Below are 144,179 nucleotides of genomic sequence, written 5' to 3' on the forward strand. Positions count from 1 at the left end.
GTCTCTCTTTACATGCATGCATTTGGAATTCATCTATCTTACGAAATGACCACAAACTCCAAATGAGGCAACTGTACACACATTAGGGAAAAGTATATGTGACTGTGATTTCGTTTGGGATGTGGATTGATTTTTTAATATTTTGATTATTTTAATTTAGGATCAAAAAGTCTCTTTTGTGATAGAATTTTTGATTTTTTTGATTTTTGTGAGAGAAAATATGAAATAATTTTAAGTTTGCTATGATATTTTGTCTTATTTGACTAAAATAACATATTTTATCTTATATGATTATTTTAGTCCTAACGGAACATCCCCAAACGAGCTATTTATTTAGCAACAGTTAAATTTTTAGTTTTTTTTATAAATTGAGTTTTTTTTTTAAAAAAAAAACTTTTAAGATATGGGTAGTCTAAAAGGACTTAAAAATTAAAAAATATATATATATTTTTTTAAAAAAAACATTAAAAACAAAACAACCCCCCCCAAAAAAAAAAGGCTTGGTTTGAGTTTTCTAAAAATACTTTTTAGAAAATTTTACTTTCTTATTTTTCGTATTTTTTTTACTGAATTTTTTTAATATTTTAAGTAATTTTTTTAATTTTTAGACACACCTAAAAAGTATAATTTTTGTGAAAAAATTCTTAAAAAATTAACTAAATACTAAAAATACAAAAAAAAAAATTGTATATTTTTCGTATTTTTATGTATTTATTAATTTTTTAAAATATTTTTTCACAAATATTTTACTTTTTAGATACATCTAAGTAAGATAAATCCAAAAAAAAAAATGTTTAAAATTTTAAAAATATTTATTAAAAAAGTACAAAAAACTTAATTTTCAAAAAACTTAATTCAGAAAACTCAAGCCAAACACACTAAATAATAATTTTTTTCATCTGTAGACTTTTTTCAACTTTTTTATATTTTAATTTTTAGGTCCCTCCAACCTATAGTAGGATCTAAGTGAAAATTTTGAATTTTTTGGGGGAAAAAATTTCTAAAAAAAAACCCTAGGGTTTGACCTTTATAACAACATAAATCATGAGTTTTTAATTTTATCAATTAAAATTTTAATCTTTTAATTTATTTTCAATCTAAATCATCTGCTTATTTTTGTTATGTAAAACCAACAAAAAAATTATAATTTAATTATTAAACTCAACGAAAATTGATATTTTAGAAATTTTTGAATTGTTTGGGATGATCTAAATAAATACATTTTTTGACTTTTTTTCAATGCTAAAACACATTTTTTCCTTCAGTTTTACTTAATTGAAATATGTGAATGTTTAATTGAAAATAAATCAAACTATTAGAATTTAAATTAAAAAACTTAAAAATTTAGAGTTTATTTTATTATAAGAATCAAACTCTGAGTAAACTTTTTTTTTTTTTGGTTCGTAATTTCTTTTTTTTAAATTAAGGTCTTGTTTGTCAATTATATATTTTAATCAAAAAGTTAAAAAATCATTATAAGTTATCATATTACTCTTTTTATTTTTTTTTATAAATTTTTGTAAAAAATTAAAAAATTATTAAAATAATTTATTTCCAAATGACACCTAAAGATGAAAAAAACACAAATAAAAAAGCAATTATCACATACACAATTAAAGACGTGTGCATTCAGCTCTTTCAAAGAATTGATAATTCATGAGATCAAAGTACAAAATTGTCTTGTTTAAAGTGTCTATTTTAAGCTGACAGAGAATTGCCTCACTATAAAATGTGTCTGTGTGCTTGTATATGTCTCCTCCCTTAAAATCAGTCCATATCCTGTAAACTGTAATAATATCGGTATTGTTTGATCAGTGAACCCAAACAGAAACTAATTTTTTCTGTGTAATGTCTATTTCAACCATGTATAAATTGTTTGGTTGTCTACCACTTTATTTAGGCCAGATGTTGGAAATGGTCTGGCCCATAACCAAACATGCTTACACGTAAGTTTGTTTGTTTGTTTGTTTTGTTTTGTTTTTTTTTTTTTTTTTGAACGTTAAAAAAAGATGCTTTGAGTCCGAAGTGTTATTACTGCATTCATGGACTTAGATCTTGGGGTAACCAGTTGCCAGCCTGATTTAACCCAACCTATAGGAAGAGACCCACCACCGAGGCACTAATGGAGCTCAACCACCTCCCATAAACGAGTTTAGATTTCAATTGGAGTACAATGCGAGGTCTCCGCAGAGAGTCAACTGCAAAACAACAAATTCAGCCCTCAAGATTCGAACCTGGGTCACACCTATGGAGAGAAATGCCTTTTTCACTAAGTCACCACCCCGGTGGTAACATGCCTATAAGTTTGAGTTCTATCAAAATGTTAGGTAAAGTTTGGTAATGAAATGATCATTTACTAAATTATTTATTTTTATGTTTGGTTAACTAAAAAATAATAAAAAAATTATAATGTAAATGATATCCTCATTTATCATTTTAAGAAAATAATCATTTTATAAGAAAACTTAAGTAATGACCATTCCAATAAACTAAATGGAACATTAGAGCTTGTTTGGACGGATGAATTTCTAATGAAGGGATTTCATATTGAATTTTACAAAATTATTGGAGTTAGTTATTATAGATGAATAGAAAAATTATAGTATAAGATTTTGAATAACTATTTTTATATAATTATTTCAGATTCATTATGATAAAGATTTAATTCAATCTTAAAATCCATAGGTAAAAACTATTAAAGATCGTGGTTGTAGTTGTTAGTGAATATAGTATATATATATATACTAGGATAAATTCATAGGTTTTTTTGCTCACTCTTACCTTGCCCATATATAGGTCTCTTCATTGTATTGTAAGATATACAATATTAAATATATACACAATAAAATATTCTCTTTCTCTTTTTCTTTCTGTCTTAGATATTATAACATGGTATCAAAGTTAGGTTAAGTACCTAATAATTTAGCTTCACCGACGAGCGACAACCTTGCCTTTGCCACCCACCGGATCTCAATCCATTTATACAACATTATTCAATAAACAGAGATTTTTTTTTCTCTTCTCTCTCCATACAATTATTTTAATATGATATCAGAGTTAGGTTAAGTACCTAGTGATTTAGTTTCACCGGCGGGTGGCAGCCTTGCCTTTGCCGCCTGCCAAATCTCAATCCATTACGCTGCTATACTTTCCTTTCAATATTGTTTCGCGGGGATCTCTTCTTCTATCCGCTAATTTCTCTATGTTCTTTTATCATGAACCAAAGTTCCTCAAAGTTTTTCTGCGGCGCCTACTTTTTCAACGTCGCCAAACTCCATCCTTGATCGCCATTACCAGCCAATTTGTCAGCACCTCACACCATATGGAAGCTACCTTGTTTCCTCTCCGACTTCTTTGCTTCTCTGTTGTCTTCAACAAGGTCCTTAACCACTATTATTTTTTAAACCTGGCGCCGTCTGTGGGAAGTTTTCAGACAAAACCTTGTCTTCCAGGCTCGTCTGATTGCCGTCCATGGTGAACAACGACGAGTTTCCGTTATCCGCCATCGACGGAGCCACCCCGGAGTCTACCCGAAGGAGAGAGGGACCTCCTGCCGTCCATCCAATGGCTGACTTGGGGACGCCCACTGGAGGACAGTCAGGAGACGCGCGGGATAAGCGCGGAAGGAGTCATGGTCATTCACGGAGTCCAGACGGTCACCGGCGGAGGAGAGACTCGCACGCCAGGCGACTGGAAAACAAGTTAAGGGACCAAGACGCTGTCATCAGGCGGATGGCGGCGGAGATGGAGGATCTTAAGCGGCATGTCAAAGGGAAAGGTGTAGCTGGAGGGGGAGACCACAGTGAGCGCACCCCATCCCGCCGGTCAGGCGATCAGAGTCAGCAACGTACTCAGTCCATTTCCATCACCAGGAGTTACCAGGTTGGTGATTCCGACGTGCATGCAGAAAAGTCTAGCGCGCAAGACAGCACCTACAAACCCTCACGTCCGGCGACGACGTCGAGGTACTCTTATTCTGCTCAGTCAGAGGACCTACGGGCAGTGTTAAGGGAGTGGGCTCGCCGGCGCGAAGCCCAGAGAATACCAGCTTTCCAGCGGCTCTCCTACGGGGTTCACGCCAGCAAGGAGGTCGGAATGCCTCCACCCCGCCAAGCAGTGCCAATATTTGAAGATACAGACCTGGCCAGGCTGAGTGCCACCCCTTTTTCCCTGGAAATAGAAACAACACCGCTTCCGGCAGGCTTCTACCAGCCTAAGTTCACGCTCTTTGACGGCAAAACCGATCCTTATATGCATGTGAGCCACTTCCGACAGGTCATGGCCGGACATAGGCGAAATGACGGACTTATGTGCCTAATCTTCCCGTCCAGTTTGGGTGAGTTGGGCTTAAAGTGGTTTGAGAGGTTGCCGGAATGGAGCATACAACGGTGGCATCAGTTGGCTGAAGCGTTTGTTACGCGCTTCAAAACCAACACAAAAACACCAAAGGAAGTCGATCACTTGCTGAGTGTCAAGATGGAACCGTGCGACACACTGAAGGCATACAATTCAAGGTATTGGGAAACCTTCAACGAGATCCTGGATTGCCCGGTCAACCTTGCAATCACGCAATATAAGCGTGGTCTCCCGGTCGGACATAGACTGCGGGACTCGCTTACCATGCACCAGCCGACCTCTATGGGCCAGCTCATGCAGCGCATCAATGAGCACATCCGAGTAGAGGATGATGCGTCAGCTTCCACCGTGAAGGCAACTCCGGTCGGAACAGACAAGAAGACAGCAGGCAAAGTGCACGCAGTTGGGCAAGAGTCCAGCCGCTCAAATGACCGAGCAGAGGAATCAGACCGAGGTTCAAATCGTAAAAACCGGGGTAGAGGACGTCGGAATGACCGGGATGATTACCCCCGAGATGACGTTGAGGACGCAAACAGAAGAATAAAGGCGAGGACTGGCATAACCACGGTCTTTAAGATTCCAATCTATCGCATACTTAGTGAAATCCGAGACGAGGAGTATGTCCGGTTTCCTGCTAAGTTGGGCGATGGACAAAAGGGCTACAATCCGCGGTATCGTTGTACGTTTCACCGGGAGAGGGGCCACCGGACTGAGGATTGTTTGCCTTTGCGACAGCACTTGGAAGAACTGGTTGCGGCCGGGCATCTGGACCTTTACATTGATGGCGGCGTGAAACCGAATCAGGCTCCGGTCGATCCCAGGGGACAGGATGACCGAGATGCACCACCACAAGGAGTTATTAATGTCATCCACGGCATCGTGGAACCGGAGCGTGTTTGCGAACTCCGGGGCATGATCAAGAAGGCAGAGCATATGAGGGAAGTTTTGTCAATACAGCCTGCCATCAAAAGGGGGAAGACAGAAGAGAAAGACGTGATTAGTTTCACCTCAAGGGATTTAGAGCGTATCCAGACGCCGCACAACGATGCTCTTGTAGTAACACTACGCGTCAAAGAATTTGATGTTAGACGGATCTTGATCGATCAGGGAAGCTCGGTTGAGATCATGTATTATGATGCGTTCAAACAGCTCAAACTCCGTGAGACAGACTTGGCTCCGGCCACTTCGCCACTGGTTGGATTTAACTCGCAGCCGGAGTGGCCATTGGGAAAGATTATCCTGCCGGTCAAAGCGGGATCCGTGGTCAAGCAAGTGGAGTTTTGGGTGCTACAAGTGCCTTCAACGTACAACCTTATCCTTGGAAGAGGATGGCTTCACGCCATGCAAGCCGTAGCATCGACCTACCACCAGGTGATGAGATTCCCCTCGGCTATGATAAAATGAAATAAACTACAAACTCAATACCAATTTTGTATTTTACGTTTTTTTTTTCTTAATTCTTTCGAGAGTATTAGGATTTTTTTTTAATGCTAAATTGTCTCTTCTTTTTTTTTCTTATTTTCCGTGCATTATTCTATAGTCAATATCAATTATATATTATGGATTTGTCATTTAAATTTTATAGTGATTCTATATATGAAATTGTATTTCTTTTCCTACATTATTTTATATAATCATAACTCATAGGAGGAAAAACCTTCACAATAATGAAACTCTTGAGGAACCTCCAAAATTTGGATTTACTGTTTGAGTCACTTTTTCAATTGTTGAACAGTAAGTTCTTTTATGTTTTAACATCATATTACAGATAATTAATCACTTCACACACTGAAATGTATCTATAATTTGGATGTTTTCATTATTTTTTCTTTTTGGATTTAGATATTGTTATGTAATTCTTTTTTGGTTAGTCATAGTTTAATTTCTTTCATATAGTTGATATTTTAATTTAATTAAGAGTGTTTATTTTACGATCTTATAGTTTAATATATATATCATATAAATCATTATATGATAATTCAACTACAACATATTTATATTCAATTTTTTAAATAAATTTTATATAATTTCTTTTTCTACATATTTTTATTGTCCAAATGAATATAAAAGAAAAATAAATAGCTAGAATTACTTTCAATTTTATGTTATTAATTATTCTTCTAATTTAACTATTATTTTTAATCAAAATGAGTATTTTCTTTACTATTTTATAATTTAATATATATCATACAAAATTATTATATGATAATTACACTTTTATAATACGATAGAATTAAAATTATCAAAATACACAAATAATTTAACTAAAATTAATGTATTTATATATATATACAAGTAACAATTTTATAAAACGATAGCGTCAATATTATCAAAATAAATAATTAAAATCATACTTTAATTTTAATTAAAATTATCAAATATTTTTTGAAAAAATATATATATATTACACATAAAAAAAAAGAGCGAAATATGGTGGGGGGAATAGCACGTACATTACACGGGTGAACTTATAATATATATATATATATATATATATTATATTCACCATATATATTAGATGTTGTAATTATGTTTTACAATATTAGAATATTTTCATAACTTTTTTGTTGTCTACTCTTACCTTGCCTATATATAGACATCTTCATTATATTGTAAGATACACAATATTTACACATAATATAATACTCTTTTCTCTTTCTTTCTCTTAGATATTGTGAATGTTTGGGAAGTTGTCATTTTAGTAGGTTTTTTTAGTTTTTGATTATTTTAGTAGGGTAAAAATTTTATATTTGGGAAGATAATTGAATTTTTTTGTAGTTAGATGTGATATTTGTAAGAGAAAAAGTGAAATGATTATAAATTTGATGTAACATTTTGTCTGAATTTGTTTTTTATTTTTTAACCAATTTTGTTTTTTAGTGTTTTTTTAGCAAAAAAACAAAAAAACACACTTCCTAAACACCCCATTATAACAGTAGCTTTAAATTTACAACGGCAGGGTTTTGGAGCCTCCGTTTGGGAAGTAGGTTGATTTTTTGATTTTTTTGGTTATTTTAATCTGGACTAAAAAGTTTAATTTGGGAAAGGCTTTTTGGCTTATTGGCTTTTTTGACTTTTTTTGTGAGAAAATAGTGTAATAATTATAGATTGGATGTGATTTTTTGTTTGTTGTGAATAAAATAGTCTATTTTGTCTTTTATGGCTAAAATAGCCAAAGACATTCTTATTAAATATATAGTTTGAGTTGTGAGATTATAAACTTTGTAATCTTTATTGCCATAGTAAATTTGATCTTCCACACCTTCACCGACAGAAATACGTTGTAAAATTGTGTTTACCTTGCATTTTATTTGATTGATTAATTTTTTTCCCTTTTTTGGAATTGTTTTGTCGATTAAAATTGTTCAATTATCGCTTAACCGTACCACCTATCCTTATTCAAACCTTGATTCAAATTTAAATTTGAATAGAAAACATTCAAAACCCCACTTCACTCTTTGACTCAGATTCGAGTCCTCCTTTAATTTGTGTAGTTTTTGATTAGTTAAGTGAATATAAGATTTTAAAAAATAAAGAAAATAAGTGGATTATACTTTTTACTAAACAATAACACTATAAACTCAGAGTTAAGAACTTATAATTTGTCCCCCAAAAAATGAATTAATGTTTTAAATTCATTTTATCTATGAATCTCATATTTTATCAATTTAATTTCTATTACACAAATATATTCAAAATAAATTATGAATTGATAAGGATGAATTCATAACAATTTTTGTTTATTAAATTATTGTCTCATGGATTGTCTGATTGTCTACCACTAAGGACAGATATTGGAGATGATGTGGCTCACAGACAAACAAGGTACAGGTTTGAGTTCTAACAAAATGTATTATTCATGTTGAGAGGTGTCCAGTTTTTTTGACTCAAATTTATATTAAAATTGTTTTGGTAATAGGTTAAAATGGTTAAAAGGTCCAAAAAATTATTAAAAAAATGTCAATTGTAAGTTTTTTTACCTATCTTTTTATAAAAAGTCTAAAAGTCAATTAAAATAGCTAATGTTCAAAACAATTTTAATCAAATTTATATTAAAGTTGTTTTGGTACATGTTAAAACAGCTAAAAGGTAAAGAAATTATTATAAAAAAGTCAGCTATTTTTTAAAAAAATTTACACGTATGTTTGTAAAAACTCTAAAAATCAATTAAAATAGCTAATTCCTAAAATAATTTTAAGAGTATCTCCATCAAATAAGTTAAAATTTTATTATATTTTGACTTAAAAGTTACTTTTTCTATTTGGGCTACACGACTTTTCAAATACATTGTCTAATAAACTCTCTATTTTTTTTATATTATTTAAACATTATTTTTATTCATTTTAATTATAATTTTTTTTTATAAACTCAACCCAATTAATTTTAAAATATGAAAAAATAATATTTTTTAATATTTGACTAGATGAGAAACCACTACTTACATTTGTTGAGCCAAAATTACCAAAATTAAAATGTTTAACTTGATAGTTAATTTGATAGAAGTAAAATTTAATAATTTACTTACTATTTTAATTAAACAATAAAAATAACTAATTTAATAAAGATGCTCTAAGTTTTATCCCTTTTTTCTATATTTGTTTAATTTAAAGCCCCATCAAATATGATGAGAATTTTTAAAAAAAGAAATTGAATAAAAAGGGTGTTTGCCAAATTGCCATGGAGAGTGATGGGGCTAAACTACTCACTTTTAGTGCAGTGGATTCTCATTGGAAGCGCACACGACACGTTATTAGTTTAATCAAAAGGCTGGGTTGGTCTTCAGTCCAACATTTGGATCGGAAGGTCTAGTCCGACTAATTAGACTTATTTTTAGATTTTTTTTAATAATTTAAATTATTTATATTTTAAAATTTATCGAGTACATTATTTTTGTAAAAAAATCGCGTCAATCGAATAACGGATATGATATATTCAGATCACTTTTTTATGAATCATTAATTTTCTGACTATCTATGTTTTTAGATAAAAGTGATCTGAATATATAATATTGTCCGATCAACGTGATTTTTTACAGGAATAATGTACTCAACAAACCCTAAAATATGAACGGTTCTGATTATCGAAAAGGGACCCAAAAGTGGGCCCAATAGGCCGAATTGGACCGGACTGTCCCAGATCTGGATTGGAGACAGTCCGGACCCTAATAAAAAATGCTAGAGATCTCAAAATTTCTACCAAATGTCTTATATGGGTGTGAAATCCACACATTTAGTAAAAATTTTGATAAAATTTTTAAAATCTCTAAGATTATTCTAGTTTAATAGTAGAGTACATTCTTAATAATTGTTTCTTTATGTATAGATTGTGAGGAGTCTCAGTTAAATGAATGATTTAATATATTTATTATTGTCTAACTCGAGATGTGGACAAAGGTTTTACTTAAATTTTTATTGAAGTCTTATTAGTAAAAAATCTAAATCAGGATTAGAGATAGCCTAACAGTAGACCTAATCAAAAAGTGAACAAAACAAACTTCTTTGGTTTGTATTTGTAAATTAATGATAGCATGAGGAACTAACCAAATGATACTTTTTACTTGGGACAAATTTTGATGTGATTTGGATTTAGCATACCAAGTCATGCTTTTTAAGACAATGAAAATGATGCATTCTAGAATGCCTTCAAATATTTATTTATTTATTTAGGTAGGCAATAGAAAGGGTTTTTTTTTTTTCCCTTTTTTTTAACATTAACCTACATGAAAATTTTTCAGGCCATGTGAATGATTTCATGTCGGCATGAATTACTTTCTTCAGCAAGGGGGAAGAATTTAAATTGGCAAAACAATATTGAACTTAAGCCTAGTTTGGCAATTTCTAAATAAATTACTTTTGGTTTGAAAACTTAAAAGTAAAAAGTATGTTTACTTTTTGGAAAATTTTGTGTAAAGACAACTTTACCGTTAATAATTTAAAAAATTTCACAAAGTCTTTTCTTTTTTTTTTTTTTTGTTAATAAATATTGTACGCCATTATAATAGTAATAGGATAGTTTCTCACAAAAAAGACAAAAATTTCAAAGACCCTAAAAACTTTTTCCATAACCGAAACATAACTTTTTGTAATAATTACCAAATAAATAAATTTTCTTAGATTCTAAAAATAAAATAAAAAATTCATTCATGTGAGCCCTTTAAATGTTGCAAAAGTCACAATAGTCACGGACCCCTTTAAATGTTGTAAAAGTGACAATAAAAGTTGGAAAATAACAATTCAGTGTGAATTTTTTTTTAAAAAAAAATCAAATTAATGGTAAAATTTATGAACTTTAATTATTAAAATGTTAAACTTTTTCATCAATCTATAATTATTTTTGAAAACACAGTCACATTTTATTTAAATGTAAAAATATTTTTTTTTAAAAATACAGCTTACTTTTTATTTTAGAAATGGCTTGTTGAATAGAAATAGAAAAGTTCTTACATGACTTGAAATATAAATTCCCACCGTTTATACATTTTTTTAGTAATACTTAATTTTAAAATGTATGAATAATAATGTGGTAAGGACTGAGCTGATTCTTAAACAAATTAACAATTAACTTTGGTTGAAACCTATCTAACGTAGAGTTGGACGACGTTATTTGGGTATGTAGGACTCATTACGGATCTTGTCGATCGTTCGAGTCATTTATTTTTTAAATTACTTTGTGTAAATCATCTACATAAAAAATCAAGTTGATTTAACTAAATTACATAATTTTATTACTTTTGTCTTTGAAAAAATGAACGACAAGAATGATTTCGAAAATAGATCACATAGTTTTTGAAAACAAATGTGATAAAATTATATAGGCACAAAAATCATATCGACTTAATTTTTTTATATAAATAATCTACACAAGGTGTCATAAAGCATAATGTCTGGCTGAAATGATTAAAATGGGACTTGTAATGGGCCTACAGCCGAAACAGTGTCGTTCAATTTCATATTTTTATAACATATTATGATTATCATCTCATATGTTATAATTATATTGATTAAATATATCCTACCATTTATATTTGTTACTAAAAAATAACACATTATATAAACATAATCATTAAGTTATAATATTATTATTGTTATTCAATCATATTAGATGGTAATTTTTTCAGGAGGGGGCACACCCAACCGACCAATCTCCATGGGCAATTGTCATGGTCTTGAAATTTCATTATTGCTCCCTCCCCTACGTTCAAGAGGGTTGTTAGCAATGAGAGAGTGGTGTTTCCTCTGTTGCCAACCCAACAACTCAAAATCAACTCAATTTAAACTCTTGGTAGTGTTTAATTCAGTAGAATAAAATGAAATAAAATAATTATTTTATTAAAAAAAATTATTTTTACATTTGGTTTGATTAAAATAACAATAAAAAATACATTACAAATAAAAATTAGGAAAAATTACTCTTCATAGGATATTTTTTTAAAAAAAATATTACAAAATAATGAAAAAAATTATGATTTTAGTTATTATTATTTATTTTTATTTTTATTTTGAAACCCACTAACATGTAATTATCCTAAAAAAGATATGATAATTCTATTTCATAACATTTCACTTAATCAATTATAGCATTTCATCAGTGATGATGGTACAAGACATTTTTTTTTTTTTTTTTTTTAATATTCAAATGGCACAAGACATTGGAAGAATGGATTGTGGTGTCTTAATCAATGTGTCCACCACTTCTTACTCACCAAAGGGGGTGGGACCCCAGATGAAGAAGACACCAATTTAAAGATTCAGTTCATTTTCCATATTTTAGAGGTACAATTTTAGGTCAATCAGAGGAGAGTGGTGATGATCATGATCATGATCATGCTTCATCCACTTATTTTTGATACCCCTACTTACATACATGCAATCCATACTCACAGTTTCAAGCCCACGGTTTAGATTTTTAGACCCAGAAATGGTTTTTGCATCGTGGGTGAGTGGACGGATGGGTGAATTCTTCTCACAAAAAAATCTTCCAAACACTGCTGATGATGGGAAAAATGATTTCAGTCTTCTCCCTCTAGTCACTTTCTCGGGAAATTGCTTGTTTTTTCTTGGGGAAATCACATCTCACGATTGTTTAAAAATTAATTATCAAATCATAAATAAATAAAATTTAATTTTAATTTTTAATGTCTGTAAAATTTATCATTAATTTGAAAATATTTTTTTAAATATCCACTTAAATAAAACTTTACTTTTTTCTTTCCCTCACTTTAAAGGTTGGTGAATATAACTCTCTTTTCTTATTAGTTCTTTCACTGAGGTTCACAATTTTAAGTGGGTAAATTGTGTGAACCTCAATGGGATAATCAATTAAGGAGGGGTTTGTTCTATTTGCACACTATGAATCCTCTCATTTCACATAATTTTTTAATTTTTTTAATTTTAACTGTATCCTTCAAACAAAATATTGTCAAGGACAATCGTACTACACTTTCTTCCCAAACCACCACCATCTATTGCCACCTCTTCCCAACCCCACAACCGTGACGCCCTCTCCAATCCTTCACCACCATAAACCCCCCCCCCCTAATATAACTATGAAGAATAAGATGAGAATGACTAAGTTTTTAAATTTAAAAAAAGAAATGGAGCAAGATGCAATAAAGAGGGACGAGGAGACAAGTTTGGAAGGGATGGTGGTGGCATAGGTGGTAATTGACGAATTAGGATTAAGATTAAGATTTGATGGATGAAGGTAAGAAATATTATAAAGATTAAATAATATGAACGAAGTAAAAATAAAATATTAAAATTGTGCGACAAAGAAGTAGGGTGTGGAACATGGAAGAGGGTAACGTTGACCCATATCCTTGGAAGGGAAGAATAAAATTTGAGTGAGTGGGGGTACTAATGCAAACCATAGTCCACTAGGTTGATGTGCTTGGAAATAATTTTATTTTCACACGCATAAAAGGGCTGTTTAACTTAAATTCAAAGTTCCATCATAAGTACAAAGTAAAAGTAATGCTAATGAATAAAAGCTTGATTGATTTGAATTTTGATACCAATTCAGAACAAAGTAGGTCAGTGCGTCCTTGTTTATTTTGCACATGGACTTAACACTGCCATTGCTATGCCTTTTTTCAGTCCGATTGGAGAGTTGTTATTGAATTTTGTGGATTCATTTTTTGATTTTATTTCAATAATTCGAATCGTTCACAGTTTAAAAATCGTTGAGTATATCAGTCTTGTAAAAAAATCAAATCGATCAGATAATGGCAACTATATGTTTAGATCAGCTTTGTATGACAAAAAGTGAATAATCAGAAAATAAACAATTCGTACAAAATTGATCTAAACACATGGTTTTCGTTATCTAATTGACTTGATTTTTTGCAGAGATAATGTACTCGACAAATTCTAAAATATGAACGATTTTAATCATTAAAATGAAACCCAAAAGTAAGCTTATTGGGTTAGACCGGACAGTTCAGTCTGTAATCGGACTAGAGACATTCCAATCCCTAAAAAAAATTAATAAAAACAATAAAAAAAACAAACCAAACAAAAAACAATGATGGATCCAAATACTTTTTGGGTGTGAGGACCATACATTGTTTCTTAAGTATTTTTTGTGATTTATTTTTTTATTTTTTGTATATAGTATTATTAATAGATACATTTTATCAAAAAAGTTCAACAAATATGGGTCAGCTCAGCCCAGTCCTAAAATATATGGGTTGCACTTGGGTCTATTGGCTTTTCAAAGCCCAATCCATAGCAATTTTTGCCCCCTCTCAGAAGACCACGCGAAACTGAGGAGCATCGTCGCCACTGGCCGGTAAGATCTCCCAGCGGCAGGGTTCGAGCTCGTCGGATACGGGACAGTACCCGGCCAGGGTGACCTTGTCGGTGGAAGTGGCTACCGACCCGAACTCGAAGACCGTGACGTCGGGCGGCGGAGCTCCGGAACGGATGACCTCCACAGCGCCGTTCATACCCGGGACCTCGGATTGCTGGGGCAAAGGCTTGTCCTTCGGGACGGGTTTCTGGGTGGGTTTGCTTCCGGAGGAGGATGGAGCCTCCTTCTTTCCTCCCCACCAAGATAGAATCCCCATGTTAGTTGTGTGAATGAAGAGAGATAACGAGAAAGATATAGGGCTGACCCGAAAACTAAAACAATTGCAACCTGCTCCGATTCAAATCATAGCGGTCGATTTTGTTTGATTTTTTACTTAGTGCACGTATGGGGGATTACAATAATAATTAAAAAGTTAAAAATTATTAAAAAATTAAAAACCAAAGAATAATAAAGGTTCCGTGGGATAGAGTTTTAAAATTATGATTTGATAATAGAGTTGTATTTTAACTTTGTGAGTTTTGAAATTATGATTTAAGTGTAAAAAATTTGTTTAGTTATGAGTTTTGAAAAGAATTTGAATTGAGTGATGTGACATATGATATTGAAAAGTGTTTTGAAAAGCGAGCGTGGAATTAATTTTCTAAAATTGTAACCAAACAACACACTCAAATTAAGGGATAAAATTAAACTTCAAAAACTCTATCAAACAGAGCAAAAATTTATGATTTTTTAACTCCTAACCAGTAACAGTTTATCCAATTGCGCAACCCGCACAAATCTAACCTATCCGCATGCATAAATAGGGCAAGTCCGGGTCTATTTTTACATTCAAAATTGGGTTTGGGTCAGATCTGAATCTACCCGCGCAAATCCACAATCCGTCTACAGATTATGTTTAAAATAAAAAAAATAAAAAAAATCTCACTCATGTTGAACTAAAAAAATCTTCATTCTTTTGATCATCTCCTCTCTCTCTCTCTCTCTCTCTCACTCTCTCTCATCTGGCCCTTGTCTTTTTTTCTCTCTCTTTCTTTCTTTTTCTCATCTCGCCTACTTCTTTCTTCTCCTTCCCATCGTCATCACCACCACCATCTCTCGCCCCTTGCTCATTGTCTCTTTCATCTCCTATTTGTTGCCATCTCTTTCCTCTCCTCTACTCTACCATCGTCGTCGTCTCTTGTAGATCAGCCCCTTACTCCATCGCCGATTTATCACCTACCGCATATCAACCCAGCCATGTCGTTGGTTGCTTGCCATTGTCCTCTCCTCTTCTCCTTGTCGCCGTCGACCAATCGCAAACCATATCTAGAGATGCGAGATCTAGAAGATATAGAAACTACACACACACTATCACAACCCAAACCCGCCCCTATGGGTTTAGCACCATGATCGGCTAGTAATCCGTGGATTACCAAAGGCCTCTGAACAGATTAGCAAATAATAAGGGGCTGCGGAAGCAATAATACAAAATAGACAAGGTCCAATGAGCTGTGATAACATACATGAGACGGAACATTTCAAAACTTATATATATACATAAGCATGCCAATCAAAGGACACCAATATTTACAAAGTATTATATCTCAAGACCTATCCTTACAACACATACAGAGACTAGCATGAGTACAAAAACAACCATGGCTTTAAACTCGATCGGAACCTCCTCAGGAGGCACATCGGTTGGCTGACAAAAACGAAACAGAAGGCCGTCAACTCTGGCCCTGGTGCTCAGCCTTTTTGATCATCCCCCTGAGCTCACATACCCGTTCAAGTTCGACGATCCCATGTATAACGTTTATTATGCCTTGGGGTGGACCGTCGACCGGCATCCCGTTTGGTCTGTTTAGGTCCTGGGGGTTGGTTGTGTTCCCCCTTCTATATACTGGTCTAGGTGTCTAGCAGCCACTAACTCCTCCAGATGTTGCCTCAATGGTGTGTAATTTTCAGTTCGGTGCCCCTTCTCATCATGGAAGGTGCAACAGGACCTCTCGTTATAGCCCCTTTGTGCTTCTCCCACTTGGCAGGCCGTCGAACGAAGGGTTCATCACGTATTTCGCTAAGAATCCGGTAGAGGTTTATTGAATACTGTGGTGATGGCAGTGCGGACTCTTAACGTCCTTTTTTCTGGGTCCTCTCTGTTGGCTCGCCTGCCTCATCCATTCCTGCTTGATTGTTCTACCGTGTTGACTTTTGCTGTAGTCTTTTTATCTGGTATTGCTGCTGCGCCAGATTTGGCTTTAGCACGGACGCTATCTTCCTCTATTCTGATATGTTAATGCACTTTCTCTATTAGGGCCTCCATCGTGAGGGGTGGCATCATTGTCATTGAGTCCCTCAATTTGTTATCGACTAGTAAACCTCGTTTGTATTGTGCGATGGTGAGATTTGTAGGGCAATCCCCAATCTGGTTGAAAGTCTCCTAGTAGCGACTGTTGTAAGACCTAAATGTCTCTTTTTCGCTTATGTCAATGGAGAGTAGCTGGTCGATATCCACGGGTGTTTTGGTATTCATTCTAAATCTAGTCACGAATGCTTCTGCCAATTGTGCCCACGAGGCTATGTTGCCTTCCGGCAGTCTTTCGAACCAAGTTAGGCCCAGGTCGCCCAGGCTGGATGGAAACAGGATACACATTAAAGCTTCGTTTCGCCGGTATACTGTCATAACTTGGCGAAAGTGGCTTAAGTGCATGTAAGGATCTGACTTCCCCTCATAAGTAGTGAATTTGGGCTGGTGGAAGCCTGAGGGTAGTGCTGCGTTCTCAATTGCCGGAACGAACGGCGAGCTTTGCAACCTTGCTAATGCTTTATCCGTTGGTTCATAAGCAAGGTGTGACATTGGCATCCCTACCTTGACACTCCCATGTGTCCTAGGGGCCAATCGCTGCAAGGCTGAAACTCTACGAGGGTCACGAGCCCTGGTGTCCTCCTTCCAACAGGCCCTCTCCTCTAGCACTGATCGCAAGTCCGTTGACCTAGGCAACTTTGTGTGCCTAGATGTCGTTTGGTGCGTGTGCGAAAGCCGATAGCTGCTTCCCTCTGTATATGACCTTTTAGTCCTCGTTCTCTCAGACCTAGAGTGACGAGTCCCGGAAGTTATTGATTGAGTGTCGCCTGTTCTAAGGCTCTTATTTTCTGCTTGTGATGGTGTGACATGTCTGTCACCATCTTCCGAGTGGTAAGAGGGCATGTTGCCTTTGTATCCCCCTTCTGTCGCCACCATTTTTTCCTTGATCTGGCATTTCATGGTCTCCATGTCTGCCACCATCCTTCTTATTAACTCATTTTGCTTCCTCACGCGATCCTCCAGAACTTGAGGATCCAACCTTTGCTTTTGTCTTTCAGGACTCTGAGAGTGACGGGGACTAGTGTCCCTTCTCTTTCGTGTGTCCTTTCGGGAGTTCCGTCACTGGGCTTCTAATTCTGCCATGGGTGGGATAGAAGGTAAACCTTCGCGCCTCTCACCCCCTTCCGGGGTTTGCCCATCAATAGCAGATTGCGGCAAGTTTTCATTGTGAGCCATTGATTTCAACTAGACAGGAAAACTCGATCGAAAGGTTTTGTTCTTTGTGTAATTCTCACAGACGGCGCCAATTGTACGAGCACGAAATAATCTTCTCGTATAATCTTGTTGATCAAGTTTGTACTCCTCCAAATATCGTCGTTTTACTCCCTGAAAACACAAATGTGAGCTAGCCGGCAGGTGTGTGCCGGGTACCTCTTCGATGCCTAAGTCAACCAATAGACAATGGACAAAAGTTCTGTGTATTTGAGATTCAAGATTGTGGTACCTGTACATATGTCCTGCTATGAGCTTTTATAGATTCTGCCTGGCACAATCCTAGTAGGACTCTTATTCTCCAATGTAGAATCCTCCTAGGAATCAGAAAGGTAATGCTTATCTTTCTACACCCCCCTCATTGCTTAACCAAGTGAGATGGTTTTACCACGATAGCACGACAAAAGAGCCAATCTACCACTAACCTTCGGACACAGTTAGCTCGGCGCATTCATGAGTAATGCCTAGCTTGGTCCTTGTTCATTCAGACCTCGGTCCAAAATACTTAAACCGAGCTAATTGCAGCCATTCTTGACCGAGCTAACAAGGTCTAGTCGCGAAGCCTATTTACCTCGGCCCATAGCTCAACCCACTCTCTATCCAGACCTAGCTTGGCCCAAACTTCACACAAATTACCCTCTCAGAAGCCATTGGTGAAGTTCGATGTTGAAGATGGTGGATTGATGATTGATGAAGAACGACGATGATGGTAGATGGAGCATGGAAAAAAAGCGACGGTAATGGCAAAGACGAAAGAAGACGACAATGTTGGGCGAGCGAGTCAAACGGTTGAGAGATGGTGAAGTATAGATTGGCGACGGTAGAGATGATTGGTGAGCAATGGTGGTGGTAGTGGCTGGCAAAGGTAATGGTGGTGATCGGTGGCGGTAGCAGTGGTTAGTGACAGACGACGATGGTGGTTGCGGGTGGATGGCCATGGCCATAGCTACAATGGTGGTATTTTCTAGAGAGAAAGAGATGAGAAAGAAGAAAAGTTTTGGAAAAATGATCATAAGAGAAGTTAATATAAATTGAAAAAAATTAATGAATAATAAATATTATAAACAATTAAAGATTTATAAAGTGTTTGGGATGGTTTAAATAAGGATTTTTACCAGCTGGTAGTAGGGGCAAAATCGAAATAAAAAAATATAACAGGACTTCCTGATACATGAGATAGAAACTTAAGACCTAATAGATAATAGATTCAATTATTAGGACCGACTGGAAAAAATCCCATAAAAAAATTGGAGTAATACAAGAAAGATTGGGCTTTTTGAGAATTCATTTCAAAGTTTGGGTTTGCGGTAGTTGTTTGATTTGGGGATTATGTGGGCTTGTAGTAGTTGATGGATTTGGTGATTGTAAATTTTTTTTTGGTGATTGTTGGGCTAATGTAAGGGTGTAATTTTGGACCGGCCCGGCCTATGTCGGGCCTTGCGGGCTCCCGTCAAAAAATCGGCCCGGTCCGGCCAACGGGCCAGAAAACTAGGCCCAGGCCCTAGCCCAGGCCCAGGGGTATTCAAGCTTTGGGCAGGCCAGTGGGCGAGGTCTCAGGCTTGGGCTGGGGCTTTGGGCGGGCCTAAACAATTTTTTTTAATTTTTCCCACCAAAATTTTATTATTTTTCATTAAAAAAAATGGGCATCGGGGTGGGCCGAGCCTTGGCCCGGGCTTTTGGGCGGGCCTTGAGCGGGTCAAGGGTTGGGTCGGGCTTCAAAATGATGGCCCAGGCCAAAGGCATCGGGCTGGGCTTGGGCTCGGGCCGGGCTGACCTCGGGCCGCGGACGGGTTTCGGGCCGCCCGCGGGCCACGGGCCAAAATTACACCCCTAGGCTAACAGTATACTTCTTAAATTTATAATTACTCATTTATCGATTGATAAAAAAAAAAAAATCAATTGGGTGCTGTTTAGGATGTGAGATCCATCATCAAAATCATTTGTGAGTTGAATTGTTGATTTTTATACGTTGTACATGGGGGGCATTCATTAAACAAAATTAAATTCATTCAATTATTATAATTATATAATTTTTATGAACGTGTATTTCAAAGTTATTATTTATTTTTATGATAAAATCTAAATTTGTTTGGGTACGTTATATAATCATATTTTTTATTTTTTTTATTTATTTTTAAATCCTATCACTTTTTTACTTTTTCGTATATTTTTTTATAAAAAATTAAAATGTACACTTATTTAAATTATTTTAAACAATTATAAAAATATAAAACATATGTCCTCAAACTTCAAGAGCACTTGTCATGACCTTTTTTTAAAAAAAATGGTCAAGAAACTTAGAAAGAGACAGAGAGAGAGTCACGTAAAATATTGTTCAAGATTCAACAGTCATCCCATTTCATAAGTCAGAAAAGCAACTAAGCTGATTACAATTACTACAACACGCTTGTCTGTCTTGAAAATGCTTTGAAACAAAACATAATTATTTTAGTATTATCTTCTGACCATAATAATCAATCAATCAAAAGAACTCAAAAAAAAAAAAAATAGAAAACTTACAACATGGGGAGAAAAAGAAATTGAGCCAATTGGGTTGAGAGGTTACATGCTTCTCACCCCTCTGCTAAGTCCTCCCAACACTTGCCCACAACAACAACAACAGCTTCACATCTACTCATCATAATTGTGACCTTCTTTCCTTTTCTGTCCCTTTCCTTTTCATTTTCTTCTTGGGCCTTGTTAATGTATATTAAAGTATTTAAAAAAACATTATACAATTTTTTATTACATGTATTTTCATATAAAATATTTAAACTTTTTAACCTTTACATGTTCGCGATAAAAAAAAAAAAATCCTTTACATGTTAACAAAAACTCTTCACGTTATAAATGATATTTTCTATTAATGCTCCGTTTGTTTGACAAAATATATATATATATATATATATTATGTGTTTATCATAGAAAATAAATTTATTTAAGTTAAAAAATATTTTTCCACTTTTAAAAGATAAAAAATAATTTTCCAATTAAGATCTTATTAATATCATCGCCCCCAACCACCTCCATCTTGCTATTACCACCACCACTATTAATGCAATCATTGCTATTGCTACTATCACCACCACACTCCTTACCATTACTCTCATTAACCCACCACCAACACCACTTTTACCCCAACATTACCACCTCTACTATGCCATTGCTACCACTAAGTGGGTGAATATCTGGGCCTTTGAGTAATATTTGAGATGTTGGTTTGGGTGCTAATTTAAGTATCGTTTGTTTTCAGTGGTAGAATTAATGGAGGCGATTAATTGTGAAGGAATTGATAATGAAGAGATTAAGTAAAATTGAGTTTGTTTTGATGATAGTTGTTGGCGTAGGAATCGTAAAATTATTTTTCTATAAAATAATAAAACAAATAAAAAAATACAAAAACATTATAAACATTAATGTTAAAAAAAAAATGCCCAACATGTAAAAAATAAAAACAAAAATAAAAATAGTTCGGCAGACTGTTTTTTCAAGACCACATCCACCTCCACCTCCACCTCCTCCATCTCAATCCCCCTCCTAAAGCCCAACCAAATTCGGATCTCCATCTCAAGGAAATGGGATTACTGCTGTGCCTTAATAGGAGGTTTATTATGGACTTATTTTTATGATCCGAACTGTCATTTTGTAGGGTTTGTTAAGTACTTCATGCCTACAAAAAAATCATATTAATCGGATATCAATAAAAATAAACCTCCTATAAAATCATATTAATCGGTTTGATCATATAGTTATTGATATCCGATTAATATGATTTTTAGTAAGAATAAAGTACTCAACAAATCTTATAAAATGAACGGTTTGGATCATAAAAATAAGTCCATAATAAACCTCCAATTGATACACAACAGTTACTATTGTTCTCCTATCTCAATCCCTTCTCCAAATTTATAAACAAACATAATATTAAATAAGTTTCACCTCTATCTTAATCCAATTTCTACCTATATACCCAAAACAAATGGGGCTTAATCAGTGCAATAATAAAAACATTGAAAAAAGGCTAATATAACCAAAAAAAAGTTTTGTGCAACAGGTGAAGGTTGAAGAGGCAGCCCCTGAGGAAATTACCAAAATACCCCAAAAACTTTAATTTTTAATGTCATTTTGCAAGTGTCACATCAACGGTAGAATGGCAAAATACTTATTCCAAACACATTTTCCCATACAAAAAAGCCTAAACATCATTCCAAACCTAACTTTTTTCCACAAATTAAAATAACCAAAACCCACTAATAGCCTATCCCACACAAAAGCTTTTGCTTGGCTGATTTATTGACCATGGTGTTTGGGTGATTAGAAGTATTTATCATTTGGGCCTTTTTATGAAACTTCAGAGAATTAGATGGGTTGCCAATTTGTAGGTCCAGAGAGTCAAAATATTGGGCTGTAATTTGGGGCTATCCATATCGGCCATTTAAAATAGAAAAATGTTTTGAAATTTTAATTTGTAAGTTCTAAAGCTAGTTCTAATGAGCTGATAGTAAGTCTCACACATTGTGATGTGATGTTTTAATCTTGATTTTTTTTTCCCTTGTCATGTTATTAGTACTCTATTAGAGTATCAAAACTAATACTCTGAATCATTGTTGATTTAAAACAAAATAGAGAGATTTTATGATATACTCCAAAACATTGAAAATCATAACTTTTTTAGGCGGGATTAATACGCTTTTTGAATGAGTTTTTACTGATTTAGACCAACAGCAAGTGTGTGCATGTGTGTTTTTTTTCCCACACAATTTGGAAGCACGTGAAAAAAACCAATTTCATCTATCAATTAGTCAAGGAATCCTTGTAGTGTGTGTGCCCTTCAATCGCCCATCTCAAATACTTTTTCATGATATGAATAATTTATTGTGTAAAACTCTCGTTCATAAGATTATTTATTTAATAAAGTATATTATTAGTAGTTATAAGAATGAATTATATCTGTCTTAAAAATATGAAAGAGAAATATGATTTAAGAATATTTTTTTTAAAAAAAATAATTTGATCCTGATTACTGATATTCGATTAATTAAATTCTTTATATAAATTATTTTTTAATAAACATAATAAATAAATTATTTAAAGCATTCACCTGGATTCAAAGTGAAGCACATGGAAACAAAGGATATGGTAAACAAAGTCCGGTAGGGTGATCGTGGTTGGTGGGTGGAAACTCATTTAAGAGGGAGCAAGCTGAAAACAACTACTATTATGGAGTATGTATGGATTGATAGTCAAAGTTTTTTGCAAAAAATAGTCAACATTGATCCCTACAGAAAAATAGTACCACAACTCAATGGCATAGTTAGGAATTTTGGGTTTATTTAGCAAAACATCATCATCAATGTCATTATATCATATTTTTAATTTTACACAACTAAACAATATTAACATTTATATGATACTTTATAAATTTCATACATTCTCAATTATATTGACAAAACCAATCCAAACTAGTCAAATTACAAATAAAACAAAATATTGGGATATCAAAATCGTTAGAGCGAGTTTTTTTTTGGGAGGGTCGGGGTCAATATGTAAAGTTTTCAGAATGGTTAATTTATGTGTAGAATGTGAAAAAATGAGAGAAGAGAGATAAGAGAGAAAAAGTGATTGATTGATATATATATATATATATATATGATATAAGAGAAGGAGAGATGAGATAGTAAAAATGATTGAAAATAGTTTTGAGAAAATTATGAACCAAATAAATTTTAGATTTTGAGCCTCTTAAAAAAAATTTTCAAAACTAATTTTGTTTTATTTTATTTTTTGAAATTTAGTGGTGTCAACTAACACCACTGTGATGAACATAGCTACTCTCCTACCACAATTACTATGCATTTAATGCACCATTTTTTTTTTATATAGATTTTATTTGGAGTTACGCTTGGTAATCTAAATGAATTATCAAATATCTTATCAAATTTCTTACATGTATGTGAGATCCACCCACATGTAATTTGTGTAGATTCCACACTCATATAAGAGATTTAATAAAATATTTAGTAATTCATTTAGGTCCATAACATTTTTTTTGATATTTGATACACGCTATTAAGATTTCTTATAACTTTTTATAATATTTATTTTTTATTACAAGACATTTAGAAAAGCACAACCAATAGCCTTGTATCTTGTAGGTTAGCCTACCCTCATGAGTCCTCCACTTCCCCAGTAGACTCCCCATGAGTTAATTAACGTTTTTATATCTTATAACTGTAATATTTCCTTCCATCACACCAATCAACCATCCTTGAGTTAAGAATTATTCTTTTTATATCTTATAACAGCTATTGAATGTTGTAATATTTCGATTTTTTATCACATAACGTTTTGTGTGGCTATTTTAGCTAAAAAGCCTAGAGCTTTTTCTTTCCAAACAAGACAACTTCGACTATTAAGAAATTAATGGAATTTGAAGGTCCAAAAAAATCTTAGTTAGAACTTAATAAAGTATAAGTTCATAAATTAGAACTTATGTGTAAATGTCCCTATATTTTATAATTTTGACATAAAAATATAGTTTCATAATTTTTTAAGTTCAATAATTAATTAGTTTTATTTTTATCAATAATCGTTTGGGAAGTTGGGTTTGGATTGGGGTTGGTTAGGGATAAAATAGTTACAAAAAGACAACGATGGTGCTACATGCACCAATTAATATACTAATTAGTGTATCAATTGATAATGTGACATAATTTAATAGGTTTTTGGTATTTGTAATTTGTACACTAGTTAGTACACTAATTTGTGCATATAGTATTATTCAAAAGTCAAAATAGGCCTTTTAGCCCCAAGCTAAAAATTGTTACATTCAAACCATAATCATGTTTTTTTTTTCTCTTACAAAAGTAAAAAAAGCCAAAAAAACACTTTCCAAACGAGATTTTTTAACATCAGGTTAATAGTCAAAAAGTTAAAAAATTAAAAAATCAACCCATATCTCAAACGAAGCTTTAATTACTTGCTAGTTATATAATGAAATATTTGCTATTGTCATCTACTTTTATATTTCAATTTATTTATTTTTTACATTTTCACACCATCTATCCTAATTTTGATCCATTAACCTTACTAAAATAAAAATTAATATACTTATGTCAAAATTATAAAAATTGTTATATTTTCACCCAACCTTATGAAAGGTCAGTGTAATTTACGATTATTATTTTTTTTTTCTTCACTTCTAAACACAAGGATAGAATCACCTACACATTTAATGTGAACCTCATTATGTCATGTTTAAATTGAAAAATATTATCTTTTTTGTTTAGTATGAGAAAAATAGAATAAAATATAAAATTATATCATATATAGCATTACTCTTATTATTTAGAATGAACCTATTTTGTTTTTAAATTGGTCCAATGTTTGTCTCAAATTTTTTAAAGTAATAATCCGCTTATCTGGTTAACTTTATAACTTTTGTGTTTTTTAAACAAAACTTAAAGTTAGTTTAGCAAAAAAAAAATTTACTTGACAATTTTGAAAAGATGTATTATTTCACTTTGTTTGGTTTAGTTTTTAAAATATAAATTAGTTTGACAAAAATAAATATTAAAAAATAATTTTAAATTAAAAAAATAGAAATTTATGTAAAATTTAAAAATGTGAATCAAATTCATTCTTCTAATTGTATCTTAAGACACACTAATTTTGAATTTACATCATCAAATCTATTTGTACACACTAATGTACAAAAGCCATTATTGAGGTCTACACACTACAACACTTATATTAATTGGAATAATGATATATGTATCAATTAATATACTAACTAGTATACTAACAAATGATATGTCATAATTTTAGAAATTTTGAATATTTGTAATTTGTATAATAGGTGAGGTCAGTAATAATGACATAACACTAGTTGGTATACTAGTGTGTATATTAATTGGTGCATGTAATATCACCATATTAATTGAGAATTAAGTGTCACCATACAAAATATGTACACCAAAAACAGTAATAATAAGAAATAAAAAGAATTAAAAATGCAAAAAAGAGGCTAAATATTATTCTCTTATATCAGATAATTAGATCAAATCAGTGGCACAACTACTTTAGTTATAATAACTCTAGTGTGTGTGCATTCTTTAACCTTTTTTTATTTATTTATTTTCTTTCTTTTAATTCCACTAAGGTAGGCCTACGCCTTTGTCTTTGTCCTCCAATCTGCACTTGACACGTGGTCTCACATTTCGCTTCATCCTCTACCCAATCATCTCTCACAAGTGATTGTTGATAACATCTGAACGCCACAAATAACATGAACACTGCATGGGATGTAAATCAATAATGCATGTTAGAAAAACCCAAAAATATTATCAACAATTTATGTATGTGTTATTTATTTTACAAAATTTATTTGCACTTTTTTAGTTTAAATTTTGAAATTTCATGTTTAAGTACTTGTAATTTAAAAAGTTAAGATATATATATATATATATATATATTTTAATTTTAGTTTATTTATTTTTTCAGCTTAAAAAATATGCTCAAAAAGCTATATTTTCTAAATTAAGTTTGAAATGTTTTTTTATTTTGTGATATTTTTGAAATGTTTCAAAAAGCTATATTTCACATCACGCTCTCTATTTTTCTGTATATCTTTTCTTAAGAAGTCAAAAAATTAACTAAAATAGTCAATTTCTAAATGCAATTATATGACTCAAATGGATAAACAATACGTAACAAAAAAAAGTTTGATATGTTTTTGCACGAATCAAGGCATTCAGTTAAACACTGTATAATAACCATACGATTATCAAAATTTAACTAAATCTAATATTATGTTTATGTGTTTTTAAGATTTGTCGACTTCACGAAACTACTTATGTTGAGAGAACTTGGGATGAAAAATATATATACTATACATTATTTTTTATAGAAAACCTAAGAGTATGCATTATTATATGTACTTACTATTATTCATGCGTATATATAGGTATGAATGAAATGACAAAAGTGTCCTTACCTGCCCATATGCAAGCTACGACCGATGACAGGTTCCATACAAGGGCAAAGATGCCAAAAGCCACAGCCTTCTTGTGTGAGCATGATTCCCAAACGTCTCTCAATTGTCCAATCCAAAATTTACCTATAATAACAAATAAATAAATGAATAAAGAAGACCGCTCTCATATAAAATATGTTTTCATGTAAATTACAAAGAAATCAAATTTTCCACATAAATTTTATTGTTCAGGTTAGTAAGAAACTTATGAGATCCATATGTGTAGATTTTGCATTGTGAAAATCTTAACCAAAAAAAATTAAACTTTCCTGTAACTTTTGTTTTCTTGGTAAATGAACTGTTAAATTTAAATTTTTCTTGTAAAATTCTAATGTCAAATGAACATAATATATACAAGAAAATAAATTTCTTTTTCCTTTATATATAAAATTCATCACACTTGAACCGAGTTCAAAAGATTGATTTTAGTGAATAAGATGTTTTTTTTTTTAATATATATATGAAAAAAAACTCATCCATATGTATTTGCTTAGAGGCCCATTATTAAATCTATATTCTTAGGGTATGTTTGATTAGCACAATTAATAATGAAAAGATTAACAACCCATGATATTAGTGTAAGATTAATTATCCATCTAAATTAGTGAGATATATAATTACCTCTTGTTCACATTTATTTTACGATAAATATGGAAATATATAATCTCAATTATATGTATGTATTGCGTAATTAGTTGGGAATTAAAAAATACGTCAAATTTGTTTGATAGAATGACTATTAGAATATAATCTAAATAATAAAAATTACAACCAAACAATATAATGTAAGTCTCACAAAAGCCAAAAGTCAATTTTTAATTTATTTTGGATCATATCACCTTTTTTATTTTTTACACATTTTTAAAAAAAAATTAAAAGAATTAACTTTTAACCAACTTCTCAAAACAACCAGTAGATATCACACTGACTCACACTGGCCGGGGTAGAGCATAGAATGCTTTGTGATAAATTCAATGGTGTGGTTTATACGAATGTTTACTTATAAATTAAAACTTGATAATTTAAAAGTCGAAATTAAAAAAAAAATTAAAAATTAATTTTTAAAATTTATTTAAGTTATTTTTTATTAATAAATTATAAGCAAAAACGTAAAAGTTAAAAAAAAAAATCGAAATTAGTCTTTTTTTAAACTTATTTAAGTTATTTCTTATTAATAAATTATAAGCAAAAACTATACTAAACAATCTAGCATAGACTCTCAGAATAAATAAAAATAAAATTATAAGCCGCTCAGATAAATTGCACCAAACAATACCATACTCTAATGTTGCACTATCATACACATACTTGTTGACAAATGTTAAAAATTTATAATTAATAATTTTAAATCCATCCACAATGATTTAAGAAAGAGTTAAAATTTTATGATTGACAAATCAAAAATTAACATTTATCATTTAAAATTATTGTACATCAAATTATATGAATTTTTATTTAGAGATTTTATACATTCTTCACTTAAAAAATACTAAAAAAGAAGGTAATAAATAAATAAAGAGCAAATTATAATAAACTTAAATTATGAACAATTTGCTTTTTGTTCCTCTAAACTTCAAAACTCAACAGTTAAACCACCTTAAAATATTATCTTGTTACAATTAATCATTTTTATTAGAATTTTGTTAGGGATTTACACAAAGTCAAATCATATATAAAGCACATCACACATTTATTTAATTTTTAGGGCAATAATGTATTTATCTAGTGATTCTGTTTGCACTTTACCACTAAGATAAAAAAGACAAAATACAAATGAAATTATTAGATAAGAGTATCATTGCTTTTAAAAAATCAATAACGGATATTATTATTCTAAAAAATAATAAGTGTATCATGTATTTCACACATGAATTGATTTCGTTAAAATTCCAAGACAAAATCCTAACAAAATGTATTGAGTGTAAAATGATGAAAATTCAAAGTAGTTAACTGTTACATTTTGAAATTCAAAGGGACAAATGACAAATTAATTATATAGTTTAAGAAGGTTTATGGTAATTTACCAATAATAATAAATAAAAAAAATTATGCACTAGTCGTGGGACAAATTCAAATAGTGTCATAATTTGTTATTAATTGATTAAAATTATGGGATCTAATATTCTTTTCTAACCGCTTCGCTTCCTCCGTTTGGAAAGCAAGTTTTGCACAAAAATAACCAAAACTTTCAATAACATCATTCTTTTTACTTTTTTATACGTATTTAATAAAATATTAGTAAAAAATTAATTTAAATAGTCAATTTCCAAACGAGCTCTAAAATCTCGTTTGGAAACATGTTATTTTAATTTTTTTTTTTGAATTTTTTACTAAAATATGAGATAAAAAAGAAAAATGCTAGAGACTCCCAAAAGATTTATCAAAAAAATTCTACCAAATGTCTCACATGGCTGTAAGATTCATACCATGTGGGTCTTATGTGTGTTACACCCACGTGAGACATTTAATAAATCTTTTAAGTCTCTAGAATTACTAGGGAAAAAAAATAGTATATTTGAAATGATTTTTTGACTTTTTACGAAAAAATTAAAAAAAAAAAATAGAGAAAAAAAAAGGAGAAATCTTTGGCATTTTTATATAATTTACTAATTTTTTTTTTACTTATTTAATGATTTTTTTAAAAAAAATTTAGGTTAAAATCAACGAATAATATTAGAGTTCATAAAAAAAAATCATAAAATATTTCACAAAATTTTTTCATTTTTTAATTAATATATAATATTTTATTACATATATAATCTCACAATGAAAAATCTTCCATAACCATCCTTATAATATTTTCTTCATTATCCCTGTCATTACTCAAAATCAACCCTTCCTAAACAATGCTTGAGAATTACAAAAAGTAAGCATAGTGGAGAGTGTTATTACCGTAGGCGGTGATGAGCGTGGAATACGATGAGCATATCTTTGGTACGCTGAATACTCCAAAAAACTCTGTGCACACCACACCTAGTTGTCACACCACATCTACTAGTCAGCGCAAAACGACAGTCCATAATATTAAATAATTAATGCTCAGAAAATTTTAACTTTTTGGTTAGATTTGTTTGGTTCCCGAGAAAAAATTAGAGAAAACTATCAGGCAAAAATAAGCATTTATGGGATACCCAAGAAAAATTTATCACGTAAAATTATGTAAAAATGCTACATTAGGATTAAACTTGTGGCACATTCCTCGTGTATCAAATTGGAGTTATTGTATAATTATTTAAATTTTATTAACTAATATTTTAACAAATTTTTAACAATTGTCATTGGATCTCACAATAGATCATGCTAATTAATAAATTATTCAGCTTGCTTGATTTGAATTTTTAAAATTCACTTTTAAAAAAATTAATTTTTTTATATTTCAGATATTTTTTTTTACTTAATTTTTTAAAATATTCTAAATTAATTTTTTAAATTTCTAAATACACTTAACAAGTATTATATTTATAAAAGAAAATATTTAGAAAATTCAGTAAATATCAAAAATATTTTTTAAAAAATTAAAAATTCAATACATTTTTCATATTCTTGTATATTTATTGATTTTTTAAAATATTTATTTATAAACATTTTATTTTTTAAATACATCTAAGTAAGGTACATCTAAAAAATAAAAAAAAATATTTAAAATTTTAAAAATATTCACTAAAAATAAAAAAAAATTAAAAATTCAATTTTTTAAAAATTAAATCTAAAAAATTGAAACCAAACACAATCATTATTTCTTTGATAGTGAGAATTGTAAAATGATTTAAGCTTTTTTTTACCTAATTTATTTTGCAAAGATAAACATATTTTGAAAATGTTACTTTTTTTATATCGAGTCAATAAATTTATATACACTATAAAAGAAATAATTAAATTTGCACATTTATACATTCAAATTCAATTCGACTAAATATCGTTTGAGATTTTATCGAAAGATAAACAAGTTAAATTTGCACATTTTGAAATTCATTCATTAAAATTTTAAATTAAGCTTGAACAATCTTTTTTTTGAACAACAATTTAAACACTACTATTCAACTTAATTAGTTTACACTGTCTCCGGATCAGGAATTTGAAAAAAAAAAAAAATTAAGCAAAAATTTAACTTACACTTCGTTAAAATTTCTTTTACATCTTTTTTTTTTCTTCAAATCTCATCCCAAATTTGTAATACAAACACACCTTACAATTTTATTTATAATTGATGAGACTCCAATGTAACACCTATATTGCCACTAGGCCAAGGCAAAATAGACTTTTAACTCCACTAAAATGATGAATAATAATGAATAAAAAAGATTAGTAAACAAATTTAGCACCAAAATTTTTAAGAAAATTACTATTTATACTCTACTTTTGCTTTCTATCCTTTAAATTTTGTTCTTAACCAAAACACAATATTGAGTGTGAATAGCCAGTAAGGGGTGTAAATAACAATCTCCATTTTGAAAATTCAAATGAAATCATAACTAAACCAATTTGGCCATCTTCCAAATAGTTATGGAGCTACCAAACCTCGCCAAAACAAACAGCATGATTGCCAACTGACAAGGTCACATTTAAAAACAATAAAAGAACAAGAAGAAAGAATTACTGCAGATCTACACTATAGATTCAAATTATGATACTATAGAAAAGGAAAAAAGAGTTGTCTAAAATTCCTATTGAGTAGATCAAATTCATTTCAAAAGTAATATATAGGATCAAGTTTAAATCTATACCATAGATTCAAATTTTAATATCAATTTTGCCACCTTCAATTCAAATGAATTCCCCCCAGTTCCATCACTCAACCCATCTAAATTTTTGTTTGGGCCATCCAAAGATTTATTTGAAACCAATTTTGCTTTTGTATCTACGGATTCATCCAAAGCCTTAGTGGACCCTGACTTCACTTTACTCAATTGAACTAAATTCCTCTCGTTTCCATCATCAGATTCACCAACTAACTTCTGGGATTCAGACTTTGCCTTCCTAGCCTGATTTGGGTTTCTCTCAGTTCTTTCAACAAACACATTTAGCTCCTTAGATTCCTCAGATCTTGTCTTCATTTTGTGAAATGAGCTTCTCTCAATTCCATTAACAAACACACTTAGTTGCTCAGATCTTGATTTCTTTGACTGAACTGGGTTTTTCTTGATTCCATCAGTAGATACACTCGACTCCTTACACTGTACATCCAAATTCTTGTTTATTTCAAATCTTTGCCTTGCAATCTGAATTGGGCTTCTCTCAAGCCCATCAGAATTCTCAGATTTCCATGTCTTCCTCTTGCCACTGACCCCAATAGGACTTGGTTTTGGTCTCAAACTTTTGTCACCACTCTCTTCTGAGTTCTCTTCTTCACCATGGAAGATTTTGAGTCCTCCGTTGAGTTCATCACTCTTTATTCTGCTCTCCCATGTTATGCGCTTTCTTCTACCCACCTCCATTTCCTTATAACCCTCTCTCTCTCTCTCTCTAGTTTCATCAGATCTAGTCTCCGCAATTCCAACTGGGCTCTTCTCAATTGCCACAACAAACTCAACAAAAGCCTCGTTCGACTCCGGTTTCGCCACCTTCAATTCAAATGAATTCCTCCCAGTTCCATCACCCAACCCATCTAAATTTTTGCTTGGACCATCCGAAGATTTATTTGAAACCAATTTTGCTTTTGTATCTACGGATTCATCCAAAGCCTTGTTGGACTCTGGCTTCACTTTCCTCAATTGAACTAAATTCCTCTCGTTTCCATCATCAGATTCACCAACTAACTTCTGGGATTCAGAGTTTGCCTTCCTAACCTGATTTAGCTTTCTCTCAGTTCTTTCAACAAACACATTTAACTCCTTAGATTCCTTAGATCTTGTCTTCATTTTGTGAATTGGGCTTCTCTCAATTCCATTAACAGACACACTTAGTTGCTCAGATCTTGATTTCTTTGACTGAACTGGGTTTTTCTTGATTCCATTAGTAGACACACTCAACTCCTTACATTGTACATCCAAATTCTTGTTTATTTCAGATCTTTGCCTTGCAATCTGAATTGGGCTTCTCCCAAGACCATCAGAATTCTCAGATTTCCATGTCTTCCTCTTGCCACTGACCCCAATAGGACTTGGTTTTGGTCTCAAACTTTTGTCACCACTCTCTTCTGAGTTCTCTTCTTCACCATAGAAGATTTTGAGTCCTCCGTTGAGTTCATCACTCTTTATTCTGCTCTCCCATGTTATGCGCTTTCTTCTACCCACCTCCATTTCCTTATAACTCTCTCTCTCTCTCTCTCTAGTTTCATCAGATCTAGTCTCCACAATTCCAACTGGGCTCTTCTCAATTGCCACAACAGACTCAACAAAAGCCTCATTCGACTCCGGTTTCGCCACCTTCAATTCAAATGAATTCCTCCCAGTTCCATCACCCAACCCATCTAAATTTTTGCTTGGACCATCCAAAGATTTATTTGAAACCAATTTTGAGTTCTCTTCTTCACCATTGAAGACTTTGATTCCTCCTTTGACTTCATCACTCTTCATTCTGCTCTCCCAAACAGAACCTGCCACCACACCATTTCTTGTTGTGCGCTTTCTTCTACCCAGCTCCATTTCCTTATAACTCTCTCTCTCTCTCTGTCTAGTTTCTCTTGTAATGAGTACACCAGGGTCACTGGAATAGGATGAGCATATCTTTGGTAAGCTGAATACTCCAAAAAACCCTGTTCACACCACACATAGAGTCAGCGCAAAACGACAGTCCATAATATAAATAATTAAATAATGCTCAGAAAATTTTAACATTTTGGTTAGATCTATTTGGTTTTCAAGAAAAAATTGGAGAAAATTATCAAGCAAAAATAAGCATTTATAGGATACCCAAGAAATATTTATCACGTAAAATTATGTAAAAATGCTACATTAAGATTAAACTTGTGTCACATTCCTCGTGTTTCAAATTGGAGTTATTGTATAATTATTTAAATTTTATTAACTAATATTTTAACAAATTTTTAACAATTGTCATGGATCCCACAATAGATCATGCCAATTAGTAAAATTATGCAACTTGTTTGATTTGAATTTTTAAGATTTATTTTTTTTAAAATTAAGCTTGTTTTTATTTTTCAAAAAGCACTTTTTAAAAAGTTATATTTTCTTATTTTTTGTGTCTTTTTGTTTTTATTAATTTTTTTTAATATTTTAAGCAATTTTTTTACTTTTTAGACACACATAGCATAATACACCTAAAAAGTAAAAAAATTGTAAAAAAAATCTTTTAAAAATTCACTAAATACCAAAAATATAAAAAAAAATTCAAAAATTCAGTACCATTTTTATATTTTTATGTATTTATTAATTTTTTAAAATATTTTTTCACAAATTTTTTACCTTTTAGTTACATCTAACTAAGGCGCATCTAAAAAAGTAAAAAAAAATATTTTAAATTTAAAAAATATTCACTAAAAACAAAAGAATACGAAAACCAAAAAACTCAATTTTTAAAAAACTTAATCCAGAAAATTGAAACCAAACGCACTGAATTTTTTTTTATTTTTCTTTTCTTTTTTTTCACTATTTTTTTTTAAATATTCAAAGTAATTTTTTTTAATTTTTAAATACACGTAACATAAATACACTTAACAAATATAATATTCGTAAAAAAATATTTAAAAAACTCACTAAATACCAAAAATATTAAAAAAAATTAAAAAATTCAATACATTTTTCATATTCTTGTATATTTATTGATTTTGTAAAATATTTATTTATAAATATTTTATTTTTTAGATACATCTAAATAAAGTGCATTTAAAAAAAGTAAAAAAAAATGTTTAAAATTTTAAAAATATTCACTAAAATAAAAAAAAATTAAAAATTCAATTTTCAAAAAATTAAATCTAAAAAATTAAAACCAAACACAATGATTATTTCTTTGATAGTGAGAATTGTAAAATGATTTAAGCTTTTTTTAACCTAATTTATTTTGCAAAGATAAACATATTTTGAAAATGTTACTTTTTTTATATCGAGTCAATAAATTTATATACATTGTAAAAGAAATAATTAAATTTGCACATTTATACATTCAAATTCAATTCGACTAAATATCGTTTGAGATTATATTGAAAGATAAACAAGTTAAATTTGCACATTTTGAAATTCATTCATTAAAATTTTAAATTAAGCTTGAACAATCTTTTTTTTGAACAACAATTTAAACACTATTATTCAACTTAATTAGTTTACACCGTCTCTAGATCAGGAATTTGAAAAAAAAAAAAAAAACATTAAACAAAAATTTAACTTACACTTCATTAAAATTTCTTTTACATTTTTTTTTTTCCAAATCTCATCCCAAATTCGTAATACAAACACACTTTACAATTTTATTTATAATTGATGAGTCTCCAATGTAACACCTATATTGCCACTGGGCCAAGGCAAAATAGACTTTTAACTCCACTAAAATGATGAATAAAAAAGATTAGTCAACAAATTTAGCACCCAAATTTTTAAGGAAATTACTATTCATACTCTACTTTTGTTTTCTATCCTTTAAATTTTGTTCTTAACCAAAACACAATATGGAGTGTGAATAGCCAGTGAGAGGTGTAAATAACAATCTCCATTTTGAAAATTAAAATGAAATCATAACTCACCCAATTTGGCCATCTTCCAAATAGTTATGGTGCTGCCAAACCTCGCCAAAACAAATAGCATGATTGCCAACTGACAAGGTAACATTTAAAAACAATAAAACAACAAGAAGAAAGAATATTGGAGATCTATACTATAGAAAAGGAAAAAAAAGTTGCCTAAACTTCCTATTGAGTAGATCAAATTCACTTCGAAAGTAATATATAGGATCAAGTTTAAATCTATACTATAGATTCAAATTTTAAACATTATTCTGATATTTTTTCTGAGTATGTAGCACTTGTTACTTGATAAACTATAGAAAATGAGTGAAATGAAACTCACCTTCATTGTAGTGGCAGGATCTCCACAAAAAAGGGTTCTGAACTTTAGAAGAAACTCATTCAAATAAGGAAGAATCATTTTTACTAACCATACTGCCTCTTCTTCCCCAACAATGTAGTCTTGGTTTGTATCATCTCCTCCTATAACTCCCCTGTTATTTTTTTTCCAAAATTATAGCAAAAAAAAAAAAAAAAAGAAACCATCAAACAAGTCTTTAATTAACTCCTATGTGGTAAATGAACTTTCCCATAAAAATAAAAAAGAATAAAGGGAGTTTCAGATGAATAGGAAACAGACAAATAATCGAAAATCAATAAGTGAGAACTGTGCGAAAATGACACAGTTCTCCCTTGCACCTACTTAATTTGCAATTATTTTGCTCTTTTTCATTTATCTAAAGTTCTTCATTTAATAAATTACCTGCAAATAATGGATTTGAATAAGAAGATTGCAGCAAGATAGACAAGACCCAGATAAGAAACCGCAGTTATGAAGCTGTAAAATCATCAAAGAGTGTTTTTAGCTCTGTGCTCTGTTTTGAAACAGGAGATGAGTAAAATGAACAAGAAAAATTGGATAATGAGCATGGTTAGAGTAGTTGTGTTGTGTCATATGAGCTTGGAGTACTATTTCTGACCTGATATTGATATCTTTGGTGTAAGATGATGCAATTATGATAAATGTTCCAATACCGAACATGAATGCTGATTTTGAGACATCTCTCCACATAACCAAATCAGCTGTTAAAATTTAACAAACATCACAAAATGAATGCTTGAAAATGGAGAGGTATAGTGAAGTAGCATCCAAAAAAATGAAAAAAGAAATCAAATCCATCCATGAGTGAAAACTTGCCTAAACTCTGCAATTTATTATGGGTTTGAGAAATCCTCTGGAATCCAGTCTGGGTTTCAGGACGACTTTCTTCCGAGTTCTCTTCTTCACCATGGAAGATTTTGAGTCCTCCGTTGAGTTCATCACTCTTGATTCTGCTCTCCCATGTTATGCGCTTTCTTCTACCCACCTCCATTTCCTTCTAACTCTCTCTCTCTCTCTCTCTCTCTAGTTTCTCCTGTAATGAGTACACTAGGGACACTAGTTTTTTCTTTGAACGGAGGGGCTGTGGTTGTTATCAATGAAATAGAGTAAGACTTTGAGATGAAGAAATGGTGAGGAGAGAGATTTTATTGGCCTTATTTGGTTTGTGTTTCCTAAAAATTTTTGGGAAAAATTCCTTAAAAATTTTTGGGAAATATTCCCTACAAATAAGTTTTCCAATGTAATTAAATCAAACAAAATTTTCCAAAATTTTTTTCCAAAACTTGTGAATAATTGTGAATTTCAAATTAAAAACAATAATAGTAACCCAGAATTTGATTCACAAATATGATTAAGCATGTTGCAAAAATAAAAGAATGCCATAATATGAAGTTGATGGTTCACAGCTGCATAATGAATATTCAGTACAATATTTGGATTGAATTACTATTAGTCTGGGTTCATATTCTCATAATTCAAATCATTTATATTTAATTGATTGAAAAATTAAAATCATATAATTTTATTACATTTATTTTCAAAAGTTGAATAGTGTGATTGTGAAAATAAATTGTTAATTTTTTCAAAGACAATTATAATGAAATTATATAATTACAAATTATTATTTTTTTCATGAATAATTTATGCATAGAGGACTACAAATAAAAGGTTCACATGAAATTAGACTCATGGTAGACTAGACTGCAATTGTCTTTGTATTTTATTATTTTTTAAAAAAATTGAGTTTTAAGTTGATTTTGAATGTTCAAAGTAGGTCTTTGAACTTGAAACTTCATTCAGATATGAAAATAAATAAATAAATAAATAACTGGAAACCTCTTTTGAAAATTACATATGAAAAAAAATAAATAAATAAAAACTGGAAACCTCTTTTGAAAATTACAATGCTTGAATGATTGGAGATGGACTGTAGTAATACCAACATTTTCAATCGTTGCAGCTCATTGGCAACTGCAGTAGATGCCCAGCAATAGTCACTTTCTTTTCTTTTCTTCTTATTTATTCTTCTTCTTTTTCTTTTTTCATTTTTTCTTACAAAACCAACAATAACCACCACCAGTTGAATTATAATGTGTAGAGTTTTTTTTTTTTTTTTTTCTTCTTCCCTCCGCCATGCCTTTTTTGAAGTTCAATCCTGGCAAACGAACTAACTGCCATTCTTGCTCCTGTTGTCAGTAATGCTATGACCGCAAAAAACATGTAAAGAAAAGTGAACCAAACAATCAATGATATGTTGTCGTAAAAAAAAAAAAATTATGATATCAAAACACTTTACTCTCGTGCATGAATGATGCTCAAACACCTATCAAAACATCAATTACTTGGTTTCCATATATGAAAATAGCAGATCTATATGTTTTCAACTAGCAGCAATGGTTAAATTCAAAATTCTCACATAAACTCTTTCAATCAGATTAGGAAGAACCTGCGAGTAAGTTATAACCCTAATTGTTTTTTGGCATGACAAGTTTAAAGAGGGCGACATTGGTCAAATACAACAATGACACAGCTTTTGGAAGGGAAAGTTTTAGAGCATACTTCACAGCGATGGGATAGTGAATACACAGGGGATACAGGCAAAATAATAATTTGTATCATGGAAACAATGCTCTATATGTTTGCTAACCCTCTCTGGCTTCTATCAAACAAATGTGGCAAAGGAAGACTAAAAACGGTTTACACCAAACACAACACAAAAAGATGAAGAAACAAAACAAGACTAGAGAAGATCCAACTAACCAACAACTGATAAACAATTTCAAGTTTCCTATCCTTTTCCACTGATTCTTGCTATCAGAGACAGAAAGATTCGTAATTCTACACCAAATTCCTGTCAAAATGGTTACTATCATTCCATCAGACATTAAGCCAGAAAGAAACCACTAGAAACAAAGTTATACAACAAAACCTAGTTTATTTATAGTTCTAATGGTAGAGTACACTTATATGCTTGAAATACTAATTCAAGGCAAAGGCTGGTTTCAGGGCCAAACTTTACTGCATTCCTAATCCAGAGCAGGTGAACTAGCTTATAGAATTTGGATTTAGGATTTGTAACCATTCCACATTTGTTTGAAAGAAAAATCTCAACCATCCAATATACAATGCCAATAACTCAAGACCCACCAAGTGGTTGTGAATTCATGGATAGATTGAGATAATTAAGGATAAACATGTCTATTATATTTGCAAAAATTCTGGCTCCACCTATGTCCACTGTCTCCTCCACTTTATAATAACACCTATTAGGTTATGTATGAAACCTCTTTTCACCAAATTATCAATAGTAAGAATGGAGTCCAAACTGGATTTCTAAAAAATAATAATAAAATGTTACTTTTGTTATAATTCTCGACTTCCAAAAGATCTTCAATGGGAAACAGTTCCTCGTCCCACCAATAATCAAGGAATCATAGGATTTGAACAAGAAAATCCAATTTCCATGCTTCCGCCTCTTCCTATCTATCCACTATGTTTGATGGAACATCAGATCTCATAAAGGAGCTCAGAAAGCTCAAAAAAGTCAACAAGGCCTCCACACCCACCTCATATGGCTCTCAATGTACCTTAGATGTCCATCCTCCTTGGTCCACTCCAAACTTGCAATCAATCACCCTTCTGGCTTTTCCCATAATTGGTGCTCCTCCTTAACTTAATATTATTATTATATTTTATTTATTTATTTTATGATAAGCAACAAAGACTCCTCTACATATATCTCCATAGGCACTTCCCCAGTAGTGTTTGATTGAACTGACAAAAATGGCGAAGGCCCAAACCACCATCTTCAATAGGAACACACACATTCCAATCTACAAGATGAAATTTGAACTCCTCTAAACCTCAAAAAAAAAAATTCTCAACTTGTCAAAACTCTTTCCACTGATGCAGGTAGAGGGAATAGAAACATCAAATAAATAGGTAGACTAGCCAATGTATTCTTGATAAGAGTAATTTTATCTCCCTTAGATAAATATTGTCGCTTCCACCCTACAAGCCAATCTCAAGGTGTTACATAACCTCATCCCAAATAGCTATAAACCTTCTAAGTTGAAGGAAGACCCAAATTTGTATTTGTTGAGAGGGATCCCACTCTCAATCTCAAGAATTCGGCCAGTCCTCGAACATTTTGAATCTCTCCCACTAGAATGAGCTTGCAGTTCCCAATGCAGATGTTCATCCCAAACACTACCTAAAAAATACATCAAATCACACTATAGACATGTCAATTGTTCTTCTTCTACAAAAGAAGATGATAGATCTCCTCCACTTCACTTCCTCTTCCCTTTACCTTCCTCTTCCCTTTACCTAAAAGTCAGCCCTAGTGCAAGAGACTCCAGCCACTGTGGTGTCTGGGGAGGATCATAGGTAAGCTAAGCTTTTTATCCATTTACCTCGTATATTCGTTTCCCTTTCTAAATCGCTACCCAAAATTCATGATTCAAAACACAGCCTTAGAGATGAATATTAACCCCTTACCAAATTAGAGATGAAGTTACTGAATATATTCCTAAGTACACTCAACAGTACAAATACAAACACTGGAAGGGTATAGATGCATATATCAAAATTAAACAGAATAGCATATGCAAAAACTAAAACTGAACTAATCAAATCAAAACCCAATTCTTAAATATGCAAGAAAAACACAAACCTCCACAAAAACAGCCAAATTAAAACTAAGAAGTACAATTTTAAATTTTTTTTTTCATTCAAGTTCAGTGAATTATACCAAAAAAAAAAAACATCTTGGATTTCACTCAGTCAAACTCATAGCAAGGTCTCCGAAATTTCTTACAATCTTCGGTAGCAATTTTTGCCCCCTCTCAGAAGACCACGCGAAACTGAGGAGCATCGTCGCCACTGGCCGGTAAGATCTCCCAGCGGCAGGGTTCGAGCTCGTCGGATACGGGACAGTACCCGGCCAGGGTGACCTTGTCGGTGGAAGTGGCTACCGACCCGAACTCGAAGACCGTGACGTCGGGCGGCGGAGCTCCGGAACGGATGACCTCCACAGCGCCGTTCATACCCGGGACCTCGGATTGCTGGGGCAAAGGCTTGTCCTTCGGGACGGGTTTCTGGGTGGGTTTGCTTCCGGAGGAGGATGGAGCCTCCTTCTTTCCTCCCCACCAAGATAGAATCCCCATGTTAGTTGTGTGAATGAAGAGAGATAACGAGAAAGATATAGGGCTGACCCGAAAACTAAAACAATTGCAACCTGCTCCGATTCAAATCATAGCGGTCGATTTTGTTTGATTTTTTACTTAGTGCACGTCTGGGGGATTACAATAATAATTAAAAAGTTAAAAATTATTAAAAAATTAAAAACCAAAGAATAATAAAGGTTCCGGGATAGAGTTTTAAAATTATGATTTGATAATAGAGTTGTATTTTAACTTTGTGAGTTTTGAAATTATGATTTAAGTGTAAAAAATTTGTTTAGTTATGAGTTTTGAAAAGAATTTGAATTGAGTGATGTGACATATGATATTGAAAAGTGTTTTGAAAAGCGAGCGTGGAATTAATTTTCTAAAATTGTAACCAAACAACACACTCAAATTAAGGGATAAAATTAAACTTCAAAAACTCTATCAAACAGAGCAAAAATTTATGATTTTTTAACTCCTAACCAGTAACAGTTTATCCAATTGCGCAACCCGCACAAATCTAACCTATCCGCATGCATAAATAGGGCAAGTCCGGGTCTATTTTTACATTCAAAATTGGGTTTGGGTCAGATCTGAATCTACCCGCGCAAATCCACAATCCGTCTACAGATTATGTTTAAAATAAAAAAAATAAAAAAAATCTCACTCATGTTGAACTAAAAAAATCTTCATTCTTTTGATCATCTCCTCTCTCTCTCTCTCTCTCTCACTCTCTCTCATCTGGCCCTTGTCTTTTTTTCTCTCTCTTTCTTTCTTTTTCTCATCTCGCCTACTTCTTTCTTCTCCTTTCCATCGTCATCACCACCACCATCTCTCGCCCATTGCTCATTGTCTATTTCATCTCCTATTTGTTGCCATCTCTTTCCTCTCCTCTACTCTACCATCGTCGTCGTCTCTTGTAGATCAGCCCCTTACTCCATCGCCAATTTATCACCTACCGCATATCAACCCAGCCATGTCGTTGGTTGCTTGCCATTGTCCCCTCCTCTTCTCCTTGTCGTCGTCGACCAATCGCAAACCATATCTAGAAATGCGAGATCTAGAAGATATAGAAACTACACACACACTATCACAACCCAAACCCGCCCCTATGGGTTTAGCACCATGATCGGCCAGTAATCCGTGGATTACCAAAGGCCTCTGAACAGATTAGCAAATACTAAGGGGCTGCGAAAGCAATAATACAAAATAGACAAGGTCCAATGAGCTGTGATAACATACATGAGACGGAACATTTCAAAACTTATATATATACATAAGCATGCCAATCAAAGGACACCAATATTTACAAAGTATTACATCCCAAGACCTATCCTTACAACACATACAGAGACTAGCATGAGTACAAAAACAGCCATGGCTTTAAACTCGATCGGAACCTCCTCGGGGGCACAGCGGTTGGCTGAAAAAAACGAAACAGAAGGCCGTTAACTCTGGCCCTGGTCACATGCCGGCTCACCTACATACATAATATAAACTGTGAACGAAAGCCCAATGAATAATAATAGAGTAAAGGGTTTCAATGAATGAGTTCATACAGATTCGGAAATCATAATTCAGTTCATATCAAAATCATAGCTTGTCCAGATCATATACAGACAGAAATCATAAGTCATGATTAAGTTTACGTGATACATCCATTAGCATTAACAGAACAGAACCGAACAGAACGTATACACGTGGGGTTACGAATAACCAGTTCCATAAAGGAACCTCCGGATTCGGGTAACAGAACAGAACAGAACAGAAGCAGAGCCCCCGTGATAGGGCCTCCGGTACGGGTAACAGAGTGCAGACAGAAACAAGTTCCATAAAGGAACCTCCGATACCGGGTAACAGCTAATAGATATCACATGATGCTAAGGATGTCACGAATACATATCAGAAATTGAACAATCATTCATTGTACAGAACATATCATTTCGGAAAACAGATCTTGTTTTATCACACAGAAAATAGATACAGTTGAACATAACTTTACTAAATTATTACTGACAGTTGGCCTTGAAACAGACAGACGGAGCAGATCGATCACACGACGCGCGACACGTGACCTACATCACACATAACGAACACACACTTGAAACACACATTCTAATTGTACAAAACTTATGTCGTTGGTTCTTAGTGCGTTTCTAACCTTAAATCCTCACTATAGAGTCTTAAACATGGCCAAAGAATGCCTAGGATGGAATGAAGATGCAAAGATGCCTTTGGAAAACATTTCTCAAATTTTGCTGAAAATAAGGTCCACGCTCGAGCGTGGCTTTCCCCACTCGAGCGGACATGCAGGAAAATGGATCTCCGCTCGAGCGTGGAATCCTCCGCTTGAGCGGGCTACAAACTCATGAAAAAGTGCTAGATGCGTGAAATTCATGCTCGACGGGCGCTCGACCCCCGCTCGAGCGTGTGACACAGACCCTCGCTCGAGCGTAGCTTCCCCCGCTTGAGTGGACTGCAAAACACACAAACTTCTGGGTATACGCATTTCACGCTCGAGTGTGACTCTCGCCGCTCGAGCGGAAGTGCATGTACTCAGGCTTCACGCTCGAGCATGGAAGTCCCCGCTCGAGCGTGGGTCAAAATTCTGAAAAATCCAGATTGACCTCCAAGCATGGAACTCGACCTTCAACCATCCAAAACTTATTTTTGTGGGCCAAATCTTTGGAAAACACTTAGTAACCCATAAAACGACATGTTTAAAGCTTCACTTTAAGAAATCATGGCCCAAGAGTAAACCAATTGTACAAAATTCAACTTGAAACTTGAAATTAATTTCATGCACATGACTTGTATGCCAATCCTTGAACTCAAGTCCTCCAAAACATGATCCAAAACAAGATTAAGCTCAAGAATAAAATGAATTCACGGACTAAAACCAAAATGTAGACATGCATGTGAAAATTCATGAAGAACAACTCCAAAATCCAAGAATATGTGCATGCATGCATGAATTCACTCTCAAATCCAACTCTTAAAACCAATTCTAGACTTTAAACTCTAATCTTCCAAGAACCATGCAAGAATTAAACTTAAATGCACAATTGAAAGGAGAATCTCCTACCTTAAGCCTTGAATTCCAAGCCTAGAAGCTCAAATTTGTAAAGCCTCTTCAATTCTCCTAAGCTCCAAGCCAAATCTCTAGATGAATCCTATTTTCTCCTAGCTCTCTCTCTCTCTAGTTGGTTTTGACAAGGAAAATGGCTGAGGAAATATGTTTCAAAGTGTAATAAGGTTGGTCTCCAAATCAAGCCACTAAGTGGCATAATGGTAGATAAGTCCAACTAATGTAATTTAGCTTTATTTAATCATACCAAATCAAATTTAAATTAAATCTAGCATAAAGTTACATAAATTCTATTTATCACATAGCACTAATTAATTTCGAAATCGAGCGCCGATAAGGCTTTCAATTCGCAATTCAAAACTAAAACATGAACAGATATTTCTACGCCTAACAGATATAAACACAAAAATCACGCAATACTCATGCAAATTAGTTCCAAATCCTTCCTAGATTATTGTTAGGCTTAGCCAAGCACGAATTAACATTAATCTGGGGTCGGGATTATTACGCACACACACAAAAAAAAAAAATTGTTTCATTGCACGATCTTCATTTATTTATGGTTTGCTGGTTGTGTTGTGGGTATGGGTGTTTATTGAGTGGGTTATACAAGTACCCCCCCCCCTCTCTCTCTCTCTCTCTCTTTGTGGGTCATAATTTTTAAAGCAATTTTGACTATAAAGTTCTTCAACACCAGTTTTCATTGTTAGGTTGGAGAAATTTTGTTTGTTTGTTTGGTTTTTTTTTTTCCTTGCAGATTCAAGGTTTGGGTGTTTCAGGCTTGGCTGTGGGTTTGCAAACTTTTGTTTGTAATTTTTTGTTTTGTTTATTTAATAAAAAAAAATGCTTTCATTATTGCTTTGTTTATTTAATAAAAATGTTGCTAGAATTCTCCTTTGTCTTTTCATTATTTTATGGTTTCAGAAAGTGGGGAAGGCGAAGGCCCCAATGCAAAAGCCCAAAAATAAAATTTCAAAAAAATATATATATATTTCACAAATCGTCCACAAACTGCTCGCACAACCGCATGACCCACCCGTTCAATCTACAACCCACATTGCGAGCGGGCGCGGTTCCATTTTTTCCCAACCTGCACCCCATTGAGTGGGTCTAATCTGTCATTCGAACCGCACAGAATCAATTTGTGAGCACCCCTACTAACCATAGTTAAAAAGTTATAAAAAAATTCAAAATATATATGAAAAATTCAAAAATTTTAGAAAAATTCAAAAAAATTTAGAAAATCTTAGAAGAATCCAGAATATTAGAAAATTTTGGAAATATTTAGATATATCTAGAAGGTTCCAGATGTACTAGAATAGTTTAGCGAACTCTAGAATATAACAGAAGGATAAAGGGATTTTAGAATATTTAAGAAGGCTAATGATGGTTCTTGGATCAAATTAATCTTATACTGTATAAAGGGAAGACCCTCATTTTAGATAACACAAAAATAAGACAAGGAGTTTGTAATGAGAGTAAAGTATTGTTAATATTTTATAATCATGTCCCTTTTTTGTTATTAATATTTATTTGAGTATGAACTTGTTGATAATAGTGTCAAATTTATTAGGGTATGTTTTGTACTCTACTACATCATATATTGGTATTAAACTGAACGAAATGAATAGAGCTATGCTTATGGAAGGAAAAGACGAAAAAAAAAATTTACTACCCGTAAAATGAAAGTAAAAAGTAAATTCTGCATGAGCGTCATCTCCGCCCACATGACCATTATTGTTATCACTGCCATCATTATTGCCTCTGTCAGTGTTACACCTCATGGAGACAAAATTTTGGCTCCTGAAATCGGTATTGATTTTTCCATTATAAACATGTAAACACAACAAGGGAAGTAGGAGAAACAATTCAATACTTCTAGGCGGATTTGCTTCTGGAGGAGGATGGAGCCTCCCTCTTGCCTCCCCACCAGGATATAATTCCCATCGCTGATGTTGGTTGTGAGAAGAGAAAGAGAAAGAGAAAGAGGGAGATATTAGAGGGTTGACCCAAAAACCAAAACAATTGCAAACTCATACCATATAAAAATTTCTCCTTTTATTATTATTCATCAATTTTTTTAATTTAATTTTTTTTTAATTAATTTTTTTACTTTTTATTTTTTATTTTTGAAAATTGAGGAAGAAAACAATTACATTTTCAATGTGGAGAAAATCAATTGAGAGATATTTATCCATCCCTAACACTTGTGTAATACATATAAAAAAATAAAAAAATAAGAAAAAAAAGCACAAAACATGTTTATCGAAACAAGAAAACAACCACAAGAATCAAATCATTTACATGATAATTCATCTATTGACGACGATCATTCATTGAACTTATCTCAATTTGTTCATCACTGCGATTGCCTTCTTCTCCTTCTCTTCTATCACCAATTTATCACCACCGCAATTCCCGTCGTTTTCTACGTCTCTTTTTTCCTCAAGAACTGCCATTTTTGAATTCAACTGAGGTCTTGGTCAACTCTAGAAAACATATAGCAGAGCAAAACATGTTGCGCAGTCCGTGAACCTCATTTCAGGTCCTATTTTGATGAGCTAAATCGTTGAAAATTTAAAAAATAACGAGAACAATATACTTGTAAAAAATCAAGTTGATCGGATATCAATAACATATTCATCAAATAACATTTGTATTTAGTTTGATACATACATATTCATTTTTTTTTTTTATATAAAAATGTTATTTGATAAACAGGTTATTAATATCCAATCAACTTAATTTTTTACAGGTATATTGTTCTCAATATTTTTTAAATTTTGGGCAAATTACATATACCCCCTCGAGGTTTGGCTAAATTACAGATATCCCCCTGAGATTTGAGAAATTACGAATTCCCTCCTGAATGCTATATTTGCATAAGAAATTAGGGGGTAATTTGTTATGAAATATAAACCTCAGGGGGCAAATTGTTATGAAAATACAAACCTCAGGGGGCGGGATGTAATTTCCGAAACCTCAGGGGTATCTGTAATTTAGCCAAACCTCGAGGGGTATATGTAATTTGCCCTTAAATTTTCAATAATTTAAATTATCAAGATAAGACTTAAAATGAATTCTACAAACCACATAACAGTCACTGCTGTGCTCACTAACTCTTTTTTTTGGAATTAGGCATTGGTGCGTAATAATCACCTCTTCTGCACTGTGGGTGGAACCCATTGGTTTTGGGTCCCAGACTAAGCTAGACAAAAAAAAAAAAGAAATGGAAAATATCACCACACTTAGTTGCTGAAAAAGTAATTCGAAATGAATGAAATTTTTTATAAATATTAATAATTAAATTTATAATATATATATATATATATTTTTTATAAATTTGTATTTTTGTTTCCAACATCACTAGAATATAAAAACCTCATTAAAAAAAGCTAGTCGTATTTTAGCCCACAAGCCCGCATCTCACCACCAATATCCCCTCATGAAATTAATTACAAATTTTATTACTAATATTAATAACTAAAATTATAATTTTTTTCAAATATATGCAATAGTTTTTTAAATTACCACTTAGGTTAATTTCCCCCGTATTTATCTCTCTTTTTTTTATCTTTTTTTCATCATTTTAATTTTTTTTCTTGAAAAAGTGTGTTTTTGCTGTGGATGTATGAATTTGAGACAAATATATAAGAGTGATTATTAAGTGATTTTGAAATGTTATTCTATACTATTTACTATTTGACACTTATTAAATTGTTTTTCAAAAAACTAATAAAAAATACTAGGTCCCATTATTTTAACTAATGAATATTAAATTACAACATCACATAGATTTGTTGTAAGCTCACCAAATAAATTTTTGGTATCCGGTGGTAGGAGGTGGGTTCTTTTGAGAGAGAGAGAGAGAGAGAGGGGGAGCAATTAAAATTTCTTCAGCTTGACAAAAATTAAAAATTAAGAATTAAAATGAAAGAAAGACATGTTAAGCTATTGACTATGGAATTTTTTTTTTCTTATATTTTCCTGGATGATGCTTCAAAGCACCACTTTAAAGCAGATGATTCTATTAGTAGTCAAGCCTGGCATCAATCTATTATTTACTCCATTTTTATGGTGTTTATTTGGCCAGGCTGAATAAGAGAATTATAATATAATAAATGATTAGTCTTGAAATTAAAAATGATTGTATTTAATTATTAGTTTAATCTTTATATTTTTGTAGCTAAATGATAGACTAGTAAACCTATTAGATATGAAGTCTAACTTCATGCCTCAATTCCGTCAAACAAATATCCTCTTATTAAATTAATTGATACACTTGTTGGATTTAGGATTGTGCAAAATACTACTTAATCTGTTAAAATCGCACCAATCTATATCAATTCGTACCGCTCTATCCGTTAACTGCGGTTTAAACTTTAAATTTTATAATCCGCCTTCAAAGCAATTATGTTCCGCTATAGTTGATACATATATATTTTTTAATTTATAATGAAATATCAAAGTAAAAATAAGTGTGAGAGAGATTTAAGATGTCATGTTTATTATAAATTAGTAGTTATATATATGAAAAATATTATATAAACTTAGTTTGTGTTATATATATATATATATATATATATAAAATATTACTAGTGTTATATATTATGTAAAGGTTTGATAATTTGTTAGAATATTCTTTAATCCTTTAATCTGTCCAAAACCGCTCAAATCGCAATATGTCAATCCGCCAACCTATTAATCTACCATTTAATTTATAATTTTATTTTTAAGGGTCCAACTTGTCTCAAGTTGATTTTTGGGCCCATTTTGATAATTCGAACCGTTCAATGTGTAGAACCCATCGATTATTACATGTTTGCAAAAAATCATGTTGATCGGATATCAATAGCTATGTGATCAAATTAGTTTTGTATAAAAAAATAGACGGTGAAACAATTAACGGTTGATAAAAAACTGTTTTGTTCATATAGCTATCGATATCCGATCAACGTGATTTTTTACAGACATATAGTACTCGACGATTTCTACACATTGAACGGTTCGGATTATCAAAACGAGACCTGTGGTGAGCCTCCACGGGCCCAACAGCACGGTCCAGTCCAATCTTGGACTGGACCAAAGCCACTGCCTATTTTTAATCCTCCTGAATCACATCACGCGCCTCTAATTAGACTGATTCACGCGCCTCTAATTAGACTGATTCAATGTATTATACGCTTAAATTATTAATTTAATTTGAATCTAGCTGGCTACCTGACAATTTAGTTGCTTTGTCCATTTGTTTTTTCATCAGAAAGTTGCACCGCCATTGAAGTTGAAATATCCTAAAACTACAAGAATCGTTTTGCGAAGAAGACAAAAACAAAACATATGGAGAAAATAAATAAATAATAACAAAGAACAAGAAGAAGAAAAAAAAAATTCAAAAATGACTTAGACCCCCAGCTGGGGGTGCTGGGGGTCGTCCATGTTAGGCAAAAAAAATTATTATTATTTTTTTTTTTGTTTCCAGCCAACCCCAGGCCGACACGTGGCACTGGGAGTCATTGGGGGGTCGTCCGTACTGGGAGTCCGAAGCATTGTTGAAAAATATTATACTTTTTAGCTATATAATTTGATTAATTTATATTATTTAAATTTGAACAATTTGATTCATACATTTTAAATTTAGTTTCAATTTATTCATTCTATCTAAATTGGATATTAAAATTAACGATTTTGTAAAATGTGTTAATATCTTGAGATACAAACATAAAAAAGATTACATCAATTTAAATAGAATGATTATATTAAAATTGAATTTAAAATGCATGTCTAAATTGTTCAAATTAAAAATAATAAAAATAAAAATAAAATTTAAATCAAACTATATAAGTTAAAAGTGTAACAAAAGGAGTAACAAATAGAGAATGGAGGCCGGGAGATGAGTGAATTAAGGAATCGGTGACAAGATGAGAGAGAAAGATAAGGGGTGACAAAAAGTAGCAGAGACAAGGGAATTGAGTGACAACGATAATGGCAACGATAGTACCGATGGTGGAGATAGTAGTGAGGGGGTGAGTGGATTGAAATCTTACTGTTGAGATTTTTAAGATTTTGAGGCTTTGTTTGGTTTGATTTTAGGAGAAATTTTTTAGAAATATACTCTACAAACACTTTTCCAGGAGTAATCAAACCAAACAGATTTTTCAAAAAAAATCTCACAAATGTGTTTGGCTATCCAATTTTCAGGATTACTTTTGAAATATGTTTGCAAAAAAGGCAAATCAAACACGTTTTTATACTTTTATCTCATAATACTCTTATAGTATGGCTGTAAAATGTACAAAACTATTTGAGATCAACTTGTTACAAATTTTATCTGAAATTTATTCTTTTGAGCAAGTAAACCAAATTTGAAATCATTTTAAAGATGATTAAGTTTTCAAATTTGATTGAGCAAACTATTACTACTCAACTTAGTTATATACACTATAAAAAATTTAGTCAAGTTCAACTTATAATCAATTTGATTAAAACTTGTTCGAGATCAGTTTAAAAGGTTAAAAAAAAAAGAAGTCAAATTTAAATATATTTTAAAACTTATTATATTTTTAAATCAAATTTAAATAACGTACTACTTAAGTTTACTCATTTACAACCTTACATTTTAATCTATTTATTAAGTAAAATAGATATAATTTTGATTAAAAAAAATGATTGTTCATCATGTGGCATTGAACAACCTCTCTCCATCATTGAAATTTAATAGGTCTTGGATGATAAAGGAAGCTTGCCTTATCCTCACTTTATTCCTTTTCATAGAGGTAGTGGAAAGCCCCACTATGATCATCATCTAGATCTTTGTCTCCCTTCATCCAATATTCATCTCATTTTTCTCTTCAAAATTTCAAAGGACTCAATCATCCCCATTGGTAAGAGGAACTATTGTCAATACCCACAATTCAAAACAATGACTTAATAGCAATCCATTCCCTAATTGATTTTTTTGTATGTATGGATTATCACTAATGAAATTACACCTACTTGTCAATTTTGTAGCCATTGCCTTTGTCTATGGTTCACAATCAATGTGTGATTTAGATTATGCCCTTTTATTTAAAATGGCTTATATAATTGGTGATTGAAAAAGTCACTATAATTAAAATATAAATATATAACAGATATTTATAAATTATATTACAAGAATCATAATAAGGTCATATCATTTATTGTTGAGTGTTATGATAAAAACCTACAATAATAATACTATAATAATTTGTAACAAATGAAATATATATATATATATATATAATTGTCATAACAATAGAATTGTAATATTTTGGATTGTGGTTTACTATAGCACCTCATAACTTTTACCAAAATAAATTGCAACTTAGGGGTTGTTTGGAATGTTCTAAATAAGCGTACTTTTTGACTTTTTATAAAAAGATGTGTAGAAAAGTAGAGAGGAGATGTCGATTGATGTGACTTAAAAAAGATAAAAAGATAAAAAGTGTGGACTTATTTAGTCTTCCCAAACAAGGCCTTAACATTATGTTGGGTCATAACCACAAATCCATGACTTGTTTCTAATCCTGGCCTAGATAATTGTAACCTTTTTTCACAAAACTCATAAGGAAAACCACAATTTATCATATAACCTTTGAGATTCAATCACAAATGATTACATAATTGATTCAGCAACCACAAGATCGTAACAAAAGTAATTTAATTAATTATTTAATGAATTCCAGTTGATTCTATCTGGACTTTATTTTTTTATTTTTGGCCCAATTAGTCAAGAAGTTAAGATTTTTTGGACAAAAATGGCCTAATTGATTATACAATCTGGTTTTGTTTTGGACTTTTGCTTTTCGTACTCTGGTTGCATTATAATCACACAATTGAGAACATCTGATTTAGCATTTTCTGTTGATTATTGTTTACAATAGATAAGATTGTGTCTCTCTCTCTTTTTACACCCACAAAAAAAATAAAAATAAGAGTCTTGCATTTGTCTCTCTTTACATGCATGCATTTGGAATTCATCTATCTTACGAAATGACCACAAACTCCAAATGAGGCAACTGTACACACATTAGGGAAAAGTATATGTGACTGTGATTTCGTTTGGGATGTGGATTGATTTTTTAATATTTTGATTATTTTAATTTAGGATCAAAAAGTCTCTTTTGTGATAGAATTTTTGATTTTTTTGATTTTTGTGAGAGAAAATATGAAATAATTTTAAGTTTGCTATGATATTTTGTCTTATTTGACTAAAATAACATATTTTATCTTATATGATTATTTTAGTCCTAACGGAACATCCCCAAACGAGCTATTTATTTAGCAACAGTTAAATTTTTAGTTTTTTTTATAAATTGAGTTTTTTTAAAAAAAAAAAAACTTTTAAGATATGGGTAGTCTAAAAGGACTTAAAAATTAAAAAATATATATATTTTTTTTTAAAAAAAACATTAAAAACAAAACAACCCCCCCCCCCCAAAAAAAGGCTTGGTTTGAGTTTTCTAAAAATACTTTTTAGAAAATTTTACTTTCTTATTTTTCGTATTTTTTTTACTGAATTTTTTTAATATTTTAAGTAATTTTTTTAATTTTTAGACACACCTAAAAAGTATAATTTTTGTGAAAAAATTCTTAAAAAATTAACTAAATACTAAAAATACAAAAAAAAAAATTGTATATTTTTCGTATTTTTATGTATTTATTAATTTTTTAAAATATTTTTTCACAAATATTTTACTTTTTGGATACATCTAAGTAAGATAAATCCAAAAAAAAAATGTTTAAAATTTTAAAAATATTTATTAAAAAAGTACAAAAAACTTAATTTTCAAAAAACTTAATTCAGAAAACTCAAGCCAAACACACTAAATAATAATTTTTTTCATCTGTAGACTTTTTTCAACTTTTTTATATTTTAATTTTTAGGTCCCTCCAACCTATAGTAGGATCTAAGTGAAAATTTTGAATTTTTTGGGGGAAAAAATTTCTAAAAAAAAACCCTAGGGTTTGACCTTTATAACAACATAAATCATGAGTTTTTAATTTTATCAATTAAAATTTTAATCTTTTAATTTATTTTCAATCTAAATCATCTGCTTATTTTTGTTATGTAAAACCAACAAAAAAATTATAATTTAATTATTAAACTCAACGAAAATTGATATTTTAGAAATTTTTGAATTGTTTGGGATGATCTAAATAAATACATTTTTTGACTTTTTTTCAATGCTAAAACACATTTTTTCCTTCAGTTTTACTTAATTGAAATATGTGAATGTTTAATTGAAAATAAATCAAACTATTAGAATTTAAATTAAAAAACTTAAAAATTTAGAGTTTATTTTATTATAAGAATCAAACTCTGAGTAAACTTTTTTTTTTTTTGGTTCGTAATTTCTTTTTTTTAAATTAAGGTCTTGTTTGTCAATTATATATTTTAATCAAAAAGTTAAAAAATCATTATAAGTTATCATATTACTCTTTTTATTTTTTTTTATAAATTTTTGTAAAAAATTAAAAAATTATTAAAATAATTTATTTCCAAACGACACCTAAAGATGAAAAAAACACAAATAAAAAAGCAATTATCACATACACAATTAAAGACGTGTGCATTCAGCTCTTTCAAAGAATTGATAATTCATGAGATCAAAGTACAAAATTGTCTTGTTTAAAGTGTCTATTTTAAGCTGACAGAGAATTGCCTCACTATAAAATGTGTCTGTGTGCTTGTATATGTCTCCTCCCTTAAAATCAGTCCATATCCTGTAAACTGTAATAATATCGGTATTGTTTGATCAGTGAACCCAAACAGAAACTAATTTTTTCTGTGTAATGTCTATTTCAACCATGTATAAATTGTTTGGTTGTCTACCACTTTATTTAGGCCAGATGTTGGAAATGGTCTGGCCCATAACCAAACATGCTTACAAGTAAGTTTGTTTGTTTGTTTGTTTTGTTTTGTTTTTTTTTTTTTTTGAACGTTAAAAAAAGATGCTTTGAGTCCGAAGTGTTATTACTGCATTCATGGACTTAGATCTTGGGGTAACCAGTTGCCAGCCTGATTTAACCCAACCTATAGGAAGAGACCCACCACCGAGGCACTAATGGAGCTCAACCACCTCCCATAAACGAGTTTAGATTTCAATTGGAGTACAATGCGAGGTCTCCGCAGAGAGTCAACTGCAAAACAACAAATTCAGCCCTCAAGATTCGAACCTGGGTCACACCTATGGAGAGAAATGCCTTTTTCACTAAGTCACCACCCCGGTGGTAACATGCCTATAAGTTTGAGTTCTATCAAAATGTTAGGTAAAGTTTGGTAATGAAATGATCATTTACTAAATTATTTATTTTTATGTTTGGTTAACTAAAAAATAATAAAAAAATTATAATGTAAATGATATCCTCATTTATCATTTTAAGAAAATAATCATTTTATAAGAAAACTTAAGTAATGACCATTCCAATAAACTAAATGGAACATTAGAGCTTGTTTGGACGGATGAATTTCTAATGAAGGGATTTCATATTGAATTTTACAAAATTATTGGAGTTAGTTATTATAGATGAATAGAAAAATTATAGTATAAGATTTTGAATAACTATTTTTATATAATTATTTCAGATTCATTATGATAAAGATTTAATTCAATCTTAAAATCCATAGGTAAAAACTATTAAAGATCGTGGTTGTAGTTGTTAGTGAATATAGTATATATATATATACTAGGATAAATTCATAGGTTTTTTTGCTCACTCTTACCTTGCCCATATATAGGTCTCTTCATTGTATTGTAAGATATACAATATTAAATATATACACAATAAAATATTCTCTTTCTCTTTTTCTTTCTGTCTTAGATATTATAACATGGTATCAAAGTTAGGTTAAGTACCTAATAATTTAGCTTCACCGACGAGCGACAACCTTGCCTTTGCCACCCACCGGATCTCAATCCATTTATACAACATTATTCAATAAACAGAGATTTTTTTTTCTCTTCTCTCTCCATACAATTATTTTAATATGATATCAGAGTTAGGTTAAGTACCTAGTGATTTAGTTTCACCGGCGGGTGGCAGCCTTGCCTTTGCCGCCTGCCAAATCTCAATCCATTACGCTGCTATACTTTCCTTTCAATATTGTTTCGCGGGGATCTCTTCTTCTATCCGCTAATTTCTCTATGTTCTTTTATCATGAACCAAAGTTCCTCAAAGTTTTTCTGCGGCGCCTACTTTTTCAACGTCGCCAAACTCCATCCTTGATCGCCATTACCAGCCAATTTGTCAGCACCTCACACCATATGGAAGCTACCTTGTTTCCTCTCCGACTTCTTTGCTTCTCTGTTGTCTTCAACAAGGTCCCTAACCACTATTATTTTTTAAACCTGGCGCCGTCTGTGGGAAGTTTTCAGACAAAACCTTGTCTTCCAGGCTCGTCTGATTGCCGTCCATGGTGAACAACGACGAGTTTCCGTTATCCGCCATCGACGGAGCCACCCCGGAGTCTACCCGAAGGAGAGAGGGACCTCCTGCCGTCCATCCAATGGCTGACTTGGGGACGCCCACTGGAGGACAGTCAGGAGACGCGCGGGATAAGCGCGGAAGGAGTCATGGTCATTCACGGAGTCCAGACGGTCACCGGCGGAGGAGAGACTCGCACGCCAGGCGACTGGAAAACAAGTTAAGGGACCAAGACGCTGTCATCAGGCGGATGGCGGCGGAGATGGAGGATCTTAAGCGGCATGTCAAAGGGAAAGGTGTAGCTGGAGGGGGAGACCACAGTGAGCGCACCCCATCCCGCCGGTCAGGCGATCAGAGTCAGCGACGTACTCAGTCCATTTCCATCACCAGGAGTTACCAGGTTGGTGATTCCGACGTGCATGCAGAAAAGTCTAGCGCGCAAGACAGCACCTACAAACCCTCACGTCTGGCGACGACGTCGAGGTACTCTTATTCTGCTCAGTTAGAGGACCTACGGGCAGTGTTAAGGGAGTGGGCTCGCCGGCGCGAAGCCCAGAGAATACCAGCTTTCCAGCGGCTCTCCTACGGGGTTCACGCCAGCAAGGAGGTCGGAATGCCTCCACCCCGCCAAGCAGTGCCAATATTTGAAGATACAGACCTGGCCAGGCTGAGTGCCACCCCTTTTTCCCTGGAAATAGAAACAACACCGCTTCCGACAGGCTTCTACCAGCCTAAGTTCACGCTCTATGACGGCAAAATCGATCCTTATATGCATGTGAGCCACTTCCGACAGGTCATGGCCGGACATAGGCGAAATGACGGACTTATGTGCCTAATCTTCCCGTCCAGTTTGGGTGAGTTGGGCTTAAAGTGGTTTGAGAGGTTGCCGGAATGGAGCATACAACGGTGGCATCAGTTGGCTGAAGCGTTTGTTACGCGCTTCAAAACCAACACAAAAACACCAAAGGAAGTCGATCACTTGCTGAGTGTCAAGATGGAACCGTGCGACACACTGAAGGCATACAATTCAAGGTATTGGGAAACCTTCAACGAGATCCTGGATTGCCCGGTCAACCTTGCAATCACGCAATATAAGCGTGGTCTCCCGGTCGGACATAGACTGCGGGACTCGCTTACCATGCACCAGCCGACCTCTATGGGCCAGCTCATGCAGCGCATCAATGAGCACATCCGAGTAGAGGATGATGCGTCAGCTTCCACCGTGAAGGCAACTCCGGTCGGAACAGACAAGAAGACAGCAGGCAAAGTGCACGCAGTTGGGCAAGAGTCCAGCCGCTCAAATGACCGAGCAGAGGAATCAGACCGAGGTTCAAATCGTAAAAACCGGGGTAGAGGACGTCGGAATGACCGGGATGATTACCCCCGAGATGACGTTGAGGACGCAAACAGAAGAATAAAGGCGAGGACTGGCATAACCACGGTCTTCAAGATTCTAATCTATCGCATACTTAGTGAAATCCGAGACGAGGAGTATGTCCAGTTTCCTGCTAAGTTGGGCGATGGACAAAAGGGCTACAATCCGCGGTATCGTTGTACGTTTCACCGGGAGAGGGGCCACCGGACTGAGGATTGTTTGCCTTTGCGACAACACTTGGAAGAACTGGTTGCGGCCGGGCATCTGGACCTTTACATTGATGGCGGCGTGAAACCGAATCAGGCTCCGGTCGATCCCAGGGGACAGGATGACCGAGATGCACCACCACAAGGAGTTATTAATGTCATCCACGGCATCGTGGAACCGGAGCGTGTTTGCGAACTCCGGGGCATGATCAAGAAGGCAGAGCATATGAGGGAAGTTTTGTCAATACAGCCTGCCATCAAAAGGGGGAAGACAGAAGAGAAAGACGTGATTAGTTTCACCTCAAGGGATTTAGAGCGTATCCAGACGCCGCACAACGATGCTCTTGTAGTAACACTACGCGTCAAAGAATTTGATGTTAGACGGATCTTGATCGATCAGGGAAGCTCGGTCGAGATCATGTATTATGATGCGTTCAAACAGCTCAAACTCCGTGAGACAGACTTGGCTCCGGCCACTTCGCCACTGGTTGGATTTAACTCGCAGCCGGAGTGGCCATTGGGAAAGATTATCCTGCCGGTCAAAGCGGGATCCGTGGTCAAGCAAGTGGAGTTTTGGGTGCTACAAGTGCCTTCAACGTACAACCTTATCCTTGGAAGAGGATGGCTTCACGCCATGCAAGCCGTAGCATCGACCTACCACCAGGTGATGAGATTCCCCTCGGCTATGATAAAATGAAATAAACTACAAACTCAATACCAATTTTGTATTTTACGTTTTTTTTTTCTTAATTCTTTCGAGAGTATTAGGATTTTTTTTTAATGCTAAATTGTCTCTTCTTTTTTTTTCTTATTTTCCGTGCATTATTCTATAGTCAATATCAATTATATATTATGGATTTGTCATTTAAATTTTATAGTGATTCTATATATGAAATTGTATTTCTTTTCCTACATTATTTTATATAATCATAACTCATAGGAGGAAAAACCTTCACAATAATGAAACTCTTGAGGAACCTCCAAAATTTGGATTTACTGTTTGAGTCACTTTTTCAATTGTTGAACAGTAAGTTCTTTTATGTTTTAACATCATATTACAGATAATTAATCACTTCACACACTGAAATGTATCTATAATTTGGATGTTTTCATTATTTTTTCTTTTTGGATTTAGATATTGTTATGTAATTCTTTTTTGGTTAGTCATAGTTTAATTTCTTTCATATAGTTGATATTTTAATTTAATTAAGAGTGTTTATTTTACGATCTTATAGTTTAATATATATATATATATATATCATATAAAATCATTATATGATAATTCAACTACAACATATTTATATTCAATTTTTTAAATAAATTTTATATAATTTCTTTTTCTACATATTTTTATTGTCCAAATGAATATAAAAGAAAAATAAATAGCTAGAATTACTTTCAATTTTATGTTATTAATTATTCTTCTAATTTAACTATTATTTTTAATCAAAATGAGTATTTTCTTTACTATTTTATAATTTAATATATATCATACAAAATTATTATATGATAATTACACTTTTATAATACGATAGAATTAAAATTATCAAAATACACAAATAATTTAACTAAAATTAATGTATTTATATATATATACAAGTAACAATTTTATAAAACGATAGCGTCAATATTATCAAAATAAATAATTAAAATCATACTTTAATTTTAATTAAAATTATCAAATATTTTTTGAAAAAATATATATATATTACACATAAAAAAAAAAGAGCGAAATATGGTGGGGGGAATAGCACGTACATTACACGGGTGAACTTATAATATATATATATATATATATTATATTCACCATATATATTAGATGTTGTAATTATGTTTTACAATATTAGAATATTTTCATAACTTTTTTGTTGTCTACTCTTACCTTGCCTATATATAGACATCTTCATTATATTGTAAGATACACAATATTTACACATAATATAATACTCTTTTCTCTTTCTTTCTCTTAGATATTGTGAATGTTTGGGAAGTTGTCATTTTAGTAGGTTTTTTTAGTTTTTGATTATTTTAGTAGGGTAAAAATTTTATATTTGGGAAGATAATTGAATTTTTTTGTAGTTAGATGTGATATTTGTAAGAGAAAAAGTGAAATGATTATAAATTTGATGTAACATTTTGTCTGAATTTGTTTTTTATTTTTTAACCAATTTTGTTTTTTAGTGTTTTTTTAGCAAAAAAACAAAAAAACACACTTCCTAAACACCCCATTATAACAGTAGCTTTAAATTTACAACGGCAGGGTTTTGGAGCCTCCGTTTGGGAAGTAGGTTGATTTTTTGATTTTTTTGGTTATTTTAATCTGGACTAAAAAGTTTAATTTGGGAAAGGCTTTTTGGCTTATTGGCTTTTTTGACTTTTTTTGTGAGAAAATAGTGTAATAATTATAGATTGGATGTGATTTTTTGTTTGTTGTGAATAAAATAGTCTATTTTGTCTTTTATGGCTAAAATAGCCAAAGACATTCTTATTAAATATATAGTTTGAGTTGTGAGATTATAAACTTTGTAATCTTTATTGCCATAGTAAATTTGATCTTCCACACCTTCACCGACAGAAATACGTTGTAAAATTGTGTTTACCTTGCATTTTATTTGATTGATTAATTTTTTTCCCTTTTTTGGAATTGTTTTGTCGATTAAAATTGTTCAATTATCGCTTAACCGTACCACCTATCCTTACTCAAACCTTGATTCAAATTTAAATTTGAATAGAAAACATTCAAAACCCCACTTCACTCTTTGACTCAGATTCGAGTCCTCCTTTAATTTGTGTAGTTTTTGATTAGTTAAGTGAATATAAGATTTTAAAAAATAAAGAAAATAAGTGGATTATACTTTTTACTAAACAATAACACTATAAACTCAGAGTTAAGAACTTATAATTTGTCCCCAAAAAAATGAATTAATGTTTTAAATTCATTTTATCTATGAATCTCATATTTTATCAATTTAATTTCTATTACACAAATATATTCAAAATAAATTATGAATTGATAAGGATGAATTCATAACAATTTTTGTTTATTAAATTATTGTCTCATGGATTGTCTGATTGTCTACCACTAAGGACAGATATTGGAGATGATGTGGCTCACAGACAAACAAGGTACAGGTTTGAGTTCTAACAAAATGTATTATTCATGTTGAGAGGTGTCCAGTTTTTTTGACTCAAATTTATATTAAAATTGTTTTGGTAATAGGTTAAAATGGTTAAAAGGTCCAAAAAATTATTAAAAAAATGTCAATTGTAAGTTTTTTTACCTATCTTTTTATAAAAAGTCTAAAAGTCAATTAAAATAGCTAATGTTCAAAACAATTTTAATCAAATTTATATTAAAGTTGTTTTGGTACATGTTAAAACAGCTAAAAGGTAAAGAAATTATTATAAAAAAGTCAGCTATTTTTTAAAAAAATTTACACGTATGTTTGTAAAAACTCTAAAAATCAATTAAAATAGCTAATTCCTAAAATAATTTTAAGAGTATCTCCATCAAATAAGTTAAAATTTTATTATATTTTGACTTAAAAGTTACTTTTTCTATTTGGGCTACACGACTTTTCAAATACATTGTCTAATAAACTCTCTATTTTTTTTATATTATTTAAACATTATTTTTATTCATTTTAATTATAATTTTTTTTATAAACTCAACCCAATTAATTTTAAAATATGAAAAAATAATATTTTTTAATATTTGACTAGATGAGAAACCACTACTTACATTTGTTGAGCCAAAATTACCAAAATTAAAATGTTTAACTTGATAGTTAATTTGATAGAAGTAAAATTTAATAATTTACTTACTATTTTAATTAAACAATAAAAATAACTAATTTAATAAAGATGCTCTAAGTTTTATCCCTTTTTTCTATATTTGTTTAATTTAAAGCCCCATCAAATATGATGAGAATTTTTAAAAAAAGAAATTGAATAAAAAGGGGGTTTGCCAAATTGCCATGGAGAGTGATGGGGCTAAACTACTCACTTTTAGTGCAGTGGATTCTCATTGGAAGCGCACACGACACGTTATTAGTTTAATCAAAAGGCTGGGTTGGTCTTCAGTCCAACATTTGGATCGGAAGGTCTAGTCCGACTAATTAGACTTATTTTTAGATTTTTTTTTAATAATTTAAATTATTTATATTTTAAAATTTATCGAGTACATTATTTTTGTAAAAAAATCGCGTCAATCGAATAACGGATATGATATATTCAGATCACTTTTTTATGAATCATTAATTTTCTGACTATCTATGTTTTTAGATAAAAGTGATCTGAATATATAATATTGTCCGATCAACGTGATTTTTTACAGGAATAATGTACTCAACAAACCCTAAAATATGAACGGTTCTGATTATCGAAAAGGGACCCAAAAGTGGGCCCAATAGGCCGAATTGGACCGGACTGTCCCAGATCTGGATTGGAGACAGTCCGGACCCTAATAAAAAATGCTAGAGATCTCAAAATTTCTACCAAATGTCTTATATGGGTGTGAAATCCACACATTTAGTAAAAATTTTGATAAAATTTTTAAAATCTCTAAGATTATTCTAGTTTAATAGTAGAGTACATTCTTGATAATTGTTTCTTTATGTATAGATTGTGAGGAGTCTCAGTTAAATGAATGATTTAATATATTTATTATTGTCTAACTCGAGATGTGGACAAAGGTTTTACTTAAATTTTTATTGAAGTCTTATTAGTAAAAAATCTAAATCAGGATTAGAGATAGCCTAACAGTAGACCTAATCAAAAAGTGAACAAAACAAACTTCTTTGGTTTGTATTTGTAAATTAATGATAGCATGAGGAACTAACCAAATGATACTTTTTACTTGGGACAAATTTTGATGTGATTTGGATTTAGCATACCAAGTCATGCTTTTTAAGACAATGAAAATGATGCATTCTAGAATGCCTTCAAATATTTATTTATTTATTTAGGTAGGCAATAGAAAGGGTTTTTTTTTTTTCCCTTTTTTTTAACATTAACCTACATGAAAATTTTTCAGGCCATGTGAATGATTTCATGTCGGCATGAATTACTTTCTTCAGCAAGGGGGAAGAATTTAAATTGGCAAAACAATATTGAACTTAAGCCTAGTTTGGCAATTTCTAAATAAATTACTTTTGGTTTGAAAACTTAAAAGTAAAAAGTATGTTTACTTTTTGGAAAATTTTGTGTAAAGACAACTTTACCGTTAATAATTTAAAAAATTTCACAAAGTCTTTTCTTTTTTTTTTTTTTTGTTAATAAATATTGTACGCCATTATAATAGTAATAGGATAGTTTCTCACAAAAAAGACAAAAATTTCAAAGACCCTAAAAACTTTTTCCATAACCGAAACATAACTTTTTGTAATAATTACCAAATAAATAAATTTTCTTAGATTCTAAAAATAAAATAAAAAATTCATTCATGTGAGCCCTTTAAATGTTGCAAAAGTCACAATAGTCACGGACCCCTTTAAATGTTGTAAAAGTGACAATAAAAGTTGGAAAATAACAATTCAGTGTGAATTTTTTTTTTAAAAAAAATCAAATTAATGGTAAAATTTATGAACTTTAATTATTAAAATGTTAAACTTTTTCATCAATCTATAATTATTTTTGAAAACACAGTCACATTTTATTTAAATGTAAAAATATTTTTTTTTAAAAATACAGCTTACTTTTTATTTTAGAAATGGCTTGTTGAATAGAAATAGAAAAGTTCTTACATGACTTGAAATATAAATTCCCACCGTTTATACATTTTTTTAGTAATACTTAATTTTAAAATGTATGAATAATAATGTGGTAAGGACTGAGCTGATTCTTAAACAAATTAACAATTAACTTTGGTTGAAACCTATCTAACGTAGAGTTGGACGACGTTATTTGGGTATGTAGGACTCATTACGGATCTTGTCGATCGTTCGAGTCATTTATTTTTTAAATTACTTTGTGTAAATCATCTACATAAAAAATCAAGTTGATTTAACTAAATTACATAATTTTATTACTTTTGTCTTTGAAAAAATGAACGACAAGAATGATTTCGAAAATAGATCACATAGTTTTTGAAAACAAATGTGATAAAATTATATAGGCACAAAAATCATATCGACTTAATTTTTTTATATAAATAATCTACACAAGGTGTCATAAAGCATAATGTCTGGCTGAAATGATTAAAACGGGACTTGTAATGGGCTTACAGCCGAAACAGTGTCGTTCAATTTCATATTTTTATAACATATTATGATTATCATCTCATATGTTATAATTATATTGATTAAATATATCCTACCATTTATATTTGTTACTAAAAAATAACACATTATATAAACATAATCATTAAGTTATAATATTATTATTGTTATTCAATCATATTAGATGGTAATTTTTTCAGGAGGGGGCACACCCAACCAACCAATCTCCATGGGCAATTGTCATGGTCTTGAAATTTCATTATTGCTCCCTCCCCTACGTTCAAGAGGGTTGTTAGCAATGAGAGAGTGGTGTTTCCTCTGTTGCCAACCCAACAACTCAAAATCAACTCAATTTAAACTCTTGGTAGTGTTTAATTCAGTAGAATAAAATGAAATAAAATAATTATTTTATTAAAAAAAATTATTTTTACATTTGGTTTGATTAAAATAACAATAAAAAATACATTACAAATAAAAATTAGGAAAAATTACTCTTCATAGGATATTTTTTTAAAAAAAATATTACAAAATAATGAAAAAAATTATGATTTTAGTTATTATTATTTATTTTTATTTTTATTTTGAAACCCACTAACATGTAATTATCCTAAAAAAGATATGATAATTCTATTTCATAACATTTCACTTAATCAATTATAGCATTTCATCAGTGATGATGGTACAAGACATTTTTTTTTTTTTTTTTTTTAATATTCAAATGGCACAAGACATTGGAAGAATGGATTGTGGTGTCTTAATCAATGTGTCCACCACTTCTTACTCACCAAAGGGGGTGGGACCCCAGATGAAGAAGACACCAATTTAAAGATTCAGTTCATTTTCCATATTTTAGAGGTACAATTTTAGGTCAATCAGAGGAGAGTGGTGATGATCATGATCATGATCATGCTTCATCCACTTATTTTTGATACCCCTACTTACATACATGCAATCCATACTCACAGTTTCAAGCCCACGGTTTAGATTTTTAGACCCAGAAATGGTTTTTGCATCGTGGGTGAGTGGACGGATGGGTGAATTCTTCTCACAAAAAAATCTTCCAAACACTGCTGATGATGGGAAAAATGATTTCAGTCTTCTCCCTCTAGTCACTTTCTCGGGAAATTGCTTGTTTTTTCTTGGGGAAATCACATCTCAAGATTGTTTAAAAATTAATTATCAAATCATAAATAAATAAAATTTAATTTTAATTTTTAATGTCTGTAAAATTTATCATTAATTTGAAAATATTTTTTTAAATATCCACTTAAATAAAACTTTACTTTTTTCTTTCCCTCACTTTAAAGGTTGGTGAATATAACTCTCTTTTCTTATTAGTTCTTTCACTGAGGTTCACAATTTTAAGTGGGTAAATTGTGTGAACCTCAATGGGATAATCAATTAAGGAGGGGTTTGTTCTATTTGCACACTATGAATCCTCTCATTTCACATAATTTTTTAATTTTTTTAATTTTAACTGTATCCTTCAAACAAAATATTGTCAAGGACAATCGTACTACACTTTCTTCCCAAACCACCACCATCTATTGCCACCTCTTCCCAACCCCACAACCGTGACGCCCTCTCCAATCCTTCACCACCATAAACCCCCCCCTAATATAACTATGAAGAATAAGATGAGAATGACTAAGTTTTTAAATTTAAAAAAAGAAATGGAGCAAGATGCAATAAAGAGGGACGAGGAGACAAGTTTGGAAGGGATGGTGGTGGCATAGGTGGTAATTGACGAATTAGGATTAAGATTAAGATTTGATGGATGAAGGTAAGAAATATTATAAAGATTAAATAATATGAACGAAGTAAAAATAAAATATTAAAATTGTGCGACAAAGAAGTAGGGTGTGGAACATGGAAGAGGGTAACGTTGACCCATATCCTTGGAAAGGGAAGAATAAAATTTGAGTGAGTGGGGGTACTAATGCAAACCATAGTCCACTAGGTTGATGTGCTTGGAAATAATTTTATTTTCACACGCATAAAAGGGCTGTTTAACTTAAATTCAAAGTTCCATCATAAGTACAAAGTAAAAGTAATGCTAATGAATAAAAGCTTGATTGATTTGAATTTTGATACCAATTCAGAACAAAGTAGGTCAGTGCGTCCTTGTTTATTTTGCACTTGGACTTAACACTGCCATTGCTATGCCTTTTTTCAGTCCGATTGGAGAGTTGTTATTGAATTTTGTGGATTCATTTTTTGATTTTATTTCAATAATTCGAATCGTTCACAGTTTAAAAATCGTTGAGTATATCAGTCTTGTAAAAAAATCAAATCGATCAGATAATGGCAACTATATGTTTAGATCAGCTTTGTATGACAAAAAGTGAATAATCAGAAAATAAACAATTCGTACAAAATTGATCTAAACACATGGTTTTCGTTATCTAATTGACTTGATTTTTTGCAGAGATAATGTACTCGACAAATTCTAAAATATGAACGATTTTAATCATTAAAATGAAACCCAAAAGTAAGCTTATTGGGTTAGACCGGACAGTTCAGTCTGTAATCGGACTAGAGACATTCCAATCCCTAAAAAAAATTAATAAAAACAATAAAAAAAACAAACCAAACAAAAAACAATGATGGATCCAAATACTTTTTGGGTGTGAGGACCATACATTGTTTCTTAAGTATTTTTTGTGATTTATTTTTTTATTTTTTGTATATAGTATTATTAATAGATACATTTTATCAAAAAAGTTCAACAAATATGGGTCAGCTCAGCCCAGTCCTAAAATATATGGGTTGCACTTGGGTCTATTGGCTTTTCAAAGCCCAATCCATAGCAATTTTTGCCCCCTCTCAGAAGACCACGCGAAACTGAGGAGCATCGTCGCCACTGGCCGGTAAGATCTCCCAGCGGCAGGGTTCGAGCTCGTCGGATACGGGACAGTACCCGGCCAGGGTGACCTTGTCGGTGGAAGTGGCTACCGACCCGAACTCGAAGACCGTGACGTCGGGCGGCGGAGCTCCGGAACGGATGACCTCCACAGCGCCGTTCATACCCGGGACCTCGGATTGCTGGGGCAAAGGCTTGTCCTTCGGGACGGGTTTCTGGGTGGGTTTGCTTCCGGAGGAGGATGGAGCCTCCTTCTTTCCTCCCCACCAAGATAGAATCCCCATGTTAGTTGTGTGAATGAAGAGAGATAACGAGAAAGATATAGGGCTGATCCGAAAACTAAAACAATTGCAACCTGCTCCGATTCAAATCATAGCGGTCGATTTTGTTTGATTTTTTACTTAGTGCACGTATGGGGGATTACAATAATAATTAAAAAGTTAAAAATTATTAAAAAATTAAAAACCAAAGAATAATAAAGGTTCCGTGGGATAGAGTTTTAAAATTATGATTTGATAATAGAGTTGTATTTTAACTTTGTGAGTTTTGAAATTATGATTTAAGTGTAAAAAATTTGTTTAGTTATGAGTTTTGAAAAGAATTTGAATTGAGTGATGTGACATATGATATTGAAAAGTGTTTTGAAAAGCGAGCATGGAATTAATTTTCTAAAATTGTAACCAAACAACACACTCAAATTAAGGGATAAAATTAAACTTCAAAAACTCTATCAAACAGAGCAAAAATTTATGATTTTTTAACTCCTAACCAGTAACAGTTTATCCAATTGCGCAACCCGCACAAATCTAACCTATCCGCATGCATAAATAGGGCAAGTCCGGGTCTATTTTTACATTCAAAATTGGGTTTGGGTCAGATCTGAATCTACCCGCGCAAATCCACAATCCGTCTACAGATTATGTTTAAAATAAAAAAAATAAAAAAAATCTCACTCATGTTGAACTAAAAAAATCTTCATTCTTTTGATCATCTCCTCTCTCTCTCTCTCTCTCTCTCTCACTCTCTCTCATCTGGCCCTTGTCTTTTTTTCTCTCTCTTTCTTTCTTTTTCTCATCTCGCCTACTTCTTTCTTCTCCTTCCCATCGTCATCACCACCACCATCTCTCGCCCCTTGCTCATTGTCTCTTTCATCTCCTATTTGTTGCCATCTCTTTCCTCTCCTCTACTCTACCATCGTCGTCGTCTCTTGTAGATCAGCCCCTTACTCCATCGCCGATTTATCACCTACCGCATATCAACCCAGCCATGTCGTTGGTTGCTTGCCATTGTCCTCTCCTCTTCTCCTTGTCGCCGTCGACCAATCGCAAACCATATCTAGAGATGCGAGATCTAGAAGATATAGAAACTACACACACACTATCACAACCCAAACCCGCCCCTATGGGTTTAGCACCATGATCGGCTAGTAATCCGTGGATTACCAAAGGCCTCTGAACAGATTAGCAAATAATAAGGGGCTGCGGAAGCAATAATACAAAATAGACAAGGTCCAATGAGCTGTGATAACATACATGAGACGGAACATTTCAAAACTTATATATATACATAAGCATGCCAATCAAAGGACACCAATATTTACAAAGTATTATATCTCAAGACCTATCCTTACAACACATACAGAGACTAGCATGAGTACAAAAACAACCATGGCTTTAAACTCGATCGGAACCTCCTCAGGAGGCACATCGGTTGGCTGACAAAAACGAAACAGAAGGCCGTCTACTCTGGCCCTGGTGCTCAGCCTTTTTGATCATCCCCCTGAGCTCACATACCCGTTCAAGTTCGACGATCCCATGTATAACGTTTATTATGCCTTGGGGTGGACCGTCGACCGGCATCCCGTTTGGTCTGTTTAGGTCCTGGGGGTTGGTTGTGTTCCCCCTTCTATATACTGGTCTAGGTGTCTAGCAGCCACTAACTCCTCCAGATGTTGCCTCAATGGTGTGTAATTTTCAGTTCGGTGCCCCTTCTCATCATGGAAGGTGCAACAGGACCTCTCGTTATAGCCCCTTTGTGCTTCTCCCACTTGGCAGGCCGTCGAACGAAGGGTTCATCACGTATTTCGCTAAGAATCCGGTAGAGGTTTATTGAATACTGTGGTGATGGCAGTGCGGACTCTTAACTTCCTTTTTTCTGGGTCCTCTCTGTTGGCTCGCCTGCCTCGTCCATTCCTGCTTGATTGTTCTACCGTGTTGACTTTTGCTGTAGTCTTTTTATCTGGTATTGCTGCTGCGCCAGATTTGGCTTTAGCACGGACGCTATCTTCCTCTATTCTGATATGTTAATGCACTTTCTCTATTAGGGCCTCCATCGTGAGGGGTGGCATCATTGTCATTGAGTCCCTCAATTTGTTATCGACTAGTAAACCTCGTTTGTATTGTGCGATGGTGAGATTTGTAGGGCAATCCTCAATCTGGTTGAAAGTCTCCTAGTAGCGACTGTTGTAAGACCTAAATGTCTCTTTTTCGCTTATGTCAATGGAGAGTAGCTGGTCGATATCCACGGGTGTTTTGGTATTCATTCTAAATCTAGTCACGAATGCTTCTGCCAATTGTGCCCACGAGGCTATGTTGCCTTCCGGCAGTCTTTCGAACCAAGTTAGGCCCAGGTCGCCCAGGCTGGATGGAAACAGGATACACATTAAAGCTTCGTTTCGCCGGTATACTGTCATAACTTGGCGAAAGTGGCTTAAGTGCATGTAAGGATCTGACTTCCCCTCATAAGTAGTGAATTTGGGCTGGTGGAAGCCTGAGGGTAGTGCTGCGTTCTCAATTGCCGGAACGAACGGCGAGCTTTGCAACCTTGCTAATGCTTTATCCGTTGGTTCATAAGCAAGGTGTGACATTGGCATCCCTACCTTGACACTCCCATGTGTCCTAGGGGCCAATCGCTGCAAGGCTGAAACTCTACGAGGGTCACGAGCCCTGGTGTCCTCCTTCCAACAGGCCCTCTCCTCTAGCACTGATCGCAAGTCCGTTGACCTAGGCAACTCTGTGTGCCTAGATGTCGTTTGGTGCGTGTGCGAAAGCCGATAGCTGCTTCCCTCTGTATATGACCTTTTAGTCCTCGTTCTCTCAGACCTAGAGTGACGAGTCCCGGAAGTTATTGATTGAGTGTCGCCTGTTCTAAGGCTCTTATTTTCTGCTTGTGATGGTGTGACATGTCTGTCACCATCTTCCGAGTGGTAAGAGGGCGTGTTGCCTTTGTATCCCCCTTCTGTCGCCACCATTTTTTCCTTGATCTGGCATTTCATGGTCTCCATGTCTGCCACCATCCTTCTTATTAACTCATTTTGCTTCCTCACGCGATCCTCCAGAACTTGAGGATCCAACCTTTGCTTTTGTCTTTCAGGACTCTGAGAGTGACGGGGACTAGTGTCCCTTCTCTTTCGTGTGTCCTTTCGGGAGTTCCGTCACTGGGCTTCTAATTCTGCCATGGGTGGGATAGAAGGTAAACCTTCGCGCCTCTCACCCCCTTCCGGGGTTTGCCCATCAATAGCAGATTGCGGCAAGTTTTCATTGTGAGCCATTGATTTCAACTAGACAGGAAAACTCGATCGAAAGGTTTTGTTCTTTGTGTAATTCTCACAGACGGCGCCAATTGTACGAGCACGAAATAATCTTCTCGTATAATCTTGTTGATCAAGTTTGTACTCCTCCAAATATCGTCGTTTTACTCCCTGAAAACACAAATGTGAGCTAGCCGGCAGGTGTGTGCCGGGTACCTCTTCGATGCCTAAGTCAACCAATAGACAATGGACAAAAGTTCTGTGTATTTGAGATTCAAGATTGTGGTACCTGTACATATGTCCTGCTATGAGCTTTTATAGATTCTGCCTGGCACAATCCTAGTAGGACTCTTATTCTCCAATGTAGAATCCTCCTAGGAATCAGAAAGGTAATGCTTATCTTTCTACACCCCCCTCATTGCTTAACCAAGTGAGATGGTTTTACCACGATAGCACGACAAAAGAGCCAATCTACCACTAACCTTCGGACACAGTTAGCTCGGCGCATTCATGAGTAATGCCTAGCTTGGTCCTTGTTCATTCAGACCTCGGTCCAAAATACTTAAACCGAGCTAATTGCAGCCATTCTTGACCGAGCTAACAAGGTCTAGTCGCGAAGCCTATTTACCTCGGCCCATAGCTCAACCCACTCTCTATCCAGACCTAGCTTGGCCCAAACTTCACACAAATTACCCTCTCAGAAGCCATTGGTGAAGTTCGATGTTGAAGATGGTGGATTGATGATTGATGAAGAACGACGATGATGGTAGATGGAGCATGGAAAAAAAGCGACGGTAATGGCAAAGACGAAAGAAGACGACAATGTTGGGCGAGCGAGTCAAACGGTTGAGAGATGGTGAAGTATAGATTGGCGACGGTAGAGATGATTGGTGAGCAATGGTGGTGGTAGTGGCTGGCAAAGGTAATGGTGGTGATCGGTGGCGGTAGCAGTGGTTAGTGACAGACGACGATGGTGGTTGCGGGTGGATGGCCATGGCCATAGCTACAATGGTGGTATTTTCTAGAGAGAAAGAGATGAGAAAGAAGAAAAGTTTTGGAAAAATGATCATAAGAGAAGTTAATATAAATTGAAAAAAATTAATGAATAATAAATATTATAAACAATTAAAGATTTATAAAGTGTTTGGGATGGTTTAAATAAGGATTTTTACCAGCTGGTAGTAGGGGCAAAATCGAAATAAAAAAATATAACAGGACTTCCTGATACATGAGATAGAAACTTAAGACCTAATAGATAATAGATTCAATTATTAGGACCGACTGGAAAAAATCCCATAAAAAAATTGGAGTAATACAAGAAAGATTGGGCTTTTTGAGAATTCATTTCAAAGTTTGGGTTTGCGGTAGTTGTTTGATTTGGGGATTATGTGGGCTTGTAGTAGTTGATGGATTTGGTGATTGTAAATTTTTTTTTGGTGATTGTTGGGCTAATGTAAGGGTGTAATTTTGGACCGGCCCGGCCTATGTCGGGCCTTGCGGGCTCCCGTCAAAAAATCGGCCCGGTCCGGCCAACGGGCCAGAAAACTAGGCCCAGGCCCTAGCCCAGGCCCAGGGGTATTCAAGCTTTGGGCAGGCCAGTGGGCGAGGTCTCAGGCTTGGGCTGGGGCTTTGGGCGGGCCTAAACAATTTTTTTTAATTTTTCCCACCAAAATTTTATTATTTTTCATTAAAAAAAATGGGCATCGGGGTGGGCCGAGCCTTGGCCCGGGCTTTTGGGCGGGCCTTGAGCGGGTCAAGGGTTGGGTCGGGCTTCAAAATGATGGCCCAGGCCAAAGGCATCGGGCTGGGCTTGGGCTCGGGCCGGGCTGACCTCGGGCCGCGGACGGGTTTCGGGCCGCCCGCGGGCCACGGGCCAAAATTACACCCCTAGGCTAACAGTATACTTCTTAAATTTATAATTACTCATTTATCGATTGATAAAAAAAAAAAAATCAATTGGGTGCTGTTTAGGATGTGAGATCCATCATCAAAATCATTTGTGAGTTGAATTGTTGATTTTTATACGTTGTACATGGGGGGCATTCATTAAACAAAATTAAATTCATTCAATTATTATAATTATATAATTTTTATGAACGTGTATTTCAAAGTTATTATTTATTTTTATGATAAAATCTAAATTTGTTTGGGTACGTTATATAATCATATTTTTTATTTTTTTTATTTATTTTTAAATCCTATCACTTTTTTACTTTTTCGTATATTTTTTTATAAAAAATTAAAATGTACACTTATTTAAATTATTTTAAACAATTATAAAAATATAAAACATATGTCCTCAAACTTCAAGAGCACTTGTCATGACCTTTTTTTAAAAAAAATGGTCAAGAAACTTAGAAAGAGACAGAGAGAGAGTCACGTAAAATATTGTTCAAGATTCAACAGTCATCCCATTTCATAAGTCAGAAAAGCAACTAAGCTGATTACAATTACTACAACACGCTTGTCTGTCTTGAAAATGCTTTGAAACAAAACATAATTATTTTAGTATTATCTTCTGACCATAATAATCAATCAATCAAAAGAACTCAAAAAAAAAAAAAATAGAAAACTTACAACATGGGGAGAAAAAGAAATTGAGCCAATTGGGTTGAGAGGTTACATGCTTCTCACCCCTCTGCTAAGTCCTCCCAACACTTGCCCACAACAACAACAACAGCTTCACATCTACTCATCATAATTGTGACCTTCTTTCCTTTTCTGTCCCTTTCCTTTTCATTTTCTTCTTGGGCCTTGTTAATGTATATTAAAGTATTTAAAAAAACATTATACAATTTTTTATTACATGTATTTTCATATAAAATATTTAAACTTTTTAACCTTTACATGTTCGCGATAAAAAAAAAAAAATCCTTTACATGTTAACAAAAACTCTTCACGTTATAAATGATATTTTCTATTAATGCTCCGTTTGTTTGACAAAATATATATATATATATATATTATGTGTTTATCATAGAAAATAAATTTATTTAAGTTAAAAAATATTTTTCCACTTTTAAAAGATAAAAAATAATTTTCCAATTAAGATCTTATTAATATCATCGCCCCCAACCACCTCCATCTTGCTATTACCACCACCACTATTAATGCAATCATTGCTATTGCTACTATCACCACCACACTCCTTACCATTACTCTCATTAACCCACCACCAACACCACTTTTACCCCAACATTACCACCTCTACTATGCCATTGCTACCACTAAGTGGGTGAATATCTGGGCCTTTGAGTAATATTTGAGATGTTGGTTTGGGTGCTAATTTAAGTATCGTTTGTTTTCAGTGGTAGAATTAATGGAGGCGATTAATTGTGAAGGAATTGATAATGAAGAGATTAAGTAAAATTGAGTTTGTTTTGATGATAGTTGTTGGCGTAGGAATCGTAAAATTATTTTTCTATAAAATAATAAAACAAATAAAAAAATACAAAAACATTATAAACATTAATGTTAAAAAAAAAAATGCCCAACATGTAAAAAATAAAAACAAAAATAAAAATAGTTCGGCAGACTGTTTTTTCAAGACCACATCCACCTCCACCTCCACCTCCTCCATCTCAATCCCCCTCCTAAAGCCCAACCAAATTCGGATCTCCATCTCAAGGAAATGGGATTACTGCTGTGCCTTAATAGGAGGTTTATTATGGACTTATTTTTATGATCCGAACTGTCATTTTGTAGGGTTTGTTAAGTACTTCATGCCTACAAAAAAATCATATTAATCGAATATCAATAAAAATAAACCTCCTATAAAATCATATTAATCGGTTTGATCATATAGTTATTGATATCCGATTAATATGATTTTTAGTAAGAATAAAGTACTCAACAAATCTTATAAAATGAACGGTTTGGATCATAAAAATAAGTCCATAATAAACCTCCAATTGATACACAACAGTTACTATTGTTCTCCTATCTCAATCCCTTCTCCAAATTTATAAACAAACATAATATTAAATAAGTTTCACCTCTATCTTAATCCAATTTCTACCTATATACCCAAAACAAATGGGGCTTAATCAGTGCAATAATAAAAACATTGAAAAAAGGCTAATATAACCAAAAAAAAGTTTTGTGCAACAGGTGAAGGTTGAAGAGGCAGCCCCTGAGGAAATTACCAAAATACCCCAAAAACTTTAATTTTTAATGTCATTTTGCAAGTGTCACATCAACGGTAGAATGGCAAAATACTTATTCCAAACACATTTTCCCATACAAAAAAGCCTAAACATCATTCCAAACCTAACTTTTTTCCACAAATTAAAATAACCAAAACCCACTAATAGCCTATCCCACACAAAAGCTTTTGCTTGGCTGATTTATTGACCATGGTGTTTGGGTGATTAGAAGTATTTATCATTTGGGCCTTTTTATGAAACTTCAGAGAATTAGATGGGTTGCCAATTTGTAGGTCCAGAGAGTCAAAATATTGGGCTGTAATTTGGGGCTATCCATATCGGCCATTTAAAATAGAAAAATGTTTTGAAATTTTAATTTGTAAGTTCTAAAGCTAGTTCTAATGAGCTGATAGTAAGTCTCACACATTGTGATGTGATGTTTTAATCTTGATTTTTTTTCCCTTGTCATGTTATTAGTACTCTATTAGAGTATCAAAACTAATACTCTGAATCATTGTTGATTTAAAACAAAATAGACAGATTTTATGATATACTCCAAAACATTGAAAATCATAACTTTTTTAGGCGGGATTAATACGCTTTTTGAATGAGTTTTTACTGATTTAGACCAACAGCAAGTGTGTGCATGTGTGTTTTTTTTCCCACACAATTTGGAAGCACGTGAAAAAAACCAATTTCATCTATCAATTAGTCAAGGAATCCTTGTAGTGTGTGTGCCCTTCAATCGCCCATCTCAAATACTTTTTCATGATATGAATAATTTATTGTGTAAAACTCTCGTTCATAAGATTATTTATTTAATAAAGTATATTATTAGTAGTTATAAGAATGAATTATATCTGTCTTAAAAATATGAAAGAGAAATATGATTTAAGAATATTTTTTTTAAAAAAAATAATTTGATCCTGATTACTGATATTCGATTAATTAAATTCTTTATATAAATTATTTTTTAATAAACATAATAAATAAATTATTTAAAGCATTCACCTGGATTCAAAGTGAAGCACATGGAAACAAAGGATATGGTAAACAAAGTCCGGTAGGGTGATCGTGGTTGGTGGGTGGAAACTCATTTAAGAGGGAGCAAGCTGAAAACAACTACTATTATGGAGTATGTATGGATTGATAGTCAAAGTTTTTTGCAAAAAATAGTCAACATTGATCCCTACAGAAAAATAGTACCACAACTCAATGGCATAGTTAGGAATTTTGGGTTTATTTAGCAAAACATCATCATCAATGTCATTATATCATATTTTTAATTTTACACAACTAAACAATATTAACATTTATATGATACTTTATAAATTTCATACATTCTCAATTATATTGACAAAACCAATCCAAACTAGTCAAATTACAAATAAAACAAAATATTGGGATATCAAAATCGTTAGAGCGAGTTTTTTTTTGGGAGGGTCGGGGTCAATATGTAAAGTTTTCAGAATGGTTAATTTATGTGTAGAATGTGAAAAAAGGAGAGAAGAGAGATAAGAGAGAAAAAGTGATTGATTGATATATATATATATATATATGATATAAGAGAAGGAGAGATGAGATAGTAAAAATGATTGAAAATAGTTTTGAGAAAATTATGAACCAAATAAATTTTAGATTTTGAGCCTCTTAAAAAAAATTTTCAAAACTAATTTTGTTTTATTTTATTTTTTGAAATTTAGTGGTGTCAACTAACACCACTGTGATGAACATAGCTACTCTCCTACCACAATTACTATGCATTTAATGCACCATTTTTTTTTTATATAGATTTTATTTGGAGTTACGCTTGGTAATCTAAATGAATTATCAAATATCTTATCAAATTTCTTACATGTATGTGAGATCCACCCACATGTAATTTGTGTAGATTCCACACTCATATAAGAGATTTAATAAAATATTTAGTAATTCATTTAGGTCCATAACATTTTTTTTGATATTTGATACACGCTATTAAGATTTCTTATAACTTTTTATAATATTTATTTTTTATTACAAGACATTTAGAAAAGCACAACCAATAGCCTTGTATCTTGTAGGTTAGCCTACCCTCATGAGTCCTCCACTTCCCCAGTAGACTCCCCATGAGTTAATTAACGTTTTTATATCTTATAACTGTAATATTTCCTTCCATCACACCAATCAACCATCCTTGAGTTAAGAATTATTCTTTTTATATCTTATAACAGCTATTGAATGTTGTAATATTTCGATTTTTTATCACATAACGTTTTGTGTGGCTATTTTAGCTAAAAAGCCTAGAGCTTTTTCTTTCCAAACAAGACAACTTCGACTATTAAGAAATTAATGGAATTTGAAGGTCCAAAAAAATCTTAGTTAGAACTTAATAAAGTATAAGTTCATAAATTAGAACTTATGTGTAAATGTCCCTATATTTTATAATTTTGACATAAAAATATAGTTTCATAATTTTTTAAGTTCAATAATTAATTAGTTTTATTTTTATCAATAATCGTTTGGGAAGTTGGGTTTGGATTGGGGTTGGTTAGGGATAAAATAGTTACAAAAAGACAACGATGGTGCTACATGCACCAATTAATATACTAATTAGTGTATCAATTGATAATGTGACATAATTTAATAGGTTTTTGGTATTTGTAATTTGTACACTAGTTAGTACACTAATTTGTGCATATAGTATTATTCAAAAGTCAAAATAGGCCTTTTAGCCCCAAGCTAAAAATTGTTACATTCAAACCATAATCATGTTTTTTTTTTCTCTTACAAAAGTAAAAAAAGCCAAAAAAACACTTTCCAAACGAGATTTTTTAACATCAGGTTAATAGTCAAAAAGTTAAAAAATTAAAAAATCAACCCATATCTCAAACGAAGCTTTAATTACTTGCTAGTTATATAATGAAATATTTGCTATTGTCATCTACTTTTATATTTCAATTTATTTATTTTTTACATTTTCACACCATCTATCCTAATTTTGATCCATTAACCTTACTAAAATAAAAATTAATATACTTATGTCAAAATTATAAAAATTGTTATATTTTCACCCAACCTTATGAAAGGTCAGTGTAATTTACGATTATTATTTTTTTTTTCTTCACTTCTAAACACAAGGATAGAATCACCTACACATTTAATGTGAACCTCATTATGTCATGTTTAAATTGAAAAATATTATCTTTTTTGTTTAGTATGAGAAAAATAGAATAAAATATAAAATTATATCATATATAGCATTACTCTTATTATTTAGAATGAACCTATTTTGTTTTTAAATTGGTCCAATGTTTGTCTCAAATTTTTTAAAGTAATAATCCGCTTATCTGGTTAACTTTATAACTTTTGTGTTTTTTAAACAAAACTTAAAGTTAGTTTAGCAAAAAAAAAATTTACTTGACAATTTTGAAAAGATGTATTATTTCACTTTGTTTGGTTTAGTTTTTAAAATATAAATTAGTTTGACAAAAATAAATATTAAAAAATAATTTTAAATTAAAAAAATAGAAATTTATGTAAAATTTAAAAATGTGAATCAAATTCATTCTTCTAATTGTATCTTAAGACACACTAATTTTGAATTTACATCATCAAATCTATTTGTACACACTAATGTACAAAAGCCATTATTGAGGTCTACACACTACAACACTTATATTAATTGGAATAATGATATATGTATCAATTAATATACTAACTAGTATACTAACAAATGATATGTCATAATTTTAGAAATTTTGAATATTTGTAATTTGTATAATAGGTGAGGTCAGTAATAATGACATAACACTAGTTGGTATACTAGTGTGTATATTAATTGGTGCATGTAATATCACCATATTAATTGAGAATTAAGTGTCACCATACAAAATATGTACACCAAAAACAGTAATAATAAGAAATAAAAAGAATTAAAAATGCAAAAAAGAGGCTAAATATTATTCTCTTATATCAGATAATTAGATCAAATCAGTGGCACAACTACTTTAGTTATAATAACTCTAGTGTGTGTGCATTCTTTAACCTTTTTTTATTTATTTATTTTCTTTCTTTTAATTCCACTAAGGTAGGCCTACGCCTTTGTCTTTGTCCTCCAATCTGCACTTGACACGTGGTCTCACATTTCGCTTCATCCTCTACCCAATCATCTCTCACAAGTGATTGTTGATAACATCTGAACGCCACAAATAACATGAACACTGCATGGGATGTAAATCAATAATGCATGTTAGAAAAACCCAAAAATATTATCAACAATTTATGTATGTGTTATTTATTTTACAAAATTTATTTGCACTTTTTTAGTTTAAATTTTGAAATTTCATGTTTAAGTACTTGTAATTTAAAAAGTTAAGATATATATATATATATATATATATATATTTTAATTTTAGTTTATTTATTTTTTCAGCTTAAAAAATATGCTCAAAAAGCTATATTTTCTAAATTAAGTTTGAAATGTTTTTTTATTTTGTGATATTTTTGAAATGTTTCAAAAAGCTATATTTCACATCACGCTCTCTATTTTTCTGTATATCTTTTCTTAAGAAGTCAAAAAATTAACTAAAATAGTCAATTTCTAAATGCAATTATATGACTCAAATGGATAAACAATACGTAACAAAAAAAAGTTTGATATGTTTTTGCACGAATCAAGGCATTCAGTTAAACACTGTATAATAACCATACGATTATCAAAATTTAACTAAATCTAATATTATGTTTATGTGTTTTTAAGATTTGTCGACTTCACGAAACTACTTATGTTGAGAGAACTTGGGATGAAAAATATATATACTATACATTATTTTTTATAGAAAACCTAAGAGTATGCATTATTATATGTACTTACTATTATTCATGCGTATATATAGGTATGAATGAAATGACAAAAGTGTCCTTACCTGCCCATATGCAAGCTACGACCGATGACAGGTTCCATACAAGGGCAAAGATGCCAAAAGCCACAGCCTTCTTGTGTGAGCATGATTCCCAAACGTCTCTCAATTGTCCAATCCAAAATTTACCTATAATAACAAATAAATAAATGAATAAAGAAGACCGCTCTCATATAAAATATGTTTTCATGTAAATTACAAAGAAATCAAATTTTCCACATAAATTTTATTGTTCAGGTCAGTAAGAAACTTATGAGATCCATATGTGTAGATTTTGCATTGTGAAAATCTTAACCAAAAAAAATTAAACTTTCCTGTAACTTTTGTTTTCTTGGTAAATGAACTGTTAAATTTAAATTTTTCTTGTAAAATTCTAATGTCAAATGAACATAATATATACAAGAAAATAAATTTCTTTTTCCTTTATATATAAAATTCATCACACTTGAACCGAGTTCAAAAGATTGATTTTAGTGAATAAGATGTTTTTTTTTTTAATATATATATGAAAAAAAACTCATCCATATGTATTTGCTTAGAGGCCCATTATTAAATCTATATTCTTAGGGTATGTTTGATTAGCACAATTAATAATGAAAAGATTAACAACCCATGATATTAGTGTAAGATTAATTATCCATCTAAATTAGTGAGATATATAATTACCTCTTGTTCACATTTATTTTACGATAAATATGGAAATATATAATCTCAATTATATGTATGTATTGCGTAATTAGTTGGGAATTAAAAAATACGTCAAATTTGTTTGATAGAATGACTATTAGAATATAATCTAAATAATAAAAATTACAACCAAACAATATAATGTAAGTCTCACAAAAGCCAAAAGTCAATTTTTAATTTATTTTGGATCATATCACCTTTTTTATTTTTTACACATTTTTAAAAAAAAATTAAAAGAATTAATTTTTAACCAACTTCTCAAAACAACCAGTAGATATCACACTGACTCACACTGGCCGGGGTAGAGCATAGAATGCTTTGTGATAAATTCAATGGTGTGGTTTATACGAATGTTTACTTATAAATTAAAACTTGATAATTTAAAAGTCGAAATTAAAAAAAAATTAAAAATTAATTTTTAAAATTTATTTAAGTTATTTTTTATTAATAAATTATAAGCAAAAACGTAAAAGTTAAAAAAAAAAATCGAAATTAGTCTTTTTTTAAACTTATTTAAGTTATTTCTTATTAATAAATTATAAGCAAAAACTATACTAAACAATCTAGCATAGACTCTCAGAATAAATAAAAAAAAAATTATAAGCCGCTCAGATAAATTGCACCAAACAATACCATACTCTAATGTTGCACTATCATACACATACTTGTTGACAAATGTTAAAAATTTATAATTAATAATTTTAAATCCATCCACAATGATTTAAGAAAGAGTTAAAATTTTATGATTGACAAATCAAAAATTAACATTTATCATTTAAAATTATTGTACATCAAATTATATGAATTTTTATTTAGAGATTTTATACATTCTTCACTTAAAAAATACTAAAAAAGAAGGTAATAAATAAATAAAGAGCAAATTATAATAAACTTAAATTATGAACAATTTGCTTTTTGTTCCTCTAAACTTCAAAACTCAACAGTTAAACCACCTTAAAATATTATCTTGTTACAATTAATCATTTTTATTAGAATTTTGTTAGGGATTTACACAAAGTCAAATCATATATAAAGCACATCACACATTTATTTAATTTTTAGGGCAATAATGTATTTATCTAGTGATTCTGTTTGCACTTTACCACTAAGATAAAAAAGACAAAATACAAATGAAATTATTAGATAAGAGTATCATTGCTTTTAAAAAATCAATAACGGATATTATTATTCTAAAAAATAATAAGTGTATCATGTATTTCACACATGAATTGATTTCGTTAAAATTCCAAGACAAAATCCTAACAAAATGTATTGAGTGTAAAATGATGAAAATTCAAAGTAGTTAACTGTTACATTTTGAAGTTCAAAGGGACAAATGACAAATTAATTATATAGTTTAAGAAGGTTTATGGTAATTTACCAATAATAATAAATAAAAAAAATTATGCACTAGTCGTGGGACAAATTCAAATAGTGTCATAATTTGTTATTAATTGATTAAAATTATGGGATCTAATATTCTTTTCTAACCGCTTCGCTTCCTCCGTTTGGAAAGCAAGTTTTGCACAAAAATAACCAAAACTTTCAATAACATCATTCTTTTTACTTTTTTATACGTATTTAATAAAATATTAGTAAAAAATTAATTTAAATAGTCAATTTCCAAACGAGCTCTAAAATCTCGTTTGGAAACATGTTATTTTAATTTTTTTTTTTGAATTTTTTACTAAAATATGAGATAAAAAAGAAAAATGCTAGAGACTCCCAAAAGATTTATCAAAAAAATTCTACCAAATGTCTCACATGGCTGTAAGATTCATACCATGTGGGTCTTATGTGTGTTACACCCACGTGAGACATTTAATAAATCTTTTAAGTCTCTAGAATTACTAGGGAAAAAAAATAGTATATTTGAAATGATTTTTTGACTTTTTACGAAAAAATTAAAAAAAAAATAGAGAAAAAAAAAGGAGAAATCTTTGGCATTTTTATATAATTTACTAATTTTTTTTTTACTTATTTAATGATTTTTTAAAAAAAAATTTAGGTTAAAATCAACGAATAATATTAGAGTTCATAAAAAAAAATCATAAAATATTTCACAAAATTTTTTCATTTTTTAATTAATATATAATATTTTATTACATATATAATCTCACAATGAAAAATCTTCCATAACCATCCTTATAATATTTTCTTCATTATCCCTGTCATTACTCAAAATCAACCCTTCCTAAACAATGCTTGAGAATTACAAAAAGTAAGCATAGTGGAGAGTGTTATTACCGTAGGCGGTGATGAGCGTGGAATACGATGAGCATATCTTTGGTACGCTGAATACTCCAAAAAACTCTGTGCACACCACACCTAGTTGTCACACCACATCTACTAGTCAGCGCAAAACGACAGTCCATAATATTAAATAATTAATGCTCAGAAAATTTTAACTTTTTGGTTAGATTTGTTTGGTTCCCGAGAAAAAATTAGAGAAAACTATCAGGCAAAAATAAGCATTTATGGGATACCCAAGAAAAATTTATCACGTAAAATTATGTAAAAATGCTACATTAGGATTAAACTTGTGGCACATTCCTCGTGTATCAAATTGGAGTTATTGTATAATTATTTAAATTTTATTAACTAATATTTTAACAAATTTTTAACAATTGTCATTGGATCTCACAATAGATCATGCTAATTAATAAATTATTCAGCTTGCTTGATTTGAATTTCTAAAATTCACTTTTAAAAAAATTAATTTTTTTATATTTCATATATTTTTTTTTACTTAATTTTTTAAAATATTCTAAATTAATTTTTTAAATTTCTAAATACACTTAACAAGTATTATATTTATAAAAGAAAATATTTAGAAAATTCAGTAAATATCAAAAATATTTTTTAAAAAATTAAAAATTCAATACATTTTTCATATTCTTGTATATTTATTGATTTTTTAAAATATTTATTTATAAACATTTTATTTTTTAAATACATCTAAGTAAGGTACATCTAAAAAATAAAAAAAAATATTTAAAATTTTAAAAATATTCACTAAAAATAAAAAAAAATTAAAAATTCAATTTTTTAAAAATTAAATCTAAAAAATTGAAACCAAACACAATCATTATTTCTTTGATAGTGAGAATTGTAAAATGATTTAAGCTTTTTTTTACCTAATTTATTTTGCAAAGATAAACATATTTTGAAAATGTTACTTTTTTTATATCGAGTCAATAAATTTATATACACTATAAAAGAAATAATTAAATTTGCACATTTATACATTCAAATTCAATTCGACTAAATATCGTTTGAGATTTTATCGAAAGATAAACAAGTTAAATTTGCACATTTTGAAATTCATTCATTAAAATTTTAAATTAAGCTTGAACAATCTTTTTTTTGAACAACAATTTAAACACTACTATTCAACTTAATTAGTTTACACTGTCTCCGGATCAGGAATTTGAAAAAAAAAAAAAAATTAAGCAAAAATTTAACTTACACTTCGTTAAAATTTCTTTTACATCTTTTTTTTTCTTCAAATCTCATCCCAAATTTGTAATACAAACACACCTTACAATTTTATTTATAATTGATGAGACTCCAATGTAACACCTATATTGCCACTAGGCCAAGGCAAAATAGACTTTTAACTCCACTAAAATGATGAATAATAATGAATAAAAAAGATTAGTAAACAAATTTAGCACCAAAATTTTTAAGAAAATTACTATTTATACTCTACTTTTGCTTTCTATCCTTTAAATTTTGTTCTTAACCAAAACACAATATTGAGTGTGAATAGCCAGTGAGGGGTGTAAATAACAATCTCCATTTTGAAAATTCAAATGAAATCATAACTAAACCAATTTGGCCATCTTCCAAATAGTTATGGAGCTACCAAACCTCGCCAAAACAAACAGCATGATTGCCAACTGACAAGGTCACATTTAAAAACAATAAAAGAACAAGAAGAAAGAATTACTGCAGATCTACACTATAGATTCAAATTATGATACTATAGAAAAGGAAAAAAGAGTTGTCTAAAATTCCTATTGAGTAGATCAAATTCATTTCAAAAGTAATATATAGGATCAAGTTTAAATCTATACCATAGATTCAAATTTTAATATCAATTTTGCCACCTTCAATTCAAATGAATTCCCCCCAGTTCCATCACTCAACCCATCTAAATTTTTGTTTGGGCCATCCAAAGATTTATTTGAAACCAATTTTGCTTTTGTATCTACGGATTCATCCAAAGCCTTAGTGGACCCTGACTTCACTTTACTCAATTGAACTAAATTCCTCTCGTTTCCATCATCAGATTCACCAACTAACTTCTGGGATTCAGACTTTGCCTTCCTAGCCTGATTTGGGTTTCTCTCAGTTCTTTCAACAAACACATTTAGCTCCTTAGATTCCTCAGATCTTGTCTTCATTTTGTGAAATGAGCTTCTCTCAATTCCATTAACAAACACACTTAGTTGCTCAGATCTTGATTTCTTTGACTGAACTGGGTTTTTCTTGATTCCATCAGTAGATACACTCGACTCCTTACACTGTACATCCAAATTCTTGTTTATTTCAAATCTTTGCCTTGCAATCTGAATTGGGCTTCTCTCAAGCCCATCAGAATTCTCAGATTTCCATGTCTTCCTCTTGCCACTGACCCCAATAGGACTTGGTTTTGGTCTCAAACTTTTGTCACCACTCTCTTCTGAGTTCTCTTCTTCACCATGGAAGATTTTGAGTCCTCCGTTGAGTTCATCACTCTTTATTCTGCTCTCCCATGTTATGCGCTTTCTTCTACCCACCTCCATTTCCTTATAACCCTCTCTCTCTCTCTCTCTAGTTTCATCAGATCTAGTCTCCGCAATTCCAACTGGGCTCTTCTCAATTGCCACAACAAACTCAACAAAAGCCTCGTTCGACTCCGGTTTCGCCACCTTCAATTCAAATGAATTCCTCCCAGTTCCATCACCCAACCCATCTAAATTTTTGCTTGGACCATCCGAAGATTTATTTGAAACCAATTTTGCTTTTGTATCTACGGATTCATCCAAAGCCTTGTTGGACTCTGGCTTCACTTTCCTCAATTGAACTAAATTCCTCTCGTTTCCATCATCAGATTCACCAACTAACTTCTGGGATTCAGAGTTTGCCTTCCTAACCTGATTTAGCTTTCTCTCAGTTCTTTCAACAAACACATTTAACTCCTTAGATTCCTTAGATCTTGTCTTCATTTTGTGAATTGGGCTTCTCTCAATTCCATTAACAGACACACTTAGTTGCTCAGATCTTGATTTCTTTGACTGAACTGGGTTTTTCTTGATTCCATTAGTAGACACACTCAACTCCTTACATTGTACATCCAAATTCTTGTTTATTTCAGATCTTTGCCTTGCAATCTGAATTGGGCTTCTCCCAAGACCATCAGAATTCTCAGATTTCCATGTCTTCCTCTTGCCACTGACCCCAATAGGACTTGGTTTTGGTCTCAAACTTTTGTCACCACTCTCTTCTGAGTTCTCTTCTTCACCATAGAAGATTTTGAGTCCTCCGTTGAGTTCATCACTCTTTATTCTGCTCTCCCATGTTATGCGCTTTCTTCTACCCACCTCCATTTCCTTATAACTCTCTCTCTCTCTCTCTCTAGTTTCATCAGATCTAGTCTCCACAATTCCAACTGGGCTCTTCTCAATTGCCACAACAGACTCAACAAAAGCCTCATTCGACTCCGGTTTCGCCACCTTCAATTCAAATGAATTCCTCCCAGTTCCATCACCCAACCCATCTAAATTTTTGCTTGGACCATCCAAAGATTTATTTGAAACCAATTTTGAGTTCTCTTCTTCACCATTGAAGACTTTGATTCCTCCTTTGACTTCATCACTCTTCATTCTGCTCTCCCAAACAGAACCTGCCACCACACCATTTCTTGTTGTGCGCTTTCTTCTACCCAGCTCCATTTCCTTATAACTCTCTCTCTCTGTCTGTCTAGTTTCTCTTGTAATGAGTACACCAGGGTCACTGGAATAGGATGAGCATATCTTTGGTAAGCTGAATACTCCAAAAAACCCTGTTCACACCACACATAGAGTCAGCGCAAAACGACAGTCCATAATATAAATAATTAAATAATGCTCAGAAAATTTTAACATTTTGGTTAGATCTATTTGGTTTTCAAGAAAAAATTGGAGAAAATTATCAAGCAAAAATAAGCATTTATAGGATACCCAAGAAATATTTATCACGTAAAATTATGTAAAAATGCTACATTAAGATTAAACTTGTGTCACATTCCTCGTGTTTCAAATTGGAGTTATTGTATAATTATTTAAATTTTATTAACTAATATTTTAACAAATTTTTAACAATTGTCATGGATCCCACAATAGATCATGCCAATTAGTAAAATTATGCAACTTGTTTGATTTGAATTTTTAAGATTTATTTTTTTTAAAATTAAGCTTGTTTTTATTTTTCAAAAAGCACTTTTTAAAAAGTTATATTTTCTTATTTTTTGTGTCTTTTTGTTTTTATTAATTTTTTTTAATATTTTAAGCAATTTTTTTACTTTTTAGACACACATAGCATAATACACCTAAAAAGTAAAAAAATTGTAAAAAAAATCTTTTAAAAATTCACTAAATACCAAAAATATAAAAAAAAATTCAAAAATTCAGTACCATTTTTATATTTTTATGTATTTATTAATTTTTTAAAATATTTTTTCACAAATTTTTTACCTTTTAGTTACATCTAACTAAGGCGCATCTAAAAAAGTAAAAAAAAATATTTTAAATTTAAAAAATATTCACTAAAAACAAAAGAATACGAAAACCAAAAAACTCAATTTTTAAAAAACTTAATCCAGAAAATTGAAACCAAACGCACTGAATTTTTTTTTATTTTTCTTTTCTTTTTTTTCACTATTTTTTTTTAAATATTCAAAGTAATTTTTTTTAATTTTTAAATACACGTAACATAAATACACTTAACAAATATAATATTCGTAAAAAAATATTTAAAAAACTCACTAAATACCAAAAATATTAAAAAAAATTAAAAAATTCAATACATTTTTCATATTCTTGTATATTTATTGATTTTGTAAAATATTTATTTATAAATATTTTATTTTTTAGATACATCTAAATAAAGTGCATTTAAAAAAAGTAAAAAAAAATGTTTAAAATTTTAAAAATATTCACTAAAATAAAAAAAAATTAAAAATTCAATTTTCAAAAAATTAAATCTAAAAAATTAAAACCAAACACAATGATTATTTCTTTGATAGTGAGAATTGTAAAATGATTTAAGCTTTTTTTAACCTAATTTATTTTGCAAAGATAAACATATTTTGAAAATGTTACTTTTTTTATATCGAGTCAATAAATTTATATACATTGTAAAAGAAATAATTAAATTTGCACATTTATACATTCAAATTCAATTCGACTAAATATCGTTTGAGATTATATTGAAAGATAAACAAGTTAAATTTGCACATTTTGAAATTCATTCATTAAAATTTTAAATTAAGCTTGAACAATCTTTTTTTTGAACAACAATTTAAACACTATTATTCAACTTAATTAGTTTACACCGTCTCTAGATCAGGAATTTGAAAAAAAAAAAAAAAACATTAAACAAAAATTTAACTTACACTTCATTAAAATTTCTTTTACATTTTTTTTTTTCCAAATCTCATCCCAAATTCGTAATACAAACACACTTTACAATTTTATTTATAATTGATGAGTCTCCAATGTAACACCTATATTGCCACTGGGCCAAGGCAAAATAGACTTTTAACTCCACTAAAATGATGAATAAAAAAGATTAGTCAACAAATTTAGCACCCAAATTTTTAAGGAAATTACTATTCATACTCTACTTTTGTTTTCTATCCTTTAAATTTTGTTCTTAACCAAAACACAATATGGAGTGTGAATAGCCAGTGAGAGGTGTAAATAACAATCTCCATTTTGAAAATTAAAATGAAATCATAACTCACCCAATTTGGCCATCTTCCAAATAGTTATGGTGCTGCCAAACCTCGCCAAAACAAATAGCATGATTGCCAACTGACAAGGTAACATTTAAAAACAATAAAACAACAAGAAGAAAGAATATTGGAGATCTATACTATAGAAAAGGAAAAAAAAGTTGCCTAAACTTCCTATTGAGTAGATCAAATTCACTTCGAAAGTAATATATAGGATCAAGTTTAAATCTATACTATAGATTCAAATTTTAAACATTATTCTGATATTTTTTCTGAGTATGTAGCACTTGTTACTTGATAAACTATAGAAAATGAGTGAAATGAAACTCACCTTCATTGTAGTGGCAGGATCTCCACAAAAAAGGGTTCTGAACTTTAGAAGAAACTCATTCAAATAAGGAAGAATCATTTTTACTAACCATACTGCCTCTTCTTCCCCAACAATGTAGTCTTGGTTTGTATCATCTCCTCCTATAACTCCCCTGTTATTTTTTTTCCAAAATTATAGCAAAAAAAAAAAAAAAAAAGAAACCATCAAACAAGTCTTTAATTAACTCCTATGTGGTAAATGAACTTTCCCATAAAAATAAAAAAGAATAAAGGGAGTTTCAGATGAATAGGAAACAGACAAATAATCGAAAATCAATAAGTGAGAACTGTGCGAAAATGACACAGTTCTCCCTTGCACCTACTTAATTTGCAATTATTTTGCTCTTTTTCATTTATCTAAAGTTCTTCATTTAATAAATTACCTGCAAATAATGGATTTGAATAAGAAGATTGCAGCAAGATAGACAAGACCCAGATAAGAAACCGCAGTTATGAAGCTGTAAAATCATCAAAGAGTGTTTTTAGCTCTGTGCTCTGTTTTGAAACAGGAGATGAGTAAAATGAACAAGAAAAATTGGATAATGAGCATGGTTAGAGTAGTTGTGTTGTGTCATATGAGCTTGGAGTACTATTTCTGACCTGATATTGATATCTTTGGTGTAAGATGATGCAATTATGATAAATGTTCCAATACCGAACATGAATGCTGATTTTGAGACATCTCTCCACATAACCAAATCAGCTGTTAAAATTTAACAAACATCACAAAATGAATGCTTGAAAATGGAGAGGTATAGTGAAGTAGCATCCAAAAAAATGAAAAAAGAAATCAAATCCATCCATGAGTGAAAACTTGCCTAAACTCTGCAATTTATTATGGGTTTGAGAAATCCTCTGGAATCCAGTCTGGGTTTCAGGACGACTTTCTTCCGAGTTCTCTTCTTCACCATGGAAGATTTTGAGTCCTCCGTTGAGTTCATCACTCTTGATTCTGCTCTCCCATGTTATGCGCTTTCTTCTACCCACCTCCATTTCCTTCTAACTCTCTCTCTCTCTCTCTCTCTCTAGTTTCTCCTGTAATGAGTACACTAGGGACACTAGTTTTTTCTTTGAACGGAGGGGCTGTGGTTGTTATCAATGAAATAGAGTAAGACTTTGAGATGAAGAAATGGTGAGGAGAGAGATTTTATTGGCCTTATTTGGTTTGTGTTTCCTAAAAATTTTTGGGAAAAATTCCTTAAAAATTTTTGGGAAATATTCCCTACAAATAAGTTTTCCAATGTAATTAAATCAAACAAAATTTTCTAAAATTTTTTTCCAAAACTTGTGAATAATTGTGAATTTCAAATTAAAAACAATAATAGTAACCCAGAATTTGATTCACAAATATGATTAAGCATGTTGCAAAAATAAAAGAATGCCATAATATGAAGTTGATGGTTCACAGCTGCATAATGAATATTCAGTACAATATTTGGATTGAATTACTATTAGTCTGGGTTCATATTCTCATAATTCAAATCATTTATATTTAATTGATTGAAAAATTAAAATCATATAATTTTATTACATTTATTTTCAAAAGTTGAATAGTGTGATTGTGAAAATAAATTGTTAATTTTTTCAAAGACAATTATAATGAAATTATATAATTACAAATTATTATTTTTTTCATGAATAATTTATGCATAGAGGACTACAAATAAAAGGTTCACATGAAATTAGACTCATGGTAGACTAGACTGCAATTGTCTTTGTATTTTATTATTTTTAAAAAAAATTGAGTTTTAAGTTGATTTTGAATGTTCAAAGTAGGTCTTTGAACTTGAAACTTCATTCAGATATGAAAATAAATAAATAAATAAATAACTGGAAACCTCTTTTGAAAATTACATATGAAAAAAAAAAAATAAATAAAAACTGGAAACCTCTTTTGAAAATTACAATGCTTGAATGATTGGAGATGGACTGTAGTAATACCAACATTTTCAATCGTTGCAGCTCATTGGCAACTGCAGTAGATGCCCAGCAATAGTCACTTTCTTTTCTTTTCTTCTTATTTATTCTTCTTCTTTTTCTTTTTTCATTTTTTCTTACAAAACCAACAATAACCACCACCAGTTGAATTATAATGTGTAGAGTTTTTTTTTTTTTTTTTTCTTCTTCCCTCCGCCATGCCTTTTTTGAAGTTCAATCCTGGCAAACGAACTAACTGCCATTCTTGCTCCTGTTGTCAGTAATGCTATGACCGCAAAAAACATGTAAAGAAAAGTGAACCAAACAATCAATGATATGTTGTCGTAAAAAAAAAAAAAAATTATGATATCAAAACACTTTACTCTCGTGCATGAATGATGCTCAAACACCTATCAAAACATCGATTACTTGGTTTCCATATATGAAAATAGCAGATCTATATGTTTTCAACTAGCAGCAATGGTTAAATTCAAAATTCTCACATAAACTCTTTCAATCAGATTAGGAAGAACCTGCGAGTAAGTTATAACCCTAATTGTTTTTTGGCATGACAAGTTTAAAGAGGGCGACATTGGTCAAATACAACAATGACACAGCTTTTGGAAGGGAAAGTTTTAGAGCATACTTCACAGCGATGGGATAGTGAATACACAGGGGATACAGGCAAAATAATAATTTGTATCATGGAAACAATGCTCTATATGTTTGCTAACCCTCTCTGGCTTCTATCAAACAAATGTGGCAAAGGAAGACTAAAAACGGTTTACACCAAACACAACACAAAAAGATGAAGAAACAAAACAAGACTAGAGAAGATCCAACTAACCAACAACTGATAAACAATTTCAAGTTTCCTATCCTTTTCCACTGATTCTTGCTATCAGAGACAGAAAGATTCGTAATTCTACACCAAATTCCTGTCAAAATGGTTACTATCATTCCATCAGACATTAAGCCAGAAAGAAACCACTAGAAACAAAGTTATACAACAAAACCTAGTTTATTTATAGTTCTAATGGTAGAGTACACTTATATGCTTGAAATACTAATTCAAGGCAAAGGCTGGTTTCAGGGCCAAACTTTACTGCATTCCTAATCCAGAGCAGGTGAACTAGCTTATAGAATTTGGATTTAGGATTTGTAACCATTCCACATTTGTTTGAAAGAAAAATCTCAACCATCCAATATACAATGCCAATAACTCAAGACCCACCAAGTGGTTGTGAATTCATGGATAGATTGAGATAATTAAGGATAAACATGTCTATTATATTTGCAAAAATTCTGGCTCCACCTATGTCCACTGTCTCCTCCACTTTATAATAACACCTATTAGGTTATGTATGAAACCTCTTTTCACCAAATTATCAATAGTAAGAATGGAGTCCAAACTGGATTTCTAAAAAATAATAATAAAATGTTACTTTTGTTATAATTCTCGACTTCCAAAAGATCTTCAATGGGAAACAGTTCCTCGTCCCACCAATAATCAAGGAATCATAGGATTTGAACAAGAAAATCCAATTTCCATGCTTCCGCCTCTTCCTATCTATCCACTATGTTTGATGGAACATCAGATCTCATAAAGGAGCTCAGAAAGCTCAAAAAAGTCAACAAGGCCTCCACACCCACCTCATATGGCTCTCAATGTACCTTAGATGTCCATCCTCCTTGGTCCACTCCAAACTTGCAATCAATCACCCTTCTGGCTTTTCCCATAATTGGTGCTCCTCCTTAACTTAATATTATTATTATATTTTATTTATTTATTTTATGATAAGCAACAAAGACTCCTCTACATATATCTCCATAGGCACTTCCCCAGTAGTGTTTGATTGAACTGACAAAAATGGCGAAGGCCCAAACCACCATCTTCAATAGGAACACACACATTCCAATCTACAAGATGAAATTTGAACTCCTCTAAACCTCAAAAAAAAAAATTCTCAACTTGTCAAAACTCTTTCCACTGATGCAGGTAGAGGGAATAGAAACATCAAATAAATAGGTAGACTAGCCAATGTATTCTTGATAAGAGTAATTTTATCTCCCTTAGATAAATATTGTCGCTTCCACCCTACAAGCCAATCTCAAGGTGTTACATAACCTCATCCCAAATAGCTATAAACCTTCTAAGTTGAAGGAAGACCCAAATTTGTATTTGTTGAGAGGGATCCCACTCTCAATCTCAAGAATTCGGCCAGTCCTCGAACATTTTGAATCTCTCCCACTAGAATGAGCTTGCAGTTCCCAATGCAGATGTTCATCCCAAACACTACCTAAAAAATACATCAAATCACACTATAGACATGTCAATTGTTCTTCTTCTACAAAAGAAGATGATAGATCTCCTCCACTTCACTTCCTCTTCCCTTTACCTTCCTCTTCCCTTTACCTAAAAGTCAGCCCTAGTGCAAGAGACTCCAGCCACTGTGGTGTCTGGGGAGGATCATAGGTAAGCTAAGCTTTTTATCCATTTACCTCGTATATTCGTTTCCCTTTCTAAATCGCTACCCAAAATTCATGATTCAAAACACAGCCTTAGAGATGAATATTAACCCCTTACCAAATTAGAGATGAAGTTACTGAATATATTCCTAAGTACACTCAACAGTACAAATACAAACACTGGAAGGGTATAGATGCATATATCAAAATTAAACAGAATAGCATATGCAAAAACTAAAACTGAACTAATCAAATCAAAACCCAATTCTTAAATATGCAAGAAAAACACAAACCTCCACAAAAACAGCCAAATTAAAACTAAGAAGTACAATTTTAAATTTTTTTTTTCATTCAAGTTCAGTGAATTATACCAAAAAAAAAAAACATCTTGGATTTCACTCAGTCAAACTCATAGCAAGGTCTCCGAAATTTCTTACAATCTTCGGTAGCAATTTTTGCCCCCTCTCAGAAGACCACGCGAAACTGAGGAGCATCGTCGCCACTGGCCGGTAAGATCTCCCAGCGGCAGGGTTCGAGCTCGTCGGATACGGGACAGTACCCGGCCAGGGTGACCTTGTCGGTGGAAGTGGCTACCGACCCGAACTCGAAGACCGTGACGTCGGGCGGCGGAGCTCCGGAACGGATGACCTCCACAGCGCCGTTCATACCCGGGACCTCGGATTGCTGGGGCAAAGGCTTGTCCTTCGGGACGGGTTTCTGGGTGGGTTTGCTTCCGGAGGAGGATGGAGCCTCCTTCTTTCCTCCCCACCAAGATAGAATCCCCATGTTAGTTGTGTGAATGAAGAGAGATAACGAGAAAGATATAGGGCTGACCCGAAAACTAAAACAATTGCAACCTGCTCCGATTCAAATCATAGCGGTCGATTTTGTTTGATTTTTTACTTAGTGCACGTCTGGGGGATTACAATAATAATTAAAAAGTTAAAAATTATTAAAAAATTAAAAACCAAAGAATAATAAAGGTTCCGTGGGATAGAGTTTTAAAATTATGATTTGATAATAGAGTTGTATTTTAACTTTGTGAGTTTTGAAATTATGATTTAAGTGTAAAAAATTTGTTTAGTTATGAGTTTTGAAAAGAATTTGAATTGAGTGATGTGACATATGATATTGAAAAGTGTTTTGAAAAGCGAGCGTGGAATTAATTTTCTAAAATTGTAACCAAACAACACACTCAAATTAAGGGATAAAATTAAACTTCAAAAACTCTATCAAACAGAGCAAAAATTTATGATTTTTTAACTCCTAACCAGTAACAGTTTATCCAATTGCGCAACCCGCACAAATCTAACCTATCCGCATGCATAAATAGGGCAAGTCCGGGTCTATTTTTACATTCAAAATTGGGTTTGGGTCAGATCTGAATCTACCCGCGCAAATCCACAATCCGTCTACAGATTATGTTTAAAATAAAAAAAATAAAAAAAATCTCACTCATGTTGAACTAAAAAAATCTTCATTCTTTTGATCATCTCCTCTCTCTCTCTCTCTCTCTCACTCTCTCTCATCTGGCCCTTGTCTTTTTTTCTCTCTCTTTCTTTCTTTTTCTCATCTCGCCTACTTCTTTCTTCTCCTTTCCATCGTCATCACCACCACCATCTCTCGCCCATTGCTCATTGTCTATTTCATCTCCTATTTGTTGCCATCTCTTTCCTCTCCTCTACTCTACCATCGTCGTCGTCTCTTGTAGATCAGCCCCTTACTCCATCGCCAATTTATCACCTACCGCATATCAACCCAGCCATGTCGTTGGTTGCTTGCCATTGTCCCCTCCTCTTCTCCTTGTCGTCGTCGACCAATCGCAAACCATATCTAGAAATGCGAGATCTAGAAGATATAGAAACTACACACACACTATCACAACCCAAACCCGCCCCTATGGGTTTAGCACCATGATCGGCCAGTAATCCGTGGATTACCAAAGGCCTCTGAACAGATTAGCAAATACTAAGGGGCTGCGAAAGCAATAATACAAAATAGACAAGGTCCAATGAGCTGTGATAACATACATGAGACGGAACATTTCAAAACTTATATATATACATAAGCATGCCAATCAAAGGACACCAATATTTACAAAGTATTACATCCCAAGACCTATCCTTACAACACATACAGAGACTAGCATGAGTACAAAAACAGCCATGGCTTTAAACTCGATCGGAACCTCCTCGGGGGCACAGCGGTTGGCTGAAAAAAACGAAACAGAAGGCCGTTAACTCTGGCCCTGGTCACATGCCGGCTCACCTACATACATAATATAAACTGTGAACGAAAGCCCAATGAATAATAATAGAGTAAAGGGTTTCAATGAATGAGTTCATACAGATTCGGAAATCATAATTCAGTTCATATCAAAATCATAGCTTGTCCAGATCATATACAGACAGAAATCATAAGTCATGATTAAGTTTACGTGATACATCCATTAGCATTAACAGAACAGAACCGAACAGAACGTATACACGTGGGGTTACGAATAACCAGTTCCATAAAGGAACCTCCGGATTCGGGTAACAGAACAGAACAGAACAGAAGCAGAGCCCCCGTGATAGGGCCTCCGGTACGGGTAACAGAGTGCAGACAGAAACAAGTTCCATAAAGGAACCTCCGATACCGGGTAACAGCTAATAGATATCACATGATGCTAAGGATGTCACGAATACATATCAGAAATTGAACAATCATTCATTGTACAGAACATATCATTTCGGAAAACAGATCTTGTTTTATCACACAGAAAATAGATACAGTTGAACATAACTTTACTAAATTATTACTGACAGTTGGCCTTGAAACAGACAGACGGAGCAGATCGATCACACGACGCGCGACACGTGACCTACATCACACATAACGAACACACACTTGAAACACACATTCTAATTGTACAAAACTTATGTCGTTGGTTCTTAGTGCGTTTCTAACCTTAAATCCTCACTATAGAGTCTTAAACATGGCCAAAGAATGCCTAGGATGGAATGAAGATGCAAAGATGCCTTTGGAAAACATTTCTCAAATTTTGCTGAAAATAAGGTCCACGCTCGAGCGTGGCTTTCCCCACTCGAGCGGACATGCAGGAAAATGGATCTCCGCTCGAGCGTGGAATCCTCCGCTTGAGCGGGCTACAAACTCATGAAAAAGTGCTAGATGCGTGAAATTCATGCTCGACGGGCGCTCGACCCCCGCTCGAGCGTGTGACACAGACCCTCGCTCGAGCGTAGCTTCCCCCGCTTGAGTGGACTGCAAAACACACAAACTTCTGGGTATACGCATTTCACGCTCGAGTGTGACTCTCGCCGCTCGAGCGGAAGTGCATGTACTCAGGCTTCACGCTCGAGCATGGAAGTCCCCGCTCGAGCGTGGGTCAAAATTCTGAAAAATCCAGATTGACCTCCAAGCATGGAACTCGACCTTCAACCATCCAAAACTTATTTTTGTGGGCAAAATCTTTGGAAAACACTTAGTAACCCATAAAACGACATGTTTAAAGCTTCACTTTAAGAAATCATGGCCCAAGAGTAAACCAATTGTACAAAATTCAACTTGAAACTTGAAATTAATTTCATGCACATGACTTGTATGCCAATCCTTGAACTCAAGTCCTCCAAAACATGATCCAAAACAAGATTAAGCTCAAGAATAAAATGAATTCACGGACTAAAACCAAAATGTAGACATGCATGTGAAAATTCATGAAGAACAACTCCAAAATCCAAGAATATGTGCATGCATGCATGAATTCACTCTCAAATCCAACTCTTAAAACCAATTCTAGACTTTAAACTCTAATCTTCCAAGAACCATGCAAGAATTAAACTTAAATGCACAATTGAAAGGAGAATCTCCTACCTTAAGCCTTGAATTCCAAGCCTAGAAGCTCAAATTTGTAAAGCCTCTTCAATTCTCCTAAGCTCCAAGCCAAATCTCTAGATGAATCCTATTTTCTCCTAGCTCTCTCTCTCTCTAGTTGGTTTTGACAAGGAAAATGGCTGAGGAAATATGTTTCAAAGTGTAATAAGGTTGGTCTCCAAATCAAGCCACTAAGTGGCATAATGGTAGATAAGTCCAACTAATGTAATTTAGCTTTATTTAATCATACCAAATCAAATTTAAATTAAATCTAGCATAAAGTTACATAAATTCTATTTATCACATAGCACTAATTAATTTCGAAATCGAGCGCCGATAAGGCTTTCAATTCGCAATTCAAAACTAAAACATGAACAGATATTTTTACGCCTAACAGATATAAACACAAAAATCACGCAATACTCATGCAAATTAGTTCCAAATCCTTCCTAGATTATTGTTAGGCTTAGCCAAGCACGAATTAACATTAATCTGGGGTCGGGATTATTACGCACACACACAAAAAAAAAAAAATTGTTTCATTGCACGATCTTCATTTATTTATGGTTTGCTGGTTGTGTTGTGGGTATGGGTGTTTATTGAGTGGGTTATACAAGTACCCCCCCCCCCTCTCTCTCTCTCTCTCTCTTTGTGGGTCATAATTTTTAAAGCAATTTTGACTATAAAGTTCTTCAACACCAGTTTTCATTGTTAGGTTGGAGAAATTTTGTTTGTTTGTTTGGTTTTTTTTTTTCCTTGCAGATTCAAGGTTTGGGTGTTTCAGGCTTGGCTGTGGGTTTGCAAACTTTTGTTTGTAATTTTTTGTTTTGTTTATTTAATAAAAAAAAATGCTTTCATTATTGCTTTGTTTATTTAATAAAAATGTTGCTAGAATTCTCCTTTGTCTTTTCATTATTTTATGGTTTCAGAAAGTGGGGAAGGCGAAGGCCCCAATGCAAAAGCCCAAAAATAAAATTTCAAAAAAATATATATATATTTCACAAATCGTCCACAAACTGCTCGCACAACCGCATGACCCACCCGTTCAATCTACAACCCACATTGCGAGCGGGCGCGGTTCCATTTTTTCCCAACCTGCACCCCATTGAGTGGGTCTAATCTGTCATTCGAACCGCACAGAATCAATTTGTGAGCACCCCTACTAACCATAGTTAAAAAGTTATAAAAAAATTCAAAATATATATGAAAAATTCAAAAATTTTAGAAAAATTCAAAAAAATTTAGAAAATCTTAGAAGAATCCAGAATATTAGAAAATTTTGGAAATATTTAGATATATCTAGAAGGTTCCAGATGTACTAGAATAGTTTAGCGAACTCTAGAATATAACAGAAGGATAAAGGGATTTTAGAATATTTAAGAAGGCTAATGATGGTTCTTGGATCAAATTAATCTTATACTGTATAAAGGGAAGACCCTCATTTTAGATAACACAAAAATAAGACAAGGAGTTTGTAATGAGAGTAAAGTATTGTTAATATTTTATAATCATGTCCCTTTTTTGTTATTAATATTTATTTGAGTATGAACTTGTTGATAATAGTGTCAAATTTATTAGGGTATGTTTTGTACTCTACTACATCATATATTGGTATTAAACTGAACGAAATGAATAGAGCTATGCTTATGGAAGGAAAAGACGAAAAAAAAAATTTACTACCCGTAAAATGAAAGTAAAAAGTAAATTCTGCATGAGCGTCATCTCCGCCCACATGACCATTATTGTTATCACTGCCATCATTATTGCCTCTGTCAGTGTTACACCTCATGGAGACAAAATTTTGGCTCCTGAAATCGGTATTGATTTTTCCATTATAAACATGTAAACACAACAAGGGAAGTAGGAGAAACAATTCAATACTTCTAGGCGGATTTGCTTCTGGAGGAGGATGGAGCCTCCCTCTTGCCTCCCCACCGGGATATAATTCCCATCGCTGATGTTGGTTGTGAGAAGAGAAAGAGAAAGAGAAAGAGGGAGATATTAGAGGGTTGACCCAAAAACCAAAACAATTGCAAACTCATACCATATAAAAATTTCTCCTTTTATTATTATTCATCAATTTTTTTAATTTAATTTTTTTTAATTAATTTTTTTACTTTTTATTTTTTATTTTTGAAAATTGAGGAAGAAAACAATTACATTTTCAATGTGGAGAAAATCAATTGAGAGATATTTATCCATCCCTAACACTTGTGTAATACATATAAAAAAATAAAAAAATAAGAAAAAAAAGCACAAAACATGTTTATCGAAACAAGAAAACAACCACAAGAATCAAATCATTTACATGATAATTCATCTATTGACGACGATCATTCATTGAACTTATCTCAATTTGTTCATCACTGCGATTGCCTTCTTCTCCTTCTCTTCTATCACCAATTTATCACCACCGCAATTCCCGTCGTTTTCTACGTCTCTTTTTTCCTCAAGAACTGCCATTTTTGAATTCAACTGAGGTCTTGGTCAACTCTAGAAAACATATAGCAGAGCAAAACATGTTGCGCAGTCCGTGAACCTCATTTCAGGTCCTATTTTGATGAGCTAAATCGTTGAAAATTTAAAAAATAACGAGAACAATATACTTGTAAAAAATCAAGTTGATCGGATATCAATAACATATTCATCAAATAACATTTGTATTTAGTTTGATACATACATATTCATTTTTTTTTTTATATAAAAATGTTATTTGATAAACAGGTTATTAATATCCAATCAACTTAATTTTTTACAGGTATATTGTTCTCAATATTTTTTAAATTTTGGGCAAATTACATATACCCCCTCGAGGTTTGGCTAAATTACAGATATCCCCCTGAGATTTGAGAAATTACGAATTCCCTCCTGAATGCTATATTTGCATAAGAAATTAGGGGGTAATTTGTTATGAAATATAAACCTCAGGGGGCAAATTGTTATGAAAATACAAACCTCAGGGGGCGGGATGTAATTTTCGAAACCTCAGGGGTATCTGTAATTTAGCCAAACCTCGAGGGGTATATGTAATTTGCCCTTAAATTTTCAATAATTTAAATTATCAAGATAAGACTTAAAATGAATTCTACAAACCACATAACAGTCACTGTTGTGCTCACTAACTCTTTTTTTTGGAATTAGGCATTGGTGCGTAATAATCACCTCTTCTGCACTGTGGGTGGAACTCATTGGTTTTGGGTCCCAGACTAAGCTAGACAAAAAAAAAAAAAAAGGAAAATATCACCACACTTAGTTGCTGAAAAAGTAATTCGAAATGAATGAAATTTTTTATAAATATTAATAATTAAATTTATAATATATATATATATATATATTTTTTATAAATTTGTATTTTTGTTTCCAACATCACTAGAATATAAAAACCTCATTAAAAAAAGCTAGTCGTATTTTAGCCCACAAGCCCGCATCTCACCACCAATATCCCCTCATGAAATTAATTACAAATTTTATTACTAATATTAATAACTAAAATTATAATTTTTTTCAAATATATGCAATAGTTTTTTAAATTACCACTTAGGTTAATTTCCCCCGTATTTATCTCTCTTTTTTTATCTTTTTTTCATCATTTTAATTTTTTTTCTTGAAAAAGTGTGTTTTTGCTGTGGATGTATGAATTTGAGACAAATATATAAGAGTGATTATTAAGTGATTTTGAAATGTTATTCTATACTATTTACTATTTGACACTTATTAAATTGTTTTTCAAAAAACTAATAAAAAATACTAGGTCCCATTATTTTAACTAATGAATATTAAATTACAACATCACATAGATTTGTTGTAAGCTCACCAAATAAATTTTTGGTATCCGGTGGTAGGAGGTGGGTTCTTTTGAGAGAGAGAGAGAGAGAGAGGGGGAGCAATTAAAATTTCTTCAGCTTGACAAAAATTAAAAATTAAGAATTAAAATGAAAGAAAGACATGTTAAGCTATTGACTATGGAATTTTTTTTTTCTTATATTTTCCTGGATGATGCTTCAAAGCACCACTTTAAAGCAGATGATTCTATTAGTAGTCAAGCCTGGCATCAATCTATTATTTACTCCATTTTTATGGTGTTTATTTGGCCAGGCTGAATAAGAGAATTATAATATAATAAATGATTAGTCTTGAAATTAAAAATGATTGTATTTAATTATTAGTTTAATCTTTATATTTTTGTAGCTAAATGATAGACTAGTAAACCTATTAGATATGAAGTCTAACTTCATGCCTCAATTCCGTCAAACAAATATCCTCTTATTAAATTAATTGATACACTTGTTGGATTTAGGATTGTGCAAAATACTACTTAATCTGTTAAAATCGCACCAATCTATATCAATTCGTACCGCTCTATCCGTTAACTGCGGTTTAAACTTTAAATTTTATAATCCGCCTTCAAAGCAATTATGTTCCGCTATAGTTGATACATATATATTTTTTAATTTATAATGAAATATCAAAGTAAAAATAAGTGTGAGAGAGATTTAAGATGTCATGTTTATTATAAATTAGTAGTTATATATATGAAAAATATTATATAAACTTAGTTTGTGTTATATATTATGTAAAGGTTTGATAATTTGTTAGAATATTCTTTAATCCTTTAATCTGTCCAAAACCGCTCAAATCGCAATATGTCAATCCGCCAACCTATTAATCTACCATTTAATTTATAATTTTATTTTTAAGGGTCCAACTTGTCTCAAGTTGATTTTTGGGCCCATTTTGATAATTCGAACCGTTCAATGTGTAGAACCCATCGATTATTACATGTTTGCAAAAAATCATGTTGATCGGATATCAATAGCTATGTGATCAAATTAGTTTTGTATAAAAAAATAGACGGTGAAACAATTAACGGTTGATAAAAAACTGTTTTGTTCATATAGCTATCGATATCCGATCAACGTGATTTTTTACAGACATATAGTACTCGACGATTTCTACACATTGAACGGTTCGGATTATCAAAACGAGACCTGTGGTGAGCCTCCACGGGCCCAACAGCACGGTCCAGTCCAATCTTGGACTGGACCAAAGCCACTGCCTATTTTTAATCCTCCTGAATCACATCACGCGCCTCTAATTAGACTGATTCACGCGCCTCTAATTAGACTGATTCAATGTATTATACGCTTAAATTATTAATTTAATTTGAATCTAGCTGGCTACCTGACAATTTAGTTGCTTTGTCCATTTGTTTTTTCATCAGAAAGTTGCACCGCCATTGAAGTTGAAATATCCTAAAACTACAAGAATCGTTTTGCGAAGAAGACAAAAACAAAACATATGGAGAAAATAAATAAATAATAACAAAGAACAAGAAGAAGAAAAAAAAAAATTCAAAAATGACTTAGACCCCCAGCTGGGGGTGCTGGGGGTCGTCCATGTTAGGCAAAAAAAATTATTATTATTTTTTTTTTGTTTCCAGCCAACCCCAGGCCGACACGTGGCACTGGGAGTCATTGGGGGGTCGTCCGTACTGGGAGTCCGAAGCATTGTTGAAAAATATTATACTTTTTAGCTATATAATTTGATTAATTTATATTATTTAAATTTGAACAATTTGATTCATACATTTTAAATTTAGTTTCAATTTATTCATTCTATCTAAATTGGATATTAAAATTAACGATTTTGTAAAATGTGTTAATATCTTGAGATACAAACATAAAAAAGATTACATCAATTTAAATAGAATGATTATATTAAAATTGAATTTAAAATGCATGTCTAAATTGTTCAAATTAAAAATAATAAAAATAAAAATAAAATTTAAATCAAACTATATAAGTTAAAAGTGTAACAAAAGGAGTAACAAATAGAGAATGGAGGCCGGGAGATGAGTGAATTAAGGAATCGGTGACAAGATGAGAGAGAAAGATAAGGGGTGACAAAAAGTAGCAGAGACAAGGGAATTGAGTGACAACGATAATGGCAACGATAGTACCGATGGTGGAGATAGTAGTGAGGGGGTGAGTGGATTGAAATCTTACTGTTGAGATTTTTAAGATTTTGAGGCTTTGTTTGGTTTGATTTTAGGAGAAATTTTTTAGAAATATACTCTACAAACACTTTTCCAGGAGTAATCAAACCAAACAGATTTTTCAAAAAAAATCTCACAAATGTGTTTGGCTATCCAATTTTCAGGATTACTTTTGAAATATGTTTGCAAAAAAGGCAAATCAAACACGTTTTTATACTTTTATCTCATAATACTCTTATAGTATGGCTGTAAAATGTACAAAACTATTTGAGATCAACTTGTTACAAATTTTATCTGAAATTTATTCTTTTGAGCAAGTAAACCAAATTTGAAATCATTTTAAAGATGATTAAGTTTTCAAATTTGATTGAGCAAACTATTACTACTCAACTTAGTTATATACACTATAAAAAATTTAGTCAAGTTCAACTTATAATCAATTTGATTAAAACTTGTTCGAGATCAGTTTAAAAGGTTAAAAAAAAAGAAGTCAAATTTAAATATATTTTAAAACTTATTATATTTTTAAATCAAATTTAAATAGCGTACTACTTAAGTTTACTCATTTACAACCTTACATTTTAATCTATTTATTAAGTAAAATAGATATAATTTTGATTAAAAAAAATGATTGTTCATCATGTGGCATTGAACAACCTCTCTCCATCATTGAAATTTAATAGGTCTTGGATGATAAAGGAAGCTTGCCTTATCCTCACTTTATTCCTTTTCATAGAGGTAGTGGAAAGCCCCACTATGATCATCATCTAGATCTTTGTCTCCCTTCATCCAATATTCATCTCATTTTTCTCTTCAAAATTTCAAAGGACTCAATCATCCCCATTGGTAAGAGGAACTATTGTCAATACCCACAATTCAAAACAATGACTTAATAGCAATCCATTCCCTAATTGATTTTTTTGTATGTATGGATTATCACTAATGGAATTACACCTACTTGTCAATTTTGTAGCCATTGCACAATCAATGTGTGATTTAGATTATGCCCTTTTATTTAAAATGGCTTATATAATTGGTGATTGAAAAAGTCACTATAATTAAAATATAAATATATAACAGATATTTATAAATTATATTACAAGAATCATAATAAGGTCATATCATTTATTGTTGAGTGTTATGATAAAAACCTACAATAATAATACTATAATAATTTGTAACAAATGAAATATATATATATATATATATATATAATTGTCATAACAATAGAATTGTAATATTTTGGATTGTGGTTTACTATAGCACCTCATAACTTTTACCAAAATAAATTGCAACTTTGGGGTTGTTTGGAATGTTCTAAATAAGCGTACTTTTTGACTTTTTATAAAAAGATGTGTAGAAAAGTAGAGAGGAGATGTCGATTGATGTGACTTAAAAAAGATAAAAAGATAAAAAGTGTGGACTTATTTAGTCTTCCCAAACAAGGCCTTAACATTATGTTGGGTCATAACCACAAATCCGTGACTTGTTTCTAATCCTGGCCTAGATAATTGTAACCTTTTTTCACAAAACTCATAAGGAAAACCACAATTTATCATATAACCTTTGAGATTCAATCACAAATGATTACATAATTGATTCAGCAACCACAAGATCGTAACAAAAGTAATTTAATTAATTATTTAATGAATTCCAGTTGATTCTATCTGGACTTTATTTTTTTATTTTTGGCCCAATTAGTCAAGAAGTTAAGATTTTTTGGACAAAAATGGCCTAATTGATTATACAATCTGGTTTTGTTTTGGACTTTTGCTTTTCGTACTCTGGTTGCATTATAATCACACAATTGAGAACATCTGATTTAGCATTTTCTGTTGATTATTGTTTACAATAGATAAGATTGTGTCTCTCTCTCTTTTTACACCCACAAAAAAAATAAAAATAAGAGTCTTGCATTTGTCTCTCTTTACATGCATGCATTTGGAATTCATCTATCTTACGAAATGACCACAAACTCCAAATGAGGCAACTGTACACACATTAGGGAAAAGTATATGTGACTGTGATTTCGTTTGGGATGTGGATTGATTTTTTAATATTTTGATTATTTTAATTTAGGATCAAAAAGTCTCTTTTGTGATAGAATTTTTGATTTTTTTGATTTTTGTGAGAGAAAATATGAAATAATTTTAAGTTTGCTATGATATTTTGTCTTATTTGACTAAAATAACATATTTTATCTTATATGATTATTTTAGTCCTAACGGAACATCCCCAAACGAGCTATTTATTTAGCAACAGTTAAATTTTTAGTTTTTTTTATAAATTGAGTTTTTTTTTTTAAAAAAAAACTTTTAAGATATGGGTAGTCTAAAAGGACTTAAAAATTAAAAAATATATATATTTTTTTTTAAAAAAAACATTAAAAACAAAACAACCCCCCCCCAAAAAAAAAAGGCTTGGTTTGAGTTTTCTAAAAATACTTTTTAGAAAATTTTACTTTCTTATTTTTCGTATTTTTTTTACTGAATTTTTTTAATATTTTAAGTAATTTTTTTAATTTTTAGACACACCTAAAAAGTATAATTTTTGTGAAAAAATTCTTAAAAAATTAACTAAATACTAAAAATACAAAAAAAAAAATTGTATATTTTTCGTATTTTTATGTATTTATTAATTTTTTAAAATATTTTTTCACAAATATTTTACTTTTTGGATACATCTAAGTAAGATAAATCCAAAAAAAAAAATGTTTAAAATTTTAAAAATATTTATTAAAAAAGTACAAAAAACTTAATTTTCAAAAAACTTAATTCAGAAAACTCAAGGCAAACACACTAAATAATAATTTTTTTCATCTGTAGACTTTTTTCAACTTTTTTATATTTTAATTTTTAGGTCCCTCCAACCTATAGTAGGATCTAAGTGAAAATTTTGAATTTTTTGGGGGAAAAAATTTCTAAAAAAAAACCCTAGGGTTTGACCTTTATAACAACATAAATCATGAGTTTTTAATTTTATCAATTAAAATTTTAATCTTTTAATTTATTTTCAATCTAAATCATCTGCTTATTTTTGTTATGTAAAACCAACAAAAAAATTATAATTTAATTATTAAACTCAACGAAAATTGATATTTTAGAAATTTTTGAATTGTTTGGGATGATCTAAATAAATACATTTTTTGACTTTTTTTCAATGCTAAAACACATTTTTTCCTTCAGTTTTACTTAATTGAAATATGTGAATGTTTAATTGAAAATAAATCAAACTATTAGAATTTAAATTAAAAAACTTAAAAATTTAGAGTTTATTTTATTATAAGAATCAAACTCTGAGTAAACTTTTTTTTTTTTTGGTTCGTAATTTCTTTTTTTTAAATTAAGGTCTTGTTTGTCAATTATATATTTTAATCAAAAAGTTAAAAAATCATTATAAGTTATCATATTACTCTTTTTATTTTTTTTTATAAATTTTTGTAAAAAATTAAAAAATTATTAAAATAATTTATTTCCAAACGACACCTAAAGATGAAAAAAACACAAATAAAAAAGCAATTATCACATACACAATTAAAGACGTGTGCATTCAGCTCTTTCAAAGAATTGATAATTCATGAGATCAAAGTACAAAATTGTCTTGTTTAAAGTGTCTATTTTAAGCTGACAGAGAATTGCCTCACTATAAAATGTGTCTGTGTGCTTGTATATGTCTCCTCCCTTAAAATCAGTCCATATCCTGTAAACTGTAATAATATCGGTATTGTTTGATCAGTGAACCCAAACAGAAACTAATTTTTTCTGTGTAATGTCTATTTCAACCATGTATAAATTGTTTGGTTGTCTACCACTTTATTTAGGCCAGATGTTGGAAATGGTCTGGCCCATAACCAAACATGCTTACAAGTAAGTTTGTTTGTTTGTTTGTTTTGTTTTGTTTTTTTTTTTTTTTTGAACGTTAAAAAAAGATGCTTTGAGTCCGAAGTGTTATTACTGCATTCATGGACTTAGATCTTGGGGTAACCAGTTGCCAGCCTGATTTAACCCAACCTATAGGAAGAGACCCACCACCGAGGCACTAATGGAGCTCAACCACCTCCCATAAACGAGTTTAGATTTCAATTGGAGTACAATGCGAGGTCTCCGCAGAGAGTCAACTGCAAAACAACAAATTCAGCCCTCAAGATTCGAACCTGGGTCACACCTATGGAGAGAAATGCCTTTTTCACTAAGTCACCACCCCGGTGGTAACATGCCTATAAGTTTGAGTTCTATCAAAATGTTAGGTAAAGTTTGGTAATGAAATGATCATTTACTAAATTATTTATTTTTATGTTTGGTTAACTAAAAAATAATAAAAAAATTATAATGTAAATGATATCCTCATTTATCATTTTAAGAAAATAATCATTTTATAAGAAAACTTAAGTAATGACCATTCCAATAAACTAAATGGAACATTAGAGCTTGTTTGGACGGATGAATTTCTAATGAAGGGATTTCATATTGAATTTTACAAAATTATTGGAGTTAGTTATTATAGATGAATAGAAAAATTATAGTATAAGATTTTGAATAACTATTTTTATATAATTATTTCAGATTCATTATGATAAAGATTTAATTCAATCTTAAAATCCATAGGTAAAAACTATTAAAGATCGTGGTTGTAGTTGTTAGTGAATATAGTATATATATATATACTAGGATAAATTCATAGGTTTTTTTGCTCACTCTTACCTTGCCCATATATAGGTCTCTTCATTGTATTGTAAGATATACAATATTAAATATATACACAATAAAATATTCTCTTTCTCTTTTTCTTTCTGTCTTAGATATTATAACATGGTATCAAAGTTAGGTTAAGTACCTAATAATTTAGCTTCACCGACGAGCGACAACCTTGCATTTGCCACCCACCGGATCTCAATCCATTTATACAACATTATTCAATAAACAGAGATTTTTTTTTCTCTTCTCTCTCCATACAATTATTTTAATATGATATCAGAGTTAGGTTAAGTACCTAGTGATTTAGTTTCACCGGCGGGTGGCAGCCTTGCCTTTGCCGCCTGCCAAATCTCAATCCATTACGCTGCTATACTTTCCTTTCAATATTGTTTCGCGGGGATCTCTTCTTCTATCCGCTAATTTCTCTATGTTCTTTTATCATGAACCAAAGTTCCTCAAAGTTTTTCTGCGGCGCCTACTTTTTCAACGTCGCCAAACTCCATCCTTGATCGCCATTACCAGCCAATTTGTCAGCACCTCACACCATATGGAAGCTACCTTGTTTCCTCTCCGACTTCTTTGCTTCTCTGTTGTCTTCAACAAGGTCCCTAACCACTATTATTTTTTAAACCTGGCGCCGTCTGTGGGAAGTTTTCAGACAAAACCTTGTCTTCCAGGCTCGTCTGATTGCCGTCCATGGTGAACAACGACGAGTTTCCGTTATCCGCCATCGACGGAGCCACCCCGGAGTCTACCCGAAGGAGAGAGGGACCTCCTGCCGTCCATCCAATGGCTGACTTGGGGACGCCCACTGGAGGACAGTCAGGAGACGCGCGAGATAAGCGCGGAAGGAGTCATGGTCATTCACGGAGTCCAGACGGTCACCGGCGGAGGAGAGACTCGCACGCCAGGCGACTGGAAAACAAGTTAAGGGACCAAGACGCTGTCATCAGGCGGATAGCGGCGGAGATGGAGGATCTTAAGCGGCATGTCAAAGGGAAAGGTGTAGCTGGAGGGGGAGACCACAGTGAGCGCACCCCATCCCGCCGGTCAGGCGATCAGAGTCAGCGACGTACTCAGTCCATTTCCATCACCAGGAGTTACCAGGTTGGTGATTCCGACGTGCATGCAGAAAAGTCTAGCGCGCAATACAGCACCTATAAACCCTCACGTCCGGCGACGACGTCGAGGTACTCTTATTCTGCTCAGTCAGAGGACCTACGGGCAGTGTTAAGGGAGTGGGCTCGCCGGCGCGAAGCCCAGAGAATACCAGCTTTCCAGCGGCTCTCCTACGGGGTTCACGCCAGCAAGGAGGTCGGAATGCCTCCACCCCGCCAAGCAGTGCCAATATTTGAAGATACAGACCTGGCCAGGCTGAGTGCCACCCCTTTTTCCCTGGAAATAGAAACAACACCGCTTCCGGCAGGCTTCTACCAGCCTAAGTTCACGCTCTATGACGGCAAAACCGATCCTTATATGCATGTGAGCCACTTCCGACAGGTCATGGCCGGACATAGGCGAAATGACGGACTTATGTGCCTAATCTTCCCGTCCAGTTTGGGTGAGCTGGGCTTAAAGTGGTTTGAGAGGTTGCCGGAATGGAGCATACAACGGTGGCATCAGTTGGCTGAAGCGTTTGTTACGCGCTTCAAAACCAACACAAAAACACCAAAGGAAGTCGATCACTTGCTGAGTGTCAAGATGGAACCGTGCGACACACTAAAGGCATACAATTCAAGGTATTGGGAAACCTTCAACGAGATCCTGGATTGCCCGGTCAACCTTGCAATCACGCAATATAAGCGTGGTCTCCCGGTCGGACATAGACTGCGGGACTCGCTTACCATGCACCAGCCGACCTCTATGGGCCAGCTCATGCAGCGCATCAATGAGCACATCCGAGTAGAGGATGATGCGTCAGTTTCCACCGTGAAGGCAACTCCGGTCGGAACAGACAAGAAGACAGCAGGCAAAGTGCACGCAGTTGGGCAAGAGTCCAGCCGCTCAAATGACCGAGCAGAGGAATCAGACCGAGGTTCAAATCGTAAAAACCGGGGTAGAGGACGTCGGAATGACCGGGATGATTACCCCCGAGATGACGTTGAGGACGCAAACAGAAGAATAAAGGCGAGGACTGGCATAACCACGGTCTTCAAGATTCCAATCTATCGCATACTTAGTGAAATCCGAGACGAGGAGTATGTCCGGTTTCCTGCTAAGTTGGGCGATGGACAAAAGGGCTACAATCCGCGGTATCGTTGTACGTTTCACCGGGAGAGGGGCCACCGGACTGAGGATTGTTTGCCTTTGCGACAACACTTGGAAGAACTGGTTGCGGCCGGGCATCTGGACCTTTACATTGATGGCGGCGTGAAACCGAATCAGGCTCCGGTCGATCCCAGGGGACAGGATGACCGAGATGCACCACCACAAGGAGTTATTAATGTCATCCACGGCATCGTGGAACCGGAGCGTGTTTGCGAACTCCGGGGCATGATCAAGAAGGCAGAGCATATGAGGGAAGTTTTGTCAATACAGCCTGCCATCAAAAGGGGGAAGACAGAAGAGAAAGACGTGATTAGTTTCACCTCAAGGGATTTAGAGCGTATCCAGACGCCGCACAACGATGCTCTTGTAGTAACACTACGCGTCAAAGAATTTGATGTTAGACGGATCTTGATCGATCAGGGAAGCTCGGTCGAGATCATGTATTATGATGCGTTCAAACAGCTCAAACTCCGTGAGACAGACTTGGCTCCGGCCACTTCGCCACTGGTTGGATTTAACTCGCAGCCGGAGTGGCCATTGGGAAAGATTATCCTGCCGGTCAAAGCGGGATCCGTGGTCAAGCAAGTGGAGTTTTGGGTGCTACAAGTGCCTTCAACGTACAACCTTATCCTTGGAAGAGGATGGCTTCACGCCATGCAAGCCGTAGCATCGACCTACCACCAGGTGATGAGATTCCCCTCGGCTATGATAAAATGAAATAAACTACAAACTCAATACCAATTTTGTATTTTACGTTTTTTTTTTCTTAATTCTTTCGAGAGTATTAGGATTTTTTTTTAATGCTAAATTGTCTCTTCTTTTTTTTCTTATTTTCCGTGCATTATTCTATAGTCAATATCAATTATATATTATGGATTTGTCATTTAAATTTTATAGTGATTCTATATATGAAATTGTATTTCTTTTCCTACATTATTTTATATAATCATAACTCATAGGAGGAAAAACCTTCACAATAATGAAACTCTTGAGGAACCTCCAAAATTTGGATTTACTGTTTGAGTCACTTTTTCAATTGTTGAACAGTAAGTTCTTTTATGTTTTAACATCATATTACAGATAATTAATCACTTCACACACTGAAATGTATCTATCATTTGGATGTTTTCATTATTTTTTCTTTTTGGATTTAGATATTGTTATGTAATTCTTTTTTGGTTAGTCATAGTTTAATTTCTTTCATATAGTTGATATTTTAATTTAATTAAGAGTGTTTATTTTACGATCTTATAGTTTAATATATATATATATATATATATCATATAAAATCATTATATGATAATTCAACTACAACATATTTATATTCAATTTTTTAAATAAATTTTATATAATTTCTTTTTCTACATATTTTTATTGTCCAAATGAATATAAAAGAAAAATAAATAGCTAGAATTACTTTCAATTTTATGTTATTAATTATTCTTCTAATTTAACTATTATTTTTAATCAAAATGAGTATTTTCTTTACTATTTTATAATTTAATATATATCATACAAAATTATTATATGATAATTACACTTTTATAATACGATAGAATTAAAATTATCAAAATACACAAATAATTTAACTAAAATTAATGTATTTATATATATATACAAGTAACAATTTTATAAAACGATAGCGTCAATATTATCAAAATAAATAATTAAAATCATACTTTAATTTTAATTAAAATTATCAAATATTTTTTGAAAAAATATATATATATTACACATAAAAAAAAAGAGCGAAATATGGTGGGGGGAATAGCACGTACATTACACGGGTGAACTTATAATATATATATATATATATATATATTATATTCACCATATATATTAGATGTTGTAATTATGTTTTACAATATTAGAATATTTTCATAACTTTTTTGTTGTCTACTCTTACCTTGCCTATATATAGACATCTTCATTATATTGTAAGATACACAATATTTACACATAATATAATACTCTTTTCTCTTTCTTTCTCTTAGATATTGTGAATGTTTGGGAAGTTGTCATTTTAGTAGGTTTTTTTAGTTTTTGATTATTTTAGTAGGGTAAAAATTTTATATTTGGGAAGATAATTGAATTTTTTTGTAGTTAGATGTGATATTTGTAAGAGAAAAAGTGAAATGATTATAAATTTGATGTAACATTTTGTCTGAATTTGTTTTTTATTTTTTAACCAATTTTGTTTTTTAGTGTTTTTTTAGCAAAAAAACAAAAAAACACACTTCCTAAACACCCCATTATAACAGTAGCTTTAAATTTACAACGGCAGGGTTTTGGAGCCTCCGTTTGGGAAGTAGGTTGATTTTTTAATTTTTTTGGTTATTTTAATCTGGACTAAAAAGTTTAATTTGGGAAAGGCTTTTTGGCTTATTGGCTTTTTTGACTTTTTTTGTGAGAAAATAGTGTAATAATTATAGATTGGATGTGATTTTTTGTTTGTTGTGAATAAAATAGTCTATTTTGTCTTTTATGGCTAAAATAGCCAAAGACATTCTTATTAAATATATAGTTTGAGTTGTGAGATTATAAACTTTGTAATCTTTATTGCCATAGTAAATTTGATCTTCCACACCTTCACCGACAGAAATACGTTGTAAAATTGTGTTTACCTTGCATTTTATTTGATTGATTAATTTTTTTCCCTTTTTTGGAATTGTTTTGTCGATTAAAATTGTTCAATTATCGCTTAACCGTACCACCTATCCTTACTCAAACCTTGATTCAAATTTAAATTTGAATAGAAAACATTCAAAACCCCACTTCACTCTTTGACTCAGATTCGAGTCCTCCTTTAATTTGTGTAGTTTTTGATTAGTTAAGTGAATATAAGATTTTAAAAAATAAAGAAAATAAGTGGATTATACTTTTTACTAAACAATAACACTATAAACTCAGAGTTAAGAACTTATAATTTGTCCCCAAAAAAATGAATTAATGTTTTAAATTCATTTTATCTATGAATCTCATATTTTATCAATTTAATTTCTATTACACAAATATATTCAAAATAAATTATGAATTGATAAGGATGAATTCATAACAATTTTTGTTTATTAAATTATTGTCTCATGGATTGTCTGATTGTCTACCACTAAGGACAGATATTGGAGATGATGTGGCTCACAGACAAACAAGGTACAGGTTTGAGTTCTAACAAAATGTATTATTCATGTTGAGAGGTGTCCAGTTTTTTTTACTCAAATTTATATTAAAATTGTTTTGGTAATAGGTTAAAATGGTTAAAAGGTCCAAAAAATTATTAAAAAAATGTCAATTGTAAGTTTTTTTACCTATCTTTTTATAAAAAGTCTAAAAGTCAATTAAAATAGCTAATGTTCAAAACAATTTTAATCAAATTTATATTAAAGTTGTTTTGGTACATGTTAAAACAGCTAAAAGGTAAAGAAATTATTATAAAAAAGTCAGCTATTTTTTAAAAAAATTTACACGTATGTTTGTAAAAACTCTAAAAATCAATTAAAATAGCTAATTCCTAAAATAATTTTAAGAGTATCTCCATCAAATAAGTTAAAATTTTATTATATTTTGACTTAAAAGTTACTTTTTCTATTTGGGCTACACGACTTTTCAAATACATTGTCTAATAAACTCTCTATTTTTTTTATATTATTTAAACATTATTTTTATTCATTTTAATTATAATTTTTTTTATAAACTCAACCCAATTAATTTTAAAATATGAAAAAATAATATTTTTTAATATTTGACTAGATGAGAAACCACTACTTACATTTGTTGAGCCAAAATTACCAAAATTAAAATGTTTAACTTGATAGTTAATTTGATAGAAGTAAAATTTAATAATTTACTTACTATTTTAATTAAACAATAAAAATAACTAATTTAATAAAGATGCTCTAAGTTTTATCCCTTTTTTCTATATTTGTTTAATTTAAAGCCCCATCAAATATGATGAGAATTTTTAAAAAAAGAAATTGAATAAAAAGGGGGTTTGCCAAATTGCCATGGAGAGTGATGGGGCTAAACTACTCACTTTTAGTGCAGTGGATTCTCATTGGAAGCGCACACGACACGTTATTAGTTTAATCAAAAGGCTGGGTTGGTCTTCAGTCCAACATTTGGATCGGAAGGTCTAGTCCGACTAATTAGACTTATTTTTAGATTTTTTTTTAGTAATTTAAATTATTTATATTTTAAAATTTATCGAGTACATTATTTTTGTAAAAAAATCGCGTCAATCGAATAACGGATATGATATATTCAGATCACTTTTTTATGAATCATTAATTTTCTGACTATCTATGTTTTTAGATAAAAGTGATCTGAATATATAATATTGTCCGATCAACGTGATTTTTTACAGGAATAATGTACTCAACAAACCCTAAAATATGAACGGTTCTGATTATCGAAAAGGGACCCAAAAGTGGGCCCAATAGGCCGAATTGGACCGGACTGTCCCAGATCTGGATTGGAGACAGTCCGGACCCTAATAAAAAATGCTAGAGATCTCAAAATTTCTACCAAATGTCTTATATGGGTGTGAAATCCACACATTTAGTAAAAATTTTGATAAAATTTTTAAAATCTCTAAGATTATTCTAGTTTAATAGTAGAGTACATTCTTGATAATTGTTTCTTTATGTATAGATTGTGAGGAGTCTCAGTTAAATGAATGATTTAATATATTTATTATTGTCTAACTCGAGATGTGGACAAAGGTTTTACTTAAATTTTTATTGAAGTCTTATTAGTAAAAAATCTAAATCAGGATTAGAGATAGCCTAACAGTAGACCTAATCAAAAAGTGAACAAAACAAACTTCTTTGGTTTGTATTTGTAAATTAATGATAGCATGAGGAACTAACCAAATGATACTTTTTACTTGGGACAAATTTTGATGTGATTTGGATTTAGCATACCAAGTCATGCTTTTTAAGACAATGAAAATGATGCATTCTAGAATGCCTTCAAATATTTATTTATTTATTTAGGTAGGCAATAGAAAGGGTTTTTTTTTTTTCCCTTTTTTTTAACATTAACCTACATGAAAATTTTTCAGGCCATGTGAATGATTTCATGTCGGCATGAATTACTTTCTTCAGCAAGGGGGAAGAATTTAAATTGGCAAAACAATATTGAACTTAAGCCTAGTTTGGCAATTTCTAAATAAATTACTTTTGGTTTAAAAACTTAAAAGTAAAAAGTATGTTTACTTTTTGGAAAATTTTGTGTAAAGACAACTTTACCGTTAATAATTTAAAAAATTTCACAAAGTCTTTTCTTTTTTTTTTTTTTTGTTAATAAATATTGTACGCCATTATAATAGTAATAGGATAGTTTCTCACAAAAAAGACAAAAATTTCAAAGACCCTAAAAACTTTTTCCATAACCGAAACATAACTTTTTGTAATAATTACCAAATAAATAAATTTTCTTAGATTCTAAAAATAAAATAAAAAATTCATTCATGTGAGCCCTTTAAATGTTGCAAAAGTCACAATAGTCACGGACCCCTTTAAATGTTGTAAAAGTGACAATAAAAGTTGGAAAATAACAATTCAGTGTGAATTTTTTTTTTAAAAAAAATCAAATTAATGGTAAAATTTATGAACTTTAATTATTAAAATGTTAAACTTTTTCATCAATCTATAATTATTTTTGAAAACACAGTCACATTTTATTTAAATGTAAAAATATTTTTTTTTAAAAATACAGCTTACTTTTTATTTTAGAAATGGCTTGTTGAATAGAAATAGAAAAGTTCTTACATGACTTGAAATATAAATTCCCACCGTTTATACATTTTTTTAGTAATACTTAATTTTAAAATGTATGAATAATAATGTGGTAAGGACTGAGCTGATTCTTAAACAAATTAACAATTAACTTTGGTTGAAACCTATCTAACGTAGAGTTGGACGACGTTATTTGGGTATGTAGGACTCATTACGGATCTTGTCGATCGTTCGAGTCATTTATTTTTTAAATTACTTTGTGTAAATCATCTACATAAAAAATCAAGTTGATTTAACTAAATTACATAATTTTATTACTTTTGTCTTTGAAAAAATGAACGACAAGAATGATTTCGAAAATAGATCACATAGTTTTTGAAAACAAATGTGATAAAATTATATAGGCACAAAAATCATATCGACTTAATTTTTTTATATAAATAATCTACACAAGGTGTCATAAAGCATAATGTCTGGCTGAAATGATTAAAACGGGACTTGTAATGGGCCTACAGCCGAAACAGTGTCGTTCAATTTCATATTTTTATAACATATTATGATTATCATCTCATATGTTATAATTATATTGATTAAATATATCCTACCATTTATATTTGTTACTAAAAAATAACACATTATATAAACATAATCATTAAGTTATAATATTATTATTGTTATTCAATCATATTAGATGGTAATTTTTTCAGGAGGGGGCACACCCAACCAACCAATCTCCATGGGCAATTGTCATGGTCTTGAAATTTCATTATTGCTCCCTCCCCTACGTTCAAGAGGGTTGTTAGCAATGAGAGAGTGGTGTTTCCTCTGTTGCCAACCCAACAACTCAAAATCAACTCAATTTAAACTCTTGGTAGTGTTTAATTCAGTAGAATAAAATGAAATAAAATAATTATTTTATTAAAAAAAATTATTTTTACATTTGGTTTGATTAAAATAACAATAAAAAATACATTACAAATAAAAATTAGGAAAAATTACTCTTCATAGGATATTTTTTAAAAAAAATATTACAAAATAATGAAAAAAATTATGATTTTAGTTATTATTTTTTATTTTTATTTTTATTTTGAAACCCACTAACATGTAATTATCCTAAAAAAGATATGATAATTCTATTTCATAACATTTCACTTAATCAATTATAGCATTTCATCAGTGATGATGGTACAAGACATTTTTTTTTTTTTTTTTTTAATATTCAAATGGCACAAGACATTGGAAGAATGGATTGTGGTGTCTTAATCAATGTGTCCACCACTTCTTACTCACCAAAGGGGGTGGGACCCCAGATGAAGAAGACACCAATTTAAAGATGCAGTTCATTTACCATATTTTAGAGGTACAATTTTAGGTCAATCAGAGGAGAGTGGTGATGATCATGATCATGATCATGCTTCAGCCACTTATTTTTGATACCCCTACTTACATACATGCAATCCATACTCACAGTTTCAAGCCCACGGTTTAGATTTTTAGACCCAGAAATGGTTTTTGCATCGTGGGTGAGTGGACGGATGGGTGAATTCTTCTCACAAAAAAATCTACCAAACACTGCTGATGATGGGAAAAATGATTTCAGTCTTCTCCCTCTAGTCACTTTCTCGGGAAATTGCTTGTTTTTTCTTGGGGAAATCACATCTCAAGATTGTTTAAAAATTAATTATCAAATCATAAATAAAAAAAAATTAATTTTAATTTTTAATGTCTGTAAAATTTACCATTAATTTGAAAATATTTTTTTAAATATCCACTTAAATAAAACTTTCCTTTTTTCTTTCCCTCACTTTAAAGGTTGGTGAATATAACTCTCTTTTCTTATTAGTTCTTTCACTGAGGTTCACTATTTTGAGTGGGTAAATTGTGTGAACCTCAATGGGATAATCAATTAAGGAGGGGTTTGTTCTATTTGCACACTATGAATCCTCTCATTTCACAAAATTTTTTAATTTTTTAAATTTTAATTGTATCCTTCAAACAAAATATTGTATCGTATTACACTTTCTTCCCAACCCACCACCATCTATTGCCACCTCTTCCCAACCCCACAACCATGACCCCCTCTCCAATCCTTCACCACCATAAAACCCCCCTAAAACCATGAAGAATAAGATGAGAATGACTAAGTTTTTAAATTTAAAAAAGGAAATGGAGCAAGATGCAATAAAGAGGGACGAGGAGACAAGTTTGGAAGGGATGGTGGTGGCATAGGTGGTAATTGACGAATTAGGATTAAGATTAAGATTTGATTGATGAAGGTAAGAAATATTATAAAGATTAAATAATATGAACGAAGTAAAAATAAAATATTAAAATTGTGCGACAAAGAAGTAGGGTGTGGAACATGGAAGAGGGTAACGTTGAAGCATATCCTTGGAAGGGAAGAATAAAATTTGAGTGAGTGGGGGTACTAATGCAAACCATAGTCCACTAGGTTGATGTGCTTGGAAATAATTTTATTTTCACACGCACAAAAGGGCTGTTTAACTTAAATTCAAAGTTCCATCATAAGTACAAAGTAAAAGTAATGCTAATGAATAAAAGCTTGATTGATTTGAATTTTGATACCAATTCAGAACAAAGTAGGTCAGTGCGTCCTTGTTTATTTTGCACTTGGACTTAACACTGCCATTGTTTAAAAAAAAAACGCTATGCCTTTTTTCAGTCCCATTGGAGAGTTGTTGTTGAATTTTGTGGATTCATTTTTTAGTTTTATTTCAATGATTCGAATCGTTCACAGTTTAGAAATCGTCGAGTATATCAATCTTGTAAAAAAATCAAATCGATCGGATAATTGCAACTATATGTTTAGATCAGCTTTGTATGACAAAAAGTGAATAATGAGAAAATAAACAATTCATGTAAAATTGATCTGAACACATGGTTTTCGTTATCTGATTGACTTGATTTTTTGCAGAGATAATGTACTCGACAAATTCTAAAATGTAAACGATTTTAATTATCAAAATGGAACCCAAAAGTAAGTTTACTGGGCTAGACCGGACAGTTCAGTCCGTAATCGGACTAGAGACAATCCAATCCCTAAAAAAAATTAATAAAAACAATAAAAAAAACAAACCAGACAAAAAACAATGATGGATCCAAATACTTTTTGGGTGTGAGGACTATACATTGTTTCTTAAGTATTTTTTTGTGATTTATTTTTTTATTTTTTGTATATAGTATTATTAGTAGATACATTTTATCAAAAAAGTTCAACAAATATGGGTCAGCTCAGCCCAGTCCTAAAATATATGGGTTACACTTGGGTCTATTGGCTTTTCAAAGCCCAATCCATAGTCCACAGTCTAAGAGCTTTCAAAAACCTAAAATTGTGCCGGTAAATGTTAATTAATGTATTAGTATTTTTCTCTTAATTTTTCTTGTACATATAGTTTATTTGGGTAGAGAAGTATAAATGATTGACAAGTTTGCATATCAACCTAATTCGAATATACTTTTCTTACAGTGACATGACCCTTTCTCTCATTTTCAATTTAATTTAATGACATAATTAATGTGATTTTGTATTTAAATAAATAAAGTGCAATTCTATTTTTTATTTTTTTGGGTTCGTTATCAAATATGCAAATTTAATTGTGGTGATGCATTTTAAAATATTACATTATAATTTTTTTATTTTTTTGAATTTGATAAAAATCTCAAATTAGGGCCTTGGCCCAAATGGGTCATGCCCCACGCTAAGCCATTAGTTCACATGTTTTAGCCCATAGGTAAAACTTGGACTTTAGGATGTACTTGGGCGGCCCTGATCCAAGTCCATTAACATGGGCCTAGAATTTAAGGGCCAGGTTCACCCATTGCTGAGGCTTATAACCTTCACACTCCAAGATAACAGGCCCGAGGTAGATATGAGTCAGCCCAAAATAGTAGGGGATTCTATTTAAACCCTCTAATTTAAATTTCTATTAAATTCTAATATAAATTTACTAATAAAGACAATACATAGGAAAATGGTTTGTACCACGACTGCGGGAGACCCCCAGACTCCAGTGGGAGCTGATTGGCCCATTTTTATTTTTATTTTTTTCCTTCAATGACCAACCCCCACGTGTGTGTGGAGGGTGGGAAAACAGTGGGGTTCTGAATCAACACCCTAATACATATTAAACTCTAAAATAATTTTTTTTTTTCTTATGGTACACCCTAATCAATTACAATAATGATACAGACCACTAAAACATCACCACTAACATCACCACTAATAATGTGGCAAGCCAAAAAAAAAAAAAAAAACAAAAAACTAAGACACAAAACACATGTGGTAGTGGGTGGGACCCACTGCCACATCCCTAGTGCAACCACTAATTAGTGGTCTGCATCATTTTTCAATCAATTATTCATATTCAAATTTTTGTATCTTCTTCCCCAATAGATCAAAGTTTCTTCTTTTTCTTCTTCTTCTTCTTCTTCTTTATGCTCCATCCAAAACTCCAATCTACCCTACCAAAATTCACCATCATCATCAATATCATTGTTTTTTATTATTTTGAAATCCTAAACCCTAGAAGAAAGTTTGAACAAAATCAAATAATTGATGAGAGTAATAATTAAAATAATTTTTTGAAACAACTCATAAAAAAGGAGGTAAGTATTCATATAAAGGGGTTTCTCAATTTTTGTAGGGGCACCATCAATTATTTTCTATATCGTTTTTTTAATAAAAATTAAAGGGCTTAGTAGTTAAATTAACAATAACATATTATTGGAGTTGTTTTTATTTTGTCATTTAAATAGTACATTATTTGAGAACTATTCTTTCTTGTTAGTGCCTGATGCTTTTGTGCTTATAAGTTTAGTTTTTACTTTCCACGAGCATGCTTATAGATAATTTATAATATAATTTTTTTTTCTGTATTGAAAAGTTTTATAATGCTTATGTAAAAGTTTGGGTTTTTTTTTTTTCTTCTATATTTATAATGCTTATGTGCTTATAAGTTTAGTTTTTTTTTTTTTTTTGTATTTGAAAATTATTTTCTGTATTTAAAAGTTTTTGATATAATATAGTTTTTTTAGTTTGTTTATTATTATTATTTGGGTTTACCTTAAGGGTACGTTGGAAGAAAAAAAAAATAATAGGGTCATTACTAAAAAAAGAGGGTTTTTGAGTCGGCAGAGTGTCGTCGCAAATAGCAAATTTGCCAACGCAAAATGTTTTTGCGACGGTAACTCGAGGGACGAAAATGGTGGGGTTACAAAAGGTTTTTGAGTCGGCAAGTTGCCGATACAAAAAGTTTTAATTTTTTTGAGACGGTAAGTTGCAAACACAAAAATGATTAAATGTTTTAAAAATTCTAACCCATCATTTCCTCATTAACGCTCCCAAGATTTGAGCCCACTTCATTCAGGTAACTTAAACCTAACATACCAGGGATAGTTCACTGCACTACAATACGTCTTTCTAATTTTAAATGAGATATATATTATTTATAGTATATACACTCAATATTAATATAAAAGTATATGTATAATCAAATATATTTATTAAATATATATTTTTTTTAGTATAAATTTTTTTTTGTTGCCACAGCATCCGTTGCTGACACAAAAAGGTCTAGTTTTTTGTGTTGGCAAGGGTTTGCCGAGGCAAAAGGTTTATCTTTTGCGTCGGTAAATTCAACGAACTCAAGTAATGCTATAAAATATTAATTTTTTGTGCCAACCAACGGTACTGACACTAAAGTTTGACATTTGCGTCAGTAACTCTGTGCTGTCGCAAAAAGACTAGCTTTTGCGATGACAAAATTTGCCGACTCAAAAAACCAACTCAAAAGGTCCTTTATTTAGTAGTGGGTGAGAGTAAAATAAAATTTTAGAACCTGTTTGGTAACCATTTCGTTTTCAATTTATACTTACAAAAATTTTAAAAACTGTCATAAAAACTTGTTTGATAATTTTTTTGATTTATGAATGGTTGTCTCAGTTTGTAACTTTGAGAAAAAAACGTTAAGTCAAAAAATGAGTTTACGTTTGTTTTTAAACAGAAATTTTAAATTTTGACTAACAAATTTTTTTTTTCAATTTTTTTTTTCCATTAATTTTTTTTCAAATATTTTTTTTTTCAATGAATTGTTTTTAATTATTTTTTTCAATTATAATGTGTATGATCCCATTGTCATAAATAATAAAAAATAAATATAAATATTTTAGACCTAAACAAACATATTTTTTAGTTTATGTTTTTAAAATTTTTCAAACATTTTGTTCAAACCAAATGGGTTTGTAGTTTATGTTTTTCTAAAAATAAACAAAAATCAATTTATAAAATTTTTGTAAACATAAACAAAAAACGTAAACGTTACCAGTGCTACCTAAATAATTAAATAAGGTGTACTTAGAAATTGAGAATACTTAATAATTTTTTAGGTATAAATAGAATCCCAAAAATACTACCTCAAAATGCAAAGCCAATGTCCAAAATTGCATCCACAAATGAAAGAATCAGTATGAAGAATTGAAACTGTATGACCATGAGGCATTACGAATGGAAAAAAATACAAAATAAAAAAGCTTTGTAATGTAAAGATAACACAAAATTATCATTTGAGATGTTCAAAGACAAAATAATAATAAAGAGGGGGAAAAAAAAAAATTGTTAGTGGAGAAATAGAACTTTGGTCAAAAAATTATATGAGAGTTAGTTGTGTCAAAATAACATGAGAAGCAATGGAATTGTATAGCTAAAAAGTAATTAGAAAAAATTATTAAAAAATAAACTCATGGTTTAAATTTTATAATAAAATAAATTCTAAATTTTTTATTTTGTCAATTTAAATCTAGATATTTTGATTTGTTTTTATTAAAGCAAAATTTTTGAAAAATATATATTTTAATCATTAAACTTGATGAAAATTGTCTAAATTATACATTTACATTTAATTTAATGACTAAAATATATTTTTTTCGATAATTTTACTTAATGAAAGTGAACGAATGTTTTAAGTTGATAACAAATCAAAAACTTAATATTTAAATTGATAAAATTAAAAATTATTTTGTCACAAGATTTTGAACTTTTTTCTAAAATAATTTTTTTTGCCCTTAACTTCTCCAATCTATACTATATATATAATAGAATGTAGTGTTGTTTTAAAAGGCTTCAAAATGCCATTCTAAAATTCTCATAAATTTGAAAAATACGTGGCACCTCTCTTTTGAGTTTATAGTTCTTTTCCTTCCCTCCCAAAGACTTTCATTACAATAAAAACTCCTATCCTTCCACCTAAAATGCCATTCTAAAATTCTCATAAATTTGAAAAATACGTGGCACCTCTCTTTTGAGTTTATAGCTCTTTTCCTTCCCTCCCAAAGACTTTCATTACAATAAAAACTCCTATCCTTCCACCTAAAATGTCATTCTAAAATTCTCATAAATTTGAAAAATACGTGGCACCTCTCTTTTGAGTTTATAGCTCTTTTCCTTCCCTCCCAAAGACTTTTATAACAATAAAAACTCATATCCTTCCACCTTTCTTTCCTACTCTACGTTTGTCCCTCACCCTCAAAGATTTTCACTCCCACTCTTCCACTATCCACAACTCTTATCCATAAAAAGTTGTCAACAAAAAAAAAAAACAATAACAAAACCTATCCAAACTAAAAAAAAAAACAAAAAAACAAAACCTATCCAAACAAATCTGTTACTCTCCTACCTCAAACAAATCTCTCTTACCCTCAAACACTTTCAATCCCACTCTCTCACGATCCTACAACAGATTGATATATATAAAAAAAAACAACCCATCTATCCATATCCCCTTAAACTATTACTTCTAACAATCCACTACCGCAAATACATATATTTCATCAACTTCACATATACTTCATCAACTTCCTTCATCAGCAGTGAATGCCAGCAGTCCGCAATCCGCCATCAAATGCAAGTCTCGGTTTTTCTTTTTCTTTTTCTTTAATAATTTATTTTTTGTTCCAAGCATTTGAGATTTTGTATTTTGACTATAGAGATTGCAGAAAATTGTAATCTCCAAATTTAATCTTTCATGTTTTATTTTGTTTTACAAAATCCAAAATATATATGTACATACTTGGCTTGAAAATCGGAAATATTATGTTTTGAAATGAAAATTCTATCATATTAAACATGATTTCAATTCTTTTGTTTTTCTTTATAGTTTTTAATTTAAGATTAAAATTTAATTATTTTCATTACTTCTTTAATTTCTTAGATTGCAAGAATCTATTAAATTTAATACTATATTAACGATACATGTTAGTTTTATTTTTATTTTACGTTATGAAAAATAAAATCAATAATTTTACACATAATACAACTAAATTTATTTTGGGTGGAGTAAGGGGAAATTAATTAATTTTATGTATATTATAAAATCATAACAAGTATTAAGTTATTTGTGCATTAAACTCATAATTTTTTAATTTTTTTAATAATTTTACACAACTTTTAAATTTACAAATAATACTCTATTTGGTTTGGAATTTTCAATAACAGTTTTTTCAGTTTTCAATTCGTATTTTTATATTTTTAGATCCACTTAATCTTGATATACTTAAAAGGTATAAAATTTGTACAAAAATCTTTAAAAGATTTATTGAATACAACAAAATACGAAAATGTATTGAATTTTCTTATTTTTTATTTATTTATTTTTTGGTGAATTTTTTTTTAAAAAAAAATTATATAAATATTATACTTTTTTAGTGTATCTAGATTAGGTATATCTAAATTTTTTTTAAAAACTATGTAAAATATTAAAAAAATTACTAAAAAATAAAAACTTAATTTTCTAAAAAGTGAGTTAAATCAAAAATTTTATATAAGAGAAACAAAATGATTAAAAAAAAAATAAGTATAATATATATGAACAAAAAATATTTATCCCGTGCATAGCACGGGTGAATGCTAGTAGTTTATTATACTATTGTTATATTTTAACATGAAGTTTTAAAATTTGGAGTAGGATATATATATATATATATATATATATATATATATGGGTATATAGTGGTGTTTTGAAAAGTTAGAAAAAAATTGACTTTTTAATTTTGTTTTGCAAAAAATTGGGTATTTTAGATAAAAAAAAAAAAATTTGACTTTTTCAACTAAAAAAATTAAAAAATGAAAAAATTAACTTTTTTGATGTGTTCCAAAAGACCCCATGGTGGGAGTTACGGACTTGACGCTTGCCATCATCCCGACAGACCAAACAGTAAGATTATAGAATTTCCCTATTGAGTAAATTCAGTTGTTTGGTTATGCGTACACACCCACTCCAACTTTGTAGCTTTTACCCAAAAAAAGAAGGGTGAAAAACAAGCACCAGTAGATCCCATCCCATCCCGTTGGATTGGAGCATCCAAAAAGCAGCTTTTGAACCCTAAAATTGATTCCAAACAACGCATCACTTCTGCATATTCCCTCGGAGTTTCGCCCCAGATTTCACTCTCTCATGTAAGCATGTCTTCACTTCGAATGTTATCTATCTATCTATCTATCTATCTATCTATATATAAATCAATCACGTAAAATGACTCCGTATATATAGTAATGTTTGTATTCTATAGCCATACTTGCTGAATTTTGGGTGTCTTAAATTGTATGTTTGTCGGACAAGTGTTTCGAAATTTTGGATTTTAACAATTTTGCTTTATGAAACATCAACACTATTATTAGTTTCATGAATTTTATTATTGGCGCAATGTGCCTATAAATTATAGTTTGATACCCAATTTTTTACTTTAAATTAGGAATAAAACCCAGTGTACAGATTGGTCAACTGAGAGTAATTTCTGTTTGTAATGCATATGCAACATTTCATTTCATTGCTTATACAGGGCACTAGATCCAGTGCTGGACAACTTTGAAATGATGATGATAGGTTTACAAAATCAAATTGTGGTGTCAACAAATGGATGTTAATCATCATGACTTGTTTGTTGTGATTTATTCAGTCTAGCATTTCATGGGTTTAGGTAAAAGTTCTCAAATATTGTTCAAATCTGAATTATAACCTATATTACATGGACTCTTCTGAATGTATGAAGTAGCTGTGTTAGACACTCAACACTTGGATAAGAATATGGGGTGATATGTATCCAACATTTGTAGTTGGACATTCGCTTAGTAATTCAAGTTTAACATAAAACTATGACACCTCACGAACACTATTTTACCCAAGAAAATTAAAGAAATATGAATATTTGTTTTGTACTCATATCCTGGATGTGGAAATTAGATGAATCAGACAGTTAGAGACATTCCCGCACCATCACCGGTACCTGTGTCCATGCAACATAGATTGACGCTAAGCATCACTGTCTTTCTTTAATTCAAAAGTGATATAAATCACAACATGTGCTTTCTGATATATCCCACATGTGCTTTCTGATAACAGAAAGATAAACTGATATATCCCACATGTTCTTTCTGATTTATATAAGCTTCACTGCTTTGCGTGTTTATACCATATGGCAGTTTGCATCATTGCTATTCCACACAAATATTGGTCCTTTGGGAATACGTAGTTTTCCCCCTACTAATTAGTGATTTCATAGATTAATTCATCCGGAGCTCCCTCCCTTTGCATCTGGCTCTATCTAATCTTTCATTTTATGCCCAACATGTGACCGAACATTTTCTGAATTAATTTGATGAAGGTTCTGCTAAATTTGTATGTTGGTTGAGTGCCTAAAAGAGTCATCTACTTCTTTGGACATGGGACCCAACTGTGTGTATAATACAGACCTTAAACATAGGAAAGGTGGAGTTCCTATATTGCTAAAAAAGTTCACTGGTAGTTTGATAAATAAAATTTACTATCCTGGAAATCATCAGAAATCATGGTGATGTGTGACCTATTCTGCCTGAGTCATTCTTTTATTCGTTTTTTTTTAATCCTTCCCATTCTTGGAAGACCACTTTTTTTCTTTGTAATTTAAAAATATATATATATATATATATATGTAACGCACTGGTATCTATCTTCATTCCAGACTTCCTCTCCATGAATTGAGGCAACTTCAATTATGGCAGACATACCAGGTTATGTGAGAGCCTGCTTGCAAACTGGGAAACTTGTTTTCTTGGCAATTTTGGTCTCTGGAGGAATCGTCTTGCAAGTTTTGGTTAGTTGCATTCTTTCATGTTCATTGCTCTGGGTTCACTATATGCGATTATGTTGCACATCCCTTGTAACAAAATCATTATTAGTTGCTTACTTTTACTTTTGTAATGCCACAGGCTTGTGCTTTGTACAATAATTGGTGGCCAATGCTAACAGGTAGGGAGATGCAAGATTTTCTTGGGTTTTATTTAGAGTCTTTTCCGGTAATAAGCTTTAAATTTTAGTGTGTTTTGTAGTTCTCCTTTTGAAAAAGAATCAGTTAGATGTAGCTATTTTATTTGTCGGTATTTCAAATCACGAGTTACATGACAGTATATGAGCATACAACATCTTTGCAAGTACCAAGTGCTTAAATTAATATGAGTTCCTTAAGTTATCCTCAGAAACCAATTCGAGAGGTCTCCTCAATTATGTATTGGTTAGTTCATTGTTGGTGCTATTTTAGATATTGAAAATAGACTTCATCAACCATAGAAGAAACTTGTTTTTCCTTGAAGACTAATTCATTTCTTCAAAAATATGGTGTTCAAATACTATACCTGCAAGCAAACATTTCTTAGTTGAGTCATTGAATATAGCGTGTAGACTGCTTTAAGCATTCAGATTCCTGAACCCCTTGAATTATGGAGTAGTGTTTAAAATTTTGTCAAATTGCATATATTTTCATGTCCTCCACATGGAGGAATGGATATGCATTCGGGCATTTGTCATGCTTTCAATTGTTTAGAATCGTCCTGGAGAAAAAAAAAACTTCTTAATATAGTGTTCTAACTTCCATTTTGGATTTGATGGTTTTACTGTCATTGACAAGTAGATACAATATGTGCTTGTAGACAATTTAGGTACTACTTGAAAATGCCAATTGCCATGTTGATGAAGTCTAAGAGATTTTTTTTTGTTTTTTGATAAATAAGAGATCATACTAGACAATCTTCATTTATTAAAAATTAGCACCTGACACCTAACCATTGCCCAGCTAAAAGGAAAAAACCCAGCCAGGTGTGTCATTTTTTTGACCCAGACATATTCAGGCTAGTCATTAACTTGGGTTAGATTCTTGTTGTAGACTGGAATACCATATTCACTTATATTGGCAATTTGTTATTAACGCCTGATATGTAATTATTTTATAAGACAAGTGAAGAAGTCCGATCTAAGTTTTCTTCACATTAATTTTACAGGCAATTGGAATTTGAGATACTATTTGTTTCATGGAATAGGTTCTGACAAATAATGTTGCATATTGTCATCTTGCAGCTGTAATGTACGTGCTTTTTCCCCTGCCTCTGCTGTTCTTTGCGGGTTCTGATACCTCTTCTTTCACTTCTGAATCTTCAAATGGGTTGGGCTTTTTCCTTTGAACTAACCAATAAGATAGGACCTTCCATCTTAAATTTGTTTTGACTATGGAAATAATCTTTTTTAACTTATTGCTTTAAAACAACTGATGAAACAGCTGGGTGGACGCAAGTAAATTCCTCTCCGGGGCTTCGGCCATGGGCAGCATTGCCATACCAACTATCTTAAGGCATGCCGGTGTTATTGGTTGGGGAGCTCTGGGAATGCAACTTGGATCTTATTTCGTTTTTATTTTAGCTGTTGTTTGCTATATTAAGATGAACAGTGACGATGATGGATACAGTATGTTCTGAGACTTGGGTCCAAGGACCCTGCCCTATTTGTGTAAATGAGGAATTGATTGTCAATTTGGGTTGATAATGTTTTTTTGTTTTTTTTTTTTTTATTGTGTGATCATACTCGCCATTTGTAAAATAATAGTATTAAGTGTCTTTAGTTTCAATTTTCTGGAAATTGAGTTGTTTGTTTTTCGTATATTTTTATTTTTAGTAAATATTTTTAAAATTTTAAACAGTTTTTTTTACTTTTTTAGGTGCTCTTTATTTAGATGTATCTAAAAAGTAAAATATTTGTGAAAAAAATATTTTAAAAAATCAATAAATAAACAAAAATACGAAAAATATATTGAATTTTCATTTTTTTTTTGTATTTACTATTTAGTGAATTTTTTAAAGATTTTTTTTACAAATATTATATTTCTTAAGTGTATTTATATTAGGTATGTCTCAAAATTAAAAAAATTATTTAAAATATTAAAAATTTAAGTGAAAATAAAAAATATATATATATAGAAAATAAAAAAATAATTTTTTTTGAAAAATGAATTTTAAAAATCAAAAGCGAACTTATTTTTTAAATAATATTTTTGTCCAGTGACTGAGTGCCTTTTGTCTTGTTTGAAATATTTTAATGATTTTGTTTTATAAAAGCTCTCGAGGTTGTCTGGTCTTTTGTCTATTTCAGAATTGGTCGAGTTTTTTTTTTTCAACAATGTTAGAGGGTTACAATTTTTGTGGCTATAATGGTTCAAAACTGTTAAAACGATGTCGTTTTGACATACTTTGCACTCAAAACAATGTCGTTTTAACAGTTTTAAGCCATTGTGACCATAAAAATTGTGGCCCTCAAATATTTTCCTTTTTTTTTTTTTAACGGAAAAATTGGTCGAGTTTGAGCTGGCACCTCTCATGTGGGAGACGCAATCACTGCGTTTAGTTTTAATTTTTTAAATTGGATTTTTTTTAGTGTGAATTTTTTGTTTTTTATTTTTAGTAAATATTTTTAAAATTTTAAGTAATTTTTTTACTTTTACAGATGTAATTTATTTAAATATATATAAAAAATAAAATATTTATAAAAAAATATTTTAAAAATTAATAAATACACAAAAATAATGAATTTTCGTAATTTTTTATATTTTTGGTATTTAGAGAATTTTTTAAAAATTATTTTCACAAATATTATATTTTTTAAGTATATTTATATTAGGTGTATCTAAAAATTAAAAATATATATATTAAATTGTTAGAATAGTAGAGAGATAGAGAGAAAATAATATGTATTGTATTCAATGAATTAATCATATACAATAGAATACCTATATATATAGGTTGAAAAAGAGTATCCTACTAGAAACCTATTGTGTGGGTAATTTTCTGACCACACTGCCCGCCTAGTAATAAGCTGGAGAGCACCGGCAGAATAGATGGCTTCAGCAAACCTGCAACAGAAAAAAAAGGCTCCGGCGGTGGCTCTTCTACCTGGGGGCACTCCGACGATCAAGTCAGTATATCTCTCAAAGATAAATCAAGTACTAAACTCACAAGCTTAAGTATAAAACTGCGTACCTTAGACCCACGGGGGTGCCTCTCTTTTATAGTTTACTCAATCTAAGTCTCACTAGAAGCCTAACTTCTATGGACTCCAATTCAATACTGACTTGGACTCTTCAAGAGATAAAGATAATCTCCCTAAGAGTTTTATCCTTATCTTGGCTAAGTCTTCTCTTTTCTCTAGGACTCTTGCTCCTTATCCATTTATCCGCTTATCTCGGATTCCGATATCTTTGGAGATCACCTCGGCCTCGCCAAAGATAACCTCGGCATAACTACCACGACACGTGGCACCTCGACTGACACGTCGGCGTCACCATGCCACGTGTTGGTATTCAGAAAATACATCCCCACAACTGCCCCCTAGGTTCTATTACCTCGGCATTTTGAGGTAATGGAACCTATATCTGTATTTTCTTCTAGTACCTCGGCGTAAGAACTTTTTGGCCAAGATCATTCATTTTAGGCCGACATGCCTTCATCAAAGAACAAGAACTCAAACGAACTCCTCCACGCGCATGAGCTGTCATGCACCTTTTCTCAACCGTTCCCCTTATGTGTTCTATCTTCATTGGCCCGTGTCTGTGACGCGCTTGTGAGCCGTCTTTCATCCGTCTGCGCCGTCTGACGCACGCGTTCCTCCAGGCACAATAAATGCCGTGTTTTGCCGCCGTTTCAAGTTTTCGATAAAACTTTACTTTTGTACTTCGTTTCTTTACTTTTACACTTGATTTTCTGGCTTTCTCTCTCTCTTAAACTTTCCCAAATCCGCCATTATTCTAGCTTCAAGCTCTGCATCCGTCGTCATTCTTCCATTTCAGCGGGGGTTTCGCCATTCTGTCGTGTCTGTAATTGTTGCCTTATCTCGGCGACTTTCATTCCGGCTTCATTTGTTCTGGTAAGCCTCTGTTCCTTTTACTCCCAATTTCTTCTATGTGCTTTCGTTTACTTATTGCCATTATTGCTCTGTTCAAACCTTTGATTCTCTGAACTATTCATCTGGATGTATCTATCCCATGATTTCACTTATATTTTGAACACTTGCATTATTTCAACACTTTTCTTGCCACTGTTCTTGACCTTTTACTTCTGTATTTCTTTCGCTTCTGAGAACCATACCTCTGTTCTTTGATTCTGAAACGTCGTTCTTTGTTTCTTGTTTTCCAGATTTCTGCCTTTAATTTTTGCTTTCAATCTTTGCCTTCATAGATTTAGGTTTGGGTTTTGTTTATAGAACCTTTAATTTTTAGGGAAAACGGAAACAATCCTTATCAGTATATACCTAGGGTTTTCGCCGAGGTCCCGATAACCCCTTAAGAGCACCTTCTTTGTGAAACCTAGCCTTCTGTCTTTAGGCCGACGTTATGGGTATGTAGAGACATAGGGTTAATACCCCGACCAAACTTGAGTACTTTAGGCAGGAGTTCTCCGTCCCTGCCGATGTCCACCTGAAACTGGCTGGGGATGATGACTCCATCATGTCTACCGAAAATACCATGCCTCTCCCTATTGTAGCCTTTACTGAGTGTGGACTTCGGCTTCCACTTAACATTCTTTTTCACGAGATTCTGCATTATTATAAGTTGAACCCCATGCAACTTGCCATAAACTCTTATCGAGTGATTTTGGTATTATCGCCTTAGCCAGACAAGAAAACATTAGAATCACCCTAGCCGACATACAGTATTGTTACACCATGTGCCCCCTTAGCCTGAAGGAAAAAGGTTACGTCTACTACCTCAAGCCGAGGTCCACTGAATTCAAAATCGTAACCGACCTCCCAGACTCCAACAAGGGGGCTGGAGATGACTACTTCATTGTCTCTGGAAATTGAGAATTTGCCCCAGACGAAGATGTCCATCTATACCCTCTTTCTCGAACGGTTAAAGAGGGCAAGGGTAAGAGCCCAATGTTATTTACTTAGTTGTTTCTTTTCAAGTCTTCAATATTTTATCTGTTTCTAATGTCTGTTTCTTCTTGCAGACGTTCGCAAGTTAGCGAAAGACTTTCGCCAACCTTACGTTCCTAGCAAGGACCTGAAAAGGCTCCTGGACTTGCCTGTCCACAAAAAGAAAGCACCTCTTCTTCTGAACTTTATTCCTACGTACAAATCTACTCTGCCCGACGTCCTGAAGAAGAAGAAGAAGAGTCTTTCTCCACCTTCTGCCACAACTCTTCATACTGCTTCCACATCATGAGCAGACCAAGGATCCACTTCTGACCCAACTGATCTGCCATCTACTTCAGCCCCATACTTAATCCCAATACCAGAAAGAAAACGTCGGCGACGACTTGTCAAGACAGCCCAAGGCTAAAGCCACTGTAGTTGAGACTGAAGATACTCTGCCAATTTCACAATTGGCTGGGAGTAAGAAGACTTCTTCTGCTCCTGCAAAAAAGTCGGCTGAAACACAGCCAGCAGAATCTTCAAAGTCAAAGAAAGCGAGGTCGTCCTCTGCAACGGCTTCGGGGTCCAAAAAACCCGACGTCCCCTGGGCCCCAAAGATTACTTTGGAGGACAGGCCAATCATGTCTAGTGAAAGCGCCGATGACATTAATGTCGGCGTCGCCCTTAGCACCGCTCTTCTCCTTCCAGGGGACCTGGAGCGAAATGCTGAGTACAGTGAGTATGAGAACTATGCTTTAATGCTCCAGCACTCCGTTCAAGTAAGTGCTCCTGTTTTCAATTTTCTACTTTCTTTCTGTTTCATACTTAAAATATTTTCTAACACTTCTATTTTCTTTCAGGCCATCCAATATGCCCATTCGTTTTCAATGCAATCTTTTAAGAATCGGGAAAAAATGACCGAGATGAAGAAGGAGTTTTCTGCTCTGCAGAAGACCAACAAAGGTCTTCAACTAAAAATGAAGAAGCTGGAAGATCAGGCCGAGGCTGCAACCTAACAGATAGCCGAGGAAAAAGCTGAATCAGCCGAGGCCATAAGGAAGGTTGCTGAAGCCGAGGAGATAGAGGCCGAGGACAGAAAGGCCCAAGTCGAGAAGGAACTGCAGGAGGCCCTGGCCACCAAGGATGTCAAAATTAAGGAGGCTGACGAAAAGGCATACGCCCAAGGTATGGCTGACGTCACTGAAGAATACAAACTTCAGGTCAGGCAGGCATGCAACATGGGCTTCTCCCTTGGTTGGATGTCCCTGATAAAGAAACTTGATCTTCCTGCTGATTCACCTTTCCGCAATGCCGATGCTATCCCTCTTCCCTTCCCACCACCTCCACCTCCAAGTCAACCTGAGGACGCTTCTGAATCTGAGGATGAAGATGGAGGTGAGGACGAGGATGAGGCTGAAACTTTGGTAAGGAAACCCAGGGAGGCTGTTGGGACTAAGTCTCCTTCTCTGAATGAGCAGGTCTTGGACCTGACTCAAGATGAAGATGATGATGAATTTGCCAAGGAGCTACCCCGGAGCAGGGTTCGTCCGACGTTCCTCAAGTCAACAAGAGTATTAACGAAACTCTTGCCGAGATTGATGCCGAAATTGCTGCAGATAAGGAAGCCGAAGTATCTCTTCAGGAGACTTCTGAGGTTCAGATCCAGCCAGATGCTAATATTGAAAAGTCTTAATCTTTCATGTCTTTTCTTTTGCGCCCTTATACTTTGTTTTGTTTTCTGGACAATGTAAGCTTCCTCTCATGGCCGATGTGCCTTTCTTTGTTATTTCGAAACAATTTACTTCTGGTAGACCGTAGTGCCTTCTTTTGTATACAACTGCAACTGTTTTTCTATAGATGCTTCAATGTTTTAATTTCTCTTGATTTGCTTCTGCACGGTTTCTATACTTAGAATATTTTGCATGCTGTACATACTTTTTCCTTCCTTGTGCAATCTTCTCGGGGTTACATACCTTGGGTATAATAACGACAAAACTTTTACTTCGGCAAGATACTGACCTGCAAACTTTTCATAAATTTTAACAAGTATGAAACATATACTACTCGATGTTTAACTTTTGTAAACTTTTTCTCAAGTTTCAACAAGTATTTAAACAGTGATCTCGGTCTAACCTACTTGTAAATTACTACAAATTTCAACAAGTGTTAACATATACTGTAAATTTTTCTCAAGTTATAACAATGATCTACTTGTAAATTGCTACAAATTTCAACAAATGTTTAAACAATATACTTAGCTTTTACCTCAACCTGTAAATTGCTGTAAATTTCAACAGATGATCATATGTCGGCTTAACATTGTCTTGTAAATTGCTACAAATTTCAACAAGTGTTAAGCATCTTCTTTGGTTGGATCAACCTGTAGATTGCTATGAGTGTGCAAACTATAACCTCGGCTTCACTTCGACTTGTAAATTCCTACAAATTTCAACAAGTGAAGAGAAACAGTAATCTCGGCTTAACTTCAACTTGTAAATTGCTACAAATTTCAACAAGTGAAGATAAACAGTAATCTCGGCTTAACTTCAAGTTGTAAATTGCTACAAATTTCAACAAGTGAAGATAAGGAATCAGCTTAACTCCAACTTGTAAATTGCTACAAATTTCAACAAGTGAAGATAAGGAATCAGCTTAATTCCAACTTGTAAATTGCTACAAATTTCAACAAGTGAATTAAGGAATCAACTTAATTCCAACTTGTAAATTGCTACAAATTTTAACAAGTGAATTAAGGAATAATCTCGGCTTAACTTCGACTTGTAAATTGCTACAAATTTCAACAAGTGAAGATAAGGAATCAGCTTAATTCCAACTTGTAAATTGCTACAAATTTCAACAAGTGAATTAAGTGTCTCTGTCTTTTCTCTGCCCCCAATGTGAATCTGAGTTCTACTTGGGTTCTCATTATTCATGTCTCCAAAAACACCAATATGTAACTTTATCAAATATATGTGTTTTAAGAAAAGGGAAAAGATTTTATTGATGACATCGGCCAAAAATACTGCACATCTAATGATAGAAGAATTTCAAATTACAAGTGTTCCAAGGTCTTGGCAGTGCTTTGCCCTCGTTATCTTCAAGCCGATAAGCTCCATTGCCTAATACTGAAGTAATAATGTAGGGTCCTTCCCAGTTTGGGCCAAGCTTGCCCTCTCTGGGATCCTTTTTGTTGCCGACGACTTTTCTCAAGACTAGGTCGCCGACTTGAAAATCTCTTGGATTGACCTTCTTGTTGTAAGCTCTAGCAAGCTGTTGCTGGTATACTGCTAGCTGAATTACAGCTTTTTCTCTTCGTTCTTCCAAAAGATCCAGATCTCGGGCTAAGAGTATGTCGTTGGTGCCATTCTTTACTCCCTGGGTCCTGATCCCTGGGATGCCGATCTCCAATGGAATGACAGCTTCTGTGCCATAAGCCATGGCAAAGGGGGATTCCCCTGTTGATCTTCTCGGCGTAGTCCGATATGCCCAAAGCACGTTGTGCAACTCGTTTACCCACTTTCCTTTTACTGCCTGCAGCCTCTTCTTTATTCCATCCAAAATTACTTTGTTGGATGCTTCTGCTTGCCCATTACTTTGGGGACAACTTGGGCTTTGTTTGGTTGTGAATTGAAAATGTAATTCTACAGGTGTGTTTCATATGATGTTTGGTTGAGTGTTTGGAATCAATTTTCAAAATCTCTACCGAGAGCTCTGTGCATCAGCAGCGTTTTTTGTGATTTTTTTGCCTCAGGGAAGACCGCCCGGATGTCCATGGGGTCTTCCGCCCGAACATCCCTAGGGACATCGGCCCGGATGTCCTCTGCTGTACAGATTTTTTTTTTTTTTTTTTTTTTTTTTTTTTTTTTTTTTTTGCAATTCATTTATATAATCGGGAAAAATATTTTCTTAAAATTTTTAAATTTTTTATGTGCTTTAAAATAATTTTGAATTGTATGTTTAGTTATGAGTTGTAAATTTTTGTATCACATATCAAATGTCACATCAACAATTCCCCACTCAAATCAAACCTCTTTTCCAAAACTATTTTCAAAACTCTTTACCAAACAAATTTTCTACACTCAAATCATAATTCTACAACACACAAACTCAAAATACAACTCATACTCTCAAATCACATTTACAAAACACAACCAAACGTAGGCTTGGTGTTGAAAAGTAATTTTTGATCTTGAATTTCGCACAAAAGTTCTTGATGAGTTTGCTGTCAAACTGTGTTCCGTTGTCGGCAACTATTGCTCTTGGAATCCCAAATCTGGTGATGATGTTTCTCCATATAAAGTTCTTGACGTCCACATCTCGGATTTTGGCAAGAGGTTCTGCCTCTATCTACTTTGTAAAGTAATCTGTTGCTACCAGCAAGTATTTTCTCTGCCCAGTTGCTTGGGGAAGTTGCCCAACAAGATCCATGCCCCATTGGGCAAACGGCCAAGGGCTGGATACTGGGTTCAGTTCCGCAGCTGGCTGATGTATCAAAGGTGCAAACCTTTGGCATTGTTCACACTTCTTTACGTAGGCTTCAGCATCCTTTTGCATGTAGGGCCACCAATATCCCTGGGTAATGGCCCTGTGGGCTAATGATCTGCCCCCAACATGGCTTCCACAAATTCCTTCATGAATTTCATATAGGAAATCTTCAACCTGCAAAGGGTGTACGCACCTTAAAAGGGGTCTAGTGAAGGACCTTTTGTAAAGACGTCCATCTTCTGTCAGACTGAATCTTGCAGATTTCAATCTGACTTTGTGTGTCTCCTTACGATCTTCTGGCAACTTTCCTTCTTTCAGGAATGCAACAATTGCATCCATCTAGCTTGGCCCCATGTCCACACACATTGCTTGCTACTTTGTGCTCTCTGGTTCTATGCTCGGGCCCGACATATAGTCGATCATAATTGTTCTTGTTTTTTTAGTCTGCATTGAACTTGCCAGGTTAGCCAACGCGTCGGCGTGGGTGTTGTCATCTCGACTGACTTGGAGTAGTTAGCAATTCTGAAATAGGACTGCCAATCTGATGACCTCTTTTGCATATGCCGACATCCTTTCGTCCCTGGCTGCAAATTCACCTGTTGACTGGTTAACAATAAGTTGTGAATCACAAAAAACTATTACCTCATCTGCTTCTGCTGCTGCTGCCAGTTTTAGCCCCGCAATTAATGCTTCGTATTCCGCTTCATTGTTTGAGGCCTTGAACCCCAAACGGATGGACTGTTCTATTATTTCTCCATCTGGAGATATCAGCAGTACTCCTACCCCCACTCCTTGTCGGTTCGAACTTCCATCGACGAACAATCTGAATGAATCGTCGATGTAGATGCTACAGGGTCTGAGTTTTTCCTTCCTTTGCTCTTTTGCCTTTGGCTGGGATTCTCCTTGCTTGCTGGGACAATGCTCATCCTGGCTCAACGGAGCCCGATGTTCGATTATTTTGGGCGTGAATTCTGCCACGAAGTCGGCTAAAACTTGGCCTTTAATTGTTGTTCTCGGCCCGAACACCAGGTCATACTGACCCAGGGCTACTGCCTATCTTGCTATCCTTCCTGTTAAGTCTCCTTGTTGCAATAAGGACTTTAGTGGGTGCTCTGTTAGGACCACAATCTTGTGTGCCTGAAAGTAATGGTTCAACTTCTTTGAAGCCATTACTAAGGCTAGCATTAATTTTTCCAGTGGTAGATACCTTGTTTCTGCATCGGCCAAGGTTTTACTTACATAATAAACAGCCTTTTGCTCCCCTTTTTCTTCTCGGATTAGTACTGCACTGACTGCGTGTTCTGAAACTGCCAAGTACAAAAACAGTTCTTTCCCTGGTTCTGGGTTGGAAAGAACCGGAGTGGTGGTCAAGTACTTCTTTAGGTCAGTTAAAGCGGCTTCGCATTCTTCTGTCCACAGAAAGTCTGTGGCTTTTTTCACCAAGTTGAAGAAGGGTCTGCATTTATCTGAGCTTCTGCTGATGAATCTGTTTAGGGCTGCGGCCCTTCAGTAAGCATCTGAACCTGTTTTGCCGACGTTGGGCTCTTCAGCTCTAGGATGGCCTTGATTTGGTCTGGGCTGGCCTCAATGCCCTTTCTTGTTACCAGATGCCCTAAAAACTTACCTGATCCAACTCCAAACGCGCACTTTGATGCGTTGAGTCGGAGCCAGTATGTTTTAAGTATATCAAAGATTTCTTTTAGGTCGGCAAGATGACCCTTAGATTCCTTGGTCTTCACGACCATGTCATCGATGTAGACTTCTACCGTTTTGCCAATCAGGTGCTTGAACATCTTTGTTACTAACCTTTGGTAAGTTGCTCCTGCGTTTTTCAACCCAAAAGGCAGTACCTTGTAACAGTACAAGCCTTTAGGGGTGATGAACGCGGTCTTCTCTTTGTCTGGAGGGTACATGGCAATCTGGTGGTACCCCCTGTATGCATCCAAAAAACTCATCCTTTCGTGCCCTGAAGTTGCATCTACTAGCTGGTCAATCTTGGGCAGAGGAAAGCTGTCTTTGGGGCAGGCTTTGTTGAGGCTAGTAAAGTCTACACAGACCCTCCATTTGCCATTCTTTTTTTTCACTACTTCTGTGTTGGACAGCCATGTCGGGTAGTGAACTTCTCGGATGGCCCTGGCCTCCAGAAGTTTGTCTACTTCTTCTTCTACTGCTTCGACGTGCATCAACGTCGGTCTTCTGGCTCGTTGAATCACAGGTTTTGCCGACCTGTCGACATTCAGTCTGTGGCAAGTGACCTCGGGGTCAATGCCAGGCATTTCGTAAGGTGTCCAGGCGAACACCTCAATGTTGGCCCTCAAAAAATCTTCCAGTTCTCTTTCCTCTTCTTCGGCTAAGCCTGAACCGAGAAGAAAGAAGCGTTCTTCGTCGCTCTCCTAGACAAGGATTTTCTTTAGTGTCTCTTCACTCTTTTCGGTTGGCTCCTTGCCGACATCATCTAGGACCTCCATCTCCTCGTCTTCAATCTCAGCCTTTTTTGGCTCTCGAATACTGCAAGTAGACTTCGTTGCTGCCATGGAGCAACTTTTTGCCTGCAATTAATCTCCTCTGACTTCTTCAATCCCATGCTCTGTGGGGAACCGTAATAGTTGATGCAATGTTGAGGGAAATGTCCCCATTACATGCAACCATGGTCTTTCCAAGATGATGTTATATGGCAAGGGTGTGTCAATCACCATAAATTCTGTCTTGATCTTCTTAGTACCAGCTTGTACTTCCACGTTTGCTGCGCCCAGTGTCCATGTCGGCGTTCCATTGAAGCCGACCATAGGGTTGTTGGATTTTTCCAGGTCGTCAGGATGAAGGCCCAGCTCCTTGTAACATCTGACGTACATGATGTCACAAGAGCTGCCTTGATCTATTAGGATGCGTTTTACTTGGCACTCCCCAACCTGGAGGGATACTACCAAGGCATCATTATGCGGATGCTGGACCATCTCTAGGTCGGCTTCAGTGAAGGTTATCATCGGTCCTTGGTATTCTTCAGGCCGAGGTCTTTTGTGTCCGACCTGGTTCACGTGTTGCAGGTGTTTTACTTTTTGGGTTTTTCCCCGAATGTCGTTTTCGTTCATCTTTGAGTGAATGACATTAACCACCTGTGGTCCTCCTGCCTGTGGTTGTTGCGCTGGAGGAGGCGGAGCTGTAGGTGCTTGAGGCAATCTTGCCTGTTCTTCTCTTGTTCTGGCCTCATCAACAAGGTCCCTCAGATGGCCTTGCTTTACCAAGTCTTCTAAGTGTGCTTTTAGGGCTCTGCAAACCTGAGTTGGGTGCCCTTCTTCATTGTGGTAAGCACAACGCCTACCAATGTTTCTTCCCATGAATTCCCCTGGTGCTCTTGCTGGATTTCTAAAATAGGGTTGGTTTCGTATTTGATCCAAGACTTTATGGATAGGGATTCGGAACACCGTCGTCACTGCCTGTTTACCCTTCAATTCTGTTTCTTGTTTGGTCGGTCCGTTGTTACCTCGGCCTCGCTTCGGCGAGCCGTTTCCCTTCTCCTGCTTCATCTCTTTGTTTCCCGACGTATCTAACTCGGCTCTGGCGTACTTCTCGATTCTCGCCATGAGTTCTTCCATGCTTTTTGGCAATGTTTTTGCCAAAGACTTCTGTAGTGGGCAGTCATCTTTCAGGCCGTTCTTGAAAGATACGACCGCCACTTCTTGGTTGCATTCGGGTATTCGATTGAACACCTCGTAGTATCTCTTCGTGTAGGCCCTAAGGCCTTCTTCCTTGGTGATTCTTAAAGCCATCAGGGCGTCGACCCTCAAGGCCTTTAGTTTGTTCGTCACAAACCTGGCCACAAACATCTCGGCCAGGCCTTCCCATGTCTTTACGCTTCCCTTCGGTAGTTTATGGAACCAATCGGATGCAATTTCCCCAAAGGATGAGGGAAATACTTTGCAGAGCAACGGCTCGTTCCCGCTGTATAATGCCATTGAGTTCAGGTATAGTCCAACATGAAAGTTGGGGTCTGACTTACAATCATAAATTTGGAACCTCGGCATACTAAATCTCTTTGGTGCTTCAAATTTTTCCAGTTCCACCGAGATTGGTGTTCTCGGCTTAACTGGGGAAGTCACATCGGCTTCAACATTCTGCTGCCTCCTTTTGATGTAATCCCTCAAGTCTTCCTTACTCTTACCTGGAGCTCGGCTATCTCTGGACTTCAATCTTTTTGGCACACTACTTTCGGCCTCGTGGTGGGCCCGTTTCGATCTTTCTCCATAGGTTGTGTCAAAGCAGAGTGCTTGCCCTTGAACATGCCGATGTTCTTTGGGCCCTGGATCCTTCATGCGATGTGTCCTTCGGGACTCTTCTTGCCTCGGTTCCTCTCGTTCGACTTCCTTGGAAGGTCGGTGAGAGTGCCTTCCACTCCTGGTGTGCTGAGGGGCTTCGGGGATTGCTTTCCTTCCTCCCTTCTGGGTATTAATTGCTGGCATCAGCGTATCTTGCAGCGGGTATGGTGGCTGCATAACATTGTTCTGCATCATGAAGTTGACGACCGACTGAAGGTCTGCCAGCTTGTTTGCCATGTCTTTTACTTCCTTATCCCTCCGTAGGCACCTATCTCTCCATACCTGAAGGTTATCTTCGTTATAGTACTTGCCTTGGTCTGTCTTTTTTGAAGTGTTGCCCTCCTGGCCGACGTCTTTCTCTCCGTGGTCCTGGCCATGAGTTTCTGTGTTGTGGTTGTCTCCTTCAAAGTCAAGATCAATTGGTCTGCCACTCCCAGCAGGAGTGTCGCCCCCAATGTTTTCCCTTTGTCCGTCACTGGCCATCTATTCTTCTAAGTTCCCACAGACGGCGCCAAATTGTGTGGGTAATTTTCTGACCACACTGCCTGCCTAGTAATCAGCTGGAGAGCACCGGCAAAATAGATGGCTTCAGCAAACCTGTAACAGAAAGAAAAGGCTCCGGCGGTGGCTCTTCCACCCGGGGGCACTCCGACGACCAAGTCAGTATATCTCTCAAAGATAAATCAAGTACTAAACTCATAAGCTTAAGTATAAAACTGCGTACCTTAGACCCACGGGGGTGCCTCTCTTTTATAGTTTACTCAATCCAAGTCCCACTAGAAGCCTGACTTCTATGTACTCCAATTCAATACTGACTTGGACTCTTCAAGAGATAAAGATAAACTCCCTAAGAGTTTTATCCTTATCTTGGCTAAGTCTTCTCTTTTCTCTAGGACTCTTGCCCTTTATCCATTTATCCGCTTATCTCGGATTCCGATATCTTCGGAGATCACCTTGGCCTCGCCAAAGATAACCTCGGCATAACTACCACGACACGTGGCACCTCGGCTGACACGTCGGCGTCACCATGCCACGTGTTGGTATTCAGAAAATACATCCCCACATCTATGAGAAAAAGTATCTTACAAGAAACTTAACTATGGCTGTTCCTAAATATATCTATGAAATTAATACTTAATATATTTAGGAATACCACACATACATTAACATAAATATTAAAAAAAATCAGTAAAAATAAAAAAATACGAAAGACAAAAAATTTCAATTTTCTAAAAAATAAATTCAAAAAACTCAAATCAAACCTGCTGCTCTCTCTCTCTCTAGGTTGTTATATAATCTTCTTCTTCTTTTCTATTTTCTTTTACTTTTTTTTTTCTTTTGTAACGAATGTTGAAAGAATGTTGTAACGAATTTTATAACGAATGTTGTAACGAATGTTGAAAGAATGTTGTAATGAATTTTCCTTTTCCCCGTGCCTTGCACATATTGTCCGCTTTGGCATTCCGACCGCATGGTTTTGTTCCTCCCCCACTAGGGAAAAAGGCCTATGCAAGGTAAGAGGAGCCAGCCTGCTTATCAAGGTGGGAAAGTAGTCCCTCACAGACCGATGTGGGATTTCCCGCACATTAGCCCCCAGCCGCGCTGGCTCCGGTCACCCTAGAGGGAGTTCCCACAGACGGTGCCAAATAAAGCTACCGGTCCCCGTGCCTTGCACATATTGTCCGCTTTGACATTCCAACCGCACGGTTTTGTTCCTCCCCCACTAGGGGAAAAGGCCTATGCAAGGTAAGAGGAGCCAGCCTGTTTATAAGGTGGGAAAGTAGTCCCTCACAGACCGATGTGGGATTTCCCGCACATTAGCCCCCAGCCGCGCTGGCTCCGGTTACCCCGGAGGGAGTTCCCACAGACGACGCCAAATAAAGCTACCGGTCCCCGTGCCTTGCACATATTGTCCGCTTTGGCATTCCAACCGCACGGTTTTGTTCCTTCCCCACTAGGGGAAAAGGCCTATGCAAGGTAAGAGGAGCCAGCATGCTTATAAGGTGGGAAAGTAGTCCCTCATAGACCGATGTGGGATTTCCCGCACATTAGCCCCCAGCCGCGCTGGCTCCGGTTACCCCGGAGGGAGTTCCCACAGACGCCGCCAAATAAAGCTACCGGTCCCCGTGCCTTGCACATATTGTCCGCTTTGGCATTCCGACCGCACGGTTTTGTTCCTCCCCCACTAGGGGAAAAGGCCTATGCAAGGTAAGAGGAGCCAGCCTGCTTATAAGGTGGGAAAGTAGTCCCTCACAGACCGATGTGGGATTTCTCGCACATCTTACAAAAGGCAAGTGAACATGCTTTCGAATAATATCTTGTTTTGGGGGCAAAAAGTACCTACTACCACTTTGAATATTGTATGAAAACATAGTAATATAGAATTCTTTAATTATTTCAAATCTATTGAATTTATCTCGTCCCATTTTTATCATGAGAAATGATTGAACTCATTTTCAAGATTTCAATAATTCTTAAATTTATTGTGAAAACTCATATTTTTCTAAATATTTTAAATTATTAATATTTCTTATTTACTAATAGAAAAAAGAAAACTATTTATTATCATATTTATTTCACTTATTATGTATTTATGTAATAAAAGTCATAGACTGCACTTGATAATATATATTTAATATTGTATTAATTTGCCTTTGAATTTAGTAATTTTTTAATTTTAACTTATCAATATGTGACGTCCCAAATTTTTTTTTTGGAACATCATAAGATTTAAATAACAATAACTTGCTAGATAAAATTTTAACTACTAATTAGGAAATTTTAAACTCTTACATAGTCAAAGTCCAAAAACAAAATAAAACTACAAGTTCACACACAACGTCACAACATTGTTAAATACTAATACAAGAGATAACATGATTTTATTTTGATAAAATCTTGACTCTAAGTTAGCCAAGGTTTGATATTAGCAGCAGCTCCAATTTCAGCCACAGTCCCTTCTTCGACATAATCTGGCATGAAACGCCAGGGCAACAAAATATATGCCATAAGTTTTGCAACACAGTAAGACAACATAACCAACCTACCATTCTTTTTGAGAGAAAATAATGAGATTATAAACACGAGATAATAATATAGCCATAAACATAAATTACAGCCATTAAAATAATTCAAATAATTTTAATAACTTAGGTGACCTTTGAAATCTCACCAAAGAGGTTTAACTTACCAACCACTAAGTCATGGCCACGGTTAATTCAGAAACCCCCCCTTGGTCAAATATTCAACAACTACCAAAGATGCCCACGCCCGGAGTTATATACCCAAGCCGTGACATCCGTGGTCTGCCCCAAGGGAACGATCTGCCAGGGATACGTAACTTCCCTGCGTGCCACCTGCACATCCACCCTTATTCCAAAACCAAATACCGATAAGGGTTCAAATAAGCCCCGTGCCATCTTAGGGTTTCGCGACACAATTTACTTAAAAATTATTAAAAACCAGGGCTCACCCTGAATACCCGGTATTAACCCTCTATCAGTAACTATATATATATATACCATTAATCATTTCGGTTAATTTATATATTAAACACAAATTATTTAAATCTCAATCACCAATAATGTTATACCAACTAAAAAAAAAATCCCAACATTATACATATCACACAAAAATAATTCAATGTACAAAATTTAATAGACAATTAATTTAAACTATGGTATGAACATAATAACTTTGATACAAGAAATAAACCATAATTACACACACCCACAAATTTTTGATTTACAAAATTAGACTAGCACAATATTAAATAAATCACAAGACACCCATACATGGATTACTAATTTATAATAGTTGATGGATTAGACCAACACAATGTTGAAGTGATGATTTTATCCTGTCTAGAAAATTTCAAATTGTAACTTAGGTATTAAAAATTATAAATAAATTACTTACACAATCCTAAAATTTGTGCAATTGAACAGAATACTCAATAGGGATGTTTAGGTCATTTTTCATAAAGAATTTCAAAAAAAAGAAAATGTAAATAATCCTGTAAAATTTTCAGCAATTTTTATGACACAGATTTGTCACATTTCCTTATATTAATTCCATGCTTAAATTTATAGATCAAATCTATAATTTAAAAATTTATCATGAAACTAAACTTCTCAAATTTCATCTTTTAGTTAGAAATTACCAGATTTGGCTTAGTATAGAAGTTTAAATAAATTTTCAAATACATAGTAAAATCTGTCTCACAGTTTCAGATTTAGTTAAAAATTTGTATAAATTCGTAGAAAGCTCAAAAATTGTTGCCAAAATTCATGGATGAACTAGACATCATTCTCAACAACTTTGTAGATAAATCACCTCGAAATTTTGAGTATAAAATTGTCTAAAAATTCGGGCAAACATTCTCACAGATTCAAGGACAAACAGATTATTTTCAACACAGTTTCAGATTTAGTTAAAAAATTGTATAAATTCTTAGAAAGCTCAAAAATTGATTCCAAAATTA

The 144,179-nt window shown here is 32.7% G+C and overlaps 7 protein-coding genes and 2 long non-coding RNA genes across 11 annotated transcripts; 1 reads left to right on the plus strand and 8 right to left on the minus strand.

Moving 5' to 3' along the window:
• Positions 1 to 14,101: 14,101 nt before the first annotated feature.
• LOC145805355 (uncharacterized) lies at positions 14,102 to 14,422 on the minus strand. Its single transcript, XM_082900477.1, has one exon. The coding sequence runs from the start codon at positions 14,420 to 14,422 to the stop codon at positions 14,102 to 14,104; it is 321 nt and encodes a 106-aa protein (XP_082756603.1).
• An 11,174-nt stretch (positions 14,423 to 25,596) lies between these two features.
• Positions 25,597 to 40,927, minus strand: LOC114316895 (uncharacterized). Its single transcript, XM_082902163.1, has 9 exons — positions 36,569 to 40,927; positions 36,351 to 36,453; positions 36,134 to 36,208; positions 35,714 to 35,864; positions 35,392 to 35,461; positions 31,481 to 33,450; positions 29,649 to 29,729; positions 26,718 to 26,840; positions 25,597 to 26,016 (listed from the first exon to the last, which is right to left on the minus strand). Exons 1-8 carry the CDS (start codon positions 36,741 to 36,743, stop codon positions 26,817 to 26,819), a joined length of 2,649 nt encoding a protein of 882 aa, XP_082758289.1. The 5' UTR covers positions 36,744 to 40,927; the 3' UTR covers positions 25,597 to 26,016; positions 26,718 to 26,816.
• Positions 40,600 to 40,920, minus strand: LOC114311886 (uncharacterized). Its single transcript, XM_028258056.1, has one exon. It carries the CDS (start codon positions 40,918 to 40,920, stop codon positions 40,600 to 40,602), a length of 321 nt encoding a protein of 106 aa, XP_028113857.1.
• A 1,248-nt stretch (positions 40,928 to 42,175) lies between the features above and the next one.
• LOC145806128 (uncharacterized) lies at positions 42,176 to 46,546 on the minus strand. Its single transcript, XR_014348816.1, has 2 exons — positions 46,313 to 46,546; positions 42,176 to 42,400 (listed from the first exon to the last, which is right to left on the minus strand). It is a non-coding gene; the product is annotated as an uncharacterized LOC145806128 (long non-coding RNA).
• A 19,532-nt stretch (positions 46,547 to 66,078) lies between these two features.
• On the minus strand, positions 66,079 to 66,399 carry LOC145805356 (uncharacterized). The gene has a single exon (XM_082900478.1). The coding sequence runs from the start codon at positions 66,397 to 66,399 to the stop codon at positions 66,079 to 66,081; it is 321 nt and encodes a 106-aa protein (XP_082756604.1).
• Positions 66,400 to 77,571: 11,172 nt separating this feature from the next.
• On the minus strand, positions 77,572 to 92,906 carry LOC145806127 (uncharacterized). 2 transcript variants are annotated; one of them, XM_082902162.1, is made up of 10 exons: positions 89,673 to 89,931; positions 88,546 to 88,810; positions 88,328 to 88,430; positions 88,111 to 88,185; positions 87,690 to 87,840; positions 87,368 to 87,437; positions 83,457 to 85,426; positions 81,625 to 81,705; positions 78,697 to 78,819; positions 77,572 to 77,991 (listed from the first exon to the last, which is right to left on the minus strand). In XM_082902162.1, exons 2-9 carry the CDS (start codon positions 88,718 to 88,720, stop codon positions 78,796 to 78,798), a joined length of 2,649 nt encoding a protein of 882 aa, XP_082758288.1. In that variant the 5' UTR covers positions 88,721 to 88,810; positions 89,673 to 89,931; the 3' UTR covers positions 77,572 to 77,991; positions 78,697 to 78,795. The 2 variants fall into 2 exon arrangements, with proteins under 2 accessions (XP_082758288.1, XP_082758287.1); XM_082902161.1 differs by having other exon boundaries at positions 88,546 to 92,906.
• On the minus strand, positions 92,579 to 92,899 carry LOC145805357 (uncharacterized). Its single transcript, XM_082900479.1, has one exon. It carries the CDS (start codon positions 92,897 to 92,899, stop codon positions 92,579 to 92,581), a length of 321 nt encoding a protein of 106 aa, XP_082756605.1.
• A 1,250-nt stretch (positions 92,907 to 94,156) lies between the features above and the next one.
• Positions 94,157 to 98,528, minus strand: LOC145806129 (uncharacterized). Its single transcript, XR_014348817.1, has 2 exons — positions 98,295 to 98,528; positions 94,157 to 94,381 (listed from the first exon to the last, which is right to left on the minus strand). It is a non-coding gene; the product is annotated as an uncharacterized LOC145806129 (long non-coding RNA).
• A 25,309-nt stretch (positions 98,529 to 123,837) lies between these two features.
• On the plus strand, positions 123,838 to 127,631 carry LOC114279497 (vacuolar protein sorting-associated protein 55 homolog). Of its 2 annotated transcripts, XM_082902157.1 has the most exons (6): positions 123,945 to 124,147; positions 124,531 to 124,668; positions 125,689 to 125,820; positions 125,936 to 125,975; positions 127,077 to 127,161; positions 127,276 to 127,631. In XM_082902157.1, exons 3-6 carry the CDS (start codon positions 125,722 to 125,724, stop codon positions 127,469 to 127,471), a joined length of 420 nt encoding a protein of 139 aa, XP_082758283.1. In that variant the 5' UTR covers positions 123,945 to 124,147; positions 124,531 to 124,668; positions 125,689 to 125,721; the 3' UTR covers positions 127,472 to 127,631. The 2 variants fall into 2 exon arrangements, with proteins under 2 accessions (XP_028077554.2, XP_082758283.1); XM_028221753.2 differs by lacking the exon at positions 124,531 to 124,668 and having other exon boundaries at positions 123,838 to 124,147.
• The last annotated feature ends 16,548 nt before the right edge of the window (positions 127,632 to 144,179 follow it).

Source organism: Camellia sinensis, chromosome 13 (genome assembly GCF_055761805.1).
Source record: "Camellia sinensis isolate YWXY chromosome 13, ASM5576180v1, whole genome shotgun sequence".
In the NCBI taxonomy this organism is placed as follows: domain Eukaryota; kingdom Viridiplantae; phylum Streptophyta; class Magnoliopsida; order Ericales; family Theaceae; genus Camellia; species Camellia sinensis.

What these genes read in the sequence shown, in the direction of transcription:
- LOC114316895 (XM_082902163.1), bottom strand. Translation starts at nt 36,743, where the DNA reads ATGGAGGTGGGTAGAAGAAAGCGCATAACATGGGAGAGCAGAATCAAG. An exon ending in ACCAAAGATATCAATATCAG is followed by an intron (nt 36,209 to 36,350) that starts GTCAGAAATAGT and finishes ATGATTTTACAG; the next exon opens with CTTCATAACTGCGGTTTCTT. An exon ending in ATCCTGCCACTACAATGAAG is followed by an intron (nt 35,462 to 35,713) that starts GTGAGTTTCATT and finishes TTACCTTGTCAG; the next exon opens with TTGGCAATCATGCTATTTGT.
- LOC145805355 (XM_082900477.1), bottom strand. Translation starts at nt 14,422, where the DNA reads ATGGGGATTCTATCTTGGTGGGGAGGAAAGAAGGAGGCTCCATCCTCC.
- LOC145805356 (XM_082900478.1), bottom strand. Translation starts at nt 66,399, where the DNA reads ATGGGGATTCTATCTTGGTGGGGAGGAAAGAAGGAGGCTCCATCCTCC.
- LOC114279497 (XM_028221753.2), top strand. Translation starts at nt 125,722, where the DNA reads ATGGCAGACATACCAGGTTATGTGAGAGCCTGCTTGCAAACTGGGAAA. An exon ending in GAATCGTCTTGCAAGTTTTG is followed by an intron (nt 125,821 to 125,935) that starts GTTAGTTGCATT and finishes GTAATGCCACAG; the next exon opens with GCTTGTGCTTTGTACAATAA. An exon ending in ACTTCTGAATCTTCAAATGG is followed by an intron (nt 127,162 to 127,275) that starts GTTGGGCTTTTT and finishes CTGATGAAACAG; the next exon opens with CTGGGTGGACGCAAGTAAAT.
- LOC145806127 (XM_082902161.1), bottom strand. Translation starts at nt 88,720, where the DNA reads ATGGAGGTGGGTAGAAGAAAGCGCATAACATGGGAGAGCAGAATCAAG. An exon ending in TAATAAATTGCAGAGTTTAG is followed by an intron (nt 88,431 to 88,545) that starts GCAAGTTTTCAC and finishes AAATTTTAACAG; the next exon opens with CTGATTTGGTTATGTGGAGA. An exon ending in CACGCTCATCACCGCCTACG is followed by an intron (nt 78,820 to 81,624) that starts GTAATAACACTC and finishes TTGTTATTATAG; the next exon opens with GTAAATTTTGGATTGGACAA.
- LOC145805357 (XM_082900479.1), bottom strand. Translation starts at nt 92,899, where the DNA reads ATGGGGATTCTATCTTGGTGGGGAGGAAAGAAGGAGGCTCCATCCTCC.
- LOC114311886 (XM_028258056.1), bottom strand. Translation starts at nt 40,920, where the DNA reads ATGGGGATTCTATCTTGGTGGGGAGGAAAGAAGGAGGCTCCATCCTCC.